General features: G+C 40.2%; 5 protein-coding genes across 8 annotated transcripts; 1 reads left to right on the top strand and 4 right to left on the bottom strand.

The window, feature by feature from the left end:
- Window positions 1-8124: 8124 nt before the first annotated feature.
- Window positions 8125-55349, top strand: cplx2b (complexin 2b). 3 transcript variants are annotated; one of them, XM_063484902.1, is made up of 4 exons: window positions 8125-8308; window positions 40149-40309; window positions 54121-54296; window positions 54989-55349. In XM_063484902.1, the coding sequence occupies exons 2-4, from the start codon at window positions 40279-40281 to the stop codon at window positions 55184-55186; spliced, it is 405 nt and encodes a 134-aa protein (XP_063340972.1). In that variant the 5' UTR covers window positions 8125-8308; window positions 40149-40278; the 3' UTR covers window positions 55187-55349. The 3 variants fall into 3 exon arrangements, with proteins under 3 accessions (XP_063340972.1, XP_063340965.1, XP_063340979.1); XM_063484895.1 differs by having other exon boundaries at window positions 40146-40309; XM_063484909.1 differs by lacking the exon at window positions 8125-8308 and adding an exon at window positions 34983-35079.
- Window positions 55350-66543: 11194 nt separating this feature from the next.
- LOC134640832 (NLR family CARD domain-containing protein 3-like) lies at window positions 66544-79315 on the bottom strand. The gene is made up of 12 exons (XM_063492819.1): window positions 79274-79315; window positions 75541-75677; window positions 75325-75438; window positions 74287-74350; window positions 73941-74130; window positions 71978-73781; window positions 71680-71853; window positions 69970-70143; window positions 69228-69401; window positions 68496-68669; window positions 67995-68041; window positions 66544-67867 (listed from the first exon to the last, which is right to left on the bottom strand). The coding sequence occupies exons 1-12, from the start codon at window positions 79304-79306 to the stop codon at window positions 67308-67310; spliced, it is 3645 nt and encodes a 1214-aa protein (XP_063348889.1). The 5' UTR covers window positions 79307-79315; the 3' UTR covers window positions 66544-67307.
- A 2397-nt stretch (window positions 79316-81712) lies between these two features.
- LOC134640834 (NLR family CARD domain-containing protein 3-like) lies at window positions 81713-88215 on the bottom strand. 2 transcript variants are annotated; one of them, XM_063492833.1, is made up of 9 exons: window positions 88162-88215; window positions 87945-88056; window positions 87710-87838; window positions 86804-87129; window positions 86596-86674; window positions 86246-86459; window positions 84112-85176; window positions 82911-83084; window positions 81713-81804 (listed from the first exon to the last, which is right to left on the bottom strand). In XM_063492833.1, the coding sequence occupies exons 7-9, from the start codon at window positions 85080-85082 to the stop codon at window positions 81795-81797; spliced, it is 1155 nt and encodes a 384-aa protein (XP_063348903.1). In that variant the 5' UTR covers window positions 85083-85176; window positions 86246-86459; window positions 86596-86674; window positions 86804-87129; window positions 87710-87838; window positions 87945-88056; window positions 88162-88215; the 3' UTR covers window positions 81713-81794. The 2 variants fall into 2 exon arrangements, with proteins under 2 accessions (XP_063348903.1, XP_063348913.1); XM_063492843.1 differs by having other exon boundaries at window positions 86596-87129.
- Window positions 88216-89243: 1028 nt separating this feature from the next.
- On the bottom strand, window positions 89244-103854 carry LOC134640825 (NLR family CARD domain-containing protein 3-like). Its single transcript, XM_063492803.1, has 17 exons — window positions 103800-103854; window positions 103585-103693; window positions 103356-103478; window positions 103167-103277; window positions 100135-100245; window positions 99898-100029; window positions 99706-99777; window positions 99350-99457; window positions 98818-98932; window positions 98464-98677; window positions 95640-97443; window positions 95364-95537; window positions 94841-95014; window positions 93536-93709; window positions 91660-91830; window positions 91501-91547; window positions 89244-91331 (listed from the first exon to the last, which is right to left on the bottom strand). Exons 2-17 carry the CDS (start codon window positions 103665-103667, stop codon window positions 90739-90741), a joined length of 4206 nt encoding a protein of 1401 aa, XP_063348873.1. The 5' UTR covers window positions 103668-103693; window positions 103800-103854; the 3' UTR covers window positions 89244-90738.
- A 1910-nt stretch (window positions 103855-105764) lies between these two features.
- On the bottom strand, window positions 105765-118505 carry slc25a48 (solute carrier family 25 member 48). Its single transcript, XM_063492754.1, has 7 exons — window positions 117688-118505; window positions 115172-115215; window positions 114537-114608; window positions 113037-113289; window positions 110946-111236; window positions 108127-108260; window positions 105765-107204 (listed from the first exon to the last, which is right to left on the bottom strand). Exons 1-7 carry the CDS (start codon window positions 117740-117742, stop codon window positions 107100-107102), a joined length of 954 nt encoding a protein of 317 aa, XP_063348824.1. The 5' UTR covers window positions 117743-118505; the 3' UTR covers window positions 105765-107099.
- Between the last annotated feature and the right edge of the window lie 3041 nt (window positions 118506-121546).

Here is a 121546-nt window from a genome sequence, read left to right as displayed (position 1 = left end):
TAGCACCTGTTTGTGAAGTAAGTGTAGAAAATTAGGAAATGAAAAAGAAAGCATCAAAGTAAATCCAGCTCCTTTTCCTACAGTGACCTTTTCACATCACTGGTATATGACTCTGATACACACACACACACACGTCTTCATTCAGTCCAGTCTCATTTCACGGCTATATACAGAGGCGCATGTTACCTGTTCAGGAGATGGTGGATAATCACATTAACAATAAGAATCAAGGGAAATGTGTTCTTATTGAACAAAACCACTCTGAGGATAATTTTGAACACATTTATCAAACTTCTCTAAGCCTTTAAATGTACATTAGAGGCTCAGTTCACCTTTTTTATTCTCACTTTACACTAATGACTGTACTACCTCCCAGCCAAATCAATATGTTGTGAAATTTTCTGGTGACACTGTGATACTACAAACCCACAGCTGTGTAGTGGAGGAGTGCGTGAGCTGGTGTGATGCTCACCAACTAGATATTAATACAAATAAGACAGTGGAGATGCTGGTGGATCCCAGGTCAGTTGGAGATCACCTTCCAGTGGCTGTAAACGGCCGAAACATCCGGCAAGTTATCACCTTCAAATACCTGGGAATTCATATTGATGGCGATCTAAGCTTGATTTGTCCTCAGATCCATCAGTGTTGACACTTTCTCTGTAGACTCGGGTCGTTTGGTGTTTGCAGGGATATAATGATGATTTTTTTACAAAGCAACAATTGAGTCAGTTTTAAGGTATGGTGTTGCTAATGGTTTGGTAATCTAACTGTCAAATCAAAAGCTTATATTTGAACTTTGATTCAAATATTCCCTGCACGACTGCAGGGAAGATCGTGGGCACAACAGCTCCTGTAAACCCTCAAGAATTACTAGAACCGACCATCCTCAGGCAGGCAGATGGCATCATAACATGTTCTCTCATTTTCTGCATTCTGAGTATGTTTTATTATACTCAAGGCAAAGGTACAGAGCTTTTCTATGTAAGCATAACTGGTACAAGCACTCATTCCTTCCCTTCCATCATTTAAGATGATTAATGAACACATGAGAGGAACAGGTCCAGAATTTAAAAAAAAAACTATCCAGATAACTAATTTGGTTCTTTAATCACTTTGATCTCGTGGTTACAGATATATGTGGGTTTTTGGGGAGGTTGGGGACTAGTGTATTTTTAATTGATTTATTTACTTATTTTAATAATAATTTTAGTAATCTTCTAATGTTTTCATTAATCTATGTAGAGTGCACTGGGTCTGTGCGATGTAACCCGTCTGTCCAAAGGGAGACAAATAGGGAGACTTTGACATTCAGCAGCCTACACCGTACACACCACAGTACTGCTTCCTCCACATCACAATTGTGTTTTTTCAGTCAAATCTGATTCTGTTGTTCACTACTAAGATCCACAGATTTTAGTAGTCATTTGATTTCTTCTCCTTTTTTATACAAGGGCGCTTTGTTGAAGGCAGCACATGTTTATCTGTGACTGCATTTTATAAAAGCTGTAAAGACACAAACTCGTGAAATTTCATGTCGGCCTGCGGATCAGTCATTTCTTCATTTGAAACATCTCAACTGATGCCTTGAGGCGGGCAGAGCGGGGCGCTTCGTGTTACAGAGCACTGCGATCGCAGCAGCATGACTAATCTGATGCCAGTGACTTCCTCCAGCGCCGTTTTGATGGACAGATTTTTAAAAGACCTTGTTGCGTTGTAGGAATGTTCCTGGACTTTAAAACAGCAGGTCAACTCTGAAAGTGTTGATTCTGTGAACCACTGTTGGATTTAAGCACTGATGGCTCTGCAGCATGAACACATGATAAAGTGTCTTGTGAGCTGTAAACAGATGGAGCATGAATCCAGAGCATATACAGTGTTTTCTTCATATGAATTTTTCACTAATGGCTGAACCTCGTGTGTTTTAAAGCGACATCTGGTTAATGAAAATGCTGCTGCTGTTCTGTAGGAGAACTTTCATTTATGGCAAACACCGGCTGCAATTAAACAAGATTATTTTTATTTAATTTTTCTTATTTTCTGAATATTTTGAAGATCTACTCAGTTCCTAAAATAAGTTTACAAGGAAAACGAATAGAACTATAGGGATGTCCTGTGGAGATGGATTTAAGCCCCAGCACAAGATTATCAAACCTTTACAGACAAGCAGGCCTGTTGTTTACTGCTGTAGTTTTTAACTGAAGCAATAAAAATAATTATATCTGCTAAACATGTAGGCTTCATATGCTTTTGAATAAAAAATATATATGCATCCACAAATATAACCACTCATTCTTACTTCATTTAGCTGTTAGCTCAAAGGGCTTTACATCGTGAGGTAAGAACCCTGTCACCTAAAGCTACTGTTGGATACAGCACAGATACAGATACTCTACAATATTATATATATTTTCTTAAAAACAACAAGGTCATTAAGGTAAGATGTGACTTGATTATTCAAGACCTTGTATGTGAAGAGCAGGATTTGGGATCAACTGATTTTAAAGGAGCTTTTATCACATTAATGTCACGGTCCCGAGTCTTGTGACTCAGTGTTTATGGTTTTTGAGTATTTATATTCTTGATTTCTGTTTATTTCTGGTTATACTTTAGTGATTTTGTACTGTGCCTCCTGTGTGCTGTCAGTGTATTCTGCTTTGTTTCCTGTGTCTCGTTATGTCAGATTAACTCCGGCTGTGCTTCCCTCCTGTTTTCCATCCCCTCGTTACTCCCTGGTGTATTTAAGCCCTGTGTTTTCCTCTGTCCATTGTCGTGTTGTACCCTTGCTGTGCTGTGTTTCTCCCTTTGTGGTCCTGATAAAGCTCTAGTTCTCAGTCCTTGGTTTGTTTTCCTAGTTTGTGTTTCTTATTTTCTGGTGTCCAGTTTAGTTTCTAGTTTTCATGGTTTTGATTTGTTGTTTTGTGAAGTTTATTTTTTATGGAAAGTCTTCCCAACAATAAGTTTCCGTGTACGAGTCCTGTGTTTGGGTCCTACATCCTGCCTGCCACAGCACACGCCCTGACAATTAGACTTATAATAATGAATTATAACAGTCCCGCCTCATAAACAAGATGCAATTAAATAATGTTTTTCACCACTACTTGGACTGTATTCTAGTATCAGTATTATGAACAGTAAAAATGGCAAAGCCAACTGGAGTTGGTTTGGTTTGTATTTGTTTATAGAGAAACCATATAGCAGCAAAGTCCAGATAGCTATAGTTTTATTTCAATTCAACATGTATTATTTAAATACATTAAGTTTATTTTCCCAAAGACTCATTGCTGCAGCTTCTCTGTTTTTAAGTCCCACATGTGACGTGTTTTTCCTCGGTTGGAGGCTAGCCTGCAGACAGTGTGGACGCAGAGCACATTAATTAGCTTTATTTTCTTCTGCTAGGACAGTGCTGTTTTAAAGGCATGGTGGGTTAATTCAATTACATGCTCATGTCTGTTTTTTCCACAGAGCTGTCTCAGGCCGCAAATACACAGCACAAGGTTCACGTCACTTTTCTCTGAAGTGTTGTCTCAGCCAGCTGTTTGTGAGCAGGAATAAATCCTTAAATTCTTCAGACTATGATGACAATAAAAATCATATTTTATATATTATTTACTCTACTCTTTTCTAACAATGCACTTCTTTTATATTCTACAGACATAAATGTGTTTGAACCACAGAAAATGAAGTCATTGAAGAAGTGCCAAAACCTGCAGTTCCTCTAACGTCCAGCAGAGGCTCCAGCAGGGAGTCAGTCCCCACATGTTCACAGCCTGACACAAAAACTGTTTTGGAGCATTTTAATAACATTATGTGACCAATAAAATGGCTGCTGAGAGATTATACTAACAGAGCTCCAGTTTGAGCAAGCGAAATTGTAAACTGATTTTGTTTTGGATGTTAGCACTAATTAGCACAAATCTGTCTGTTGCAACCTGATAGTCTGTGCTTGTTCAAATATGGTCCTTCTTCCAATAAATGACAACCAAAAGTCAAGGTGTTATATCCAGTCTATCCGGTGATGATTCTTAAGAAGATAAGAAGAACAAAGTCTCATATATGCTGCTGTGTTTGGAGAAGTTGTACTCGTAGCTAATTTATTTGGAAAACTAAATTTAACATCCAGAACATTTCATCGTCGAGCCAAATTTTTGCCTTCTCTGTAGCAGCTGTGGTGTGATTGCCTTCCCGCCCCTGACAGTGTCATTTAATATGGAGCTAATCTAGCACTGCATTTATATTACAGATTCCATTTTCTGAAAATGTGCTGAGTTCATTCTCAGCAGCTTGGAAACTCTTTTCATTTACACTCAGTTGTACTTAGTCCTATTTTACAGCCTAAACTTCATTAAAGTAAATGGGAAGTGTTGCGTTTTCAACGGTGATGTGCAGAGTCGTCACTACAGGGGGATAAAACTGATGAGCCATACCACGAAGATATGAAAAAGAGTTGTCGAAGCTAGGCTAAGATGAGAGGAGATGATCAGTGAGTGGCAGTGTGGCTTCCTGCTGAGAAAGAGCTCCACACATGTGATGTTTGCTTTGACAGCGCTGATGGAGAAGTTTAGAGAAGGTCAGAGGAGATTCACTGATGATAGGGTGCCAAAAGAGGAAGTGTGGTGCTGCGGGAGTATGTGAGGGTGGTGCAGGACATGTATGAGGACAGAGTGGTGAGGGTAGGAGTGACAGATGGGTTGAAGGTGGGGGTGGGATTACATCAGGGTTCTGCTCTGAGCCCCTTTTTGTTTGCAGTGGTGATGGACAGGCTGACAGATGAGATCAGGGAGGAGTCTCTGTGGACGCTGATGTTTGCAGACGACACTGTGGTCTGTAGTGAGAATAAAGAGGAGGTGGAGGCATGAGCTGGAAAGAAGAGGAATGACAGTCAGAAGAAGCAAGACAGAACACGTGTGGGAATGAGAAGGAGACAGGTGGACATGCAAGGAGCAGAGCTTTGGAGGAGAGAGAATGGATATATTAGACAAAGGATGTTGAAGATGGAGCTGCCAGTCAGGAGGAAAAGAGGAAAACCATACAGGATGTTCATGGATGTACTAAAGGAGGACATGGAGTCGGTCGGTGTGACAGAGGAGGATGCTGGGAAACAGAAACAGATGATCCACCGTGGCGACGAAAGTTTAGTCTCCAAAAAAGATCCAAATTGTCCATTCTTTGTATTTTGTCTAGTGAATAATCTCATGTAGACAAATAGTGTTTACACTGACAGGAGATGTGCTGTTTAACAGAAATGTGGTTATGTAATCGCAGGCCTTGTAACAAAATGTGCGATGGCATACTGTTTCACAGTTAAGAGTTTTTATGGAATATCAGTGGGGTGGGACTCTTGGTGCTGGAAACTGGAACTGTGTAAAATGCTGTACGTGTCTCTGCAGAATACAGAATGCAAAATAAGCTAATAGCTTGTCAATGTCTTTTAAAGTCAGGAATGAGGCAGGGGATCAGTTCTTGCTTGACCTGATTCATTTGCCTTCTCTTCGTGGGGCTTTAGTCTGCCTGGAAAAACCTTAAAGCCTTGTAGTACTGCAGACATCTCAAGCTGACATCTCCTTTGATGCACAATTTAAAGCCTGACATGATATGGGCCTTGATGGAAAGTCAGTTAATCATCAAATTGATGTTTGACTTTTTTTTTTAAAGTGGAGGACATCTCATGCTCACAGACATCTGTATGAAATTTCATAGAAATTAAATTTAAATATGTATGTGATGCAAAGAGAGAAAGACGAAGAAAATAAGAGTAAATTATCAACGCAGTCTAAAGTTTCATGATCACATTTGTACACTGATGTTGTGCAACATGACAGAGTCTTCTTATCCAGCCAATAATCACCTGCCTACATTTTTTTTATATCATTGATTTCTCCAGGGGAAGTGGGTGTGTAATGCTGTGTAAGCAGCCTTAGTGGCGCCAGCAGGATGTAGTGGCAGTAAATATGGGCAAATGTCACTAATGGCAGCGTCCACGATTGGAGCTTCACATCATAACACCAGCACCACTGACTTTGCAGACTCAACTAAATCTTAGCAGCTGATGACTGAATCCTCTGTTTTCAGAAGCCTAGGAATGGTTTTGTTTGCTTGTGTCTAAGCCACTTATTTGTTCATTAACACAAAAATGAGTGAAATTCGACCTTGCAAAGGTGGGAACCAGGAATCTTGACCATCCAAAGACAAACAAACGGTGACATTAACCCCGACAAGCAGCCTTTAAATGATTTCAAATTAGAGGATTAGCGTGTCAAAAATACATCTCTAACACATTAACCAGCTAGAACATCCAAAGATGGGATCTGCTTTGGAAAAAGAAAAAGGTCTAAATAAATGCGCACATGGTGCACACGGGAGTAACCTCCCCCTGAACCCACACGATGGATGTTTTGGAGAGGTGATGTGATTGCCATAACTAAGATTAGTATCCTCAGACGGCATAAAAGCCTGCAGACCTGGGGAAATGACTGCCTCTGGGTAAAAGCCTTCATTCTTTTGAAATATTTAAGGTTGTTTTGCAGAAGGATTTTTTAAGTAAAAATATAGACATTTCATTATTTAACCCCAACACAACATCTGTGCATAACTAAGTACAAACCATCTTTCAGTGTCCATGATGTAATTGTAGAGATTCAAACATATTCTTCATACGATTTTATATACATGAAAAAACGTATGTTTTTGGTTGTGTAATTAAAGGAAATGATATGAAAACTGATAACAGTGATTCACTTTAAATTTAGAAGGTTAAGAAAGTGAAAATGTTTCTGAGTGAATCTCAGAAAGTTGATTTTCTTATCTGGATTATTGAAAATGGATCAAGACAAACAGAAAACAAAAACTTTTTTTGGGTCATTCACTGCTGCAGTATTTAATCTCTGCATTTCTTATGCTTACTAATCCCTGACAGTACACCTAATGTTGTCACTTTCTGTAAGAAGTGTTTGAAGTGAAGAATAAAGACGCCAGAACAGCATCTGCGCTCATGATGCCCACATGCAAAGATGGGGTTTGATCTCAAAACACATATTAATAAATAAACCTAAACTAACGCCTGGTGGTGCTTAATTGTGAGGACTGCGAGTTTGTTTCGTTTCGGCTGATTCAGCCGTGATGTTAGCGTGACACGCAGGAGGCAGCACCTGTCCTATCTGTTTGCACAGGATCTGTGTACATGCGTGTGTGTTTGCTCAGCGATAAAGGAGCTCGGTAATGACACGTTAACAATGAGTGCATTAGCGTTAGGCATCACGAGGCTTCGGATTGACGGCCTCCGGCTACGCAGGCTGCTCTGAGAGCTGCTGGCCCCGAATGCATCAGCGGCACCATTGTTTTGATTCATAAAGAAATAAAAGCCAGTATGTGGCCTTTGCATCTGTTCTCTGTCACATTGTGGGCATTTATTAAGTTATAAACTACCTACAGCTGCATGACAATAAAATCTGAACATCCTGTTATTTCATGTCACTGTTTCAACTCCCATGAGGGCTTGATGACTCAGGACCAGCTGTTTGACGACTCCAGGCTATTTTAAACTTCCAAACTTTCCCTTGAAGCCTGCATTGTTCAAAGTTAAAGTGACACATACAAGTCCCCCTGTCTGGTGCTTTCTTTCACTTCTACGTGTACAGCAGGCTAACTTTGAATTTACAAACAGCTGCTGCAGCTGGCTTCCTGTCGTGCGCCCACCTGGTCCACATGTATATTTCTATGAATGCTATTTTTTAAATGGCAGTGTCAGGCCTCTGTGTGAAAGATGTAGCATTCGGTTATCAAAGTGTCCTCTGATCACATCTGGCAAAATAAAATAGATGGCATACTGTAAACTGGAATATTCAGGCCTGTAATCAAAATAAATGAATTCACCGACACCCCATTAAAACCTCTGAGGGTAAAATCCTATTTTGTGTTCTGGCCTGTCTTTAATTGTGCACCTTTGTCAGCTTAAACACTGTTCTCTTTGAAGGAACTTTATGTGTATCCTAACAGGCTCACTTGTTGGTGGTGGCGTGCGCACTTTGGAGAATTTAAACAAAGCACAAAGCAGCGTCTCTGCTTTTACACGGATTCGCGCTCCTGTTGGGAATCTGTCGCCATATGCTCTCTATCTCTCTCTCTCTCTCTCGTCTTGGAGGAACAGAGTGGAGGCTGTGAGGTAATAGTGCGCAAGAGGGGGTGGTGGAGAGAAAGAGAGCGCGCGTGTGTGTGAGAGAGAGACTGGATATAGGACAGGCATCAAACGAAAGCTCTCCTGCAGACTGGTCGGGATCCCTTCGGCCCCTCGGTCCTTCAGACGCATCAGGTTAGTGAAAGCAAACGCAGCGCATGCTAGACGATGAGAGAGCCCGCGCTGCCGGGACGCCGCGGGGACCCCCAGTGCTCCGTGCTTGTTTGTGCATTAGTGTTGCAGCTCGGATGGATGGAGGGGGAGCTGGCACTCTCGGTGAGGCAGACGGTTTTAGGCGTGAGGCTGTTTTGGTCTCGGTGTGTTTGTGCACGCGGGCGGGCTGCAGGTACGCGCTTCACCTGCTCGGCGCGATGTCTGTGCACAATCCGCGCGGCTGTGGGCTGAAAGAGCCACTTCTGGCACCGGGGCGCGGAACACAAAGGCATGCTGCGGATATCTCCCCCTCCCTCCTGCTCCTCCTATCCCCTCTCGCTCTGTGCCTTCCGTTTTCTTCCAGGTAAAGGCGGATCTCCTCAATCCTCCGCCGCCATCGCTCGCATTCAAAGGTGTGCGTTTTGTGACAGAGACGGGAGAGGAGGACGAGGCTGTAGGGGAGTCAGCCGAGGGAGGAGGAGGGCCTGGCCGGCTCCGGTTCTCCGCAGTGTTGGTGTCGGCGGGGCCGGCCGGCGGAGAGCCGGAATTATTTATAGCAGCCAGCGCGCTGATTGGCTTTATGAGCAGAGGGTGCCGTCACAGAGGAAGTCTCCGTTTGTGTTTGGCATCGTGAAAATCCAGTGTGTGTGCCTCCGTGCACGCGCACACATGCGCACGCGCTTTTGATTAGCGTTTGATAGGCGGTGTGTGTGGAAATGAGTGAGACACCCAGCCAATCACCTGTAGAAACGTAAGAGCAGCGGATCATTTACTCAAGTTTCCACCGCATGCTTCTCACAGACACAGTTACTGCAACTCTCACAGCTCTGAGCACGAGGTTTATTTCAGATAAAGATTTCACAGACAGTGTCAGAGCCTTCAGTGGTGCCTGATCCTGGGTGGGTTAGTTTATGATGTGTGCCACAGACAAACAGCTCAGCAGTAAAATGTCTCTCAGACGTTCCTGCATTAACTAAATGTTTGTATTGTTATGTTTTTATATTCCCTGTCACAGGGAAAGAAAGTAAATGTGTAAAAACGTAACTGTCTTTCAGCTCAACATAAAACTAATCTACATGACACATACATATCAGCTACCATCATAGATCAGTCAGCACTGCAAATACTTCACTGCATTCTTACAACTGATGTCTGATAAAGTCAGTAAAGCGTTAAGATATTTTACTCTGAGTACATCTCGCTGATTCTTTGTCCACTGATGTTTTGATGTTAGGTAAGATGAATGGACACTAGATACTAGTACATGTTTTTATATTTAACTGTCTTTAAAACATCAGTGGGAAAAAAGATAAATGATGTATTTTTAGTGAAATAACTGAATTTGAACTTGGGTTTAATGAATCAGGTGTTAATCATACATCGGTGTCTTAAAGAGTTTCTCACCACCAGACGTCCTGCTGTTTGAGCTCCATCCAGTGCATAGTCTAGTTCTTACCTAGCGTTTTTCTGCTCTACTTCAGTACTCAAAGTAGCCTTGTTCATCCATTCACACACATACAGGATCCACTCAGTGTTCAGTATCTTGCTGAACTTTGACATGCAGACTGGAGCAGCCAGTCGTAGATGACTTCCTGTGTATCCGCCTTTTCTCAAGCAGCCAAACACTTGACCACCTTTTGTAGTGTAGAATTTAGTAAAATTGTAATTTTATACTCTCACTGTAAGTGTCATTAAAGTGTGAGATTGCATGCATATCTGAATTCTTATGGTCAGCCCACCTGAGATAAAAGTGGCAGTCATGTGTCACCCAGCGCTCCCACAGACTGCTGTGACTCCAGACACGAGTGTGGTTGTTCTGATTGTGGTTGTGTTGACTGCAATGCTGAGATGACACTTGGGTTTCTGCTACTGTATCTACCGCTGTTGAGTAATAGCACATATGATGATAAAAGCTTTGCCATTTGAAATCCCATGTGGTTTCATATCATATCAGACATATTCATATCAGCCCAGATTCAAACACAAACGTAGATGGAGCAGTAATCTCTGCTGCCACAGTGCCACCTTCACATCCGAGTAACTGACAGCAAATTTATTTACATGTTAAGCATCACATCATCTCGCCTTTCTGCTGTATCTGCAAAGAGCTTCCCTAAACCCATGTAGTTCCTGGACTGGACAAAAAAAAAATCCCACAACCAGTTCCTTTGGAGAGAACGTTTAATCTGAGTTAAATCCAGATTTATTGTTCAAAAACAATGTTTCCACCTTAATCCTTCAGGAGCTGCAATAATTAACTTATCAGACAAGAGTCAGGCTTGTTATCCACCAACACGAACAGCCTTTTTTATACATCAATGTAGACATACACCCTCCAGTATTTCTGGCACCTCATTTTGATGTTTTTATTCCTATTTTTTCATCCATTCACATAAACCGTATGATTGAATAGCGGTGGGGATTACTCTTGTTTTAAAAGTTTAGCTGCTGCTAACCAGAGCGCCCCAGCGCTTCCTGTCTCACGTGTTGGTGTTCTAGTCAGTGTGGCAGTTATCATTATCATTCAGCTTCTTCTCCAGCTGCACAGAGCAGACCTTATACTTATGCTTATACTCCCAGAGAACACCTTGTATCTCATTTATTTATTTTGAAAGTATTTATTGAAGTTAGAGTCACATTTTTACGGAAAAATACATATATTGCATGAGTGCATGCAATATATGTATGCACTCATGCAATATATGGGGGGTAGAAGTGCCCTTGTTTCCAGTATCTTGATAGTTTTTTGCTATCAGGAAAAAACTTGTGCCAAGATTGTGACTCAATCCAGTAGACAGATCCCGTGAAACAGAGAGACGCTGGCATCGGAAAACTACTTTTTACAGGATTTACTTTTGAAATAATATCTTTACACGTGTCCTGTATCATTATGTATTTCGTGTAACCCATGAGAGCCTGTAACTGTGCTTTTGAGTCATTTGCTCAGTTGGAAAGCTGATTTCTGATAACCTGTAATTTTATTCATATATTGGATATAATGTGGATACTTAGGTTTGTATGATTTAACTTAACTTACTACTTATCTTAATTTACTTTAACTGATTCTTGAAAATTCAGTTTTCTTATTATATGTAAATACCAAAAATCTTACATGCTAAAGGACTTAAAAGTTACAGCCCCTCCAGTAAACGGTATGCCAGCAGTAACATTTATTTTTCCTACTTTAATCGTTTAGTTTTTACTTAAAAACACAACAAAGAGTAAAAATGTATTTCATTTTATTTTCTGGATTGATGAGATACCTGAACTACCTGATCTACCTGAACCAATGCAAAGGAGGCTGGAGGTCAAGTTATGGCGTTGGCTTGCACTGGTGCCTCTACAGCTCGCTCTCTTTTATTGATGATGATCACTCGGCAGTCCCGGAGTCAGAACGCAATCTTAAAAACACACATCACAGACAGTCAAGGTGAGGAGAATGATCTGCTGTCTATCCTGCACTGATCCCGTAAGCGTGCGTGGAAAAGAATGCATTTCCATGATCAGCACTGCAATGCTTTTCTGTTCTCACAAAAGAAAATCAGCCAGTGTTCAACAGTTGAATAAAACCGAGCATCGCTGGCTTTGTGCTCCTGAGCTGTGAGACGTTTGAGTGACAGCTGCACAGAAAAAATTCGCCCGGCGTGTTGGCATTCTCGCTCTGTCTGTCACCCCACTGTTACCACAAACAGACCTCTATCACTGCGCTGATAGGCCATTATCTCGCGTTAGTCACTCTGGATGCATGATCACTATAAAAGCTGTTTGTGTGAATTTTGTTCAGTTTTTGGACAAATAAAATGTTACTGAAAATAATGTAAAGGACATCACACTTTATGTCACTTGTTTTACATGTCTGCATTCCTCTGTAATCACACTTTCAGTGCTCTTTGGCAGTGATGTTACTATGCTGCCCTGTTAAGAATCTCATGTAGTTCAGATATTTAGATTTTAAAGGTTTAACAAGTCAGTTAAGATGAAATAAATATAACACGGAAAAGAACGACTGAGCTCTGAAAATAGGAAGATGGCAGCTGCCTGCACCGGCAAAATACCGCCCTGCTGTGCTAACATTAGCATTATCAGGGATCCTTTCTTCCTGAAACACTATCTTTATGGTCACAGGGTGGGCGGGGATATGTCAGCTGAGGCACGGTGCACACTGGACAGGCTGCCAGTCCACCACATGAGGCAGCCAGAGTCAGTCACAGCCCATTAAATATGATGTTTCATGTCATGGCAGAAATCTGTGCACAAATAAAAATATTGCATTTATATTTATTAGCATGTTTACCCAACATGTTGCATGATAGACAATCTCTGTTATTGAGGTCTGCGTTGAGGCTGTGATTGCTAGCGTGAGGTAAATCACATTTACACAAGGTTCATCAGCTGAAAATCGTCTAAATTCTTCAAAATGACTTATTATTGTCTAAAATCCAGTATGACTAACAGAAGTTCTAACAACTAACAAAAATATTTGGCATATGCACTCTACATTTCACCAAAATTCAAAATAATTATGGTCGTGGTTAATCACTACTGGTAGAAACCTTCATCTGTGACGTTCTCAGTATTTGTATAAAGAACAATTCAGTTTGTGTGTGAGAGTGTGTGTGTGTGTGTGTGTGCTTTTTGTTGTGCTGTCACTCTACAGGAGCTTCTCTGCAGGAGTGACTGCATGCCTGAGAGTCTTCATAAAAGATGCAATATTTGTAGCCAGCTGTGCACTGCAATACCTTCACTCAGAGTTCTTTATTTAGAGAGAATCTCACAGATTTCACGCCGTGAGATCTCTCACTTTTCCTTCGCTCTCTAGTACAAATAAGTGACAACTCAAAAAGTTTAAGTGCTGAAAACATTGTGTCTGTGTTTGTGGCTCAATTTACCGCTGTATTCATTCATTGCCTTTTTGCCTTATGTGTGGATGGCAGCATACAAAAAATAACACCAGGACACCAGCTGTGATGAAGGGAACACTGGAAGAGAATAGGTCAGAATCTGAGAGTAAGTCATATATGTAAATAAATTCAGTCGATCAATTAATGGTCACCACATCTGAGAGTATTATTATTGCACTGCCAAGAATCTAAATTAACATTTTCATCAGAATAGCTCATAGCATGATTCTGCCGCTGCCGCCGTGCTTCACCGTATATTTCTCCTGATGAGTTTTTCTTTTCTTCATGTCTCGACAAACAGCTGACTGCACTGCTGAGAAGTGCAGTTTCAGCATAAAGGGTGCTAAATGTGTTTTCTATAATGCTTTCACACAGCATGTTTGCAGTGAAGTCCACAATCATCATCAGAGGGTGATGAGAGCAGCATGTTATGGGTGTTCATAGGCCAGCGTTTGGTAGCGTTTGCTTTATAGTGTAAGTAAAGTCGTCACTGCCAGTAGATTTCCATGCACACAGCATGCAGTATTGCCACTTTGTTTTTTGTAAGTTGTTTGGACCAGTAAACTCAAAAGTTGAAGGCTATAATCAACGATTTTTAAACAGGAATGTCAGAATTATCAAAGTGATATTCAGGACAGTGAACTGTTTTTGTCTATCCTGCATCCCACGATTAAGCAGGTTTAATAAGTACTTTTATAACTTTTGAAACATTTATCCTTGGGTGGGGCAGAGGTGCAGTGGTTGGCAATGTGACCTCATAACAAGAATGTTCTGTGGTCCAGTCTCTCTGGGGCCTTTCTGCATGTATTTGCACAGGTTTTCTCCGGGTGTCCTGGTTTTCTCTGACAGTCTAAAAGACCGAGGGGTGACCAGCAGAAAAGGATTAGCTTCTTTGTAGTGACCAGATAACATGGAATATATGTGACATTCAGCAGCTTGTAGTGACAACAGAAACAGAAACTTTAGTGGATCAAAGTAAAACTTCTCTCAGCTCTAAGGTGAGGAGCTGTGAGGACTGGGGATTTGAAATTGGCCGTAGGTGTGAATGTGAGATTGATAAAGCACTAAAAGTACTAATAAACATGTGCACAAACATGTCTCACTGAGACTAGTGCTGTTTTTCATTTCCATTGCCTCAGATCTTCAAATTTCTGATGAAATTCCAGTTTCCTTCACTGTGTGTCAACAAAAGGACTCTTGGGTTATTTTGACTGTAAGCTAGAAAAATACGCCTTTTGAAGCAGCTAAGCTGTGAACATATCTGTGGACATGATTTACTGTGGTAATTAGGAAAATAATTAATGAAATCTAATGCTTTGTAGCAGGAGTAACCCTGCTGAGATGAGGCAGGCAAAAGCTGTCCAAGTTTGTGAGAAAGGACACTCGGAGGCCTTCCTCGTGCCAACACTGGCTGCGCCAAAGCTTTAGATATGCTGAAAATTCAGCTCAGTGGTATGAAAGTAACTTTATTTCATTTAAAGTGAATTTCACACACACAGCATACTCTGACGTGGACACTTAATCCATCTGTTGTCAGGGGCTGATAGTGGCTGGATGGAGTGTTTTTAATCTTTCTGAAATGTTATGCAGATAACTCATGCTTCATGCTGAGCTCTGATGAGGCTCAGTCTGCGCCTGGCTCGACTGAGCCTGAACTACTGCGAGAGGGTTGGATACTAGCTTAACACCACCCGGGGGACAGTTAGGGATGCTGTCACATGGAAATAATAAGCATAGATACGAGTGCCAGGGTAGACGTTCAGCTCACAATTGACCTTGTTGTTCTCCTGTGATGATTTTCAGGGTATTCAACTTTTTGCCGTTTCATTTGGCTTCATTCATGACTCAGTGGTCTGAAACCAGGTGACCTTTTCAGAGGCAGCACCGTGGCATTAATGGAACATAAGTTTGGAGCTTGTTTCTGCTTTCTGTCCCGATCCAGTCTGTCTTCACATTTTTGCAGTTTTTTAAATTATGTACAATTTTGTTAGCTTGTTTGGCATAAGGTTTCATTTAGCCTCAAAATGTTCTTTTCTTCTATATATCATGCTGACTGGACATGATGGAGCATTATAGAAACTTAAAAAAATAAAAACAAGTCCTTGAAATCAAAATTTTAGAACAACTAGGCCTGTTCGACTAACGTACCTTTATCAGCGGGACTATTTTTGTTTAGTCAATATAAATTTGGATTGTTTTGATTTGATGAGATGAAGAAAGGATAGGTGTGCAAACCTAAAACACTTTATTTGACATTTTGCCCCTTTTTCATAGTTTTATTGATTTTTTGGGGGGTCATTACCCAAAAGTGTTGGCAGTTCAAATTGTTTTGCTTGAACAGTATAAAGTTTCGAACGAGCACATACTACTACTACTACTACTGTCAGCTGCTTCTTTGTCACAAGGGGGCACCACAGCAGGCAGCTCCACATGTTTGATTTGGCATTTTTAGTTTCAGTGACACATCTTCCTTTTCTTTTTCTAGTTCTGATGTTTTTAACAAATGTACAGCCCAATGTGGATGTTTCTTATTTATAGTCACACTGTAAATTTGTTTCTTGCTCTTGATGGCCTTAGCCAGTATCTGAGTGCTAAATGTAGTTTCACATCGAGTGAATTCATGTGCTGAAATTACAATAAAACCCCTGAATCCTTACAAATGTAGAGCACGCAAACACCCGAGACCTTACAAACAGCAGGCACAGTCAGAAACGAGAGGCTCGCTCCTGCATTGTGGAGACAACGGCCTCAAAACTCTTGGTTACTGTTTACTGAGTGACTCAACACCTTATTCAGACTAGAGGCCCCACACACATACACACACAAGCCCGTTCAGCTATCTTAGTGAGGACCTTCATTAACATAATGGTTTCCCTAGCCCCTTACCCTAACCATAACCATTAAAAATAAATGCCTAACCCTAGGACTGGGCGATATGACCCAAAATTCATATCTCGATATTTTTTAGCTGGACGGCGATATACGATATATATTTTTTAAAGCCATAAAGTAAGAACAAAAAGAGAGTTTAGTCAAAGCTGTGTCCCAGATGTTACACAGGCACTTTTATTAACATACAGTGTAGATGTACATGAAGAAATTACTCAAAAAAATAATATCATCATTTATTAAATAGTAATTCTCCATAAATAAAAGAAAACAATGTTGTTTTTGTGCATAACAAAAAGCTCACAATTGTGCAGTCAAAATGTAAACTAAAAGACGCTGAGCATAATAACAAAGACAGACAGATTTCACAGCTGCTATACTGCGTGACTGACAGCCTTGAGTTTGAAATCCGCTTCGTAACCATGTCTCTTTCTCCATTTATGGTCCTTATACACACACAATACGGTAATATTACGTTGATGCACAGTACATATCACTCTGCGAGGCTCCAGACTACGGTAGCTGTAATGCTCCGACAATCCATCAAGTGGTGCATCTCCGTAGCTTACCAAAGTCGTACTAAAACATTTTTTGACAGATTGCTGAGCGCCGTGTACCACATAAAATCGGTTCGCGGTCAGTAAGCACAACCAGAATTCATACATAAGGTGCACTGTCGATTTTTGAGAAAATGAAAGGATTTGGGCTGCATGTCGTTAGCACGGTTAGCTCGTTAGCGCGATTAGCTCGCTAACACGTTGACGCCGTCCAGCCCCACGCACGGGGCAATCCGCGGTAACTCGTTAGCAGAGATTTGCCGTGTTCATCTTGTCGTTGCCTGCAGGTGAAGTGATGGGGGAGGGGGAGTTGTGTTCAGTGAAGGAGAGAGGCGAGGCCGAGTAACATTGCGTAGAGACAAAAGTGGACGAAAGAGAGGCAAACTTGCGGCTCCACAAGTATAATTATATCGTAACATATACTATATCGATATAAACGATATTGTCACATCTTTATATCTCGTATAAAAATATATCGAATTTTTTAAAAAACTCGATATATTGCCCAGTCCTACCTAACCCTGACCCTTACCCTAAACCTTACCTAATTGTAACCCTGACACTAAACCCACATTTTGAGCCTCAAACAGGCCTTCAAACTTGTGAGGACCGGTGAGTGTGTCCTCACAAGTGACTGTTGGTTCTCACAAGTATAGTAGAATGCAGATTTCGGTCCTCACAAAGATAGCTAGACAGGAACACACACACACACACACACACTGTTACACTTCTGGTTGTTGTGGATGAAGCTCCAGTGTAATGACAGAAGGTTTGCCCATCGAAGACTTTCAACATATTTAGTAGAAGACCGTCAGCGTGTGGTAAAGTTGGTTATTTCTTTCCATCATATTGATAGAGGTTAATTTCTGCTTCATCTGAGCACTGCTATCTCCACTCTGCTATTGTGTCTCACTGCAGTTTGTGTCAGGGTCTGGCTGTGTGGCAAGCAGAGGTTGGACCCAAATGCAGGACTCCAGAGACGAAACATGAACTTAATCAGCTTTATTGCTGAGAACTACAAACTCAAAGCACAAAACAATAAACTCCTGGCGTGGTAACTAGGCTGCAAAACATGAAGCACACAGCAGGAGGACATGAAGACTGCCGACGTGACGAGGAACATTGATAAACTAGAGACTTAAATACACAGGATAACAAGAGGATGGGACACAAGTGGAAACACAGCAGGAACAAATCTGACTGATGGAACAGGGGAAGCAAAACTGAACATAACACACCTGAGACAAGGTAGCTTCAAAATAAAACAGGAAGTGACACCCACCGTGAGACCCTGACAAAGACGCGCAAGCTTATCAATAGGAGAGACAGAGGACGAGAGAGAGAGACGTTAAGGAGTGTGCTAAAGACAGAACACAGAGACGAAGACTATAATGGACAGGACATGACAACAAGACTGGCAAGCACAGGAAACACTGCAGACAAAACCAGAACCACTAGGGATAAACAACAAGAAAAACTAAACTAGGAAATATGAGTCACTCTAGAAACACCATAATGATTAGTCCATAAACACACAGCACTGGATCAGCGACCCAGGACCATGACAGTCTGTATCTTCATTTTGGATCTGACTAATCCTCAGAAGTTTACCAACATCCCTTTATGGCTTGACTGACTTTCATAAGGCACTTTCCTCACACTGTCTTTGTGCTCATCGCGTAATATATTTCTACAATTAGTAATAAATTGTGCTTTTGTATGTTGGCGTTCAGTTAAATCCAATAACTAAACTTTTATCAGATTTTTTTAAACTGCTCTTGCACACATTAGTCTCAAGGAAATCTAGACGACAGAATAATAAGACATTTTGCTTCATATCAGCATTTCTGGGTGCTTTGTTTGAGTTTCTTTTTTTTTTGGCAACGTGCTCCTTAAATAGTCATCATTTTCCCATCTGGCTGTACTTGATCCCTTGTTCCTTGTCAATACCTAATTATCTGTATATCAGTGTGACTGCCTGTCAGCTGCTTCGGCTGATATTCATTCAATGTATCAGTTTGCTAAACGACACATCGTCTGGTCCGTTTGTCCCTCGACACGTCTGCCTGCTTTTCTGATTATCCCAGTCTACCTGCCTGTCTCTTCGTACCCGGACAGATGCGCTGTGCAGCAGCTCTAAATTGATGACTCATTCTAAAACCTGCATGAGTCATCGATGCCTCCCTGGCTCATTACGAGTCTCACACCTGTGATAGATTTCACTTTGTTTCCCATTAGGTGACTCACTGTAAAACATTTTCACATTTATTGCTTTTTAATGACCACTCAGACATTTAATGGACTTGTAGTGGGCTCGGGGTCAGTGTGATGTGACGTCACTTTGACCCCTTTACTTTCTGCTTAAAAATGCAAACTCATAGTTTTGATTAGCTAACAGCAGTTTTATTATGCTTTTCCTCATTTGCTTTAATATACTGTTACAGTTATGCTAAACACGGCCAAGGTTTTCAATAATGCAAGTAATCCTTGAGCTAAACACACAAACTTCTGTCTGATCTTGATAATTTAGGTTCAGATACTTTTTCCATATAAATATATATATGTGTGTGTGTTTGTGTGTGTGTGTGTGTGTGTGTGTGTATGTATGTATATATGTATATATGTATATATATATATATATATATATATATATATATATATATACAAGTTTTTGTTTCTATTTTGGGCTGATTATGATGTAAAGAGTGAATATCCTTAATATGATCATCACAGGCTGCGAGCACACAAGCCCCAACAGCCGGCTGTTCAAGCCTTCTGTTTATGAGGGGCAGCCAGTCAGTATGGCACCACAGCTCAGTGTAAGATAAATAAGGATTGTTGTGACCCATGTGAAGCCACGCTTACAGTGTAGAAGAATCAAAATATGAAACTGGAAATGAGCAGTTCTCCTCTATACATATTAGGATCGAATGAAATGACATTCACATGTCAGGGCTGTGGTGGACGGTGGAGCTGTCACATAAATGTTATGTAGCCCTGCATGCATCAGCTAATCACATTCGTCCTGGTGTTGTCCGAGGCCCACAAGTGGCAGCAGATGCAGTTTGCTTCTTAAACTTAGCCTGCATGTCTTCCTTCCTTTAACGCTTATCTACTGGCTGATGCAAATTGCCTCTGTTGCCCTGGCAATGACCCTGTGGCACCTGTTGCCGTGGTTCACCGTGTCAGCGTTTGCCAATGGGCGACAGTTCTGGCTGACTTGGGAGAAAAAGCAGCTTGTGCACCAGCAGGGAGGGCGAAGAGACGGAGCACTCTCAGTGCATTTTACTGCTTCACTCTGACGTGGTGTCTTCACCTTGATGTCTTCTTTGCTGCTGTGGTGGAGTCAAAGGCTGAAAATCATCTGGATGACTTTCTTTCATTATTATCCATTTTAATCTGTAAGACTGGGTCTTAAAGGGAAAAAATGTTGACTGTGTGTATAGGTGTTGAATTCAATTGTATTTTTTAAAAAAAACTACATTATTTGACTCAGTACATGTTTTCTCCTGTGTTTTTGCATGTATTGTATTATCAAATGACAGAAATGGACGAACATGCTGCCAAACGCTGGGCCAGGAGAATGTGCATGGCATGATTGCAATCTGCTCCACACACAGAAGAAACCTTCAAAACCAAAGACTTACAGGAAAACTAAATCCTGCAGAGAGGTCGGGACTTTTTGGAAAGGTTGAGCTTTATATGAAACGGAATCATCTGGTTTGGGCGGCTGACTTGAAGTAGTATGAATGGTAGAAGACAAGTTCAGAATTCAGATTTTTAATGTAGTTTAAAATTAGTGGGACATGACTAGAATTAAAATGGTCCAATGAACTGAAAAGACATTTTCATGTAAAAATGACAAAATTTCTTTCTAATTCACAAATTCCTATTTTTTTCTTTTCTATTACAAAACTGGCTCAATAAAGAAACAGCAGGGAAAAGTAATTTTTCAACTCATTATTTTTGTTTTTTCTCAGAACCACATCAGTTTTAGGGTTTCTCCGTCTCTTTGGTCTCCGCACTTAGACCTCGGCTTCACAGAGCCCCTCATCTCACCCCTCAGAAAACACGCCGATTTATTGTTCAATCAGCCATGTAATGAATCACTGTCCACAATCCCAACCTAATTAACTGCACTCGCACCTCTCAGTTAAATAACTTGTGCCTGGTCCACACTGTATCCACGCCGAAGCAAAGCCATTTTGCTCAATTCCAGCTGACCGCCTTCAGTATATTCAGACCAAAGTCCTGCTGAAACAGTATGCTGGGTTTTTCAGTTGCACGTTTCATTGTCCTCTCTTTGTGTTTTGCACAGGAAGTCTTCATGTATGCGGGCATAAGCCTGCTCTGGCGAGCTGCCGCTGCTCTGAGGCCGCTAAAGTCGTGTTTAACACACAGCTGTCACTGTGCTTATCATGGTGCTCCTCACACTGCAAGTCTGTAACAGGAAATGGGGCAAAACTTGGCCCCGCTACACTGTTCAGCACAATGTTGGCAGCGTGACTGTAGTGTCTCGTTTCACCGTACGAGGCCTAGAACAGAAATAGGTCATGAATTAGAATTAGATCTCTGTACATGGACTGGACAATGGAGTGGATGCATATGGAGAACACTGGAGATGCTCTTGTTGTTTTTATTGATACATAATCGAGAAGATCTGAAAAACTTTTTCAAGTCTTAAAACAGTTTCAGGATGCTCTAATTGCGCCTCCCGTCCACAGCAGCTCTTAAATGATCTGATTAATCTCTGCACCTGTGCGAAAAACAAAAAAATGAACATGCAGGTGTTTGTGTTGAGATGCCATGAGTTGTCCCACATGGAGTATCTGCTTTCATCAATTATGAACCGACTCAACGTGATGCTCTACAGTTGAGGCTGGTGTAGACTTCACCTCCAGTCATGATGAGAAGTGTGCCAGTTAATATCTGGACAAACTGAAGCCACTTATACGTACTGCTATCCATTTCACCATTTCTAAACTCTGCTGCTGTAGTTTTCTCTCCATGAATAATTTATTTGGGGTCAAATCTCCTGCAGCTCACTGTACTGTGGTCTCTGGACTTTTAGCGTTCTTCCTTCTGATGGCTTTTAGATATATGCAGCACATCTGGGCGTGAAAAGAATGTTACATTATTTGGGCTCAGCACAAACCACATACACACTGCACTGACCACGCACCATGGAGCCCTGTGTAGCCCTCTGTATAAGACTGTACCTCATTCACCTCATTCAAAGATCAACAACGATTACACACAAAGAGAGTTTCTTTGTGATGCTGTTGTCACTGCCAACATCTCTGGACAGCTCTGTCTGTCCATCTGTGGTCAGAAACAATCCTCCAGGGCTAATGAAGTCTGATAGAGAAAGACCAGCAATATCATAACATATTTGGGGTTTAAAGGTAATAGTGGAAGGTTCTGACATGTAAAAGGAAGATATATTCCAGGTTAAGCTGTTGGTAGGTCAGCTGTGTTACCTCGTTTTTGTTGAGCATTGGTGTTTCTAATAGGTGCAAATAAATTGTATGAAGCCAGCCTCGATGTCTGTCTCAACGCTTTAATCACTGATTTTAATTTAAATGCATAAAGTATCGTTCTAGACTTCAGTTTATAACTATGTAATTCATGCAGTTGACCAGTATTGGCACGCATACACATTTAAACAAAATGCTTCAGTGTTGGATTCACCACAGTTTCCCAAGACTTCCTGCTGTGTGCAGTAAGCTCTGCAATTATCTGATATACACTCTAAAAACAATGCGACTGTATGCGGGGCCTCTGTCAGACCGCAGCCTTTGCTCTTTGTGTTTTTAAGCTCTGTGTTTAATGCTAATCATCCGCTGGAAGAGCTAACAGGGCGTAACTTGATTACACCCCTCCCACACAAAGCAAAAGTCCTGAATGTATTAATCAATAAGGCCGCTGTCAGTAAATCACGGATGATCTTTATTTCAGGTTAATTTTTTATCCCAAATTGCTAAATAACAAACATCAGCAACAAAATATTTGAAGATGATGCCGCAAAAAAAATGTGATTTCACAGGAAAAACTGGAAAACAATAAAAATATAGTTGAAATCCTGCTGACAGTAAAGTAAATGTAAGCGTCCTGTATTTTTTTAATTTCCTTTTTCCAGCACAGCTCTCCCTCTCTCAGCAACATTCATCACTCGAGCAGTTGGCAGGCGTAACAAACCTCCCACCCACACAGCATCGCCACCCACCCTCCCAGCATGCTGCCGGCCACTTACCACAGCCCTCTTAACCCCAATGGAGTGAAACGGGAGGGAGGAGGATAGAGTGAACGCTCTGACAGGAAAAATAGCTGAAGGAAGAAACAAACAGCATTTATATTCAGCAGTAATCTGTCACACGTTCATACCAACGAACGCATCTCATTATCTCCTACATTCTGGTCATATACTTGTTTGGAATCCAACATGAGAAAACAGCCATGGCTGGCTTTATTTCCTGCATTTCTAACAGGGTTTCATAACCAATGGAGAGGAGTTTTGTTCTTTGACAGAAAATTTTGTGTGCATGTGGAGGCCGGATGGTGTGTAAAAGTTGAAATAAATGGAACAAGAAAGAAAATGAAACCCAAAAAAGGAAAAGAGTCATTTCAACTCTGAGAGATGTGAAAGATGTGGAGCGGTTTGCCAAATATAGACTTTGACAAACTTCAGATGTCTAAATTTATCTGTTACCTAACTATTTGAAGTAGGACACGTTTTCTTTGCACTGTGTGTAAGTTAAGGCTCAAACAGCCACATCAACATCAATCAGTCAATCAATACTTTATTTATATAGCACATTTAAAGACCAGAGGTACACCAAAGTGCTTTTCAATAGTAAAATATGAAATAAAATTAATTACATATCGGTGCGATAGTAGAGTACAAATACATTTCCAGACAAAACAAAGCACTAATTAACCCGGGAGTACTATGTTAAAAGAAATATTTCACTCCTAGTGTAAAAGTTTGATAAAATCAACACAGAACTATCAACTGGAAAAACCCAGTAACACAATAGGTTAAAATTACATACAAATGCAATAAAAGTACAAAGTGTACATCCGATAAATCACTAACTAATCGAAAATGCAAGATCAAATAAATAAGTTTTCAGTCGTGTTTTAAAGATTGAATAGATTCTGAAGCGCGAATATCAGCTGGAAGACTGTTCCAGAGGTTAAGTGCAGCAATGGCAAAGGCACGATCACCTCTGGTTTTCAGCCGGGACCTAGGTTGCACCAAGAGCATTTGACTCGATGATTGAAGTGCTGTCCTAGGAGTGTACAGGCTGAGAAGTTCAGTTAAATAGCATGGCGCAATATTATTTACGATTTCGAATGTAAGCAATAAAATCTTAAAATCAATCCGATATTTGATGGGCAGCCAGTGTAGGTGAGCAAGGTTTGGAGTAATAGAATCAAACCTTCGAGTACCAGTTAAAAGGCGTGCCACTGTATTTTGGACAAGTTGTAGTTTATGAAGAAGGGCAGATTGGAGGCCCAGGTAAAGGGAGTTGCAGTAGTCTAATCTTGAAGTAACAAAGGCATGAATAAGTTTTTCAAGATCCATTCGCGGTATGTAATGCTTAGCCTTAGAGATTTGTCGTAGTTGGTAAAAGCTAGACTGTACTACAGAGGACACTTGTTTATCAAGTTTAAAGGAGCTGTCCAAAAGAACACCTAAGTTACGTACTGTATCAGAGTACATCAACGCAAATCTCCTTCTTCCTTTGAGGAATGAGAAAATAAAAATGGTTCAGTAAACCCGATCGGCATCCAAGCATCAGATCGACGCGAATGAGAACGCTTTGATCAGAGCTAAAGTAGCAGGTCTGCTTTTAGATTTTTAAAAATGTATTTTGAAGTATTCTTGGTCAAAAGATGAATCCTGCTCACTTTGGAGGCCTTCTTGACTTTTGATTTTCATGTACCAACCAGAAGGTGTGGACACTGACTCCATTGGACACCTTGCTGTGCAGAAAACACAGTTCTTTATCTGTGGACGTGTTTCCGTGCATCTTTGGAGAAGCAGCGCCTTTAACCCAGATCTGTCCTGCACAGCAGAGCAGACAGTCAAACCACTTATCTGTCCATGCATAATGAAGCATCCACCCCTCTCAGGACGTCTGTCCCGTACAAACAGCGGCAGAGGAACACGCACTGCATTTTGGTGCATCATCGTCGTCATTCTTCTCCTTGTTTTTGGACACATTCATCTCAGGAAGTGTACGGTTACTGGGCGAAAGAAAGGTTTGCAGCTATTTTCTGTTCTCGTGCAGCTCAACCTCAGCCTTTTTTCTCCTGTGTGCAAATGGTTTTTGTTTTTTTTCCTTGCTGCAAGGTTTTTGTTGTGTGAATTTTTTCCTACTGCTTTCAGTGTGCGGTGAACACGTTTCACAGCTTTAGAGTCTCCTCAGGGGAAACCTCGACACTGTTACCGTTTAAAACCTTCAGTTATGGAGAGATGATAAAATAGCCGGATTTTTACAAATCACTTCAAGGCAAAACTTTGTGTTTTTGCTGTATGAATTAGCGACACACATCAAATAATAGTTCACATGTTCACAGCTGTAACATTTTGTTATAGCAACCTTATAAATAAAAACATGAATGAAACTGGTGCAGTTCAGACTGCACATACTGTCTTTACTTGTTAACATAAATGAGCACCTTCAGTACTTGTTCAGTCGTGACACATGAGAATTTATTATTGTCGTAATATTCAAGAGTCAAGCGGCAGTGATCTGTGCACCGCTCAGAGTCAGTGCTGAGGAGCATGGGAACAGATGTTTGGCCCTGGGGGGGTTTCACATGCTGACCAGGACAGTGGCGTTTGCAGCTGTTAGCAGGTGACTCGTGTCTGCATCTTGAATTAGCACCTGTGGGGCCATCAAACTGTTAGCACTCTCTGAATCGAGTCAACAGACTGAAAGAAAGAGAGTGTACATGTTTACTGTGCATCATGTGGTGCAACATTAAGTTTAATCATTGTAATTGCATGTATAAATGTTTAGTTCAAGGAGCAGCAGTGCTGCATTTTCTCCTGTATCCACTACAGCAGGATGGGGAGAAAAGTGCTCAGATGCGTCCACTGTTTAGGATTCTACATGATCATTATTGTCAAAGTTTGTTTTAAAATGATATTATTTTAAAAATATCAGAACTAACACGTACCTGTGGTTGTGATCTGATGATTTTAGGCCGTGGCCATGATGTCCTCTGCTGTCAGTGGCCAATATTTTGGGATTTCTGTTGCATCAAAGGTAGTGCAAGTAAATAATAAGTTATAGCTCTCCACACAGACTGTTTGACTGAATGCAACCAGAACGCTCTCAAGTCTGATTGGTCAGGACTACCTCAGCTACAAAGGCCAGTCACTATGTTTTTGTTACCAAGAATTGTCCTTTGCCTACATATTCAACATTCGACATCAACTTGTTTTTTTCTTTTTTAATGCCCTGTTTTTTGTGATGAAGCATTTCATCACAAAAAAAACATATGAACATATGAAACTTTGTCTTAAAGATTTTGTCTGTACTGTTGTATCATATACTTCATATACCTTTGTCATTTCATTTAGTCTACTTTCTTCTCTTCTTTCCCATCTAGTCTTCTGCCCTACGTATATTTTCTGGCTAGTCATGTTCTTCTTCCCATCATCCCTTGCTACCTCCTCCTCTTTCCAGTCCCTCCCTCTGTCCTCATTTCTTTTCGTTCTATTCATTTGTCTCTTGCTTCACCCACACAACGGGAAGACAAATGGACAAATGCCACGATGGTAATATATAGCCCGCTTCCTCCCCCTATAGCCTCCAGTACCGGAGGGGAGGAGGCATATCAAGCTATATCAAGAAAAGCAGCCAGAATCACCTGAGGTATGTGTTATATCATGGGCTCCATTGTATGCATCACTACTAGGATTTCAAGTAAAAGCAAATTCTGCTGTCTTATACTTTGACCCTTCCCTGGATTCACTGTGCTTCTTCGTCCTCTGTAGAATCACCTTTAGCAGCAATAACCTGAAATCATCACTTTGTACATGACTTCATCAGTCTCTGATGACTTCATCGTCTCTGATGACTTCATCAGTCTCTGATGAAGTCATCCACAACTTTGGCCCACTCTTCTTTGCAATGTTGCTATAGTTCATTAAGGTTAGCAAGTGTTTAAGGTCCATTTCAGTCAGGCTGAGGTCTGCACCATCACTTTAATTCAGATTAAGTCTGTCTTGTGTTTTATTATCATCTTTTTATTACTTTTATTATCCCGTCATAAAAAAAGATTATTTAACTGCCATTATTTTCAATATTAATATATCCACTTCTTCTCCTTTATAAGCCTTTTATTATGTAAATCCACAGTTAAATTAATTTATATTTCTATGTACAACAAAAAGAAATCCTAAAAATAGTGAGTTGATTATGGAAAGTAGTGATATTTTAAACGAGTGATCAGGTTTTGGAGAACTTTCAGACATCTGCTGAGTGGATGGACAGATGGAGAAACGACTGAATGATGTTCTGGATCGATGCAAACAGTAAAATATCAGGAGATGATTAAATGTCAACACGTGAATAGTGTTTCTGTTTGTCAGAGGTGAACGTGTCAGCAGCGTCTGAGGGTCTTTTGTTTTTTGGGGTCTTTTGTCTTCAGGCTGAATGAGTTCACTCTGAAAATGTCACCAGCTGTTTGGTTGCACTTCATCACCAGCTGCCTTTTCTCTCAGTCTTTTTGTTCACTCAGTGTCTGTTTGTCTATTGTGTTAAGCTTTGTAGTTTCATGCTAATTGCACTTTGTTGTGGAGTTGTTCACTCATCTGCTGGAAAACACCTCAGAGGTTATTTATTTGGCAGTTGGCTGGAGTTTTTTCCTGCTCAGTTCCACTCAGTCATTTTCAAACCTACCGAGATGCAAATGCAGATGTGCATGGTCCAAATGTCCAAGGCTATATATAAATGATCCTTTCACAGGCATCTGTGAGGCATCCTGTATCTGTAATGAAGTTTGATGTTGGATGTGTTGATGCTCCAAAGATGTGTTTACATTTGCTTTGCTTGAGCTTGATTAATACAGCTGACGATAACTGTGGTCGTGGTCATTTTCAGACCGTGTCAGGAGTTTAACATGAGTGTCTCGTCGTGTGCCTGCTGCTATCATCTACACCAACTAGCCAACCAGCAGGACTGCAGCATGAAATGGACACTTGTTAACGAGAAGAAAATCAAACAGAAAAGGTGGAATGTGTAGTTTGTAGAAGCTGCCTGCTGAGTTTAGTCAAATGTCCACCAAGGGAACCTTATTTAGAGCTGTTAATTTAATAAAAACCTTAAAAATGTCAGACAAGTACCTTTCAAATGACCCCCACTGATTTCGTGACCACAAGGAGTCAGATGCCAGGAAATGGTTTCATTATTGTGACACTGCTAAATCTTAACTTTAGCTTTTTTAAGGTAACCAGTCCAGGAGCATTAAAATGTAGACCGAAGTCAGAAGTTGTATTTACTCTAGGCCGATCCTTTAACTAAAATGAGCAGGTTAACATGAAACACACATAACCTGAGCATGGTTAAAAAGCAGCTTTTTAATTGTAATGTTTTTATTTTGGTTTGGATGAGGCACCTGTCTTATATTTTACTGCCTGCAAAGCGCCTCGAAGATCAAATGACAGAACTAAGCTGCAGGTTTAGTGCTCACTGAAGACGCAGCATTTGACTTGCTCTCTGTCTCTCCTTTTTTTTAAAAGCCATGATTATATATGCTTAGCACCCACACATGTATTTTATTTGTTTCTTATCTATCCCCTTATTTATTGTATCCAGGCTTTTAAATGTGATTTATTAATAAAGTGGAGCTGAATTGAGTTGAGACTAAAAATGTGTTATTTTGGTTCAGTTTAGAAACATTTATTTACTCATGTCTGCAGACTTTAAAGAAAATCTGAACCTATATGCATAAATTTAACACTATGTTTAAAACCCAAATGTGTACTGTTAGAGCTTGGTATAATCCCAAGGCCTTCATCAATATTAGCATCAGCAACGTTTTCAAGAAAAAAAGAAAAAGGCTGTCTTAATGTTTGAAAATGAATTGAACTGCAATAATAGTATTATTATATTATAAGTCATCACTGCTCAAAATCACATTTATCATATTTATGAGTGCAATTCCTTATAATCATTCCTTGAAATTTTAAGTAAATACCATCGACAATTTCCTGGAATATTACAAACAATTTTATATTATTTAAAAATATTTTTTTATGGAGGAAAAACAAAGAACTGAGCTTCAGCTTAAACAGTGCTGGGTAAATTTCCAAATTAGGCAGGAAATGAAAAAGTGGAGGAAATATAAAGTAAGCTTGATAAAACAGAGAGGCAGAGGGTGAGAGAGAGTAACAGCAGGGTGAAAATGTAGTAGGCAGAGTGAGACAAAGACACAGAGACACAAACAGACGGAGAGACGACTAGAACAAAGAGAGTGTGAAAATACAGTCGTCCTCTCTCTGTGGGGTTGCCAGCGTGGAGTGGCTATCAAAGTTTAAACCTGCAGAAACAAAGTCGAACCTCCACCTGACAGAAAGTTCAAATTCTCTTTGACATCAGGTGGATTCAGCATTTACTCACCAGGAAAAAATAAGAGCACAGGATGTTAATGGCGTGGCGTCCTTTGGTGCTAGGCACAAACTGCCGAGGCTGAAGGGGTCCATCTCAGTCTGCACTGCTGACAACATTCACCAAGTTCATTGACATATATTCAATTCAATTCAGTTTTATTTGTACAGGACCAAATCACAACAAGAGTCGCCTCAAGGCACTTTATAGTGTAAGGTAGACCCTAGAGTAATAAATACAGAGAAAACCCCAACAATCATATGAACCCCTATGAGCAAGCACTTTGGCGACAGTGGGAAGGAAAAACTCCCTTGTAAGAGGAAGTACCAGGCTCAGGGAGGAGCGGCCATCTGCTGCGACCGGTTGGGGTGAGAGAAGGAAGGCAGGATAAAAGATATGCTGTGGAAGAGAGCCAGAGATTAAAAACAAGTATGATTCAGTGCAGAGAGGTCTCTTAATACATCATGAGTAAAGAAGAAACACCCAGTGCATCATGGGAATCCCCCAGCAGCCTACACCTATAGCAGCATAACTGAGGGAGGATTCAGGGTCATCTGATCCAGTCCTAACTATATGCTTTAGCAAAAAGGAAAGTTTGAAGCCTAATCTTAAAAGTAGAGTCAGTGTCTGTCTCCTGAATCCAAACTGGACGCTGGTTCTATAGAAGAGGGGCCTGAAAACTGAAGGCTCCCATTCTACTTTTAAATACTCTAGGGAACTCATGACTTCAGTCCAGTAGCACTTTATCCCGCTCCCGGATCCATCCGATTGGTGAATCACTTACAGGTTCCACAGTACAGGCTTAAAACAGTGGACACTATGGTTTTGCTCATTCAGCCCCAATGATGTGGAACGAACTTCTATTCAATATTATATGAGCTTCATAATCTTTAGTATAATAATCTAATCTAATCTAATAAATAAGTTAATATAATAATAATCTATACTTGTACTGTATAGGTGGACTAGATAGCCATCTTTATCACTGCCTTTTGTTTTTCCCTTTCATCTTACATATGTAGAAATAATAGAGGTGCTACTTGTAAATCAGTTTTAGAAAGGCGCCACAGTTTCCTCAATGATACTATTATTGTTTCCTCATGTGGACAAAGGAGCGTTGTCCTTCAGTATCAACTGCTTTAGCCATCATTGCAGAATAAACACTGAGTGTCCGGGAACCTAACAGCCACCTCACTAGTTGTTAAAAAAAAAAACCCTGCCATGATAACCATCCATTCTCTGAACAGAAAAATACTGTGTGCATTTTCCTCTGTGGCCCTCTGTTGTAACCTTTTGTCCTCAGTTGGCTCTCAGTCAATAAAACTTGGAACCTGCCTGCTCTGTTTCCTGTACACGGACTTGTTAATCCTGGAACTTCCTGACTGAAGGTAACGTTCCTCACTGTTGCATCCAAATTACCCGATAATGTTTTGTTTCACAGTGTTAATTAATGTAAAATGTAAAACATTTTAATCTTAAATGTTGAGTTTTAGCTTTCTGTGATATTAGTGGCAAGTATGAACAGAAAGATCCAGAATTTAATTTAGCAACCATCCGTAACTAAAATGTGGATCTGTCATTCTCAAGACAGGCTTGCATTAAATATTCAAAAAGAAGGAATAGTGTCATATTTAATCCATCATATCAGTCCTTCATGAAGCTAGTGCTAAAATTAACCCTATTAACTATTATTAAAATGTAAAATATGCAAGTTAAAATTAGCCCTGTCTCTGCGACGCGGTCTTTCTGAAGCTCCTTTACCACAGTGGGTCAGTGACTCGAGAAGAATAATGAGAAGAATTATCAAATGCAGTCCTGTAGACCTCCTTTGCCTTCTAGCCTCTGTTGAGGAAATCATTTTTCACTGCAGACTCACATGAATAAATAATGTCTGAGTGCTAAAGTTTCTGCCCGGCAAATCTGAGAGAGCGGAACAGTGTTAGCAGTTCATAATTAATTCATTTACTGGCGTCTGTGACATTTATTTTCTGTCTTTGGTGACTTTTGCATCATAAATGTATTATTTGTAGAGCGGGCAGCAGCGTTTTACTCTGATAAACAAAGTGAAACATATTTGTAGTCTGTGCATGGAGAGACTCAAAATACGAGCCTGAGTGCAGAATCTATGAAGGAACAAATAATCGTGTTAGGTTCAGAGGTGATCGGACTTTGGTGGTTTATTTGGTCTCAGGACTAAAGATATAAGATTCAGATTTGATGAAAGTCATCCTACTTTATAATGCAACACAGGCCTGAAACAGTGTGCTTGCAGAAACAATGGTTTCAGCTGGAGGCCGAAACCAGCATGGTTATGTAGAAGTTGTTTTTACACATCATTGCTGGAATTTTCAGTTCAGTTGTATTTATATAGCTCCGAATCACAACAACAGTTGCCTACAGGTGCTTTTTGACCTCTGTAGTCTTCACATTATCCAGACACCTTCAAAATGACAAAGCCCAAACTAATGAGGCTACATAATTCAGAGGTTGATGATGTTTTTGTGGTTTTGATAAATATGGGGAACACACTTAATGTGTTCCCCATACACAGATGATCCACCCCACTCATCACCCATCACCCTAACCCCTAACCCCTAACCCTAACAAAGAAAATCTAGCTTATTTAAATGGAATATATAACACTCAAACTGAATGCAGCAAACATCAGTTTTGCTGTACCATAGAAATTCTGTTTATTTTAGTGACCAGGTGAAGTTTGGGGATTCTCTGGGGTCCCTGAATATCAGCATAAAGGACCAAGTCAAGTCAAATCAAGTGACTTTATTGTCACTGTGCAGTGGTACAGTACACAGTGAAATGAGACAACATTCCTCCAAGACCATGGTGCTACATATAACAGACAATCAACACAGAACTACATAAAGTGCAAGGTGCAAAAATTCCAAAAAACCAAAACAAAGACAGTGCAACACCAGACAGAAGAGAACGATACAGACACAACAGTGCAATACAAATGTGCAAAAGCCTGAGCACTGTGCAAAGAGTAACTTGGTGTATGAAGGTGTGTGTGTCTGTGTGTCTGTGTGTGTGTGTATGAGATTGTGCAGATTGGGGCAATGATAGACCAACATTTCAATATTTCATTTTGTTTTAATTCTGTTAAAAAAGATCAGTCAGTAACAGCTCTGCAATAAATACAGAATTAGCAAGCTTGGTCTCAGAGGAAAAGAGCAAACCTCTTTATCCCCGTCACCAGGCCGCAGCAAACATGCAAAATATGAACTTCTGCTTATCCAAACCCCTGAAGAGTAAACCAGCCTTTTACTTAACATTATTTATTATTCAACATGCTCTAAAATTTCTCAGAGGTACCTTGGCAATCTGATGCAACATGAATGAAGCACAACAAATGATGCAGCCATTTTACTTGTTAATACCAGGAAAGCGTCAGAGAACTGATGGCACCGCCTTACAAGCTTCTCAGACTGTGTTGTAATCAGGGGCACAGCCCGGTCCCATTGGCACCAGATGGAATGGCAGGTTGGGCGTATGAAGGGTAAAATGAATAGACTTTTGCACTAGGATGCCACAGTACATTGAGATTTTTGTGCTCCCACATCCTTCCTGGACAGATGAAGATGGAGTGTTGTGGTGGAGTCTTGCTAACCTGCTGTGAAAAATGGCTCCTGTCAGTAATCCATCTCGGTCCACTCGTCCAGTATTGATTTCCCTTCCAGGTTTGCCCACATGTCCCCAGGGTCAGCTCATCAAGCACAGGGTGAAAGGCTAGCTGGATGTGTGTGTCTGTTTGTGCGAGTGCATGTGCGCTAAGCACTACAAATGGTAAGTTCCTGGAACTGGTTAAACAGGACAGGAGCAATTCTGGTGTGGCTGATGTGCTGAAACTTGCTTAGTCGAGAGGGGAACTTCCCTCAGAGGTTCGGTTCCTGCTTGCTGAAGCTTTACTTTCCATCTTTGAAATGGTTGCGTTTGGAAAGGAGATGACTTGAACTTTATAGCTATACTAGCAGCTCAGGGAATTCTAGGGTCTGAAGTCTGGGGACTTTATATTAACGCTGATGTGGTCTGCAGGATTTTTCTTGTACACAGTTTATGCAAACTGACTTTCATTACTCATGTAATTCATTACTGTGACATTAAGTGCTGCAGTAGGCAGAAATACAGAGAAGGAAACCAGACAGCCCTCCTCCTGCAGCTCCCCTGCTTTGTTCCAAGTGCCACCCTGCAGACAAACACATACTCTATAAGTAAATCAGTGCTGAGTTCTAGGCCTCAAAACCTGCTCTCTCCAGTGAAAATCCTCTTCTCAATCCACCATGCCGCCATATACTTCTCTGTGTCCTTTTCCATGGTTACACTATTCACTGGTCCTAACAGACCCACAGTTGGCCAAAGTCCTCTATTAGAGTACAGGCAGGATTTTCCGAAGCCTGCGAACCAGAGGAGGTGCAGGAGCTGGGTTCCCTCTCAGACCACTTGAACTACAACATAATAAAAGAAAATTATTATAGATTATAGAGCAACCTTTCAAAATTTAAGCCAAAGGTTCAAAGGTTGTAATGAAGTGAGGATCAAACGTGTTAAAAACAGAGGTGTTAAAGGGTGGTTCTGTCCAAGGTTATTATAGTTAACTAAAACTAAACTAAAACCTACAACACCTACAACATAGTTACCAAAAATGCAGAACTTATTTATTTGATAATTGTTCGCGTGTGGTTAATAATAATATGGATGCCTAAACAGTGATTATTAATGACAGTTTTATGTGAAAACAGGGTTTTTCCCTTGCATAAATTTCTGATTTATTTCTTCAGTAGAAATCTGTCTATTTGGAAATAACACAGTGTGTTTTTAGTGTTTTTGGTGTTTGCATGTATTTGATGACACACAGAAACACAGAATAGCCTGTAGCCAGCATTATCCTTTAAAGCTCATTCAGGAGTACTTTTTGTCTGCTCATGCACACATTTAAAGCTTTTCCTCCTTTTTCTTGCCTTCCCTCCCCTGAAACACGCTCCCTTTGCCTGTCATCAACATGTTCCAGTGACAGCCTCGTGCTTGTCTTCACCAGTCGCTCCCATCCACATCTCCTGCCACGAAACTTGGAAACAACTTCCAATTAACTGGATAGGATCAGCAAGCCATCCTGCCCGGCCCTGATAACATTATCCCACGTCACGCACTGCTGCCAGCGCCCGGATTATGAAATTAAAAAAAGAAGCTGAAGAAGAAGAAGAAGAAAGGATGGTTGAGGATGGAGGGAAAGTGGTTGGGTGCTGGGGAATGGGAGCTGAGGTGGGAGGGAGGCTTGCCCCTGGGGGCTGTCATCAGTGATTGTATAGTATATTTGGCCCTGTGTGAAAGGGAGGGTTATGTAAGGTTTTAAAGCCCCTCCACTATCACCAGAACAGAGAAGTTCAATATGCCGGAGAGCTGCTTCAGCTTCCAGTCCAGTGCTAACCGCCCACTGATAAGCGCTTACATAACGAGCTGCGGTTGAGGTCTCTGGTGTCTGATGAGTATGTAAATGGAGGCAAGTAGAGGAGCGCTCCTCCGTTTCGCACGACAACGCTGTGATGAATTGCTTCAGTCTTTTCTCACATGAATTATTTTTGAAGATTGCATTTCTGTTGTGTCGAGATGAAGAAGCAGAGACTGTTTGGGTTGCAGTGATTTGAAAATGTCAGACCCATCTCTTCTTTTTTTTAAACGGACGACTAAATGTCTTCAGTGAGCTCAGACGTGCCTCTGATTGCTAACAGCGGATTGTAGGAAACACCAGATGGCATTGGCAGGTTAGGTTTTGGTTAATGTACTGTGTATTATGAGCTTTCCTCAGCTTTGGAAAGGCCTTCCTGAGGAGAATCATTGACTTCCTGAGCCTGGTTCCTCCTATTAAAAGGGAGTTCTTCCTTTCCACAGTTGCCAGGTGCTGCTTTATTATCACCCTTTTGATTGGCCTTTATCTTGTGCCCAACTTCTTTTATTATATAAAGACTAATCAAACATACAGTCAGACATTTTTATATGTCAAAGTTAGGAAGAGAATGCCCCCAATGTGTGTGTGTGTGTGTCTGTGTGTGTGTGTGCGCGCGTGTGTGTGTGTGTGTGTGTCCTCTTCTTCTAGATGTCCTTGTCTGACAGCCGCATCTTTCCTTTATTCCATTAGTGAGTCCTTGAGTCTGTTTCTGTAACGATAAGAGAAATGTTCTGCTTCCAAATGTGTGCACACACACAGACACACACACAGACCCCTCATCCAGTTCGTGAGATGCGTCCCTGCTTCTGCTACGCTGCTGCACGTTTTGTTCAGGTGAAATACTAGGAAAAAAACAACATACATCCAGTCTTCAATTTTTTTCCAGCTCAGGGTTGGAAGCTTCAAATAATATACTGGAAGCCATTTTGAAGTCTCATAAAATAAAAGAAAGGATGTTCAGAGGGAAATGTTAAATATTAGAATTTATCATCATAATTGTGACCTTCTTATCTTTGCCTTTGTTACAAACAGTAAAAAACATTATTATGAAAAAGCCCACATTCACTGTATCACAGAAACACGCCACACCTGATGTTTGTAACCATCACAGAGACCAGCTGGGATCGTATCAAACACGGACACATGGCCCGTCCTGTTAGGGATGCGTAGGCTCAGATGGGTTCCTGTGTCTTTATACATTACGGCAATGAATGTCAGCAGCCGATTACGCTACGCACAAACACACAGCAGCCACACACCCACCGTCTTCCCCCCGATAGCAGATACATAAAGTGTTGTGGAACTTCTTTTCATCCTTGTTATGAAAATACATAACAAAAAAATACAAAATACAATAAAATACACAAAATCTAACATAAAACAAAAACTGCAATATGACAACAAAAACTTCTTAGCGTTTATTATTTCCCATCGGCGCTCCTGTGTGCTAGTTTTGTAGTGACTTTACACCTTACGTCACTGCTGATAGTTAATATTCACTTATTGTTGTGTATAATAAAGCAACAGTTATGTGACATTTAGCTAAGTGTGGACCTGTTCTGCTCATTTCCAGCACTAGATTTTTATTCTTGGACTCCACTACAGTAGCTTTGGATGATTCACAGTTCAAAATAACCCAAATTACGTACTGCAGGACTACATGCTGTGTTATTCATACACCAGAAAGTTGGCCACAGTGGTATTAGAAAGCACATGCACACATATAGCCATATATAGAAGTTTCAGGAAAGCAGCATAATAAGAAAGAATCCTTTCCTCGTTGTGTGGCGTCTGTTTTCAGGTGTTCACTGTTCTGTTGAAGGACACAGAGGCTCGCTCGCTATCAGAAGCCCATAAACTGTGTGTGATAGTTAAATTGTATATTTATTGCTATAATAAAAGTGTGTGTGAGTAAATGTGGTTGTAGTATAAAGCACTTTGAGTGGTTTGGAAGACTAGAGCTGTGCAGCTGTATGAATGCAGTCCATTCATCCAAAAGGCCACAGGTATATATTTGTTTCTCTTCCTCAGTGGTTAAAAGAGTGAGTTTAATATCTAATAGTTGAACTGCAGGTGACTGTAAGGACTGTAACCTCTGACCTTCTTAAAGCAGCTGGGACATTTACCACGACAGCTGCCGTCTTGTTGAGGCAGTGACCAAAAATGTACTCAAGATAGAAGGGAAAAAAAACACTTTCACCTCCAACTGAACCAAAGTGACCTGTTTGATTTATTTTAGCTAGTCAGGTCTGTAAGAAGTCAGCTAGGACGGCACCAGACGCTGAGGCAACACCTACACAGCCAGCTTAGAATGACTAATTATCACAAAGTGCAGTTTGTGGTGCATTTGTGATGGATTTTAAGAATGCAACACGCACGTGGTGTGGTTGAAAAGTGGGCTTCAATAGAGAAGGAGCGACTGCAGCATTTAGGAGCAGAAAGAAGCACAAAAATAAATTAAAGATCAAAAAAATGTGATTACAAGCCCAAGTGGGCTGGAATGGCGTGTTTTCTTTGTTTATAATGTTCACGTTCAGTTCGCTAAAACACTCATTCTTCCTCTTTTACGACTTTGGTCATACCTGTAGGAGCGGCTAAGCTAAAGGTCTCACAACAGCACAAACATGAGCCAGACCACACCAGCTGGTCAGCGTATTTCTGACACTGCCCCCCGGTGTCAGTACACAGCTACAACATGTAAACAACAGGCTGCAAAGGTCCAGCCAGTTACATGTCACTGGACTGAGGCTGGAAACTGGAAAAGCTAACAGCTTATGACTAAAGAGACTTTACTCACACACACACACACACACACACACACACACGGCTGTTCAGAGCTCTTTGACATGTGATTCCAGTTAAACTCAAATGATAGTCATATATTTCTGCATGCACCTGTCTGTAAGCACGCACACATTCATACAGAAACACTTACTCTCCTCACCAGGTTAACAGTCTGACATTTCTTCTATTATCTATCAGCATACATTTGCAGTCTTTTTAATCAAATCTTGCGTGTGGGTGAGCATGCTGATTTTGAATTTCTGAATGTGTGTGTATTGAAATGAGGTGCTTCACCCCTCGAGGCGCTCGGTCACAGTTACAAATGGATTGCCATCCCACTCGGCCTCGTCTCCCGTGTCGCCTCCCAGAATAAGCTGTGCAGCTCAATCTGCCGTCCCTTCCTATTTCATCCCGGCACCATTCAGCCCTGGCAAATACTGGCGTATCAAAATGATGCCACGAGTGTTCAGCGAGGAGAGCAGGAGAGATCTGCTTCAAAATGGAAATGCTGTTCTGGTTCGCCAGGTGCAATAAATGTGGAGGATTTCATCTTGGCTGCCACTTGCACAGTTAATCAAATAGATACGAGTGAGTTTATACAGCAGCACAGGAGGGGGCACTGTATTCAGAATGGGCCAATGAGCATTCAGGCTGCAATTTGTCTAATGACCAAGAAGCCAACAAAGAAAAAAGAAAACTTAAAATCCAAACTTTGCACTGCACATATTGTGCATGTTTTCTTCAGATGGGAAGAAAATCTGCACTGCTAGCGTTGTCAATGCTAACAAACTGTTACCATAGTTTTATCACTCATCTCCTTAGTGTCAACTATTTGAAGAACATGCACGGTGAGTGTCATGTTGGCCAGTTTAATGTTACCATAATAAATTAGATGTTTTACTTAAAAAAAATATAGTAGATTTGGCATTCGACTGTGTCCCTCGGAGTGTCCTGTGGGAGGTGCTTCGGGAATATCGCTACCAGCCATTCGATCCTTATACAACCATTGCAAGAGCCTGATCTGCAAAGCCAACAATAAGTCAGACTCGTTCCCGGTGGGTGATGGACTCTGCCAGGACTGCCCTTTGTCACAGATTTTGTTCGTAATTTATATGGACAGAATTTCTAGGTGTAGCCAATTTGGCTTTCACTTGGGTGGTCTCTGAATCTCATCTCTGCTTTACGCAGATGATGTGGTTCTGTTGGCTTCATCGGGTCATGGCCTCCAGCTTGCACTGGAATGGTTCACAGCTGAGTGTGAGAATCAGCATCTCCAAATCTGAAGCCATGGTCCTGAGCTGGAAAAGGGTGGACTGCCCACTCCGGGTCAGGGATGAGTTCCTGCCTCAAGTGGAAGAGTTTAAGTACCCGGACACGCTGGAGATATTATATCTCTCAGGTGGTCTGGGAACGCCTTGGGGTTCCCACGGACAAGCTGGAGCAGGTGGCTGGGGAGAGGGAGCTCTGGGCTTCTCTGCTTAGGCTGCTGCCCCCACAACCCGGCCCCTGATAAGCGGAAGAAGATGGATGGAAAATATAGTAGTTGGTACCAATGTCATCCAAATTCCTGGATTTGATATTACAGCTAGCTAAATGTTTCTGAGCTTCTTTTTCGAGATGCATATTCACTCTTGCATTATTTACATTCTGGATTTTTATTTTCTTGCACTGTTTAAATCCATACATTATCTCTTTAATAGGACCTGAACATGCAGCCATATTTTCAGCATTTTATCTTCAAGTATCAGATCTTATGACAGTTTGTTCCATCAGTACTCGAGAAAAGCAGCAATAATCATTACATGCTCACATTTTTCATCTGCAGTCTCTGTACAGATGATACGACACAGTTTTTTACTGCACAGTCGATATCTCAGCTGGTAATTCCACCTGATCAATTTATTCTGAGAATCAGTTTAAACAATAATTCTGATTACAGACACAAAAGTGTGCACTGCAGTCACTGAAATACACGAAGTTGCTTCTGAAAGTGAGACAGTGAGGTTGGCATAGTGTATGAAATATTAATTAGATATAGACTTTTGATGTAGACAGGATTTTTCATTCTCATGAATCTATTGTGTGTTTTATGCTGATGCTGTATGAGTGAGCACAGCCTGATTTTCTCATACATGTTTAGTATATTTCATATGTTTCAGGTCAATCTAAATAGAAAACAACTGCATTTCTTTCACTTTCCATTAAATATGTATGACCACTTATTGACTGCTCTGGTATTCAGTTACAGTCGGATAAGTGACTCAGAGCAAAAGGGCTCAGTATTGATCTACGATCTTCCCAGGAAGGGATATCTGTCAGGGGGTAAAGAGTGTTAAAAAGATCCCATTATGTGTTGTTTTAAACTCAGAAGGAAATGCTGTCTCATGCTGCCTGATGCCAGATGTGTTGTGGATCTTTCACCGTGTTTGGAGATGTAATCATGCACTTTCTACAAAGGAGGAAATATGATTGTTTACAGCTGCAAAAGCTTAAATTTAAATCAAATCACTGGTGTGTTTTTCTCTGTGAGGAAAACAGTTTACTGTTTTACAGCTGTATGGTTTGTTTAATTGCTTCTTTTTTTCGTCTCGTGTCCAGCAGAGTTGCTGAAGACGCTCGGCATCACAGAGGAAGGGGGAAGAACTGAGACACTCACAGATCCCGGGCTTGGTGGCTGCATGCTCAGTTGTCTCCAGCTTGAAAAGAACATCTGTACTAATCAGCAGGAATCATGGATTTTGTAATGAAGCAAGCTCTAGGTGGTAAGTACTCAGCTGCAGTCCTAAATGCTCTTCCTAAGAATACATTAGAGATGGAGATATTTTCTGTTTAAGATGCTGTACAAACACATATGTGCATATAAACATGATGGCTTTCTGGTTTCTCTTTGAATCGGCCTGTAGTTTAACCAGTTATGAAAAAGTCTGACACGGACCAGAAAACTGTACTATGCAAATTATGCTGCAAACAGGTCCCTACCACAGACTCAAACACGACAAACCTCTTCAACCACCTACGCAAGAATCACATGAAAGAGTATGGAGAGAGTTTACGGATGAGAAGCAAAAAAGAGTCATCAGGTGCTAAAAAATAGACTCAAACATTAGAACAGGCTTTTCCCCGCAGCATGCCATGCAATAAATACTCACAAAGAAAATGGCGGCCGTTACAAATTACGTCTAAATATGTATAGCTTCATGGATCGGTCAAAATACTCGATGCCCAGCTGAAAACACTTCACACAAGTCAAGTTGCCTAAGATTGAATGAATTTACAGAAAATGCACTATTTTGCGATATATATATAGTTATTGGGATAAGAAATGTCATATCGGGATATGAGATTCTGGGCATATCGCACAGCCCTAAGCAGAAGGCATAGGGCAGGCGATGGTTGCTCATGTGGCAGTTGTGGCCGTGCTTGAGGATGACCCAGGTCTTGGCTCCATAGAGAAGAGTGGGCAATACCACTGTGCAGTACAGGCGGATTTTGGTGATGAAGGTGAGCTTTGTCTTCTTCCAGACGCATCATTGGAGGGAGGCGAATGCCATCGCCGCTTGACCGATTCTTGAGTGTATTTCTGCTGTTGATGTTACTTTCTTTTCTTGCACCAGAGAGGTGCAAGAAAGTTGAGGTATTTGAATTCCTGCACTTGTTCGAGTTGCATGCCTTTGAGATGCACGGTGGCTGGCGACCTGTCAATAGTAAGGATTTTGGTCTTCTCGGCACTGATCTTGATTCCACATGATTGAGCATATTGGGCGATATCATATAGGATGTCTGTAGCCTCGACGCCGTTGTCTGCAAACATCAAGTTGGTTGCAAATTGGTCATCGGTGAACTGGACGCGGCGGAGGCCATTGAAGGTCCTGTGCATAATTGCACTGGATAAAAGAGGGATCACTCATTGTGAAATGGCTGTGATTACTATAGCTATCACCTGACAATCATATAGGCTTCTAGTACCATTTAAAAAAAATGTATCTGGCTTCATAAAAATGAATGTGTGGACTGGAAACCTGACCTGACTGCACCAGAAGCTCCCAAAAATTGGTCCTTGCCCCCTGAGGCTAATTCAATGGACTAGCAAATGGGTCAAGTTCCAGTGCTTTGAGCTCTCAAATATATACTTTAAGTGAAATTTGTTGAAGGCATAAAGAAAGTTTAGGTGTTTGGTGTGGGTACTGTGGTGGAGAAGCCTGTAGATGTTTCCCATAGAGCACTTTAAAACCAGTCGTGTATGTGTGCATATTTATGCAAAGGCACGTCCAACCTCAGCAGCAACACTTTAGTTCTCTCGTTTATTTTTTGGTTTTAAAAAACATATTTAGTTTATTTCACTGACAAACTGTAACAGGAGAGGAGATTTATCACAATAATGGCGATAATAAGTTTTATACTCTTACTTGTATTTCCTTTGTAATTCCGTATTTTTGACCCAGCCCTTCATTTACACCCCATGTGGCTTTTGTGCTAGCTGAGATTGGGCTCATTCACGAAGAGCGAACTAAAACAGATCTAAGTGAATGTTCTTGTAAGTGAAGGTCCCCCAAGGGTACCGAGGTCATGCCTCCTTAAATCAGCCCTCTCATCTAATTCAGTCAGCTCGGTGACCACCGGCCAGAATGAAATGAGATTTATTCCTTTAAAGCTCAGCCTTCCCACTTTGTCACAGGACTCATTTATATCTGCTCCTCTCCTTTGACTCCTTCATCCCTCCTTTTTCCTTTCTTCTTCTCAGTTTTCCTGCAATCGATTCTTCTATGCTTATTCCTCGTGTGTGTTCTCTTCTATCGCTCTTTCTCATAAGAGAGCTAGTGTTGCTGCCTTCCACAGTTGCTTCTGGTGTACAGTAATCTTTCGACAGTTTCACATGTTGCTGCAGACAAGCTGGCTCAATAAGATCAACAAATGAAAATTAGAGCTTTCAGTGATGGTCCAACAGGCAAAGATGCCACCTGCATTTGATGATTCATTGAATCTGGCTTATGGGTCATGTGACCTAAGTGCCAATGCCCATTTATCAGGTGATCTGGTGATATTTTAATGATCCACATTGGTTCAGTCACATGCATAAATGCACAGATAGGCCTTAACGCCTGTCACAGTCTGGCTGAGACAGACTGTATGTATTGTAAAAAGGACTCAATTGCAGACCAAAACAGAATGTGAAACGTGACGTGGACAAAAACAAGCCGTTTATTAAGGCTGGCAAAAATGGATACAAACAAAGGGCATGGGTGAAACTAAACAAAAACCTAAACTGGGTGAACTAAAAGTAAAACATGAACAAAACCTTAAACATGAAGACTGGTGTGGATACCTAGAGACACGACGTGGATTAGCAGATGACCTAACAAGGAATGACTGAAAACACAGAGACTAAATACACACAGGAGGATAATGAGGGAAATGGAAACACATGGGGAAACAGCTGAAACAAATGAACATAATGAAGTCACAAGGGGAGAGTACAACTAAACACATTTAACCTAGGAACACAGGACCTCTTCAAAATAAAACAGGAAACATAATGAAACACAGACATGACTACATGAACTTGACAACAAAAGACATGCAGACATGAAACACATAAAGGACAACGAAGACTTAACACAGGGGTTGAAAACACAAGGGAATCTGATAAACAAACGAACTTAGATAACCTAATGAACTTAAACATAAACCATAAACATAAAATGTCAACCCTGATTCACAGCACATAATATTTTTGTAAATAATGCTGCTAACGTGTGGCATATTAGAGTAAATAAGATTAAATAATTTCATTACTGACAGCAAACTGTTGCCTCCTTGCATCTGAACACATTCTTTATCACACAAATATAGGATTAAAGTAACCGTGATCCTCTTTCCTCTCTCAAGCTTTAAAGTTGTCACATTCATCAGAATCATCAGAATCAGAATACTTTCATAATCCCTAAAAAAATTGTGTTAATTTATTGTTAAGTACTGGCACCTGTCTGCTAATAGTGCGAGTGTTAGTTTTGTCAGTTAATAATATTAAATGAGCTGTTACATTTGAACAAGTAAAACAGCATCAACCATTTTCTTATACCATCCATCCACCCATTCATCCATTCCTTTATCATCCATCCATCCACCCGTCCATCCATCCATCCATCTGTTTATCCATTCATCCATTCATCCATCCATCCCCAATGTTTGTGTTTGTTGTAATTTAGCTCCTGTAGAGGTGTGCTTGAGTGCAGTGACCTTTTCCCTTGGAACAGGGTGGCATTTATTTCACCAGGACACAGCTGGCTGTTCATGAATATATACAAGCAAACACACACACACACACACACACACACACACACACACACACACACACACACACACACACACACACACACAAACAAAAACGCGGTTTCAGTCCTGAGGTGGAACATGACCATTCTGATATGAAGTGGGAGTGTGTTGAGGTGGTCGTGTAAGGACATCAGTCTAAAAATAAAAACCCTGCAGAATCTGAGGCTTAGAAACTCTGATGTTTGAACCAAGTTTTGTGTTTGTTATTTATAATAATAATAATAATAAAAATACTACATTTTATTTATAGACACCTTTAAGACCCTCAAGGTCACCTTACAATAACACAAGAACAATAGCAGAAATAAAATATAATATACATGGCAAAATAAAATTTAGACATAAGGTAAAAAAACAGAACAAAACACAAGCATAAAAGTATAAAAGCAAGTATAAAAGCTGAGCAAGGTAAAAATGGACTAAGACAGATCAGGTGTATGCAATTCTGAATAGATGGGTTTTGAGGCGTGATTTAAAAGTGGTGAGAGAGTTTGTGGTCCGGAGATCTGGTGGAAGTGCATTCCAAAGTCTCGGGGCAGAACAACTAAAGGCTCTGAGTCCCATGGTAGTCAGACGAGCAGGTGGAACAGACAGAAGGGAAGCTGAAGAAGAGCGGAGTGTACGATGGGGTGAGTATGTATGGAGAAGATCGGATTAATATGGAGGAGCGAGGTTATGAAGCGCTTTGAAAGTGAGAAGTAGGATCTTGAAATTAACACGGAGGTGAATTGGAAGCCAATGGAGCTGTTTAAGAACAGGTGTTATATGTTCAGTGGATCTAGTTCTGGAAATAATACGAGCAGCTGTATTTTGAACTAACTGCAATTTATGGAGGGATTTATGAGGTTGACCATAGAGAAGAGAATTACAGCAATCTAAACGAGATGTGACAAGAGTATTGACAAGTATGGCGGTACTGTGTGGTGTGAGTGAGGGACAAAGACGGTTAATATTACGGAGATGAAAGTAGGAAGACCGAGTGATATTATTTATGTGCCGTGAAGGACAGAGTGCTATCGAGGATGACACCAAGACTCTTAACCTGAGGGGATGGTGTGACAACAGAGTTATCAATGGATAATGAAAGACTTCTGGTTGGGACTGTAGTCAGTTTTGATCTGGTGCCTATTAAAATGAATTCTGTTTTATTGCCATTAAGTTTAAGAAAGTTGTGAGTAAACCAGACCTTGATTTCACTTAAACAGTCAGAAATGGATCTGGGTGGGAGAGTAGCTGTGTGTTTGGAGGATAGGTAGAGCTGGGTGTCATCTGCGTAGCAGTGAAACTGGATGTTATGCTTCCTGAAAATATTACCTAGGGGTAGGAGATAGATGATAAAAAGTAAAGGACCCAGGACAGAGCCTTGGGGTACACCGGAATTAACTGGAGTAGATCATGATCTGTGAGTGAGTAATTAAACAAACTCTGAGCGGCCAGAGAGATAAGAGGTAAACCAGGCGAGTACTGTACCATTGATGCCAATAGATACTAATCTGTGAAGAAGGATGCGGTGGGAGATAGTATCAAAAGCTGCTGTAAGGTCAAGGAGAATGAGGATGGAGATGAGTCCAGAATCAGCTGCAAGCAGAAGATCATTGGTGATTTTTACTAGAGCTGTTTCTGTACTGTGACTTGAATGGAAGCCGGACTGAAACTGTTCGTACAAGTTATTTCCAGTGAGATGATGATGAACCTGTGCAGCCACTATCTTTTCCAGAATTTTTGCTAAGAAAGGGAGATTTGAAATTGGCCTGAAATTATTTAGATTGGAGGGATCTGAACCATTCTTTTTCAGTATGGGTGTTATTATTGCAGTTTTAAGAGAAGAAGGAACAGAACCAGACATAAGAGAGGAGTGTACGATATTAGTAATCAGTGGGGCAAGAGACGGGAATGAGAGTTTGACAAGATTAGTCGGCAGTGGATCAAGTTTACACGATGATGACTTTAACTTAGTAATTATGGAAGTTAGCTGAATTATTGTGGGAAGTTCAAAATTGGATAGAGAGGATGGCAGTTGAGAAGGGCAGAAAATGCAGATAGAACAATTGACCATATCACAGGACGAGGGCAATTGTTGATAAAGATTCTCAATCTTGGTGTAAAAAAAGTCCATAAATTTGTTGCAAACTGCAGCAGAGTGTGTATGTATGGCAAAGGTATCTGGGGGTTTAACAGTATTATGTAATGTAGAAAACAAAGTGCGTGTTTCCTTCAGTGGATTCAATAACAGAGGTGTAGTAGGCAGATTTAGCATGATGAATAGCTTCTTTATAATGTTGTATATGACTGAGATACATGTCCTTGTGAATAGTAAGTCCTGTTTTCCTGGAGAGACGTTCCAGGCGGATTCCAGTATAGCTTTAAGTTGGCGAAGTTCAGATGAATACCATGGGGCAGAGCGAGAGAAAGAAACAGTTTAAGTTTTTTGGGGAGCCAAGGTATCTAAGAGGTTGATAAGTTCATTGTTATAGTGAGATACCAGGTCGTCTATGGAAGCTGAGGCATCAATGGTAGGTAAATTATTAATGCCATGGGAAAGAGCTGATAGAGCAATGCCCCTAATATTTCTAAAAGTAATTGAGCGGTTTCATTTATTTTTGTACAGTGGGAGACTAACGCTGAATAAAACTATTTGAAACATTTTTGTTTTTATTTTATTTTAATAAGAAAAGACTCTCTGCTACATTTAAATATTAACACTTCATCATTTTTGGCATTTGGAACATCAGTGGAGAAAACATTGTGAGCACAGTGTTCATTTCATATGTTTTGTATGGAGTTTTGGTCTTTAGGGTGAAGCACACAGAAGCAAAACATAATCTCCATGACACTAGCTGGCAGCAGTAACCTATTAACTACACGCTGGCTTTAAATGAGGTGAGGAACTCTCGTGCCATTAACATACAAACAGAAATATGGAAATAAACAGGAGAAAGGGAATAAAAAAGTAAAAAGAAATGTACATTTCTTTTTACTAAAGTCATATTTGTCTTTCCTAATGTGGATCAGGCACGTTTTAGCTAGTCGATATTGTGAAGAACCCCCACTTTATTACACCAAAGCACCAAGACCAAGTTATATTGCCTGGAAGTTTCCCAGTGAACGTCCCTCCATCGATTAAACTTTTTACTCTCAGAAATTCATCTGGACTAAAATATGAGAACATGAACGCATACGTGTATGGCTGCAGATTTTAGAGTGAAAATCATCCATAGAGGCCAAAACCATATTTATTTCTACTGTAAAGCTGGAAATGGGGGGCACTGTGGGGACTGGCCCACTTAATGGAGCCAGCTTCAATTGCCTGAAGGCTGGCTCCGTAGTCTCCACTTGTTTTTCTATTCCTGCTTGGTCCAAGTTCAGCTACTGATGTCCACAGAACAGGTGCCTTCAGCAGTGGACATTGTGGACAGTCTGACCACGGTCTACACAATATGTCTACCAGCATCTTTCTATCATAAGGCTTTCAGAGGTTTGTTCTACTGAAGCTCTTCTGTGGGCTCAGGCTGCATGGATTGGTCTTCTTTCCTGCTGTGGGTAAGTGAGTTACTTGACCCTGTCTATGACAAGGTTTCCACCACTGCAGTCACTGCAGTTTTGTCTATTTAACATTTGCTCAAATTCTTACACTGCCTAGTTTTTCCTTTTTCTGATGCGTCAGCTTCCAGAACCTTTTTTTTTCAAGTCTTCAGTGAAGATTTATCCCATAAATTCAAAGAAAAAAATCCTGAAACTTCAACATTAAAAAACTAAACTAAAAAGAAACACAATGAAACAGATGCGACACTCTTATAACTTAATTCTTAAACAATTTTAAATAGTAGTTTCCAAGCTTGGTGGAAACATTTTTTGTAAAAAGACTTATTTTTCCTTTGAAAAGAAAACCATCAACACGTAGACGACAGTGCGAGATTTATTCTGTGATGCATTTTCTGAGCCTTTGGAAAGCCTTGTGAATTCTCCACACGTGGACATGATTGAGGCCTGGTTCCGGTTTATGCTTTATCTGCACAAACACAGAGAAAAAGGTCATTTAATTTAGGTGTGTGCAGTAAAACACAACACATGGAAGCAAACTTTGTCTAATCCAGCCTGACACACTCTCAGGCTGAGCCTCACTAATGTCATTACTTGTAGGAGACCTCCTGAACGTTTCATTGGTGCAGACTGAGGTATAGATTTCAGCTGCAGGCCTCAGTTTGTATTTACTGGTTATTTAATTACAAATCACATTCATCAGAGTTTCCATGTGTTGGATTAATCAGTCCAGGGCAGAGTGATCGATCCACACACAGGCTGTGAACGAAACTGTGCACAGTGTTATTCTCAAACACATGAGCGAGAGAGAGACGCTCTGCATTTTTAACTCAAATGTCATGAAATAGTGCATGCATCAAATTTTAATCCTCAGATTAAATGATTGCACGCATGTCCAACACTTACTGAACCCCTCAAAACAAACAGTTTGGATCTGAGCAGGACTATTTTTTATCAGAAATCTTGGTTCTTTGGACTGGCAAAAATATCAAGCAAGTTTTCACAGAACAATATGTGACTTTTCATTTTATGGTGGAACGTTATTAGCCGTGTGGATATTTGAAATTTGTCATTAACCCCAGTGATAAGATGTGATCTCTGAGTCTCTCTGTTGCCCACGTTTTGTCTCTGCCATCAGTTCGTTCATTTTATTCCTAATATGGACTCCGTGCCTTTTCTGTGTTCTGGAGGATATCAAACATGCGAATGTCTCGCCGTTTCTCATAAAGAAGCTCAAATAAGAGATGTTCAGATATTCTCTGAGAGATCAGCGTGAACCGGTCCTGACCACGCAGGTCGAGCTTCTCCTCTCATTTCCTGTGCAGGCGTGATGAAGATAAGGATACAGTAATGACAGGAAGCCAGCGGGCATGGCGATCGGTCGATTAGACTCCGCAAAAAGAAGCTCCCAGTTGGAAATGTGGGATTCTGACAAAGGGTTAAACAACTACCCTGTCATGCTGCCCAAATATCTGATCGATGTGGCAAATCCAGACACTCATGTGAATTATGAAGGCCTAATTTGGCAACGAGGGTAATCCATTATTAAAATGAGCTTCATTTTTCAAATCTCCCCACCCCTGACAAATGAACCAACAGCACTGCCATCCATCTGACTGGCCGGAGGAGGAGTCAGTGGGGCATAGCTTGTCTTTTATTAATTAATTAATTAATTTTATCATCTGTTCTCTTTTAAATGGAAAAGTTTGGTCAGAGTTTCCGTTACAGTGAAGTTCAGTGAGTAAACAATGACCTGATAACTGAGCACGAGAACTTTGTGTTTCTATATTTCATGGTTTTAAAACACTGAAAAACTGAAAAATCAGCTTGTCAGTGTATCATCAAAACACATTTGAATGGCATATTTGAGTCTTTAAAATGTCTTTAATCATTTTACATACAAACCCTTCTGCTTCTCAGAGTAGGTTGATGTCTAACCACACTTTTTCGGGCTGTGGCTGCGATGGCTCTTTGTCTCTAATTGCTGCTGGTACCAAGACTGTCTTAATACCCATTGCATTGGGCATTGCATTTAAATGCACTGGAGAAGCATTTTTTCAACATGGAGTCAACATAATAAATGAGTGAAATGAAATTAAACAAGTGAAAACAAAGCGAATGAAAGTCTGAAACACAGACGTCGACTGTCCTGCTAACTGGCTTCTTATAATTCTACCAAATGCATACAGAACTACAATGCAACACACAAAACAAACCATATTATTTTAACATGATTTTTATATAACAAATTAAATGGCTAAAGCTCTGCCATGCTTTTAGGTTAACCCATAATCTTTTCTGCAAAAGATGTATTATCCATCATAAATTTGATAGTGTGCGTCGCAGGTGACCACCATATCTGGATGCTGCTGGTTGTCAAAATTTAGATCTCTGATGTTGTATCATTCAGTTTCTATTCATTTTTTATGTATTTAAATAATTAATCTATAAATAATTGGATGTATTCTTTCCTCTAACGGTGAAATGTTGTTTTTTTTTTGTGCTACTAGGTGTAACACAAACCCAGACCAGGATCAGTTTCCTTCCAAAGACTCTTCAGTGAAAGTCGTAGTTGCTCACCAAGTATTCCAGAGTCTGACAAACCTTTTTAAAAGGCTTTTTCAGTCAGATTTACCTGATTGCAAATGGATCTCTTTGAAATTCTTTTTTTCCTGGCTTCAACCTGAAAATGTTGCAGATTGATGGTTATTGAAAATGCCTTGCTCTTCGTTTTTTGGGATTTCATATTTTTTATTTTTCAGGATTAAGGCCGGGTGCTTAAAAGAGGGCTCGATTATCAGGACAGTATTTTGTAAAGTTTAGCACTTAGTTTGACATGACGGTTCCTAATGATTATTAAGTAGAGCTTAATAATGATGATGATTTTTAGGTCTACTGATCTATTTAGAGAAACATATATTTTCAGTAGAGCAGGTTTTCGTATGTTTCCTGCAGACAAAAAGGGAATTGTGTTGTTTCCACCAAAAAAAAGAAGTTTCACTGGAGTTGCTTTATGGAAAAATGTCTTTTACTCTAATTTTAGCTTGCCGTCAACATTAGTTATTCTCCAGATAGCCTCAAAAACCCTTTTTATTTATTTATTTAATAAAGACCAAAAAAAGATATTGATCTATTTACAGCAAAACAAAAGAAAATCTGTCAACCATTTCTGTACAGGACAAGTTATTGTTGTTCATCCTCACATCCTTGAGTGTGTGTGATGCCCAGTTATTTTCACCAGGAGCGATAATTTTGGTTTTTCTTTTGCTCTTAGTTAATTTGTGGTTAATTTTTATGCCTTATAAAATTCTCCCTTCTCCCACCACACAGAACCAGTTGTTCCAGTTGGGCAGAGGGCTGCAGAGGCACTTAAAGATAAAAATGACAAATACTGCAGAAAATACAACAAAGACATCTACTCTCCATTTCATTTCAGTTTCCATTTCAGCCTCTTTTGAGGTTTTCATTCCCAGCTGCTAATTACTCCTTGTAAAAGCTCTCTGCTTGTAATGACGAGCATCTCTCTCTCTCCTGTTATCTGTCCGCATACAGCTGAGACATTTATCCACTTCATTCCTTAATCAGCTTCAGCCAAATCTATTAAATCAATCAAATCTTATCTGCAGAGACTCTCTGCTGTCCAGTGTTTGCCTTTTGGGCATCTAGTTTATGCTGATGAAGCTGTGCTGCAACCATCACGCTCCATATCTCTGCCCCTTCCAACCCAGAGCTTTTGTATGTTACAGCTCCTGTGGCACAAAGACTTGAGTCTGGGAAATAGTGAAGTAATGAGTGATTGAATGCACATTGCAAGGACTGAGGGCGTTAGAGCACTTAGCCTCAAACTACCTATCTTTGTCTGCAGAGGAAATCTGTGAGCTTGCCTCTAATGGATTGTTGGAGGTGGTGAAGGTGGAGCAGGGAGATGGATGAGAAGCAAAGGAAAGGAAAGGGAACGACTGCAGTGACGGTAATGGAACGACAGACTGAAACGCAGAGAGAGAAATGAGCAAAATACAAGAGTCAGGCTACATGCATTCTTTGAAGTGGTTAAAAGGGCAAAGGGAAACGCTCTGCCTCTCTGGGAAATTATTTTAACAGTCCCATTATATTCACCATGCACAGTCTTATCAAAACACCTTAAACTTTTAATCGTGCTAATGGGGGCAGGTGGAAACATCACTTGGCTGTTCCTGCATTTGATCCAGAAAGGTAGTCATAGTTAGTTTGACTTGAAAGACTGTGATTAAGTAACTATAACCATAAAACATCATTATCAGACTCAGCTGTACTTTGTGTTTATTGACACTTACGATTGAGTTACCACTGTGGTGAACATATTTTCTGGTAAACAGCTTCAAGTTAGTGTTGTAACCCATGTTGCATGGATACAGATAACTGTCAGCGAACGAGCCTACTGAATACATTGGGAGCAAAAAACAGTAAAAGAACTTCACTCTGTTCCATCAGTACTATAAAAAATCACAATGAGACATGAAATGTCCGGTGCTTGGACATCACCTCAAAAATAATCTGAAGGGAGAATACAGCTGCATACTTTTTTTTTTTAAATAACTGGAGCTCATCTACTGCATAACAGATTGTCCTTCTGCAAATGAACAAAGAAGCAAACCTCATGCGATAAATACTCTGTTTAAAGGATCTGAAAACTACTGAGCTCTTTCTAAGGTGAAGGCAAAAACCAAGGTCGCCTGATTCATGAGCTGTACATGCTCACACACAGTGTAACTGAGTGTTTTATCACAATGAAGGCTCCACAGCACACACTCTGACCTTAACCCACCTCCTCAGCAAGTTACAGGGAACATTTCACAGCCTGCCCCTCCCACCAGCTGAGCGCTAATTTGTCATCTGCAGGTTTGCTGCCACCACACAGCGCTGCAGGGCAATTAGGGCCACTGCATGAGTCTGCGGAGGAGCGACAGGAGCAGCTGCCCCTGGGCTCACAAACCCAGGAGGGAACCACAGAGTCTTTAAAGCCACGTTTCTTCTGAGTAATTTACTCAGAATTGGTCTCTTTAGACTCTTGTGCGAGAGAGGTACTAACTCGGGTTTTTACTGCAATATAACAATAAATAACTGCAATATATCTGTGATAGTTTATAGAGTTTGTAATTGATGATGATGGATAAAATCAATATTTAATGACCCCATCTGCTTCCAAACAGGCCACTTACAGACCTTGTAGATTGTATTTGTATTTATGAACATATCGAGGACCCCAAGAAGACTATGCTCCAATGATCAACCTGAGCAGCCTGAGCAGTAAGACATATTCAGCTTGTGAGGCTTAAGAAAGGCACTAGGCTGGAAAACCAGGCTGCCAGCCAGACTGTCCTCTCACCAGTCCCTGAGAGGCAGATCGATACTCAGATGAAGTTTTCTCTCTGCTGGACAATCCATAATTCGTACACTCTCAGGTGGTCCTGTATTTACTATCGATCAGACGGCGGTAACAACAGCAATATCGATAGGCCGGAGGGAGTGGCTTTCACATCTGAAAGGCAACTCCAGTGACAAATGTAAGTAAGAGTGAGTGTGTTCCAGGAGCAGATGCTGGGAAACATATCCAAGAATATGGAGGAGGCAGATTAAAGACTTCCTTCAGTGGTTTAAGTTTTAATCTCTTTATGATATAAACCGAAAAATGTATTTGTAACACAGAAAATGCCAATGAATGAATCTGAATGAATCAACGTTTTCAGAAAAAAATTTGTTTACTGCTCTGAGAACTTCTCAGCTTGCTTTAGTTTTTTAGATTTCTGAGAATTTATCGTATCTGACTGTAACCCTCACCGATAACACCGCTCTACTATTGTAAGTGTTAACCTTAGACTTTTAATGAAAAGCATGCAGGGTTCCGACCCTGTACTGTATTTTGTAATCAGAGGTTGTTAGCATTTTTGTTTGATAAATGATGTTAAATATTTAATTTGATTTCATTCAGATTTTTTTCTAATTGACCAATATTTTCATTTGTAAGTATAAAAAGGCCCAAAGTCTATATCCTTCATAATAATAAAGTCTCATTTTTTCACCACACGCTGTGCCCGGAAACTTTGAAAACTTACGTTCAGTCTGAATTATGTTTAGTAGCAGAATGCGGAGGTACAGGTAGAGATAACAGATGGCCACAGCAGATGGAAGAATGTGTCTTCCTCTGTCTCAGTGTTTCTTTGAAGCTCTTCCAGCTGGCTGTTCTTCTTCCGTCTTGTTTCCAACGGACCTTGACGCTCCTGGGTGAACCTGTTCACCACCTAATCCTCAGAAATGCAAACACACAGTATTTTAATAGTTGACTAAAAAAAAAAAGTATTGTTTTTACTATATTTATTATTTTATCATATTTATTATTCTTACTGTATCTCTTATATTTCTATTGTTCAGCACTTTGGTCAGCCTTGTGTGTTTTTAAAGTGCTATGTAAATAAACTATGATGATGATGATGATGATGATGATGACTATGACAGAAGCAGGTGTCAGGTACATGTTATCTTTTGAATCGGTCTGCAACATAGCAGCCACAAATGTATTATTAGACTTCTTCTTAAGTGAAATTATTGCTGCAACTTATTTTTATTTTTCTTATTTGTTCGGTTTTGGAAACATTTAACATCTGGATTTAAAAAAAATAATAACGATGAAGGAACTTACAGTATTTCTATGTTTTCTGTCCAGGGGCCACCAAAGACATGGGTAAGATGTTAGGCGGGGAGGAGGAGAAGGACCCGGATGCAGCCAAGAAGGAGGAGGAGCGACAGGAGGCACTGAGGCAGCAGGAGGAGGAGAGGAAGGCAAAACACGCCCGCATGGAGGCAGAGAGGGAAAAAGTACGGCAGACCATCAGGGACAAGGTTAGTGTTGGGGTCGTTACACATTACTTGTTACTTTTCTCAAAAGTAATGCACAAGCTGGAGAAACTACTACACTACTGTACGCTACTTGACCTGCAACACACAGAAATTACTTAGTTACCAGCTAACAATATAAACCTGAGGCTACAGTCCAGCACGCCAACACACCCGAGCCTAACGAGGACGCACATGCAATTTTTGTGTTAGAGTTTAAATGTGAACACAGCAACACAAAGAAAAGTTCAAAGAGATGATTCCACTTTAGAAACACAGACATGTTTGATACTTTTCTTTCTGTCACAGTCAGCTTCCAACTGCTTGGACAGAGGAGGAGGACCCAAACGCAGACACGCAAAATGAAAACTTGATTCTTAACCAAAAGTGAGCTGTTTATTGTGGCTGATATAAAAAGTACGAAACAAAAGGCAAAACCAATTCAACGCTAAACAAAAACCTAAACTGGGAAGACTGGAAAGAAAAGAAGAAATTTTGTATCGCTACGTGTTACTTTACTGCGTTCCTGAAAAACGTAATGTGATTACAGTAGCGCATTACTTTGTAACATGTTACACCCCAGACTGGCACTGACGCTGCATGTCATTTTAGGTCTGATTACAGAGGTGGGTTTCACTCGTCATTTAATTACCCTTTATTTTTTCCCTGCACGTCACCGGTGTTCCTCCTTCATCCAGTATGGGTTAAAAAAGAAGGAAGAGAAGGAGGCGGAGGAAAAAGCGGCTATGGAGCAAGCCTGCGAGGGATCGCTGACACGCCCGAAGAAAGCGATCCCGCGAGGCTGCGGAGATGATGATGAGGAAGACGAAGAGAGCATCCTTGACACCGTCCTCAAGTTTCTGCCTGGACCTCTACAGGACATGTTCAAGAAGTAAAACTAAAAAACACAAAACAAATCAAATGAACCCTAAAATCAGGGTCCGGTCTGGCCTGGGTGAGGCTGCGGGGCAGAGGGAGGAGGGGTTCTTTGGGTTAATTGAAAAGAGACTGAGGAAATTATTTGTTGGGGTTTGAGTGTAGATTCGGGGCATGTTGAGGTTCTTGGGATCACAATGAATTGGGGGGGGGGGGGGGGGGGTCCTTGTCAAACTGTTAGAGGCTACACACTGCCTTTGTAGAGAACCTTTACTTTGCTTTTTCTACTCTTTGATGACCGGGTCATTCTTCCTCTTTTCTTTACTGCAGTAGTTGTAAAACCTTTCACATTTCTTACACCTGAGTTGTTTTGCTCTTGTTCACACCCATTAATAACAGACGGAGCATGGCCATCGTGGAGAACAGTATTGGACGACAGTGGATTCGTGTCCGCTTACTTTTGTGTTTAAATGGCACTTCCACCGCGTTTTCCAGTTGATGGAGCATGTTCTGTTTAAATCAATGGGTGTTTTCGACTTTTACAAACCTCGTGTAGACCTTTATAGTACAAGAAATCAACATTTGAGTTATTTAGGACACGTGCCTTCATATCATCTCCTCTAGCAGAGGAATTGTAAATGAGGGTTTCATTTTGAGTCAACGCTGTTGGTAGCATGTAGGCACTTGTTCAAAGATACAAGACTGGACAATTTTGGAATAACGTATTTGATATTAGGATTTCTAGTAGGCATATATGGTTGATGATGGTGCCAGTGTTCAAAGCATCAAAACTTGTGGAAATGCCAGAATAATTGCAAAACATTAAAATATGATTTGTAATTCCTTTTAAGATCAAAAGCTTCCAAAAAAAAAAACCCCACGGTCTGCGAAAAATAGGACAAAAAAAGAGATCCCTTCTGCTTCCACCTCTAGTTTTACAAGAGCTTTTCTAATCTGGTCAGCTGATTAGACTGCCACTACGTTTTGACAGAAGAGAAACTTTACAGCTTAAACATTTTAAAAACTTATGTCAACGTGTGAATTTTCATTCATCATAAGCTAACAATCACTTTTTCCTCGTTTAAGCTCTACAGGCTGACTTTTAGCTCAGTGCCATCATCAGACCAAGTTGTCATCATTTAGGTGGTGTGGGCGCCATAGACAATCAGAGCATTGACCAATGGGATACTGGGGGTTGCTGGTACATGCTTTCATCTCCACTAGCAACGGGTTGATTTGGTTACTAAGCACTTGATTAACTTATTGGTGTTTTTCACACTTTCATTAACGTGCTGAAATTGAAATTGACTTCACATCCCACCTGAGCTAACCTTTTCCTTCATCTTTTAATGTACAAATTTACCTTGACTGTCACTCATCGACATCCAGACCAAAGAAATGCTGGTAAGACCTTATTTCTTTCATCACAAACAAAGACGTGCATGTGTAACTTTTATTTTCAATCATACGTGCCAGGCCTGCAGAAGACACACAGCAAGCTCGTTCAGCGCGTGCATGCGTCCCAGGGACCGCCGCTAAGCTAAAACTGATGCTCTGTTTCTTCCTCAAAGGTATTCCATAATTAATAGGTAATGTTACCGTAGACTGAGCCTGGGATAACTGGTCTGTGAGTTGTTGCGTCTCACTGCCTAAAGAGCCTGCTAATATTCTGCATCCTGCATCTCTTAATCCAACTAATATCATAGTGATTTGTCATGTTCAAATAGGTGTACTGTAAATGAAAACAAAATCTATTTACTATGTGGACATTAATCAATAAAACAAAGCATGTTGGTTATTCTTAAAAGACCCAATGACGTTTCAGTGGTTAGTGATGGAACAATGTACGGACGGTACATTGTTCCATGAGTCTGTGACTTAGAACAACTTTAGGGATTATTAGGACCATTGATAAAGTTGGCATAAACACCATAAAACACCTTTTTCAGTTTTTTTTATTATTATTATTTTTCTAGCTCAGATAGGAATTTTCACTAGACAAAGCCATACTGTTTAGATTGCAATAAAAATTATATAAAGAGAATATTTCAAGTTACATGTCTCATGTTTGTTTCCTGTAAAAAAAAAGAAAAGAAGAAAAAGCGAAAAAAAGGGATAGTTGAAATTTGTTTGTAAATCCTTACCATTCTTGTATCTTTAAACATGTAGACAAAGAAAATGTATGTAGAAAAAAAGCCATTGTTCTGTCTCAGTGTGCAACACGTGTACTGTAAGTGTGTGTGTGTTTATATGTGTGCGTCTTTCTATGTGTCTGTGATGTGAGATCATGTTGTTGATCCATATAGTCCTGGTTTATACCGTGTAAGTGTGTCTCTGAGCTATTTTTGTGCCATGTCTAAAAAGAAGAATACTTAACACATTCCTTTCAGATGTTGAGCATGCAATGTTTGGTAGAGGATACACCAAATGAACCGAAATATGAAAAAATACACAACTCCCTGTTTCTGTAGGAGTCTCCAGGCAACAGAATCTGTGCATTGTATCCAGAGAGATTGAACTGGAGAGTGTTGGAGATTATTAGCTGTCAGTAAAGACGTGGTCAAAGAAAAACACACAAAAAATAAAAACTGTATTTTATTTTAAGAAAATGTACCACAGGGGCATTGAAACAACATTTATGTATAAAATAGGATTCTTTGAGTCTCCTATTTAAAAACTGCTCTAAAACTAAACTTTCACAGCCCATTACACAGCCATGCCATAACATGTTTAAGTGGGATGAAGTTCAGAGTTTATTCCCAGCTGTTCATTGGCTGGACAGCTGTCCTGCAAATACACTGGATTTGTCAGATACGTGTGCGTGTTCTCCTCTTTGTCAGCCCGTAACTGGGGACGTGTTTAGGCATGCCAAAAATGCCACTGTCATATTACTACAAATCAAGCTTACAGGACAAATAAAAATCTTTGTATTCAAATTGGCACGTGCATGTGTGGCATATCTTCTACTACTGTGGGTCATGCATTCAGCTGGTGTTTTCCAGAAAACACAAAGTAGGGCAAATCATTTGCCTGGTTAAGTCATTTAAACTTGTGCCAGCAAGAGTGAAAAAAAAATCTTTGACCTCAGCTTGAAGAAATCAGTCCTGAGATAAATTTATGTGGAATTGCAATGACATCAAAAGAAAATCTTGGACTGGGGATCATTCTAGAGGATGGTTGGTAGTGCAGTGGGCTTCAGTTAGGTGGCATGAGGAACATCATCTTGATAGTTTTGATTATTTACATTAAAAAATGATTCCCACATCACCCAAAGCCAGGCCACGTGCACCTCTGCGAGAACAGAGTAAGCCCCCCACCATAGCGGGTAGAATTATGGACATGGCTTTGGTTACTGGCCCTTCATGGAAACTACAGCCATACATCCTCTGTATGTAAAATAGTCTCTCAGCGGGACTCGTTTCGAGGCATCACAGCATGTGAATTGCCTTTGAAAAGGGCTATTGCCATGTCATCTTTACGTCAGGTAAGCGGTAACTCATCTGTCGCACCTGTGCGTGTCCGTGCGTGATGTGCTGCTGTTTGAACTCATTCTGGTTGCATGATATACACGTGTTTGTGGAGCTGTTCAGTTTAACAAAATCCTTGGTTTCATAGATGAAAGTGTAAAAGCGAGGAGGTTTTTTTTTCTTTATTATACACAGAATAATCCAGAGTGATTGTTTTACAGGGAGTACTTAAAAAGTTATGGTAAAATAGAAATAAATGTAGGTGAATGAGAGCAATGAAAATTATACATGAAAGGTCTCAAATGCTTTAAAAAGTCCATCAAGTCCTGGCTGATATTTCTCTGAAACATCTTAACTCAGAAAGATGGGACCATTTTTATCGGAGACTGCGTCTGAAAACCTGGATTATCAAATTCTGTTGTCAGGAGCCCAGAAACATTAGATATACATAATAGGCTTGGAACTGCCATTCAAAACCACAGTCCACCACCCCTACACCCCCCAAAAAAGGACAAAAAAAATGTTCATTGGGTTTGGTGATTTCTCGTGACTATTAGAAAATGACAGCACAAAGAATCCATACCGGCAGAGTCCAAAAGACATGCCATAGATGTTTACATCCTAAATATAACTTTATTAAGTGTAATGAATGATAGAGATGGAGAGAATATCTTAGAATTAACCTAAACTTTATTGTTCAATCAACTCCGAGGCTGGACTTTGTGAAAGATGTCATAACATTTGTCTTGTTTGTAACATTTTCACATAAGCTTATGCATATGAACTGCCCTGCTGAATCCTGCCAGTGACTGTAGAAATGAAAGTGAATGTGCTGTACTTAATACTTAGTCACCGAGTTTACTTGTGACTGGTGAACTCTCATTAGCTGTAACTGTGAACAGAAATACATTCCTGACTTTTTTGGCATTTGCACTAGGATAAGTTGAAATGTTATACTGGCAACTGCTATGGCATCTACTTTCCATGACAGTTTACTTTACCTGCCTGCCAGCCTTCTGAATGCTACATTAGAAGGGCTCGAGTGATATTCGCCAGGTTATTGATTATGTGACCTTGTTCTGGTCACCACTCATGCTGTCTTTACTGTCTGAGAAGCAGACTCCATCTGGGGAGAGAATGGCGTGATGATCACCGGAAACTGCTGATAAGAAAATTTGTAAGGAAGTGAAGAAAAACCTTTTTAAAAAAATCTCCAAAAGTCTAAACGAGAGGGTCTTTATTTTTAATTCAGGTTGAATAATGACTCATTTCAGGGGGCAGAGGTTAAGAATGTAAAATATGAGTTCTTATGTTGTTGTTTTTTTCCTTTAATTGCATGTCATATACTCTTACGTGGAGCCCGATCACTGTAAAACTGTCATCTATGGAACGGAAACATCCTTTTTGGAAATTTAATGCATAAGACTAATAAAAACAAAGGTTTATTTAAAAAAAAAACTTGTCTTTAGTCCTGTCTTGCTTGTGACCATTTCAGTAACTTATTAAATCTGTTGTTTTTTTCATTTTGTTTTCTAATATTAATGACCATAAAGAACTGTGTGCAGTGACCATACAAATAAGACTGAGTAGAAATGCAGTGCATTGGGCTCGGTCATTCAGGACTCTGAGTACTCTGAGTACTCCTCCACATAACAAGCTGCCTGTTGAGGTGGTTTACACATCTAATAGGGATGCCTCCTGGATGCCTCCTAGGTGACAAGTTTCATGCATATCCAACTGCAATGCAACCCGGGGGCACTTCTAGAACACTTTAGAGCGATTAGGTCTCTGGACTTGGGAATGCCTCAGGATCCTCCCAGAAGAGCTGCAGGAGGTGGTTGGGAGAGGGAGGTCTGGGCTGCTGAGTCTGCTGTCTATGCGACCCAGAGAAAATAAGATTAAGCAGTAAATAGTGACTTTGAGATGACTGAATACAATTGAATTGAACTGATCTGAATATAGTTTGCAGTGCCAATCATTCATGCACTAATAAACATGTGATGGACCATTACAGTTTCATTAAGGTCTAGTTTGGACACAGTTGACCACATGGCTTATGATAAAAGGATGATTTAAGGACTTATATCCTTATTCCTTGATAAGGAAGCTAATATTATCAGCTAAAATACAGAATAAACTATTATGGACTCACACCTATAACAGGAGGAGACTTCAATATGGTATTGAATCCAAAAGTTAACTGTACAGGCTCAATACAGCTGTGAGTCAAAGGAACTGGCACGAACAGACGTTCTTAAACGATGCATGAGTGTCTGTTGTTTCTGCTATGCTTGGTGTTCACGTCACCTCACTCTCAGGGTTACACCTTCTTTCCACCAGCGCACCACTCACATTCTAGCTTAGACTAGTTTTTAGTTAGTGGCTCAATTACGAGGGTTATCACAGATACTCAGATTCATCCTGTCACTATCAGAAATCATGCACTGGTGTCTATCTGTCAAAGAAAAGAATCAGAACAGCAACTAGGAAATGGAACAGGGCATATCTATGGCTAGGAAATACTCTTTCTACATCTCCAAAAGTTGAATCTGTTCATCTGGACGTAGCGTTTTGTGGGAGAAACGTTTCGTCACTCATCCAAGTGACTTCTTCAGTCTCAGCTGACTGCAGGTTTCCCCAAACCTTATAAACAGTACATTTGCATAATGACTGAAACCAGCCCACTGAAGCAACAATGGGCTGTGAGGTCAGTTCCTTAATCATAATTATGCAAATTCCCATGACCATTGATCAACAATCACTGACCAAAACCCACTGATCAAAGAACACTGATCAATGGCCATGAGTACCATTCACAGAGAATTGGGGAATGGCTGCAATCACAGCGTTGTAAGATGGCGAAAGATGTACCCTTAGGCCCCCTCCTCGATTCAGAGATGGTCTTTCTCTCTTCACGTAAATGGCCTCCTTGACTCCGCGCTCAAACCAGCGTTCCTCCCTGTCCTCCCTGTTTATAAGGTTTGGGGAAACCTGCAGTCAGCTGAGACTGAAGAAGTCACTTGGATGAGTGACGAAACGTTTCTCCCACAAAACGCTACGTCCAGATGAACAGATTCAACTTTTGGAGATTTAATTTCCTGGATGATTGAGAATGCATCAAGACTCTTTCTACATCACTTCTTCAATCATGAAAGACGTTATTAATGCACTAGTATTATCTAATTTGGAGTATTGTTCAATTATCTGGTTCAATTAGCTAATAGGACAGACCTTAACAGACTTCAGTTAGTCCAGAATAAGGCGGCCAAATTAGTGTTGAGATGTTCATACTATACCAGCATCGATCAAATGCATAATAAACTTTTCTGGCTTCCAGTAAAACTTTGATTTTATTACTTTGATTTTTAACAAACTACAATTTAGTAATTCCTCGAGCCAAAAGTAATTTTTTGAAAAACTCTGTTATATTCAGAGCATCTTTTAAGTGGAACAAACTGCCTTATGCAATTAGAGAACTAGCTGCTATTACTAATTTTAAAAACAAATTAAAAGCTTATTTACACAGTTTTTAATTATTGTAAATATTGTAAGAAGCCAATGTTGTGACCTGTTTTTCATTCTTGTGTACTGCGCCTCAATGTTATTGATATTTACATGCTTATATTTTTTACAATTGTAAAACCTCACTGTGGATATAAGAGCTAATTATGTGGATATATTTGCATGTACTTTATTGTGTAATGTTTTATTAGATTATACTTGATGGCTTGGGCCCCAGGAAGACTAGCAACCGCTATTGTGGAAGCTAACGGGGTTCCTTATATACAAATATATGAATAACCTGGAGATTTAATACATCATTACTCAAAAACCAAGATTTAAAATAACATTTTACTGTTTTCAAAAAAAACATTTATGAATAAAAAACTGTAGTATTAGTTAAATCATTAGAAGCTGCTTATCTCATAGTATAAAGCCCTTACCAGGCCTTTGTGGCACTTTTATTTAAACTGTGTTGTTTACTTGTTGTTTATTGTAGACTGCACTATTTTTACACTTCATCATGCTGCTGCAACAATTCCCCTTGTGGGATCAATAAAGTATCTATCTATCTATCTATCTATCTATCTATCTATCTATCCATCCATCTATCATCCGTCTAAGGAGCTTGGAAAGGACCTTTTTTTTTTCCAAGCTCCCTAAACTACGATGACCTGGATGACTGCCAAACTTCACAGACGTCTATCTATACGGCTCGCCAAAGGCATGTGTTAGGACCAGTGATCTTTTGTCCCAAAGAGGGGAACCAGACAGGGCTGTCCACTTTGACTTAGATATTAAAGCAACTGTAAATACAGGTAAGCCTATATGCTGACAATGTACTACTTTTCCTTTGGAACTCACAAACCTCTCTTCAGAAGATAATCACATGATAAGTTCTCACCACATCAGACTACTCAATCAGCTTGAGTAAATCCACAGTACTGCCTCTGAATTGTAAATTTCAGAACACCTCCATCACTCCTCTACGGTAGAAGATGAACTCACAAGCTGGAAAACTTTACCTATATCCCTTATGGAAGAGTTGCCATAATTAAAATGATGTTCTGCCTAAAATAAAGTACTTGATCCCTAATAAATTATATGTTTCCTGGTTTAAGTCAGCAGTCACTATCTCTGGGGGGCATCACAACTATTGTAGACCCCTTAAAATGTGGCTGATTAAAAAGCTTCCAATAAGTATTTTTTCTCCTTTTTTTTTTTTTTTTGCTTTAGACAGAAAAAACGCTACAAAAAAATATTTACTTGGTGAGCAGCAATGAGCTAAAAGCCCATAAATGTAAATCAGATGACCTTTACTGTAGACAATCAGTCTATTGCCCTTAAACAGAAGGCAGCTTTTACTTTTGCACTAAAGCATTAATACTAAATGTTCTTGGTTTCATCATTTTGTTCATCAAAGAGACATTGGTAGTTTAGCTTGCATATGCAGCCTCATCTTCGCACTTTCTACATTTAAACAGATTCACACTGTTCAAGACAAACAGTCGCCTGCTGTATTCCAGTAATTCCACCCTGCTTCTCCGCATTGCTGTTGCTGCTTCCACAGTGTTTTGTAACGGGTGAATTACCAGCAGTGATTTGCTCTTTTACAGTTTTGTTAATCCTGAATAAAAGACTCCCTGACAGATTAGTGCGTGTGGGCTGTTTGTCATTCAAAGCCCTTTAACGAGAAAAGTCTTTCGGTCTCTGGAAATTACAGACAGCAGAGAAGAGGTTTAGTGTTTTTCTGCCTTCTAAGAAAAACTCAACTCAAGGCATGCACACATGCAGAAAGAGAGTGGGAGATTATCTGTTTATTTTAGCTAATGTTCATATTTAATGGGGACACTGTAAATGGCAAAAACAGAGGTTGCATAATCACATCTACTTGTTTGAAATGTGGCTTTGTGAGGATCCTTCAGGCTATTTATTCTGAGCTAGGAGCACATGCTTTGTATCGTAGTGTGGGTATTCTACTCTTTTTGCTAGTCGCTATATAGACGTCTATATTTTAGATATCTATAAAGCATTTATTTTCCAGATACACGTATGTGTTCATTTTTAAAAATATGGTATATTAACCAGATTTAAGATAAAAGCATCATGCAGATGCCGGTTCTTCCACATTCACCATGAGCATGAATATTATTTTCAAGCTTCCATTAAATTAGATGTTATAATGGAGCGAGAGTCTGCAAGCACAGTTACGGTGTTGGAGTTCATAGACAAACATGAAGCTAAACTGCCCAACAAAGGCAAAGTTCAGCAACTACAGGAGTCAGGCTGAAGCTGAAATTTACTAGACTAGCTACTTTACCAAGAGATTTCTGTTTTTTAATTCTCAATAATGAATTAATTTGGCTGCCAGGAGAACACATGGGATTGCATAAACAGCACACCACTAGGTTTTTGGTTATGAAATACATAAACAGTTAATGATAATGACAGATAATCGGTATCAGTAAAACTACAATTATCTTAATTCTTTTGGAATTGTAAAAGAAACTCACAAGACTGGAAACGTACAGATACTGTAGATGGTGTGGACCCTGAAAGATTCCATGAAAATAACCTTCTTGGTGTGATGATTGATGGTAAAATAAGCTAGAAATCTCATATAAAATACATGCATTGTCATAATGCGGCTGTGTGCAGGCAAGATGAGGACCCAATCGGAAACTCACGGAGGCAGGATGGAACTCAAAATTCACAGCTTTATTGCTAGAGAGCAAAACCATACAAACTAAAGTGGGAAACTATACACTAGTACACAGAGAAACACACAGCCATGAATGAAGGAGAACGCGACACTGAACTGAGGGAGACGTGGACATAAATACACAGAGGGTTAACGAGGGAAGTAGGAGCACACGGGGAACACAGGTGACACTGATAATCATAACGAGACACGGCATGAGTAAAACACTGATGAAAGAATGTCAAAGTAAAACAGGAAGTACACAGAGGTGCAGACAGGAGGAGAGAGAGAGAGCACGGGGAGAGTACAGACATAACGGTGCAGGGGAAAACATGGAATAAAACACAAGGAGGGGAGACGACGACTCACAGATACACAGAGGGGCACACAGGGGGTAAAGTCACAAGGGGAAATCCAATAAGGAACATCTTAACAGAACAACCTAGGAACCAAGGCATAAATAAAGAACAAAATACAAAACACACGAAAACTAAGAATGTTGGGTCAACATGACCCAGGATCATGACATGTATAACAAAGTTTCAAAAAGCATTTCATTATTTCATTGAAGCAATTCACATTCGGGACCTCACATTACTCCACATTCTCTACTGACCACTAATTTCACCAAATTTGAATTACTGTTCAGAGGTTTCAAATGATGACAGGTTCACTGTCATCATTTACCATTTTGCAAGAAAGGGCCATGAGGATAATCCTGAATATTGGTCACAGAGATCACACAAAAGCCTGTTCTTGAAATCAGACATACTGAAATTTACTGATCTGGCTCATTTTCAAACTACACAAATTATGTTTAAAGCCAAAAACAACGTGCTCCCTGACAATATTCTAAAACTGTTGATTTGAGGGGAGTTCAGTTTAAAACATCTCTGTGTCCATACAACAGTAAAATCCCAGTATCATGGCATGAAACTGTAGAGGTGGCTAATGTGTATATACATGTAAATGTGTTGTCTCTTTAAACATGTAACCGTGATTATTTTCATGTTGGATTGAAATAAAATATCTCCCTCTGCTGGTACTGCAGCTTACTGCAACTTCTGCAGCTCACGCTTAGCCTCGGTGGGAAATGGACACTGTGGACCAGCGTGTGTATTACACACTTTGCCATTGATACTGGATTGGGAGTGAAGCTATGGAACAAACTTGGTGAGAAAATAGAGCAATCACTCTAGTTTTGCAATATACAGGGAACAAAGAGGGCTTTGACTGGGTGTTCTTACCCAGTATTTATCCTCTGTGTGATGTAGAAATCTCAATAATATATGATGAACTTGTCATTTTCCTTTTTTGCTATTGTATTATTTTAACATATTCAAAATAAAACCACATGATATCATAACACAAGGTATGCAGAAGAGCATCTTTAAACAAATAGCACATCAAACCTGGAAGCAGATGGGCTACAGCAGCATTAGATCACACTGGGTGCCATTCCTGTTAGCTAAGAACAGGAAACCAACCGATGGTGCAATTCATGCCAACTCGTGCCATGAACTCATTAGAAATGAACAACAGAAAATTGGAAAAATTGTGTGACGAGTCCTTTCAAAAGAGGCCAACATTCACCCCATTCAAACTGGAATTTAAAAAAAAGTTACACTTTCTCAGAATTTTATGTGTTTTTTCATATTATCTTTAATAAATATTATGTTTAAATAGTTTGCGGATTGCTTTCTATGTTCATTTACATTTTATACAAGTACTTTTTGAAAACACATCTACAAGTATACTGTTAAAAAAAATATGAAAATATTAACATTTTTACAACATGGTAACAACATAACAAACACGTTTACAGCCTGGTTACAACAACTGTCTTGCTAATTTCCTCCTTTAATAAATGTATAAGAGGGTATCCAGTGCAGCCAGCAGTCAATTTGTGCATGACAGATAAAAAGTGCTTATAGACATAGATTAAAGCGCTGCATGAATATTTGTGAGTGAATGTGGCTAATAGTGAAACTCACTTTGAATGCTCAGTTAGTGTAGAAAAATACTACAAGTACCAGTACGTTCATTAAAATGGTTACACAAGAAACCTTTAGACTCTGATATTACTAAGTAATAATTAGCAGGAATCTGTTTCTTTCCAGAAGACGCTCGCAACCAAACTCAGTAAGCCTATCTGTCTCGTCAAAATGGAAAACAATAAACAAATGCAATCTAGCTACTATATGCATTTTGTTGTTGAGTGACTAATCAACAGGTGGCAGCAGTTATAACTCTTACTGTCTTTATCCTTTGCTTTTAAGGATACAAGAACAAAATTCAGTCAGATGTGAGTTGATAGCCACCTTCGAAAGACAGCTCAAATGTGAATCTGTGTAATGAAAAGATATACTTGATGTACATTTGGATTTGCTCTGTAGTACTGGGTCTGTAGCTGTGTGTGATCCTGACCAGTGTGACACAGTCAACAGTCTGAGTTTATTTAACAAAAGTGAATTATTTCTGCAAAGAACACAAACGTACCGAGGAAGCCATTGATAAGTAAGACCAAGACCAGAGTCCAAACCCAGGATACAGAGGTTCATCAAACGTGGTGTTGAAGGTGTGGAGGTGGATCAGCGTGTCAGAGGAGACTCTGTAAAAAGACAGAATGCCAGCGGGACAGTCCACATACACTGCTACTCTGCCAGAGACAGAGGAAGAAGAGGAACAGGAAGGGATGGATGTTCCTTTTGTATCATGCCAGACAGAGTAACCACCATCGGTGAACAGACTCCAGGACTGAGGATTCCCTCCAAACCAACTGTCATTTCTTTCTCCTCTCCTGCTGATTCTCTTGTAACTCACTGATATATGCACACCTCCACTCCACTCAACCTCCCAGTAACAGCGGCCAGTCAGACCATCTCTGCACAGCAGCTGATGATTCTGGTCAAATCTGTCTGGATGATCAGGATATGACTGATTTTCTTTCACGTATGTCACGTTCCTGTTGTTGTCAGACAGTTTGAGGTTTCTGTTTACTGTATCTGTGTTGACTGTGAGCTCACAGAAATCTAATGAAGACAAAAGGACATAATCTGCTCATTATTAACATTTTCATGACAACTAACGTTGGAGATCATCTTCATCCACAGTTTTGGTCATTTTAATTTTTCCTGACTCATTTTAAAACATACTTACACTTCCTCAGACCTTGTCTGAGCCACTGGACATCAGCAGGCTCCAACCTGAAAGGAGGAGGACTGTCAGGACCAACACAGTCTTTTCACAATGCACTTTCATCCACACACTTCACTTATTTACTGCCAGTGTTGGAGTAATAACTGTGTTCTTCACGAATGCATTTTACATCAGTATGGAACACTTGTAAACAAGCTGAATACACAGGATCAAAGTCTATTTGATCTGTTCTGCTTTGAGTTACCATTCATTTATTTTTACCGTTATCATCACTTTACTATTTCATGAAGCACATGGAATGTCGCTCTACAAATAAAGTTCAGATGACTTGAAAACTTCAAATCCACAATTTGTACTCTCTAAATCTGTTGTCTTGTTTCTTCTAATAAAGTAATGAAGCATTCATACAGTAACTATACAGTTAATCTACTTATGGCTATACCTATTTAGCTTTTTTCTCCTCTTTGTCATAATCTTTTAGTGCAATACATTTTTCCATACCTGAGACTCTGTAGTCTCCAACAGGGATCTTCAAGTCCAGAAGATAGCAGCCTTTTTCCTGAGTCTCCTGGGTGATTGTAGCTCAGGTCCAGCTCTCTCAGATGAGAGGGGTTAGAAGTCAGGGCTGAGGCTAGAGAAGCACAGCCTTCCTCTGTAATCAAACAGCCTGATATCCTGAGAACACACAAAGAAATTAAGTATTTTATCCCTTTTTTTCTGTAATGCAATGACCATTACTGTTAAATTACCATTGCTATTTTCATCTGGAAGTATTCATATTTGGCAGTATGGATCTGTTCTGCCAAGTGGCATGGAGAGTGCAGCAACTGTGGGAAGGTTAAAGCTGCCTATATTATATATCATAAATTAGTTTTGCCAACTCAATGTATAGAAGAGAATAACCTGACCAGCAGGTGATGTGGGCTAGTATTAAGACAAGCTGACCAACACTATAAAATTCTATAAATACAATATTTTAATTTATTTCAATGAAAAAGATCTGTTGCTCTCTGAGAAATAGATTCATATCTAAACAATAATAAAAGCCACTGTATGGAAAGGTGCCAAAGTGTGTTTTAGACTGGACTAGACTGTTGAGATGTTGAAATCAACAAAGGTACCTGAAAAATGGTACCATAGGAAGAAACAGAATAGATGTGCAACTGGTGTGACACACAAAAAGATTATACTGAATTTAAAGATGATCATTTGATTAGGTTAGAGAAACCTGACCTGAGAGTTTCCAGTCTACAGTGTGGATTCTTCAGTCCTATCAACAGCAATTTTACTCCTGAATCTTGCAGGTTGTTATTATTCAGATCCAGCTCTCTGAGACTAGAGGATTGCAAGCTGAGAACTGAGGACAGGGCTGCACAGCTTGCTTCAGAGAGGTTACAGACACTCAATCTAAAGAGACAATAAGAGAAATAACATTTTAAGTGAAACAGGTTATCAAGATCTTATCACATTTTTGGGGTGTTTACTTGTAATAATAAATAGCCCAATTAAATACTTTCAGTATAGTCAATACTAGACAGTACAAACATATATAGACTAGTGCTGTCAGCGTTAATCTCGTTAAAATGACGTTAATGCCATAACCGCAAAACACGGCAAATCTCCGTTAGCGAGTTAGCGCGCATTGCCCTGTTAATGGGGTTGCACGGCGCTAATGCATTAACAAGCTAACCGCGCTAACGCGTTGACACATGGGGCAATCCACCCTAACTTGCTAACTGAGATTTGCCGCGTTAATGCGGTTATGGCGTTAATGTCATTTTAATGAGATTAACGCTTACAGCACTAATATAGACAGTACAGTCTGACATTATACAGTCATCTGGTGTTTAGCATGACTGTGATAAAATAGTTCTATTAACTAAATTGCCTTTATTGGTGATACTGGAGATAGTATTGAAACAACTTCTTTTCCCCTAACTGTTTTCCCTAGAGCAGCACTGTACTGCAATCTGACCTGAGAGTTTCTAGCGTGCAGGAAGGACCCTGCAAGCCACAAAACAGTAGTTCCACTCCTGAATCCTGCAGGTTGTTGTTACTCAGGTCCAGCTCTCTCAGGCTGCAAGTTTGGGAGCTGAGAACTGAGGCCAGGGAGCCAACATTTCGTTCTGTTATGAAACAGCCATTCAGCCTGAAGAAAATGATGAATAGTAATATTTGTGTTAAAGTGACATGTCAGTAGTTTTTGAATAAGATGTAGTCTTATCTACCCGTCTAATCTATCTAAAAGTGGCACTAACTCTTACATATCCCACATTACTATTGTTTGAATAACAGAAAACACGAAAATCATGAAAGCATAAAATTATCAATGAGAGACCATAACTGCGTGTGAGATAATATATGAACAAAAGGTAGGTATTCCCCCAGCGTGTCCTTGGTCTCCCCAGGGGCCTCCTTCTCGTGTGACATGCCTGGAACACCTCACGCAGAAGGTGCCCAGGAGGAATCTTAATTAGATGGCCAAAGCACCGCAACTGTCTCTTTTCAACGTGGAGGAGTAGTGGCTCTACTCTGAAACCCTCTTGACTGAACTCCTCACCCTATCACTAAGGAAGAGGCCAGCCACCTTTAGATGAAGCTAATTTCTGCTGCTTGTATCTGTGATATCATTCTTTCTGTCAATAAACAGAGCTTGTGGTGAAAGGTGAGTATAGGGATAAACCGTTAAATTGACAGCTTTGCTGTTGTGATCAGCTCTCTCTTTACCACGACAAACTGGTACAGCATCCCCATCACTCTCCGACACTGCCTTGATACCTTGGTCAATCTCTCACTCCCCTCTCCCTTCAGTCCCCTCTCTACTCAAGGATCGCAAGCAGAGGAGATTAAGACCCTGAAATACTTAAACTCCTCTGCTTTGGTGCAGCAACTCATCTCTGACCTGGAGTGAGCAGTCCACCCTTTTTTGGAAGTGCTAATTCCTATTCCCACTGTTTCACACTTGGCTGCAAATCACACTTGGCTGCAAATCACACCAGTGAGAGCTGGAGACCACCACCTGATGAGGCCAACAACAACAAGGCAACATCCTCTCCTAAAAGCAGAGATGAGATTCTGAGGCCACCAAAGTGGAAGCCTTCTGTCACTTGGCTACAACTAGAAATTCTGTCCATAAAAATTATAAATGTATTCAGTGACAAAGGGCTGAGTCAGACACCCACTGAGAATAAGTTTGACTTACTGCCAAAAGATCAGACCAAGCTCCAAGTTTTTGCTTCAGCTACCACCTATTCCACATTCTGCTTGGACTGCCAGTACCTATCAGCAGCCTCCAAAGTCCCACAGACTAAAAAGGAAGGAGCTGGAGGGAGAGCATTTGGTGGTCAGGCCTTAGCCCATGGGGCCTGGCCGGGTGTAGCCCAAAAAAGCAATATGGGCTTCCTGTCCTGTAAGCCCACCACCCACAGGAAGTACCATAGAGGTCAGGTGAAATGGGTGTTGGGCGGTAGAACTTTTCAGTCAAACATCTAAATCATTCAATTCAAGTGTTTCAATCATTTCCATAGCCACAGGTGTATAAAATTAAGCATCTAAGCATGTAGACTGGTACGACAAACATTTGTCCAATCCAGATGCAAAATTTCCTCACTACTAAAAATTCCACAGTCAACTGCAAAACGGGATTTGCTTTCTTTTAAGTAAGGTAGAACTATATCCATCTGACCTGAGATTGTCTAGTATACACTGTGGACTCCCAAGTCCAGCAGATAATAGCTTCAATCCTGAATCCTGAAGGTTGTTGTTACTCAGGTCCAGTTCTCTCAGTCTAGAGGACTCAGAAGTAAAAACTGAAGACAGGGCCTCAAAACTTCTCTTTGCAAGGGTGCAGAAAGTCAATCTAGGTAAAACAACATAGGAAAGACATTTATTTAGCCTTATTTTCTGTTTCACAGAGAAGACTATTCACTAATTTCAAATATCTATACACTTTGTTTTCAATACATGTGTACCTGTGTACTTACACGGCTTTTCTTGAGGCTTTGACCACAGGCAACAGCCTTAGAAGAGCCTCCTCTGAAGCAGAGTATTTCTTCAGGTTAAACACATCCAGATCATTTTCTGATGACAGTAAGATGAAGACCAGAGCTGACCACTGAGCTGGAGACAATTTATCTGTAGAGAGACTTCCTGATCTCAGAGACTGTTGGATCTCCTCCACTAGAGAACGATCGTTCAGTTCATTGAGACAGTGGAAGAGATTGATGCTTTTCTCTGCAGACAGATTCTCACCAATTTTCTTCTTAATGTGCTGGATTGTTTCCTGATTGCTCTCAAAATGTCTTTTTGTGTCTGTTAGTAAGCCTCGAAGGAGACCCTGATTGGTCTGAGTTGAAAGACCCAGGAGGAATCGGAGAAACAAGTCCAGGTGTCCATTTGAACTTTCCAAGGCCTTGCCAATAGCACTCTGGTGGAGATATTTTAAATAATTTCTTTCTTTAAACAGTTTAGACCATAAAGGCATTTTTAGCTGATCTTCCAGCAGATTAATACCAGAGTTGATGAAGGTCAGATGGAAATGAAGAGCAGCCAGAAACTCCTGAACACTCAGATGGACAAAGCAGAACACCTTGTCCTGGTACTGTCCGCTCTCCTCTTTAAAGATCTGTGTGAACACTCCTGAGTACACCGAGGCTGCTCTGATATCGATGCCACACTCCGTCAGGTCTGATTCATAAAAGATCAGGTTTCCTTTCTGTAACTGGTCAAAAGCCAGTTTTCCCAGAGATTCAATCATCTTCTTGCTTTCTGAATTCCAGTGTGGATCTGTTTCAGCATCACCATGATACTTGATCTTCCTTACTTTAGACTGAACCACCAGGAAATGGATGTACATCTCAGTCAGAGTCTTTGGTAGCTCTGCTCCCTCTCTAGTCTTCCGTACATCGTCCAGAACTGTAGCAGTGATCCAACAGAAGACTGGGATGTGGCACATGATGTGTAGGCTCCGTGATGACTTGATGTGGGAAACAATGCTTGTGGCCTGGTCTTCATTTTTGAATCTCTTCCTGAAGTACTCCTCTTTTTGTTCATCGGTGAACCCTCTGACTTCTGTCACCATGTCAACAAACTCAGGAGGAATCTGATTGGCTGCTGCAGGTCGTGTGGTTATCCAGAGGTGAGCATAGGGAAGCAGATTACCCCTGATGAGGTTTATTAGCAACACATCCACTGAGGCAAATTGTGTAGCATCAGTCAGGATCTCAGTGTTGTGAAAGTCCAGAGAAAATCGACACTCGTCCAGACCATCAAAGATGAACATGACCTGAAACTCATCAAAGCTGCAGATTCCTTCTATTTTTATGTCAGTAAAGAAGTGATGAACAAGTTCCACCAAGCTGAACTTTTTCTCTTTCAGTACATTCAGCTCTCTGAAAGTAAATGGAAATGTGAACTGGATGTCCTGGTTGCTTATGTTTTCTGCCCAGTCCAGAGTGAACTTCTGAGTTAAGACTGTTTTCCCAATGCCGGCCACTCCCTTTGTGAGCACTGTTCTGATCTCTTCCTTTTTTCCAGGTAAACCTTTAAAAATGTCTTCTCGTTTGATAGTTGTTTCTTGCCTGTCTACTTTCCTGGATGATGTTTCAAGCTGTCTGACTTCATGTTCATTATTGACCTCTGTAGTATCCCCATCTGTAATGTAGAGTTCAGCGTAGATCTGATTCAGATGGGTAGGGTTTCTTGCTTTAGCAATGCCCTCCAGCACACACTGAAATTTCATCTTCAGACTGTATTTAAATTTATGCTGACAAACTGCAGCATGGCATTCTGAAAGAACACACACAAAGCAGGATTTTTAAAAGTACAAAGGTACATCAAACCTACCACCAATTATGCATTCTCCTAAAGCATGAGTATTTGAATCTATCAGTCGATCAGCCATTTAGTCTTCATTCAGTGGGGTAAATCTTTGGAAGGTTGTCTTACTGCTCTGTAGACAGTCAGCCAGCTTCCCCTGGTTCATTTTTCTTAGAAATGAGTCTTTCTGCTGTTTGTCGTCACACCCCAAAAATCTGTCATCCTCACACTCATTGCCTTCTGAGTTATCTGGACTCACACTCTTCTGCAGGTTTTTCAGTTCATTTTCCCCAAAAGGGATAATATTGTCCTCCAGTTGCTGTAATAGAACGTAAATGAAGAATACAATTAGACTAATGAAGCCACACATCAGATCTATGGTGGCCAGACTGGCAAACCACAGGTTTGCAAAATATAGCATGGGTATGTCTGTGAACTGACCATATTTAAAATATTAGTTTTAACATGGACAAACCCTAAATATGGAGTCCACGTCATACTGATGACTTTGATCCTCTGAGTTCTCCCAGTCCTCAATCCTGTAGATGAACCATAAAATAATTAGCTTATATTATCTCTCATTAAATAGCATAAATAGGAATAAATGCTTAAAAAAAAGTAAACCTTTATCCTTGTTCTGATAAGGGTTTACTTTTCCAGGTCCCACATCTACAGAGTCCAGATTCTACAAAGATGTGCCTGCCAACATTATTTAACACTATAACTTATTAGAGTCGCCCTAAACTCAGAACGTCCATACCTCTTTCAGGGTGAAAACAAGGTGCTATAGCAGCTTTCAAAGAAGCACAATGAACTGTTTAAGAACTTCACTACAAAACATAATTGCTACAGTTAATCATGTTTTCTGTGCAGCAGGGAAACAAAAGGACAAACATTACAATTGATATATATATTTTTTTAATTTACGCTGCTCCTACAACATGTAGATGTCTACCTGCAAAGATCTGCATAGCATCAAATGAATGAATCCGGACCAAGCTTGACATTATGCTGTCCCACCTAATCCTTGAACCACTAGAAATGCCTAATGATTTTAACACATGTTAATTTGTTATCCTCCTCTATAGGTGCAATAACTGCTCCTGGTTCTACACAGTTTGTCTATCCTTGTATTGTAAGCAGGGAGAAATAGCAAATGATGACCAAACCAGTTTAATTGGTGGAAAGATTATGACAATGTCCTTATATCATCATCTCCCTGAGACATTATGACTCCAAAAAGTTTGAGTTTTAAACTGTGAGGGAAGAAGTATAGATCAAGGAGGCTCATGAGAGAGAAATTAGATTTTAAAAAGTTTGTATCTTTAACTAAAACGTACACTGTGCATGAAGCTTTCTGACAGTAGGAAATATGGATTCCTAATATCAGTGTGTGTGTCTGTGTGTGTGTTAGTTGTGTACATTAGCAAAGCTCTCCTGCCCTGTCACCAGATGTAAAAACCATAACACCACAATTCAAAGACACATCAGAGACATTTTACTGACAGCTTACGTCAGCTCATCAGGATCTTCCTTTTTAAACCTATAAATCATGCTTTTTGACTTGTTGCTGTTGAAGGAGACACAGCTGGGTGAAGATCCAGAAGATTGTAGTCTGTGATCAATCCTGAAATGAAAAAGCAATGATAAATGTTAATAAATGACTTTCTGTAAATATTTTTTTTAAAACAAAAAAAGTATTGTGTCTATAAATCCTTTCCAAATTTACCTTCCATCAGCACATTTTTTTAAATAAGACTCCATTGGCTGGTCAGTTTTCATGGACACAGAATTTAGTTTATTTCCAGTTTCAGGTCCAGCAGGTCCATTAGAGTGTGGCATGTGCTGCTGCTGCTGCTGCCCAGGCTTCAATACAAAGGATACACAGAGCAGTGATTGTGAATGATAATCAGGTGCTGAGCTCTGATACAGAGAAGAGTCGTGGATAGTTAGAGATCCAAGTCATACCCAAGGCTAGACCTTCACACAAACATCAAGCTGGGGGGAGAGTCACATTATACCTCTGACTCGATTAAAGCTATCAAGCACTGCAGCAGCTTATTGACCTCAGCACTGAGAACATGCAGGTGAAAGTTTTCACAGCAGAGTAAAGAAACTGTAAGCACTTTGAGGTGCAGTGTCACAGAGAAGTCAGAGAGTACAAATCCCCCCAAGGGGAAGGGCTATACTAAAGCTTTTTTTTTTTATTACAACACAATAGAATAGAATAGAATAGAATAGAATAGAATAGAATAGCCCTTTATTGTCATTGTACATATACAACAAAATTGTGGATGCTCCATACAAACTGTGACAGAACGAAATATAAATAGTAAGACAGGAGGAATAAATAACATTAGAGAACAGTTTGCAAAGTGCTTGGATTCAGTGCAAAGAAAAGACTTCTATTGTCGCAATATACTTTAAAATGATATCCTAAAACTGTGGATGCTCAGCTACTGACAAACAGTGTCAGCTTAGGGAAGGAAAGGCATGGATGCAGTTTGTGTTTGGTCTTCTTTCATATGTATTAGTAAGAGGTTTTCTTTAAATGGACAAAATAGGGTGATGAGAATAATTAAAAGAATGATAAAATTGTGATTTATTTATATTTGTGTTGGGCAATTTACTCTAAATATACATAACTCTAAAACTTTGGCTTTGTCTTGTTACTATTCACTGAATCCTCATCCTGTTTAGAGCTGTGTCCCACTTATTCTGGTCCTTTGAGTTATAGGTAGGGGAAGATTAGTTGCCAGTTACAAAACACATACAATAAACTGAAACTGACAAGCAGCCAAAATAGTTTTCACAGTGATACAATGGGTTTGCAGTATTTCTGTTTTTTAGACACATTTCTACACAGACAGCAGTAAAGTCTCTGTAGCTCTGTAACATCTCAAATAACTTCATGTGTCTTGTACAGATCTGTTACATAACATAATGAAACGTCTGTCAATGGAGCTGATAATGTGATTCAGATCTTTTATTATTAAACTTTTTCTTGAGTGATTCAAATATTATGTTACACCCGCAACAATAACACATTCACCCTCAGTTGTTTTCCTGAGAACATAATCAAACTGCTAATGTTTAACAGTAGGCTAATACCATTGCAACCGATCAGTGATCTACTCACTGGACTTTCAGACACAAAATCTATCAGTGTGCAGCACTCTGGTGTCCCGAGCACTTCTGTATACAACAGCTGTCTTGCTCTGTATGTTAAACCTTTATAGGATGAAGTGAAGGAACACTGCTTCCTCTCTACATGCTTGCATGTTTCTCCACACCTTCGTTACATCACTGTGACCGGTTTGACAGGTTAGACTGTCTGAGCTGTGTTCAAAGAATCAGATATTATAATGAGAAACGACTTCTGCTTCTCAGAAACACTTATTAGTAAATATATCTCTACTTGGCTTTTGAATATTTGCTCTTATATTTGCCCTTTATACATGAAAAAATTTGTGAAATACTTGTGCAGTAGTAGGACTGCGGGGATAAATGTTGCTATCAGTGCAGTGTTCCAGAACACACGCAGTTACTATAGCAGAGCTGGACAGAGCTGTAGAAGGTCCTTAACCCATCAGCTTTATCTACTCCTTTATGCAAGGAGCACTGCCAGCACTACGAAATTACCTGCAGCAGGCCTCAGGTGTGAATGTCTCTGTACAAACAAGCACGACCACCTCGGTGGTGGATCAGTGATGGTCTTTGGAAACATATGCAGGCGAGGCAATGGCATCCCGACTGTCATGATGTGTCAGGAGGACTAATAATCACACGTTCAACTACAATAACACTGGAAATGAATCATATTCATATAAGCTTTGAGACAAGACTGAGGATTAAGATGAAGCAGTGTGCAATGTTGGTGATGACAGAAATTTAATGGATTCATAGGTAACTGTCACCTGAACACATTATAACCAAGTGATGGGGCTAGACAGCATGGCTGCTTTAATGATTTCTGCTAAGACAAGACAATAATTACAGGCTCTAACTTGACTGCTGAGAAATCCCCAAAAAGGTTCATGAAAAAGAAACTATGCAGGAAGGTGGAGCATCCCTGGATCAGTATCAGTCTGCAAGAAATCACACCACAGGTCATTTCAACATGAATGTCCCTTAAACTACAGCCTGGAGAAAGTCCGCTGCATTTCCCTGATCGGATCTTATCTATTTTAGTTAATACAACACAGTTACACAGCTCACTGCTGAAACCAGTTCAGTTCAGATGAAGGTGAACCCAGTTTAATGAAGATGCCATAAAATACTAGTAACTGGAATTTTGATATTGAAAATGAAAATTATCTTAACATTTTCTCCACCTTTTTAATTTTTTGAGTGTACAGTTTTAAAGTATTCAGTAACTACAGTTAAATTTAAATGAAACAGATTGTTATTATTATTATTATTGGTCAGGGAAAGTATGACTGGACTACTAATCTCCATGGAAACAATACCTGTTTATCCATGGCACAGTTTTTGCTGCCATGCCAGTTTTTACCACAGAGCTAAAAGAGCTAAAGTCACTATTTCAACCATGCTTGCTGCGGGGGGCAAAATGTACAAACAACAGAAAGTTTCATCCTCTGAAGCGCAGTTTAAACCCGAGTTTAACAGCACGCTGAAGCCTCGGTCACTCTCACAAACTCACTATACACCAGCCAAAGGACACAACAAAGCACAGAGCGGGACACTGACACACAAAACAACGACGTGATCATTTAATGCGAGTCCATAAGAATATAGTTGATGGTGATGATGACGATGGTGATAACCGGACGGAGATATAAAATAAACACATATACACCGATAGCTGCATATACATATGTGCTCTAAATAAATTAATAAACACATCAAGTCCGAAATGAAGTAGAAAGAAGTACGAACATACTTATAATCCATAGCCTATACTCGACGCTAGTTAAGCATCAAGCAAAAGCATCAGGAAACGTCAAACAGTGAAAGTAAACATGACCAATAATGATACAAACAGGCTGAGTGTGTGCCTGTTTTTGATGCGTGCTTCTGATGGTGCCCTCAGCTTATTCCTGCTTTTACGGAATAAAACGATCTTTTACTTGAGGGTCAGTCCGCCCGTGCATGGGTGAAGAATCTAAGATGAGCTTCTTGTAATCAGTCTTCAGGAAGTTTAAACATGGCAGACAGATACGTCATCGTATTATTAACAGCGGTTCTCTTTTCCCAAGTCCTCATCAATTATTCTTCACAAATTTCTTTGATCAAAGAAAAAGCCATCGGGAGAGGACACGTGAAGTCATTTTTGGACGAATTCCAGCCCGTAGCTGATGTGTCGAATAAACAGAAGTTCTGACTCCGTTACTTGAACATAAGTTACTTGATTATAAGTAACTTGAACATAAGTTACTAGTGTAAGTAACCGAACCACTGCTGTTGTCAACGAGCAAAGCATTCAAATCTGCACCCATTACCTTCAAATTGAGGTTTCTCACGGAGAACATCATCTGCTCCGCTGCCATTCTCACAATGAAACTGAAACTCACATAGAACAGTGAGGCGTTTGAGGAACGTCAGAAAAGGTCAGTCGCTCTTTAAAAGATAAAAGACAAATTTACAGGTTTACAGAAACTGTTTCCACTTTCTCAGAAATGCAGCAACTGGTTATTTCTTGAAGTCTGACAGTATTATTCAATACATGTCTATACTCAGTATTTCTAATATAAATATCACTATGAAAGCAGTCTGGCTTCATGTGTAATGTTACAGGACATGTTAGAGCTGCAGCCTTAATAAAGAAATTGTTCAAGTTTCTATATAAAAATTAAGTTGCTTCCCACATGGACATGAAAGTGGTTTATTGTTTTTCTGTTTGGCATTTCTATATTTTATCATGTCCGCTAAATCATTTTGCCCTGTATCTGTTTGCTTTTAAAGTTTATCTGCTTTATGTTTGTGCTAATTACTTTACGGTGTACATTCATTTTGGCTGCCAGGCTCTGAGCATTGTGTGACGTGCTGAGTGCAGTAAATACCAATCAGCCAATCTGATAAGACCATCCATCCATCCCTCTTCAGTATGACTGAAATCATAGTTTCATTATTGATTAATATTGTTGCTAAAGCATGTAAATGCAGTAAATGTCAGTACAGCTGAAGCACACAAGTGAGGTCAGTCTGACGGGCTCTTCACAGTCAACTCAACACTTAGTTATTAATTTCTGCTCTGTGACCAAAATACAAACTTAGAGTGTTTGTCTTGAAATCTTTGCCTCTTTCACTCGTGTAATGTATTTTTTTCTCCTTCTATGATATTCTTTTTGTCTTTAAATTAATCCTCATTTATTTTAACTTGAAGTTTTATTCACTTTTAAATGGAAAATTGGTAAAGGGATAAAATCTATGAGGATCGCTGCCCTCCAATGGTCACAATGAGTAACTACTCTATCTTGTTAATGTTTATATCAGAAAGATATAATTCTGATAATCAGATAATGAAAAAAACAGTGCAGTGCTAATAAAGACAAGTAATGCTCGTCATTTTATACAAAATCTACACAGAGACAAAACTGTTTCAAACTGTATTCAGCTGAATCATTCGTTTTAATTCTCCTTCAGAACTTGACTGCAGTGAACGATTAATGACGTATGTAAATCTGTTTCTAAGAACAGTTGTGCTGACAATAGATGGTGTTTCAATACCTGATCAAGAGTTCTTTTCTTTTCTTTAATACATAATCAACTGAGATACTTATATCTACCACATGCATAGTATATCCTTTATAAAGTACCATATTAAACAATATACTTATCTTACATTAGTGTAATTGTAGTGTGAATTTCAGTGTTTAAAGCTTACTTTTCAGTTTTTATCTAAATATTAGTACAAAACAGTTCTGTAAGTGAAAGTTACAAAAATGCGTCTTTCATTAACCAGTCAGGTCAGAATGATTTACATAAGACACTAAAGAAACTCAGCAGTTACAGAATCACTGCAATAGTGAGACACAATCTTTAAATTCTTAATGAATCCCTCATGTAGACATTAAATGTGAGTCCATGAGAGCCTGTAGATTTGTCTGTGTATCTGCAGTTATGTCTTGATGCATGCTTAAATCATCCAGGTAAATAAATATCCAAAAGTTGATTCTGTTCATCTGGACGTAGCGTTTTGTGGGAGAAACGTTTCGTCACTCATCCAAGTGACTTCTTCAGTCTCAGCTGACTGCAGGTCAGTACATTTGCATAATGACTGAAACCAGCCCACTGAAGGAACAATGGGCTGTTTATAAGATTGGGGAAACCTGCAGTCAGCTGAGACTGAAGAAGTCACTTGGATGAGTGACGAAATGTTTCTCCCACAAAATGCTACGTCCAGATGAACAGAATCAACTTTTGGAGATCTGCAGTTACACAGTTTCTCTAACAGAAGGAGATTCTTCCACCTGCACAGAACACAGATGCACCGAGGAACCACATGAATGGTGCCAGATTCCAAAGCCAGGATAAAGAGGTTCAGTGAATGTGGTGTTGAAGGTGTGGAGGTGGATCAGAGAGTCACTGGAGACATTGTAGAAGGACAGAGTGCCAGCAGGACAGTCCACATACACCGCTACTCGCTTAGAACCACAGGGAGGGGACGAGGAGGAGGAGGATGGGTGAATGGGTGATTTTCTCTGATTGTGATACACAGTGTAGCCGCGGGCATTAGAGCAGTCCAGACTCCAGGACTGAGGATTCTCTCCAAATCTGCAGTTCTTTCGTTCTCCTTTTCTTCCTATTCCTCTGTAACTTACTGATATATCAACCTCACCTGTCCACTCCACCTCCCAGTAACAGCGACCACGTAAGACATCTTTACACAGCAGCTGACACCAGTCAACAAATCTGTCATCATGACGAGGATAAATCAGATCGTTTCTCACATGTATCACCTTCCGGTTGTTGGCAGACAGTTTGAGGTTTTTGTTTATAGTGTTTGTGTCGACTATGAGTTCACAGAAATCTGTCAAGAAAAGAGACATAATGCAGCTGCAGTTATTAATCAGTTAGTCACGATTCAGAATTTATCACAAAACACAAACATCACTATTGAAGGTTACAAATGCTCTTCTTATGGCCTCTGACGGTGGACTTATTTTTGTGCTTTTCCTGCTACAACTCCGTGCAGTGTTTAGTACTGTTGACCATAATATTTCTGAGTACACACTGACAATAAACTGGACTGAGTTAAAAACACCACTGCAAGTTAAAGGGAAGGGCCAGAGTCGTCTCGGTTTTTTGAGGCGGCTGAGGCCTTTTAACATCTGTTGGACAAAGCTCCGGATTTTCTCTGAGTCCGTTGTGGCCAAGGCCCCTCTCTCTCTATGCTGTTGCATGCTGGGGCATAAACTGATGTGCAAGGCCAGTAATGTTGAGAGGACGGAGCTGGACTCCCTTAAGGTGGCGCCGGAAAGGCGGATGTTATCCAAGTTAAAGACAATGCTGGATAACATCTCCCACCCACTCCATGACATGCTAGCCTGTCATAGGAGCACATTCAGTGAGGGACTGAGATTACCCATAATGCACCACTGAACTACACAGGAAATCATTCCTGCCTGTCTCATATCTCACTGTACAACTCCTCCATCTGATGCACAGTACACAGTGCAATAGTTACACCCTTTTGCACATCCTCTACAGTAAAATTGACAAATAACAAAGTTTTACACTTCTTAAAATATTTAAAGAAGCTCTATATATCCCAGTAAAAATGGGAAAATTTGGGTTTTATGATTACTCTTTTGATAAATCCTAAATTACAGAGAATTAGAGGGAAGAAAACAGAAAAACTTTCTGTGCTTAAAAAGAGGGATTTTTGTCAGTGAGCTACACTTTCAAGGGACAGTACAACTGCAGATGTCACACCTTGTAATATAAAAGTTTATGAAGTACTTCAATTTTAGATCATCTCTTGTATAAAGAGTTAAGGATTAGTAAAATGTTTTACTCATAAACTATTACTTGAATAGATTTTATTTATATGAGAAATTGAGAACTCTCTTAAAAGGTTTATTTACTGATGTAAATCAAGCTTTACACATTTTCACAACACAGGATAATCCTAACCTTAGAATTTCCAGTTTACAGTGTGGTGTCCCCAGTCCAACAGACAGCTCTGTTAACCCTGAATCCTGCAGATCGTTGTTACTCAGGTCCAGCTCAATCAGACTAGAGGACTGGTTTCTGAGAACTGAAGTCAGAGCTTCACAGCCTGGCTTTGAGAGATTACATCCACTCAGTCTAAAAAAATAATGTGAAAAATTATAAATGTTTTAATCATGAAACAAAGTGCATTGTACAGCTCAATGAACCAGTCAGTAAACATAACGTCTTGCCAACTATGGCAATTTTAAAAAGTACCAAATTCAATTAAATTAAAATGCAAATTATTACTGTTTATAACTTAATTACTGATTATTTAATGTCACTAATTAAACTATCACTGTGCTCTTCTGGACAGAGATCTCCGATGTTGTTCCTGGGATCTGCTGGAGCCACTCGCCTAACTTGGGAGTCGCTGCACCTACTGCACCTAGTGCTCCAATTACCACTGGGACCACTGTTACTTCACCCTCCACATCTTCTCCAGCTCTTCTCTGAGCCCTTGGTATTTCTCAAGCGTGTTTCCTGTGTCTTTCTTCTTCCTGATGTTGATGTCGTTCGGAACAGCTACATCTATCACTATGGCTGTCTTCTTCTGTTTGTCTACCACCACTATGTCTGGTTGGTTAGCTACCACCATTTTGTCCGTCTGTATCTGGAATTACCACAGGATCTGATCCCAGCCATTCTCCACTACCGTTGGGAGCACCTCCCATTTTGACCTCGGGACTTCCAGGGACTTCAACAACGTCTCTTGCCCACTGATGCCTTCTTGACCCAAAAGCCCACTTCCCTGATGCCCTGATGAGAAGACATGGACCTTGTTGATCCAGGCAACGTCTGAGCCGGCATGACTTCATATTTATCTCTTTCGCTCATGTCTGCGCTCGCTTAGCATGGGGAGTCTAGATTTAGGACCCTTACTGGATATAGATGCCCAGGTGTGCGTTTGTATCCAGTCGAACTTACAACTACTGCTTCAAAGGATATATATTCACTTACTGATGTAAATCAGGATTTACAACTTTTTAAAACACAGGATAACCCTAACCTTTGAGGGGTTACAGGCAGTCAGTCTAAAAAGATTATGTGAAAAAATTAAAATTATATAATCAAAATAATAGTGAATTTTTCATGTTTTTACTGTATGTCACTATGTACTTACAGAGCTTTATTTGAGGCTTTGACCACAGGCAACAGCCTCAGAAGAGCCTCCTCTGAAGCAGAATATTTCTTCAGGTCAAACTCATCCAGATCCTTTTCTGCTGACAGTAAGATGAAAGCCAGAGCTGACCACTGGACAGGAGACAGTTTATCCACAGAGAGGCTTCTTGAACTCAGGGACTGTTGAATCTCCTCCACTAGGGAACGATCATTCATTTCATTCAGACAGTGGAACAGATTGATGCTTTTCTCTGCAGACAGACTCTCACTTATCTTCATCTTAATGTACTGGACTGTTTCCTGGTTGGTTTCTGAACTGCTTTCTGTTTTTGTCTGCAGGCCTTTTAAAAGATCCTGATTTGTCTGCAATGAAAGACCCAGGAGGAAGCGGAGGAACAAGTCCAGATGTCCATTTGGACTCTGTAAAGCTTTGTCCACAGCAAGTTGGTAGAAGTCTGTCTTTACGATCTTATTTTTAGGTGTTTCAGATGTCTGAGATGCTGTTTGTTCCACTGGTAGCACGCTGACTCCAGAGTTGATGAAGGTCAGATGGACATGAAGAGCAGCCAGAAACTCCTGAACGCTCAGATGGATGAAGCAGAACACCGTGTCCTGGTACAGTCTGCCCTCCTCTTTAAAGATCTGTGTGAACACTCCTGAGTACACTGAGGCTGCTCTGATATCGATGCCGCACTCTGTCAGGTCTGATTCATAAAAGATCAGGTTTCCTTTCTCTAGCTGGTCAAAAGCCAGTTTTCCCAGTGATTTAATCATCTTCCTGCTTTCTGAATTCCAGTGTGAATCAGTCTCAACACCACGATCATACTTGACTTTCTTCACTTTGGATTGAACCACCAGGAAATGGATGTACATCTCAGTCAGAGTCTTGGGCAACTCTGCTCCCTCTCTAGGCTTCAACATATCCTCCAGAACTGTAGCAGTGATCCAGCAGAAGACTGGGATGTGGCACATGATATGTAGGCTTCGCGATTTCTTGATGTGGGTGGCTGGAACTTCTTTTTCAGATTACTTTTAAGTTTACGTTGACATTGTGGAGCAAAAAGTTCTAAATGGACAGAAATTGCATTAGTGAGCAAAAATCTACCAAATAAAAGCACAATCAACATTCACAGTAGTAACAGTACTGTCTATGCCTTGTGTACAATAGGTGTTGTTGTTTTGCCATCTTGGGATAACAATGGCAGAAATATTCAGAAGGTAGCCGAAACACAATGAAGTACAACAGAATGTGCTGTTCTTCTACTGCTAGTAGTAAAAGAGTAAATTAACTAGTAATTTAAGAATTAAAGTAAAAATGTTCAATATTCAGTATAATTTCATGTTTGTTCAGTGTCTCACACACAGGGTAATATTTTGTGATAATAATATTTCTGAATATATTGAGGTTTTGCAGACACGTGACCATAAACTGTGTGACTGTTCACCATTTAGGACATCTGACAGGCATGGTTGTACTCCAACGGTGTGTTTTTGCCTCAAGTTTTGAAACAAGTTTTCATCTTGGTATCATTTTATTGCATATTTTCCAAAGAATTATACTTTTGTTCGAGTTTGTTAAACTAACTTCTTGATGCATGCTCAGTCATCCAGGTAAGTAAATCCCAAAAGGTTGATTCTGTTCATCAGGATGTTTTCAGTGGGAGAAATGTTTGGTCACTCAACCATGTAACTTCCTCAGTCTCAGGTGACAGCAGTTTTCCCCAACCTTATAAACAGTACATTTGCAAAATAACTGAAACTATGAGGTCTCTGTGAATGGTACTCATGGCCATTGATCAGTGGTTGTTGATCAGTGGTTATGACAATTTGCATATTAATGATCAAGGAACTGACCTCATAGCCCATTGTTCATTTAGTGGGCTGGTTTCAGTTATCATGGAAATGTCCTGTTTATACTAAAATTCCTTTATACTAAAATGTAAATCGAATCATATGTGGGAAAGCTCTTCTTTTCCTTTTTAAATAACTGTGTTTCCTGCAATGTTTCCAGGTTATTTAGTAAATAAGACTTTTTTTTAGATATCAGCTTTCTTGAGAACTGCTCATCCATAAAAACACAGATAAATGACTGCAATGATCTGTCACATTTACTGATCAGGCTCATTTTTACTTACTGTTTTGCAGACGGTCGGCCAACTCGTTCTGTTTCATTTTCCTTAGGAAATGCAGGGTGAGCTTCACCAATGCCTCTCTGTTCCTGTGTTCTTCACCCTCACCCCCCAGCAGTGTCTCTTCCTCCATCTGACTCTCTAAGTTATCAGGACACAAAATCTTCTGGATCTTCTTCAGCTCATTTTTCACAAAAGTGATAATGTTGTCCTCCAACAGCTTGAACAGAATATATCAAATGAATCAGATTTGAATCATCACGATAACTATCAGACCCAGACACATAACCCACTGGTCTGTGCAGCATGGAGATGACTGGGAACAAAACACATGTAAAAGAAGTTGTTGTACACACCATAAAGATTGAGTCCAGACATGATTGATGCTGCTGGGCAGACTGATCACTTGGAACCTTTGAACTCTCCTCATCAAATCTGGAAGAAATGTGAAAAATTAGCTCCCACAAGGCAGAGGTCCATCTAGTAACATTTGGCTTCAAACAGTGAACGTGAGTGACTGTGAGCTGTGAGTGATGCTGAACCCTCCGAAAGTTAACAACTTACTCTGCAGGTTTGGGTCTAGTCCTAACAGGTTGCACTAACTCCCCCTCCTTCACTGTACACTTCTGAAGTTCTCTGGAGCAAGTAATCTACAACCTCCTATTGGTCCTCTTTAGGTTCTCTGACTGGTTATACTGGAAACTTCCACGTTTCACTAAGATGAATGCTATAGCATTCAGTTTTCATCATCACCCTGAAGTATTTACGTCTTGTTAACAGAGTCGAGTTCATCGCTGGAGTTATGAAGAACAGATTCATCGCACAATGTGGGTGAAAAGCTGGGCTGAAGCTGAGGTTCAGGTTCAGTAGACGCTGGTATCTGTTGTAACCTGAATAACAGCAGATAAAGTTAACTGAAATAAAAATGGAAAATTAAAAATAAAACATTTGCTGTGTCACTACAGCACTGAACAGTTTAACCCATTACTCGTTTTCAAAAACTCTAACCACATTTAATCAACTAACCACATCAGGAAGAGCTATATTAACTGCCAGTTTACCAACAGGTACTCAAGGAAAACAACCAGTACCTTTAATGTGACATTGCTTTAGTTAGATAGCAGCCTTGCTGCAATTTGGTGGAGCATTTTTATTTTTTTAAAGACGTGCCTCTGGGTACACTATAACTTTATTTCAAAGAAATAAGAAAGTGTGTATTTCCATAAAAGGCTAAAACCAGTCTGAATGTGGAATAAACCCCAAATCACCTCCCTTCTGTGTGAAAGGTTTAATTAACTGAACTTTGGAATATATATCTTTGATTTTTGAGAGTTTTAAGAAACTGACATCTCATTTATCGAAGATTACTTGGGATCATCTGCACAGCAAAAAATTAAAGAAACAAAACGTAACTGTCAACAATTAAAATAGTGATTTAGGGAATATGTTTTAATGCTGACAACAACTCACTTTGTTTCCTGTGCTCCTTGTTTGAAAAAAATATATCGCTCATTTGACCTGCTGCTCCTCATGGACACACAGCTGGGTACGGGTTCAGGTTCACGGTGGGCAGTGTGGGGTCTGTGCTGCTTCTCTGGGCTTCACACACACAGTTTTACATGTGAGTAAAAATGATGGTGCAGTGATTTAAATGCAGAGCTGAAGCATGCAGAACAGTCCCTGACAGTAAAGAAAGTCCTCTGACCTCTGAGTTTTGGTGATGGTCTCGTCTCCACACAGAGTGGCTTTAGAGGAAGAAGGAAGCTCCTCTGTGTTCTCACACAGCGCCATCACAGAGTCAGCTGAAGCATAGAAACCTGCAGAAAAAATGATTTCTCCTCATTCTGAGTGTCACAAACTCACAGCTCTGAGTGAAGCAAATCAGAGTCAGAGCCCAGCAGTGAACCGTGGGCCTTACTCACCTCTACACGGAGACAATCATCTGCAGCTCCACAAAGTCATAAAGTGAAAGTAAATAATAATCAGGAAGAGATGACGTCACTGCAGGCTTGCAAAGACTCTTCTTCTTTTATTCTTTTAAACATTTAGGAGTAATACTGCCCCCTGCTAGGCTGGAGTGTTCATCCGACACTCCAAAACAGGATTTCGGGATTTTTAAATGGGGCCAAGAAATTCCTGTGACTACAGTAAAATATTTAAATCCTGGACATAGTTTCTTCTACATGGTGGTTTATACATTTTTGAGAACCTTAACATTTTCATGCATGTTTTTCTCAGTCATAAAAATGTAATTTATTTCCGACAGTTCTTACTTAGTGCTTCGTTTTGACCGCATGTAAAGATGTGCTGTTTTGAATTTTCTCAGTACCACCTCACCTCCAGCCTGCTGCCTGTTTTCCTGTCTCTTTAGCCATTACTTCCCCTTCATCTGGACAAGTGACGTAACTACCCCTTCATCTATGTTTTTTCAGTCCATCGTTCTTCACCGCTGTAGCATCACCAGGTAAGCTCACATGCTCTTTTTTGTCTAAAACAAAATGTCAACAGACTGATGAGTCAAAAACAGCAAGCAGAGAAATGCATACATACATTTAAACTGCGTTCATGTCCTGGTTTGTCAGTAGTAGCTCCGCAAAGGGTCGGTGGGCTGTGCAACAGTTAACTTTTGATTGTGATCCAGGCTGTAACTGTTTAATTCTTTTAATATTTAGGTATTTAATATTAAAGCAAACCATTCTCACTATCGTGCATTTTCAGGTGCCCTCTATTTGAATTTGCTCAAATATCTTTAAATTTATATAATATTAGGGATAAAATTCCTGTCTGTAGAAGTCTGTAGAAACAAGTCATTCTGGCAATTTAACAATTTATTACTTTAGTAAACAAGTGCCTCAGTAGCATGTGGAAGAACCATGCACAGTCACAACACCCCATCTCATTTGATTGCAATTTATATCACGTTTCACCAATATTCCAAAAGCCAAAGATATTCAGTTGGCAAAGATAAAATCACAAATCTGCTTGTAATATTATTTTAGCCTTTTATTATTTTGGGGTCAGTTCAAAGCTGATCCCAACATTTGTGACTTCTGATTGGTATAACACTCAACAAGACAGTGAAATATTAATCACTCTTATTTGTGCATCACGTGTCCACACACAAGCCAAGCGAGATAAGCATCTCACTATTCACCCCCCAGAATCTAAACCAGCTTTTCTAAATCACAAGAGATGGTACACCATGGACAGTTTGCCAATACACAGAGCCATACAGCTATTTATTATCAGCTATTCTTTCTCCGCTATGGCTTATGTATGCAGATGTTGGCTTATTCTAACTAGTATTTTTGTTTTATACCTTGTTTTAATTTTACTTTTGACTGTGAGAGAAGACTTAGTACCGAGTGAGAAGCAAGTGAAGAAAATCCAAGCTCCACATCAGAGTCCCAGCCAGCCCTGAGATCTTCTTACTGTGAGGTAACATTCCACTACTGTGTTACTTTTGCTTAGAATATATATCATAAAACTTTGTTTCTGATTGCAAAATGAAAAACAAAAACAAAAACAAACAATCAATGTCATATTTTGGTTATGGTTTCATCCTATTAAATTCATCTTTCAACTTAGATAAATTTTGGGTAAGAGGAAGGGTTTTCAAAACCTTTCTTGCTCTTAGGCAGCACTGCTGACCACCAACCAAGCCCTGTTCCATTTAGATAAAAAAATTTCACACCAATCATATCCACCGCAGGTGATTTAACTGACTTAAAATTTTTTTTTAACTTTCACTGCGACCTAAGAGATTTCAATGTATTTATACAAGTAGTCTTTTAATGCTGACAAACATCAGCTTCAACCTGGTGGGAAACCTAATTCACATTATTTCTGTCTGCAATATTCAAATCAGTATAAACACATTTATATTTGAGGTGAATTTCACAAAGTTTTACTGGATTGAGCAGTATGTGACAATGAACAGCTGTTTGAAGCTCACTGAAGGCGAGGAAACCCACTTCATGTTGAATACAAAATGACTTGAGCTCCAGAGTTGTCTGTTTCTAATACCAGTTGTGCTGACAACAGTTTTTCCCCCCTCTAATACTTAATAAAATGATTTATACATATCTACAACACACCCTTCTGTATGAATTATATAATACTGCATGTATACTATATACATTAAATGTTTATTTTACAATACTAGTATAAGTTTCATTTGGTCTTCAAAGTTTACGTTTTCGATTTTGTCCCATTTCAGAGAAAAAAAAAAGTGAAACTATAAAACATACACAGATTCTCCAAATGTTAAAACAAAAAAGTGTGAGGGAACATGAAAAAATCCATCTTTAAACAACCAGGCAGGTCAGAATGATTTACATAAGACACTAAAGACACTCAGCAGTTACAGAATCACTGCAATAATGAGACACAATCCCAATTTAAAGACACAATCTTTAAATTCTTAAGAAATCCCTCATGTAGATGTTAAACGTGATCTGAGTCCATGAGAGCCTGTAGATTTGTCTGTGTATCTGCAGTTACACTGTTTCTCTGACAGAAGGAGATTCTTCCACCTGCACAGAACACAGACGCACCGAGGAACCACATGAATGGTGCCAGATTCCAAAGCCAGGATAAAGAGGTTCAGTGAATGTGGTGTTGAAGGTGTGGAGGTGGATCAGAGAGTCACTGGAGACATTGTAGAAGGACAGAGTGCCAGCAGGACAATCCACATACACCGCTACTCGCTTAGAACCACAGTGAGGGGACGAGGAGGACGAGGGGTGAATGACTGATATTCTCTGATTGTGATACACAGTGTAGCCACGGGCATTAGAGCAGTCCAGACTCCAGGACTGAGGATTTTCTCCAAATCTGCAGTTCTTTCGTTCTCCTTTTCTTCCTATTCCTCTGTAACTTACTGATATATCAACCTCACCTGTCCACTCCACCTCCCAGTAACAGCGACCATGTAAAACATCTTTACACAGCAGCTGACACCAGTCAACAAATCTGTCAGCATGATCGGGATATATGAAGTTGTTTCTCGTATGTGTCACCTTCATGTTATTCATAGACAGTTTGAGATTTTTGTTTATTGTGTTTGTGTCGACTGTGAGTTTAGAGAGATCTGTCAAGAAAAGAGACATAATGCAGCTGCAGTTAATCTACCGGCTGTTCCTTTAACACTTCATGAATAACTATATCAGTGATAATCTTAAGAGAATGACACCAAAATATAAAGACAGCTTAATATTTACTGTTTTAATTTTTATGAATTAAAAAAACAAAACACTTACACTTCTTCAAACCTGGTTTCAACCACTCTGCTCCAGCAGGTTCCACCCTGAAATGACAAGTATCAGCACCATAACTTTCAACATACAAAAACAGAAATTACATCCAGTGTATCAACATCCATTCTGCTCAGTCATTAACAATAATGTCATCTCACCAACCTTAGGGTTTCTAGTTTCCAGCGTTGGTCCTTTACTCCAGTCTGAAGCTCCACTCCTGCATCCCCTGGATGGTTGTAACTCAAGTCCAGCACTTTCAGATGAGAGGGGTTGGAGTTCAGAGCTGAGGCCAGAGAAGCACAGCCATCCTTTGTGATCAAGCAGCCTGACAGCCTGGAGGCACACAAAATGATGCTGGATAAGTTACTAAAGCAACAAAACGCTGAGGTACTGTTTTCTATCATTTAATTAAGCTGATTATTATCATCACATTTTGTTTCTTTAATTATAATCCAGACCATTAACTTCAACCAATAATCAGGTGTCCCAATAGAAAACATAATAAAAATAAATATTATAATTAGAGATGGCACGATACCACTTTTTTATGTCTGATACCGATACCGATATCATAAATTTGGATATCTGCCGATACCGATATGAATCCGATATAGTGTGGTTTTTAATCAATAAAACTGTTTTTAATATCTTGCTGCATTTTGTATAAGTTCATACTCAAGTTTAAATAAACAACAACACTAAAGCTATTCTGTTATACCTGTATGTAAAAAATACACTGCACCCAAAATATTTCATAGTTCAGCAATACTGATCAATCTAATAAACTTAACCCTGGAGAACCCATGGGGTCAGAGCCGACCCCATTGGTTTTCTAGGGAAACCATGGGATCAAATTTGACCCCATGGGTTCTCCAGGGTTAAACCTATTCCATCCTCCCTATTCTGGTATTTTAAAGAGTACCTAGCAGAAATATTAAGCAAACTGACAAATAGGGTTGCCAACTCCCAGCAAAAAAAAATAGGGAACCACCCCCCACCTCATGATGCTTAATCGACGTAATCAACTTTTATTTGATGCAGTGTAAAAAAAAATGCACAGAATTAAATTATTTTTCAAGAATAACTAAATCGATTCAACCTTTCTTCAACAGAATTGCAAACTGCACAGATGGTACCTTCCCAAAGGAAAAAGTACTGTAGCTTATTAGGGTATATTAGACTTAACAGTTACTATATACAGTAATGGACTTCTACACATTTTACATCAGATTAAAACTTTGGGTGTAAGATTCAGATAATTATTTATTAAAAGCTAGACATTTTAAATGAGAATAAGAAAGATAAGTATGTCTTTGTGCCCCCTTTTCCCTGTTCATGCCCCATCGGCCCCCCTGGCTAAACTTTGCTAGATCCGCCCCTGCACAGTTACCAGCCGTCAGCTACGTAGAAAAGGATCCTGGTCTAGAAAGTAATATTAAATAAATTCTAACAACAGCTTATCAAGGTTAAACGTGGTGCTGTTGTTCAGCCGCTGGTTTCCTCTTTCTGGCGCGAAGAGGGCCAAAAACAAAGAAGAGAGACGGACTGGGACAGAAAAGCCGATCAGCTGATCATTAAGCAGTTTCATGAAGTAGCGGCAGGAGAGGGAGGGAGAGAGAAGAGGCAGTCGCTCCATATATTGGTTGTTAAGCTTAACGTGGGAATGCTTTACAAACATTCAGAGATGAACTTACACACTTGCTTTACTTGCTTTGCTCTGGGATAACTTCCTCAGAGATGAAATGCTGGTTTGCTCATCCGCTCTATCATGTGTTGCATACTGCTCCAACGTGCTACGGTTATGAGCCGAGTTACGCCGTGTCGCAAGTTTTGTGAGGTGCTTTTTTGATATTTAATGGATCGGATTACATTTTTTATTTCTCTCCGATATCCGATTCAGTAATTTACGTCAGTATCGGACCGATACCGATACGTAATATCGGATCGGTCCATCTCTAATTATAATATAACAACATAAGCAGAGAAACAGTCATTTTAATTCACAGTGTAAACACTGATTGCAGAGGCTAATCTTAACCTGAGAGTTTCCAGTTTGCAGTGTTGACTTTCCAGTCCAGTGGACAGTGCCTTCACTCCTGTATCCTTCAGGTTGTTGTTATTCAGGTCCAGCTCTCTCAGACTCGATGACTGACAGGAGAGAACCGGAGAAAGAGCTTCACAGCTTTTCTCTGACAGGTTACAGACACTCAGTCTGAAAAGACAATAATGAATAGCACACAATGATTGGTTTGAATAAACAAATAATCTAATAATGAGCATAAAATCTTATCAACTATGGCAATGTAACGAAATACAAAATTCAATTAAATTAAAACTCAAATGATCCCTCAGCTACATGGAGATGAACATTAGTAATTTTGATCTAATCTATGGCTTAAATAACACAATGTCTATATGATTGTGAAAGTTCACACATATGTTTTATGAGGATTATTTTAACAAAGCTCATTATCATTTTTGAGATTAAATGACTTACTCTTTTTATGTCAATTTCTATATCAGTATAATATATTGAATATATATTATATAATATACAAGATACAATATAAAGCTCCTGTGTAAAGCACAGACCCTAAAATATTAGAAAGAAATTGTCTTTTAAGTTATCTCAGTTTCAAAACATACATTTTTATACAAATACTTTAAAAGTTTTAATTATTCACAAACTCTACTGTACAATACTTTTTTCCCATAATTTTCACAACAGCGGCATAGTGATGTACAAATAGAGGTAGCTGTTTTGTTGTAGTCAGATCCCACATCCATTTTACAAAGGATTAAATTAGGTAAAGGTAAAGCACAGAAATATGAACTTTTCAGGGGACAGCACTAGTTCAGAATTCACACCTTGTGATTTAAAAGGCACTGAGAGTATTTTTAGATAATGTCTTGTATAAATAACTATGGCTTAATAAAACCATGTACCCACAAATTTAATATATACATTTGATTTATGCAAGCATGTATACTGAGGTTAAGTGCTTTATTTGCCATTAGCAATCATGAAGTGACTCAAAAACTCTAGAGGGCCAAATATAAAATGTTGTACTTGTATCTGCTTTTAAAGGATCATTAAAGTTCTCTGCTGTGCTGTTTTACTCCCACAGCTATTCCTCAAACTCACAACATTCAATTTAATTCAGTCTTATTTATATAGCCTCAAATCACAACAACAGTGGTCTCAAGTCACTTTATATTGTAAGGTACCCCCCTTTAATAAATCTGTGGCTATATGAAAAGAGCAGAGCACACACTGAAAATCCTCATAAAGGAAACCAACATACCAAAAAGGGAAAGATAGAAAATAATCATAAGAACTGACCTCAGAATTTCTAGTTTTTGTAATGAACGCTGTAGTTCATCTGACAACAGTTGCACTCCTGAGTCCCCTGGATTATTGTAGCTCAAGTCCAGTTCTTTCAAGTGGGTATGTTTGGAGTTAAGTGCTGAGACAAGAGACCTACAGCCATCCTCTGTGATCTGACAGCCTGACAGCCTGCCGAACCAGAAAGCAACACAAGTCCAATGTATTTTCATTTTCTATTTTCAGTATCCCTAGCTCACACTTGATCACACTCCTTAACTTCAGAAAAATGCATATATGAACTCTGAACAATGTTGGTAGTCACATATTGAGATATAGTCTGAAGCTGTCCTGTCCTGACTGGTGTTAGATACATCTTTAAAGCTTGAAAAAACGTTTTTCGTAATGGATGGTGCTTAGTTAGGGATGAAGGGGGGAGGACACGAGGCTCATTGTGATTCCACAACCTGTTTTTTCACAGGTTAAAGATTGTTTGATATCTGATCTGACCACATCAGTTATTTATGTTATTTATTCATACCTTAGAGTTTCCAGTTTACAGTCTGGGCTCCCCAGTTTAACAAAAAGTGCTTTCACCCCAGAATCCTGCAGGGTGTTGTTACTCAGGTCTAGCTCAAGTAGACTAGAGACTGGGTTACTGAGAACTGAAGTCAGAGCTTCACAGCTTGTCTTTGAGAGGTTACAGTCAGTCAGTCTAAAAACAGAATGTGAAAAAAATACAGATTTTTAAATACTGACACAAAAGAAATGCAACTTTCGCTGTTTTCAATAAATGTGTACCTGTCTGTGTACTTACACGGCTTTTCTTGAGGCTTTGACCACTGGCAGCAGCCTCAGAAGAGCCTCCTCTGAAGCAGAGTATTTCTTCAGGTCAAACACATCCAGACCATTTTCTGATGACAGTAAGATGAAGACCAGAGCTGACCACTGAGCAGGAGACAGTTTATCTATAGAGAGGCTTCCTGAACTCAGGGACTGTTGGATCTCCTCCACTAGAGAACGATCGTTCAGTTCATTCAGACAGTGGAACAGATTGATGCTTTTCTCTGCAGACAGATTCTCACCAATTTTCTTCTTAATGTACTGGACTGTTTCCTTATTGGTTTCTGAACTGCTTTCTGTCTGTGTCTGCAGGCCTTTTAAAAGATCCTGATTTGTCTGCAATGAAAGACCCAGGAGGAAGCGGAGGTACAAGTCCAGATGTCCATTTGGACTCTGTAAAGCTTTGTCCACAGCACGTTGGTAGAAGTCTGTCTTTACAATCTTATTTTTAGGTGTTTCAGATGTCTGAGATGCTGTTTGTTCCACTGGTAGCACACTGACTCCAGAGTTGATGAAGGTCAGATGGAAATGAAGAGCAGCCAGAAACTCTTGAACGCTCAGATGGATGAAGCAGAACACTGGGTTCTGATATAGCCCTCTTTCCTCTTTAAAGATCTGTGTGAACACTCCTGAGTACACTGAGGCTGCTCTGATATCGATGCCACAGTCTGTCAGGTCTGATTCATAAAAGATCAGTTTTCCTTTCTCTAGCTGGTCAAAAGCCAGTTTTCCCAGTGATTCAATCATCTTCCTGCTTTCTGAATTCCAGTGTGGATCTGTCTCAACACCATGATCATACTTGACTTTCTTCACTTTGGATTGAACCACCAGGAAATGGATGTACATCTCAGTCAGAGTCTTGGGCAACTCTGCTCCCTCTCTAGGCTTCAACATATCCTCCAGAACTGTAGCAGTGATCCAGCAGAAGACTGGGATGTGGCACATGATATGGAGGCTTCGCGATTTCTTGATGTGGGTGATGATCCCCGTGGCCTGCTCCTCATCTCTGAATCGCTTCCTGAAGTACTCTTCCTTCTGTGGGTCAGTGAACCCTCTGACTTCTGTCACCATGTCAACAAACTGAGGAGGAATCTGACTGGCTGCTGCAGGTCGTGTGGTTATCCAGACACGAGCGGAGGGAAGCAGTTTCCCCCTGATGAGATTTGTTAGCAGCACATCCACTGAGGTCGACAGTGTAACTTCAGTTAGGATCTCAGTATTGTGAAAGTCCAAAGGAAGTCGACACTCATCCAGACCATCCAAGATGAACACGACCTGGAAGTCTTCAAACCTGCAGATTCCTGCTTTTTTGGTTTCAGTAAAGAAGTGATGAACAAGTTCCACCAAGCTGAACTTTGTCTCTTTCAGCACATTCAGCTCTCTGAATGTAAATGGAAATGTGAAATGGATGTCCTGGTTAGCTTTTTCTTCAGCCCAGTCTAGCGTAAACTTTTGAATTAAGACTGTTTTCCCAATGCCAGCCACTCCTTTTGTCAGCACTGTTCTGATTGGTTCATCTCTTCCAGGTGACCTTTTAAAGATGTCTTCTCGTCTGATTGTTGTTTCTGGTCTTTCTGGTGTCCTGGATGCTGTTTCAAGCTGGCTGACCTCATGTTCATTATTGACCTCTGCAGTCCCTCCCTCTGTGATGTAGAGCTCAGTGTAGATCTGATTCAGTAGCGTTGGGTTTCCTGCTTTAGCGATCCCCTCAAACACACACTGGAACTTCTTTTTCAGGTTACTTTTAAGTTTACGTTGACATTGTGGAGCAAAAAGTTCTAAATGGACAGAAATTGCATCAGTGAGCAAAAATCTACCAAATAAAAGCACAATCAAAGTTCACAGCAGTCACAGTACTGTCTATGCCTTGTGTACAGTAGGTGCCATTGTTTTGCCATCTTGGGATAACAACGGCAGAAGTATTCAGAAGATAGTAGAAATATAATGAAGTACAACAGAATGTGCTGTTATGGTTCTTTTCTTGTTAGCAATAAAACAGTAAATTAACCAGTTATTCAAGAATTAAAGTAAAAAAAAGACTAAAAAAGAAATCACGGCAGTATAATTTCATGTTCATTCTTCAGCGTTATTGGATATACTTAGATTAGATTTAATCTAAAATGTTCAGTTCCTATTTTGGAGAAGCGAGTGTAACCTAGGTTATTTTCACATTTTTCCATAGCAACCTGTGATTAAATCAGGTCCAATATAGAGGATAACGCTTGAGCAATCTGTGCATGGTGTCATGTGACAAAACTCATAAAAAAAAAAGAAAAAAGATACTGAACATTTTATTGATGCTTGCAGGCAGCGCCATTTATAAGTGTAGCTAACTAAAGGGCAATTCCTATCCTTCTTTTTGAATGTTTTACTGTCACCAATTATAGACTACCTCATTTGAAGTCTGAATCTACTGAAACAAGCAGCAGCACCAACTGTGCAATAGTAATGACACGGCAGAAGTAGCATAAAAGAAGCTCAGGTATTGTTTTCAGTGGAAATTTCAGTATAAAATTACTGCAAAATACTTTACTTTAACAACACCTAAAGTAACTAAAACCTGTAACTCTTTAGGAGCAAATGTACTGTTTATAAGGTTGGGGAAACCTGCAGTCAGCTGAGACTGAAGGACTGAAGGTTCCAGGTTATTTTAGAAATGCACTTGTACAAATTATAATTTATTAGCATAAATAAGACACTTGGGATATCAGCTTTTCCGAGAACTGCTCTTCCATATTACACAGATAAATGACTGAAATGATCTGTCACATTTACTGTTCAGGCTCATTTTTACTTACTGTTCTGCAGACAGTCAGCCCACTCGTCCTTTTTCATTGTTCTTAGGAAATGCAGGGTGAGCTTCACCAATGCCTCTCTGTTCCTCTGTTCTTCACCCTCACCCCCCAGCAGCATCTCTTCCTCCATTTGACTCTCTGAGTTATCTGGACACAAAATCTTCTGGATCTTCTTCAGCTCATTTTTCACAAAAGTGATAATTTTGTCCTCCAGCAGCTTGAACAGAATATATCAAATGATGAAATCAGATTTGAATCATCACGATAACCATCAGACCAAGACACATAACCCACTGGTCTGTGCAGCATGGGGATGACTGGGAACAAAACACATGTAAAAGAAGTTGTTGTACACACCATAAAGTCGAGTTCATCGCTGGAGTAATGAAGAACAGATTCATTGCACAATGTGGGTGCAAAGCTGGGCTGAAGCTGAGGTTCAGGTTCAGTAGATGCTGGTATCTGTTGTAACCTGAATAACAGCAGATAAAGTTAACTGAAATATAAGTGGAAAATTAAAAATAAAACATTTGCTGTGTCACTACAGCACTGAACAGTTTAACCCATTACTCGTTTTCAAAAACTCTAACCACATTTAATCAGCTAACCACATCAGGAAGAGCTATATTAACTGCCAGTTTACCAGCAGGTGCTCAAGGAAAACAACCAGTACCTTTAATGTGACATTGCTTTTAGTTAGATAGCAGCCTTGCTGCAATTTGGTGGAGCATTTTAGTGATTAAGGGAATACGTTTTAATGCTGACAACAACTCACTTTGTTTCCTGTGCTCCTTGTTTGAAAAAAATATTTCGCTCATTCGACCTGCTGCTCTTCATGGACACACAGCTGGGTAGTATTCAGTTTTCATTATCATCCTGAAGTACTTACGTCTCGTTAAAAGAGTCGAGTTCATTGATGGAGTTATGAAGAACAGATTCATCGCACGTTGTGGGTGCTGATGAATAAGGTTCAGTAGATGATGGTATCTGTTGTAACCTGAATAACAGCAGATAAAGTTAACTGAAGAAGAAAAGATGCTGCTTGGCTGCAGTGAGTGACAGATGTTATTGATAGTAAACAGCTGATCTCTGGCTTGGTGGACAGATGTGCTACCACTACATCTCTATGTTCAGGTTTCTTTTTGTCACAACTTTCATCAACCACATATACGTTGCTTCTTCTCCCAGCAGCACTACCGAGACAAACACAATGAATAATTAGTAAGATGTAATCCAACAACTTACTGTTTCCCAAATAATCTTTGTAAGAAATTCATGATAACCTCCATGATCCAGTTCTTCATGAAGGATAACCAGCTGCATATGGGCAAGAAAACACTTAATTACAATGAACAGCATGAAGTGAATTAATTCCTGGTTACAATATTTTATTTGCAAAAGTCCAGTTAAATATTTCTGGTAGCTTTATATCCTTACCCTTCATTAGCAGGCAGGTTCTGACTCTTCTCTGTATCTCGGCTGAAATCAATATATCGCTCATTTGAGCTGCTGCTCATCGTGGACACACAGACGGGTTCAGGTTTAGGAGATTTTTTTCTCTGACGTATCCTGATAAAATATTGGTAAATGTATCAAAGGTCACATATTCAGCGTAACTGTCAAACATTTCAATAGAGAATAAAATGTTAAGTTTTAATGCTGACAACAACTCACTTTGTGCCCTGTGCTCCTTGTTTGAAATCAATATGTCGCTCATTCGACTGGTCGGTCATCATGGACACACAGCTCGGTCCGGGTTTAGAAGTATCTGGAATCTGATAACCCCTGATACAATAATAGGAAATGGATTAAAAGTCACACATTCAGAATAACTGTCACAGATTAAAATAATATAATAAATAAATACAGTGGTTTGAAAAGTGTTGCCCCCTTTTCTTTCTAACACTTACATGTTTCTGGCCCTGTTATAGGGCCGTTATCACAAACACTTGACTGCAGTCTACGTTGCCACAACCAGTTCTTAGGTTTAGGAGAAAGTAGGACTGGGCGATATATCGAGTTTTTAAATATATCGATATATTTTTATACGAGATAAGAGATGTGACAATATCGTTTATATCGATATAGTCTATGTTACGTTATAATTATACTTGTGGAACCGCAAGTTTGCCTCTCTTTCATCCACTTTTGTCTCTACGCTGCGTTACTCGGCCTCGCCTCTCTCCTTCACTGAACACAACTCCCCCTCCCCCATCGCTTCACCTGCAGGCAACGACAAGATGGACACGGCAGCTATCAAAGAGGAGCTGGTCGGTAAAAAGAAAACATTTGGAGATTACTATTAGGGCTGCCACGATTAGTCGACTAGTCACGATTACGTCGACTATCAAAATCGTCGACGACTGATTTAATAGTCGACGCGTCGTTTGAAGCTTTGTAAGACCACAAAAGCCGCAGGAATAAGTAGTAGGATTTAAGAGTGTAATAACGGACTGAAACAGAAGATGGCAGCACTGCATGTACAAGGATGCCAGCTGCCGTTAAACCCCGAAGAAGAAGAAGTAGCTCTATCCCAGAATTCATAGCGCAGCCCAGCTCAGTTTCCAACAATGGCGGCAGCTAGTTAGTTTTAATATTACTCTGATTATTCTTTCTGGGTCACAAAATAAACGTTTAACATATTTTCAGGCGAGAATGTAGCTGTGTAAACCTCAAATATCTGCTCAGTTTATCAAGACACCACATATTTTCAAAAGCGCTCCGACGTTTTCGGAGACGTCTGTTACCCACTAGCTCGATAGCTAGCCAGGGGCAAGGCTCACTAGAGCCCGTGAGAACACAGGACTCCCGGCAAATCGTTTTCAAACCCACCGCCGTCTTTCGCTACTCAGGTTAAAAGTGATATATAAGTCACTTAGATAACTTAAAAATGTTATTGTTTGGCTTTTTTTTAGTATTTTATTTGTTCCTGAGTAAATCGGTTTGGCTGAGATTAAAGTTATAGTTTTTACACAGCTGAATAAACGTCAAGCAGACAACTGATTATCAGAAGTGTGAGATGCTGGAGAATATACTCCGGTGTCCTGTTACATTTTAGATAGCAAGGAGCAGACGGCTGAGTTTATTAAACTTCACCTAAACAATCTGCAAATTTCATTAAAATTTAATAAACTATCATCTTGTCTTTATTTTTAGTTAGCACATACTTTAAACACTTAAAGCTGTAAGCTAATGATAGTTATATAAGAGCAGATGCACGCTGGTGCAATAAGCTGTACATTTTACGTCCAATGGATGCATGACCTGATTAGTCGACTAATCGCAAAAATAATCGGTGACTAGTCGACTATCAAAATAATCGTTTGTGGCAGCCCTAATTACTATTTTAGTGCTGCAGCGTTACTCTCGTTAAAATGACGTTAACGGCATAACTGTATTAACCCGGCAAATCTCCGTTAACGAGTACCGCGGATCGCCCCGTGCGTGGGGCTGCACGGCGTCAACGCGTTAGTGTTGCGGTTAGCGTTAGCGGTTACCTCGTTAACGTGTTGACGCCGTGCAGCTAGCATTACTAGTATTTTCACCATTTACAACAGTGCCTTAAAGTGCAAAATGAAGAGTGTGTGAAACTGCGTGCTGTATCCCAGACCGCGAAGTCTCCCAGCCTCCCGCCCTGTAATAAACTACCTTACAAAACTCGTATACCGTATTTTTCGGACTATAACCTTACACTAAAATCCTTTCATTTTCTCAAAAATCGAATGTGTGCCTTATGTATGAGTTCTGGTTGTGCTTACTGACCGCGAACCGATTTTATGTGGTACACAGCGCTCAGCAATCTGTCAAAAATGCGTTGGTAAGCTACGAAGCCGCACCGCTTGATGGATTGTTGGAGCATTACGGCTACCATGGTCAGGGACGTAGCTAACAACTCTTTGCCATTTGAGAATAACATGAACTTGGATTTCTCTGGATTTAACACCAACTTAAGTTGAGTTAAATGGGACTGAACTACATCAAAGGCAGACTGCAGAAATTGCAGGGTTTGTGCTACTGAAGGGGATACATACACAATATTACCGTATTGTGTGTGTATAAGGACCACAAATGGCACTTGTAAGAGACATGGTTACGAAGCGGATTTCAAACTCCAGGCTGTCAGTCACGCAGTAGAACTCAGGAACAGAGCAGCTGCGAAATCTGTCTTTGTTATTATGCTCAGCGTCTTTTAGTTTACATTTTGACTGCACAATTGTAAGCTTTTTGTTATGCACAAAAACAACATTGTGTTTCTTTTATTTATGGAGCATTATTATTTAATAAATGCTGATAATTTATTTTTGAGTAATTTCTTCATGTACATCTACGCTGTATGTTAATAAAAGTGCCTGTGTGACATCTGGGACACAGCTTTGACGAAGAACTCTCTTTTTGTTCTTACTTTATGGCTTTAAAAAATATCGAGATATATATCGTATATCGCCATGCAGCTAAAGAATATCGAGATATGAATTTTAGGCCATATCGCCCAGCCCTAGGAGAAAGTACTTTTTCACAAAGGGTGGGTAGATTTGATAGATTTTCGGCCTTAATAAATTAAAATGAAAAACTGCATTTTGTATCTTCTCAGTTTGTTTTTGTCTAATATTAAGATTTGTGTGGCAAATATGCAAAAAAAAGGGGCAAACAATTTTTAACATATATGTTACATGTGTGTTAATTTTTAATGCTGACAAACAACTCACCTCGTCTCCACTGGTGCTTGTTTGAAATCAATATATCGCTCATTTGAGCTGCTGCTCATCGTGGACACACAGACGGGTTCAGGTTTAGGAGATTGTTTTCTCTGACGTATCCTGATAAAATATTGATAAATGTTTCAAAGGTCACATATTCAGCGTAACTGTTAAGTTTTAATGCTGACAAAAACTCACTTTGTTTCCTGTGCTCCTTGTTTGAAATCAATATATCGCTCATTGGACTGGTCGCTCATCACGGACATACAGCTGGGTTCAGGTTCACGGTGGGCAGTGTGGGGTCTGTGCTGCTTCTCTGGGCTTCACACACACAGTTTTACATGTGAATAAAAATGATGGTGCAGTGATTTAAATGCAGAGCTGTAGCATGCAGAAGAGTCCCTGGCAGTAAAGAAAGTCATCTGACCTCTGAGCTTTGGTGATCTCGTCTCCACACAGAGTGGCTTTAGAGGGAGGAGGAAGCTCCACTTTGTTCTCACACAGCGCCATCACAGAGTCAGCTGAAGCACAGAAACCTGCAGAAAAAAAAGATTTCTCCTCATTCTGAGTGTCACAAACTCACAGCTCTGAGTGAAGCAAATCAGAGTCAGAGCCCAGCAGTGAACCGTGGGCCTTACTCACCTCTACACGGAGACAATCATCTGCAGGTTCACAAAGCCATAAAATGAAAGTAAATAATAACCAGGAAGTGATGATGTCACTGCAGGCTTGCTACGACTCTTCCTCTTTTATTCTTTTAAACATGTAGGAGTAATACTGCCCCCTGCTAGGCTGGAGTGGGCAGGATAGGCAGGATTTTTAAATGGGCCAAGAAATTCATCCACAAAAACATCAAAAAACAAAACAAACACACAAAAAAGAGCTGCTTTATTGTGCTTCATGTCACTCCATCCAAGTTTGTTCGTAACTTTAAAAATGAAACTTTTTGCCAACAGTTTATACCAAATGCCTCAGTTTGACCAAACACTTCAAAGTGTAGAAATGTCTTCCTTTTGTTCCACGTGCTACTATTCTTCTCAGTGTCCACAGCAAACTCCTGAGACGTGCATTAAAAATGAAGGCAGAAGTTAGAGAGGGAAGGATAAAAAACCCCACAAAATGTTAAATTTTGCAGCCACAATAAGTCAGAGTGTGTCTCATAGTTTCACCGGTTTTATTTGTCAGCCAAGCGAACAAATCGTCTCTTCTCCTTGAACTTTGTGTCTGCCACACTAACACCAACAGCCAAAACATCTAAGTGCTGTATCCTGACAGACCTGAGTCCACATTGAAGGAAAATCTGTTTTTATGTTTTAAATAATATTACAGATTTGTTTTCTGTGTCTCTGTGCTGTATCAGTAATACTCTCAGGCTGCCAGCCCCTATTAAAATTCTCTTGCTCCCCCCACTGTCCGTCAGCCAGGTCAAAGCAAGAATTTATGAACCCATTATTGCTTAAAGTGAGACAAATATAATAACAGAGTTTTTCTTTACTCTTTTTTTTAACTACATGCATGAGCATCTGTGCCACAATCAAAGCAACACTGCATGAATATTACTGGTCAAGTCAAAAACCATAAACTGTGCACAGTATTGTTTATCTGCAAACCAGAAGATTTTCCATAATAATAATTATAAAAAAAAAAAGTTATACTTGCAGAGTTCTTGCAGTATAACGTTAATGCAGTATTTGCTGGGATATGCAGTATTTACAAAGGTTGATTACAGTTTATTCCACAATGTGGCGATGTACCACCCTAAATGACACCAACACGCAGCTGTTTTCATTATTAGGCGGTTTTTCTTTTTCTTAAGGAGGACCTGCTGCAATAGAAACTCCGCTTGAAGTTCCAAAGAAGAACGATTTATATTAACAGTGTTCATTATTAAACTGTTGTATGAAAAATGTGTAAATGGCTAAAAATAACCCTTCTTACTATTACAAATTGACTAAAGAGTTTCAATTTAATTGATTCATTTTATATTATTTATACAGCGCCAAATCACAACAACAGTTGCCTCAAGGCGCTTTATACTGCAAGTTAGTAATACAAAGAAAACTCGACCAATCAACCTTTGATGACAGCAGAAAGGAAAAACTGTTTTTAGCAGAAACCAACCACCGGCAGACCCAGTATCAGGGATAGGGCAAAGGCACGCTGTGGAAGAGAGCCACAGATTAAGAAGAAGAAACACTCAGTGCATCGTGGGAAGATTTGTGCGAATAGCAGCGTCATTGAGTTGTGTTGCTAGATGCTTCCCTCTAGTGGGTGCTGTGAGCTCTCAGAGGGAAGTTCAGGTGAAAACAACAAACAGCTTTCACTGTAGTTATGAGAGTGACTTCAGAGCTCCAGGTTCTTATCAGCCGACTGCAGGCAGAAGGTCAACGCCTGTCTGCAATTCTACTGAAGCCAGAGTCTTCGCTTTAGGCCTCAGATATGACACGAAAAATCAGCTCTCGTAGCACGTGTCGACATCACGGAGTGTTTATCTGACAGCAGGCCATTATCTCTAAGTAGACGAGCTGTCACATGACAAGTCACATGAATGTCACATTATTCTGAGAAGAGCCGATTCAGAAAAGGAGAGCAGTGTGATTAAAAGTTTTTATTTATGTACAATAAGAAATTTCTGGCTCCCTGTCATGTGGAATGGCAGCGAGCATATTTACACATATTTACATGTCAGGGTTTTAAAAACAATCAATCCTGTTATAATTTTAATCTGACTTCAGAGCGAAACTCCAAAGCTTTTAACTGCAGTCTGTGGAAAGTTTGTTAGCAGGAGGTTTAATTATAAACTTGTAAAACTCACTTTTCTTAATATAAGAAACACACAAACAAATGTACAAGAGGACGTTAATGTGCGACACATACAGTCCGCATGGAAGGCAACATTTCATGTTATGACTCTGTGGATGTGCAATTTTCAACATAAACGGGATTTTAAAGTACAGAACGAGAGAGCAGAAGAAAGAACATCTAAAACTCATTAAAATGATCTGTTTTATCATTTTGAATATATGTAAGGTACATCCAGTTCATAAAGTAAACCTACAACTAAGAGGTAACGAATATGTTGACCCTCTGCTTGTGTTGAAAATGTCAAACTCATCTTTTCACATTGACTTGGTCAATTGAGCTTATCTCTCTGAGATAAAGTGCAGCATATAAAGGCCAGACAAACACTTCTACATGTGGAGGTTACAAAGTGAAATAGCTAAGTTATACATGAGATCTGTTTAAAAATCATTTAGCTGATCATATTCAGTATGAAACATTACGCACTGATGCCTACACATGACATCTATGTCAGTTTTACTCCTCATCACCGGACTTCCTTTCTTTTCCCTACAGATCACCAATCACATGCTAACAGTGCGCTACTGTGTAATAACACAATATTACTGTGCACATCACCTCCATACTGACCGTCTTTTTCACAGGAAGTTCAGACTTGCCCCAAAAACAAACCTCGGAGGAACGCACAGAGTTCTTTGGTAAATATGCAGCAAAGAAAAATTCAACTTCAGTAAAATCCTGACATCAAAATCATCATTTGTCTCCCGATGGCTTCGTCATGCTAACATTTATATTTCATTCAACTATTATACTACACATAACAAGAAGATACTTTCTGATTTGACCAATCATTGCAATTCACCTGAAACTGATCCAATTTAGAAAACTATAAAAATAGCTCCACACAAGCACTCTGCAGCACCAACACTAAAATCTTTAATCTCTGAATAACTAGAGCAGCATTGCGTAACATCGCTGGCCACCGGTGTGATAAAACTGTCTGTGTGACTGTGAGCTAAAGGTTTGATCAGATGACTTACACTGTCACCGGTCTCTCGTCTCAGAGACGCTGGGCTCTATTTGCTTTGTGCTCATTTTCCAAGTAACTCAGTGTGACTCCTTTAATTAGTAAAATGTGTCCTAAAGACCCCTGAAGAACCGCAGAGAGAGTTCATAGGTCAGGAACATGGTGGAGCTCATCGGGAAGCCTCGGATGGCGTTCACTGATGCTCCCCTAAAGAACACCTGAACATTGAAAAAAGAGAAAGTTGGAATTAAATATGTTAAACTGTCTACACGCATCTGTTATCCTTCCAGATCTTTGGTGCCGTGCTGACAGGAAACACGAGTGAAGGTGAACACAGCCCACAGACCGCAGTGTTACGTTGATTTTGCTTTGGGGACGCTGGCCTGTAGTAACCCGACTCACTGACCTCTGTTCACATCAACAGTCCAGTTTACTTTCTCAGAACCTGACCCCTCCCGATTTCTGGACACTGCGATAGCTTGTCTACAGTTTTCAACCTTTGACATCATGAACAGCACGGGTCGGACACACAGATGCAACATTTGCTCGTCTCAGGCCAGGACACCAGCCGTGTGGCAAATGCTGACCTGACATAACCCCACATAAGGTTTTCTGCAGCATGTAGCCCGTTTCATTTTATAAGAGGATATTTTTTACGACAAGGAGTTTCACTTTTTCATCCTGTGCAGGTCTTAGCAAAATTATTAGACCACCACCCAAAGTAAGGTTTGTTGCCACAGCTGCCCTAAACTAACAATACTGATAATTACTGCAGTTATCATATATCATAATATTATTTTTTTTTTAAATAGATATTCATAGGATTTCAGGGAAAACATGTTGACCCAAGCACACACAACATTCATTCAGGAAGCCCTGAGATCGGTACTACAGTGTCTCTGATGGACAAACTTTGTGCATCTTGGTTGAATTCTTCAGGCAGAAGCTTCAGTGTTCAAGCTGCGGTAACTTGTGTGCTCTGCTGGATCCTCAGATACAAAGCTCACATGGACACAGCTAAGTGTCCAAACACAGCGGGTAGCTGAGTTTGCATGGTGTTTTTGCTGTTTGTGTGGAGCCAGATCGAGGTGCTTAAAAACAGTGTTCTTATAGTTTTGGCTGGTTGAAGTCATTACTCACCTGTACTCCCTCTGTCTTGTAGCTGTGGATGATGCAGTGTAAAATTCCCTTGTACTTCCTCTGCAGCTGAGCATCAGCCTGCATTCGACTCTTTACCACGTCGGCTGGTGTGGCTGTGACCCAGGAAATGGACCCTGAGAAAGAGGAGAGAGCTCTGAACTTTCTGCTGATGTCATGGTGCAAGGACTCTAAACCAGGTGGAAGTCACATATGGAACCAAACAAGGACTAGAGCAAACACATAACAAAATCTCAGACTGTGAAAGTCTCCTCTGATACTGAGATTTTGTCATTTTTTTGTGTAGGACCAAAGATCACAGTTCAGCTTCTGGAACCTTTTAGGGAGTTTGCCATAAATGAGGATCTTTAAATGAGGATTACAGGGCTCAGCACAAACTTCACATGCTGCATTCAGGCGCTCCCTATAAAGTCTGTAATAGATTCACTCAGACAGCCAGCAGTAAAGAGGAAATGACTTGACATCAGCTGATACATGAGTTTTTAAGGGTCATTTAGACTTTAAGACGTACAGAACATAATTAAAACATTTACTGTAACTCATTGTTGAAGGTTTGGAGGAAAAATCATCAGGATATTGTCCGAGTTTTAGTTCAACTACGACAGATTCAGGCCTAATGGGAGGCTAAACATGGCAGCATTTCAGATTTATGCCGTCCAGCTGACTGAAGCTCTCGCGCTACATTTTTCACTCAGTCAGATGTTCACAGCTGGCTGGTCTGCATGTGGAGCCTGCTTTAACCTCTGAGACCAAACAACCCTGAAACTCCAGCCTATGGTCTTCACTCTTGACCCACAGCACACACAGAGCTCGCTCCCCTCCGACTCTATGCATCCGTTTGCACCAGCCAGAACTTGATTGGTCTCAGATGTGTTTGCTCATATTGATTTCTTGCCATTGCAGTTCTGTGGAACCTACAAATGAACAAAGATAAGGTCACATGTAGAGTCTTCGCCAGGTTAATAACAGCCCACGGACGTCATTCAGAGGCCGGTCAGACAAACAGAAACCACCCACAGCTCCGTCTGACCTGCTCGGATCAATACTGGTGTTTATGTACAGAGCAGAAGGTCTGGGACACAGCAGGACAATGATGTGTGTCAGCAGAGGAAAGTAAAGGAAAAATAAAGGTACTGAAAAAACAAAGCTACCTTTATGTCTGGATTTTATCCCCAAACCCTCTGAACCGAATAATAACAGTGACCTATTTACAGCCAAACTGTCGAAGGCAACGATTCTCCACATTTTTGAGGCCGTTCCAGTTCATACCTCGTTAACAGTGTGAACATTACAGCTTGAACCAAGTTTAAAAAGGACTTCATCACATTTTAGCCTCAGTGTCATGAATTGTTACAAAATAAGACACAACTGAACAGCTGCGACGTTTCATCAATAACTGAATCAGAGGAGCGAAGGCAAAGGTAATGTGCAACTTTAGTTTTTTTGGACACTGAATAGATGCTACAGTGACTTAATTATGTAAAAGTATTGATCAATAAGTATCAATAATAGCACTGATCTGACCCCAAACTCAAAATATCTCAGACTTTGTGTTTTCTGTCATTTTATATAAGAAAAGAAAACAGTGTCAGCTGTTGTTCTACAGTACAGTTTCATCTGAGTCTATCAGTTCATAAACCTGAAGAAAAAAAAACAAAAAAACAACAACTGTCAAGAATCGGCTTCTACAACGCTGATAGGATAGAAGGAAAAAAAACAAAAGGTAACATACTCAAAGATTTATCACTTAATGGAATTACTGGTTTGTCCGTGTTCTAGTCCCATCTGACAGACCCAGAGTGATTTCTGGCCATCGTTCAGAAGTTCTTGATTTCTTGCCAAATTCCTTGTAATTGGGGGTTACTGCTGGCTCTGGTTGTGCAACAGTTTGGTTTAATGCCGACTGGCATCAGCGGAAGCGTTTACTTATATCTTATTAATAATTAACTTTTATTATCGCTGTGAGGTTCTGCCAGTGTAACTGTAACTGATACAAGTAGAGAAATATAAAGAGGTTTTAGCAAAAAAAAAGAAAGAAGAAAACCTTATGATCTATTCGCTTTTATTCTCACATGTTCAGCTGACATCGACCCGCTCTGGTTCATTACTAACAGAAGGACAGCTCTGAAGAACAAGGTTATGTTAAGGTTAAGGCAGACACTTCAGGGTGTGTGAAGGTCTTAAAACATTTTCAAACGTGTCGGACTCTGAAATAAAACCTTAAATAAATGACAAAGGTTTTAATAGCAGGTTTAATTGTGCTCTGACTGTGCACCTAAGGCTCGTCTAATTCTTCTACCGCTGCAGCGCTGCCACATCACATCCAGTCCAGTCAGGCTCAAATTGAAACTGCCACTTTAATCAGAAACACGCACTTCATTACCCTCCATGTTAGCACTGACTCAACACGCTGCTCTTCAGGACAGCGTTGCCACGCCCCTCGTTAAAGGGTCAGAACTGCTGCATTGACATCACAGGTTAATGTTAGGACACACAGTAGCTAACAAAGTCGTCAGCTTCCTCCCAAAGACCCAGAATCAGCACTTTGAGTACGGCCAGCTGTCTGTTCACTCCTTTTCTCCTTTGTTGTTAATTTGGTGCACAGTGACCCATCATCCACCTCAGCGGGCTCAGCTGTGAGTGGACGAGGAAAGAACTTCCACAAATGTTTTCCTGTACATCTGACTCACAGGTCTGTGCCTACAAGCATAAATTAAACTGATGTCCAAAGTCACCAATAACTCAAACAACGCTAATGACACTGAAAATATCAGAGGAAACTTTGTTTTGGTGACATTTACCTGCCAGTCCTCCTGCCAGCCAGATGGAACATGGATGTAGGCTCGAAGTGTCGTCCGGCCTCAGCAGGTCGCAGAAGATGGCGTAAGGGATGAAGTAGAGCGTGTATCCAGGTACGTCCCTCAGAATCATGGCTCCGGCTCCTCTGTACAGCCCCTGGAGGCCCTCGGTCTGCAGGATGCTGCTGATGCAGTGGATGGGCCCTCGGTACAGCTGCTGCTGGCTGGGAATGCTGACGGAGCGCAGACGGATGTTGGTGCCATTCGACATGTTGCCCGCAAGGTGGAGGTTCTCTGTTTAAAAAACAAAAATATATGAGAGTGAAGTCAGTGAGCAGGTTAGTTAGGGATCTGCTTCATCCAGTTTGTTCTCCTCTCCGTGTCCTCGTCTCTGGGAACTTTAAGCAAAGGTGTTTCAACTTCAGGGGATTTTCAGTCTCAGCAGAACGTTTTTCAAACTTTTTTGTTTCTTTCTCACAGTCCAAAAACGTTGGTGTCTGAAACACAGGAAGGTGCTTGAGTCTTTCCATATCACGTGGAAAAGAACCAACCGACAAACACAATACCGTTAATATGTAGCAGTCCTTTTACATTAGAGTGAAATGACTTTCTGTTTTAGTGACGGTGATCATACCAAGTATCGGGCTCAGTAAGTCAGTCGTGCTAATTGCAGTACGTAATGCTGAGTTTACAGTGAAACGGTTTCCTGACCCTGGCTGAACTCGCTGACACTTTGCTCCATCATAAAAGAGTCAGCTCTATTCAAAGTCAAGTCCAAAGTATCACTGAGGAAGATAATGAAAGAAATGTGATTAATCCCAGTGACCGGTGGAAGAGGTATGAGCCTGCCAAACACTGTAAACATGTAGAAAGCTATAAATGTCTGACTGGAATCACTCTGTGCTCGGCTTTATTATTTTATTGTTTAACAGAAAGACGCGGGCCAGACATCACAAGACCAAGAAACAATATAACGACAGACTTTATATTCATGCAAGAAAGGGGTTCCTAACTGTGGAGAAAATTGACATTTAGTCCTTTAATCCATCATTCAAAGGTCCTAAAAATGCTACAAACACAGAAAAATTAGATTTTGTTAGAAAAGAAAATCTCTGTACACAATATGACAGCACACTTAAAGACCAGGACCCTCTACCAGCACTGCATTGGTGCATATGAGGGATAAAGAGTTAATAAGTAGAACTGAAGGGAAACTGTGTTCTTCTAATGGCTCAGCTCCTCAGATCTCGGTCTTAGATGAACAGTTACCTCTCTGGCAGCTGTTTATGGCCACTTTCATATTAAACGTTCTTTATTAATATTTACCATATGCTGCCAAACATCCTGATACACTTATAGATGCTGTAATGTTATTTTGTGTATCAGTGAATATCAGCATGTAGTTATGGAAAAGATGACACGAGCGGAAATGATTTCTGCAGCATGTTTTGATGTCTGTGTCATCAGGACATATTCATATTGAGTTCTGAGGCTATGTTACCGTGACACTCAGTCTAGATAAGTCTTGCTCCAATGTCTGGCCAATATATTCCTGATTTAGATAATAAATACACAGGGAGGTAAGCTATTTAAAAAAAAAGAAAAAAAGTAATCCTGCTGGCAACAATTCTGCAACCAGCTGGTGAAGTGTGACTATCAAAGACAGCAGCTCGGCGAGAACTTTGTATCCCCAAAAGTTCATGATGTGATAAGAAGGAAACATTGCAGAACAGAAGCTGGAGCTGTGTCAGCATTTCATGTATTAATGTCATCTGATGAACGCCACATGGCAGTTTGTGGCTGGCCAGTAATTAACGAGCAGAAAGGGCACAGCTTAACTCTCTTTGATGTGATCCTTAGTCAACTTGTTCTTTTTGAAATTTTAGAAAAGAATGAGCCGTTATTTGAGCTTCCTCTGACAGAGGTGTATTCTGGGACAAAGTTGTTACTATGCTGACAAGACTGCTGTTTATCTGGGCGTGTGCTGTCTAGGGGCCAAAATCTTAGAGAAGTTAAAAACAGCAAAACTTTTTTTTCAAGGCTAAAGAACAAAAACAAAAAGTCCCGACCTGAAAAAAGTGAACCCCACATTACCTGCTAGAACCATCTGCGTCTGCATTTGCAGTCTGATCTTAACCAAATCCACCGGAGCTCCCAGGCTCACGGACATCAGTCCGGTCAGCATGCTGGCCATGGTCAGGTCCAACATGCTGCAGGGATGCCGCCCGTCACCATAGCGATAATTGCTTATGAGTCTTTGAGTGTTACTGAAGAAGCCAAACACGGCCGAGTTGTAGACCGTGATGCTGGCCAGGGGGAAAGACATGCCCTTAAAGAATCCTGTGACCTGAAAAAGAGTCGAGAGGGAAGGAAGAAGGTCAGCACAACATGTGAAAAAACATACATATGCACGGGTAAAAGCAGGAAAAGTGTGGAGGGAACAGTAAAGAACTGTAAGTGAGGCGTTTACACTGATGACATGCACAGAATTAAATACGGGGTGCAGCTGCTTCCAAATAGTATGGAAACCTTTCCTCGGGCCAACCTGAGGAGGCGGTTACAGTCTGGGGAGACGTATGCTGGGAATAAAACATAGCTGAATAAATCATGTGACCTCTGAGAGCAGCAGGCCTGTGATTTGTAACGGACACACCGAAAACTTCTTATCATATGACACCCCAAAGAGATAAAACCGATAGATGCAGCTTAAATTCAACCTTTTGCACATATTTAGCCTCACCTAAATGTATTATTTTTCTGTAAAATAAGCTGCTATCATCACTCAGCTGGTTTAAGCTTTTCAGGGTGGTGGTAAACAAAAGGTCCAGTTTAAAGCATCCAGCTGGGAAACTGGGTCACAGGAGAAATAAAGCGACTGGGAGCTGTGGAAACAACTTAAAGCGACAGAATGACTGTGGATGTTTGCATATTGTGCAGTGCTGGCTCTGAGCTGAACGTGGTTTTAGGTCCAATCTATGATGAAATGATTAACTCGTTCTTAGATATGAGTGCTGTAGTTCTGATCAGGCACTGAAGGACCACATTTTGTGTCCAGATCTTATAAATCTGTCCTAACCCTGGCTCTGAGGGACTCTCACGTACTGACCGGAGTGGTGTGGAAAAAAACTGGGACAGATACAATACATCCAAGTTTCTGACTGCTGCCCAGCATTTGTACTGCCATAGCTTCAGCCAAGTGAAACACACAACAGAGCCAACAAAGCATTTGGTTAAATATACTGCAGGGTGATTATGATAGAAGAAAGCAAGGAAACCTAACTGTTTCAGTATGGTGGCTTTGTATCTGCAAACCTGCAAACAGCATACAATAGCCAGACGTGGTGACTAGCAGTGATCGTGTAAAATTAGAGATGCAGAAGCAGTTCCATGTAGCCCTCCTATCCTGAATACAGTCCAAACCCGGACACCAGCAGCCATGTAAACACCCTGAACCATCGTTACTTATCTTATCTGAGCCTTAGACCATAAACACATGAAAAGCATATTTTCAAAGCATGTCAGATAACTTATTACCGTTTATACTGTTTGGAGCGATGCAGAAATGGAGGAAAGAGAAGAAGTTTGAATGTTTACCGTTTCCTTCCTGTAGATGGTGAGGATGCAGTGCAGAGTGTTTTTGTAGCCCTTCCCTGCCTGGAGCCGAGTCTGAAACAGTGCCACTGACTTTATTTAAACAAGCAATTTCCATATGAGGAATAAATAAAGTTGATATGGGGTTTTTTTTCCCCCGAATGTGAAACATAGGTTTTCAGATTTCTTATTTTGGAGTTTGTTGGACAAAAATATTCAGGCTTTTCACCTTGGAGTCACTGCACACATCTCTGACTGAAGACAGTTCATAACACTCACAATGGTTTTAAGCACATTCAGATCATTTCTGATAAATGCTTCCTTCCTTAGCTGCTACACATACTAAATTCTTTTTGGCAAAAGAAATATGTGACATCAAAACATCGATTCAATTATGATTATAGGGAAGAAATGCTGAATTGACTCTGTGTGTCATACAAACACAGATCCTGATTTGTAGGATGGATAAGGACGTAAATAAAAAGGAATGGCCCAAAAGAATGTGCAACAGAGTGTATATGACTTGATGAGCTGCAGGCTTGTCCGTTTTTACAACAGCTACAACGCTACAGTACGCACACTGCAGTGACAAAGGTGGAGGAATGCTCCAGTAAAATGATTCCAGAGGTCTGACATACCTTTACTGTATCCAGCGGATGGCCAACGACCACACTGGAAGCTCCTGCAGCCAAAACAGAAAGAAAAGAGGAATGAAGCACAAAAATCTCAAGAGTTTTACTCATAACCAACATGCTGAAAGGCAACGCGTCTCAGCGAAAAACTAAAGCGTCTTAAACTGTTTTAACTGCAGGACATCAGACCTGCATATGTTTGCAGTCAGGGCTTAAAGTTTATTTCAAATGAGCACCCATCACAGGGGGGAATGCGAGCTACTGTGTGTGTGCATGCGTGGGTATCAAACACACACACAACATACATGCCACAGGATCTCGCTCAGTTGTTGCCCAGATAAAAACCAGGAGTGCATGGCCACAGAATTTCTGTTAGTATTCAGTGACTTCATAAAGTTACATGAAGTGCGGGGAAAACTGATACTGCATAGTACTGCAGTATTTTGTGTGGTGATATTGTATCGATGCAGGGACACCAAATATCAATAAAAAAAAAAACAAGAAGGCTTGCCGCACGCACCGCCATCGGGAAGCAGAGCAAACGTAACATTACATCAAAACCATCCACACAATGCTTGATGAAGCTACCTCATGATTATTCCACATTCTGTGACCAACTGCAGTGTGGAGACTAAATAATTACCCACAGCTTGAAGGTGTTGCACACTGAGCAAGACTTAGATCACATGGTGACGGCACAGGTGGGCCAATAGAAGAAAACCTTTCTGCAAACAGTCACAGTCTGACTGGATTTTTAAAGGTTTTTAAATACTGTCTAATTTATGAATGCAAACAGACTGACAGCTTGCTGCCACCAATCTGAAAGAGTCTTTATCATCGAGCACAACTTCAGGGGACTCGACTCAACTGGCTGCCAGCTGCTTGTATTCTGGTTATACTCCTATAGAACTGGAAGGTTGGTGGGCATATTGCAAATATTAAAAATCACAGTGATTTCATATTGAATTGTGGAGTGCTTTGTTAGCAGTGTAACCCTGCAAAATTTATATATTTTTTTAAAAAAAAACTTCAGTTCACCTTTGCTGTGAAGGCAGTGAAACACAAAGTGAAGCTGCAAATGAGGCCGCACACGTTTCTTAACATTTTATAACATTCAGGGAAATCTGTGAGATATTCTTTAAGGTCTATTTCTAGCTTTCTATTCTTCTTCTTTTTTTTAAATTTAAATTTAATTGCATTTTGCAAAGCAGCCAAAAAACGTGAATTCTTGGTGATGACAGAAAAATGCGATGCGCCCCTGGACACTGTAGTTTAAAATCAGATTAGAAGTCCTGCACTTGAACCAAACTTGTGGGGTCTTTCTGAGTTCATCATCGGCCTCCAAAAAGCTTTTATTGATAGGATCACTGCTACCGCTTCAGCTGAACATTTGGAGAAAAGAAGTAGGTCTACATAGATTTTCGGCATCAGCTCGTTGTGTAATCTTCTTTGTGACTGCAAAAGCTCCACGGCTGTGACTCTGACATCATAATAATGCAATGTCCAACTGGCAGCATGGCTTTACATTGCAAAATAAAGCTTATCAAAATTAATTAATAAGCTCAGAGACTGTCTTAGCTTTTCAGCTGGAGCTAATTCCCATCCAAACCAGACTTGCTGAATATTAACAATGTGAGGGTTTTTCTGTGTTTTGTAGCACAGCTGGGATTTAAAATATCACTATATGACAGCTTAAACAGATAATGTGTTTTTACAGGGCTTTATGTGCTTTTTTGTTTTTTATATGTCAGGTTTTAATTTGTTTTTCATCTTTTTATAATTTCAGTTTCATAGAATAATTAAAATAAAATCTGTGCCGTGCAGTTGCCCGCCCCCCAGAAAAGTTTGAACTCTTCTCTTCACTTGTTGATACTTTAATTAATCATCTGAGCTTTAAATATTTGAGTTTTATAAAAGTGTTATTAGTCGTACATATTTTGCGGGTTTCATATTTTCATTTGAAAATGGCTCACGACCAATAAGCAGACGTCATGCTGTCAGAGAAAAGACCTACCTCTGATTGTTTGTGCAACTAAAATGAAGCCTGACACAGCGCCCCTAGCGGCTAGCCCTGACACAGCTCGCATTAAGCTTGGAAAAAGCGAATTTTTGCCCTTAGAATAAAAACGTGCGCAGACTGAATCCTGTAGACTGACCGAGGGGAGAGAGCATTCAGCGAGCAGCTTTCCGAGTAAACGGAGGCGGTGAGCCTGCTCCTCACTGTGGGAACATGAGGGGTTCGGGTGGGGGTGGGAGTCTGCGCAGAGCCTCCATTGTTTATCTGGATGAGGATGCACGCGGAGCTCATGACCTTTTTTCCCCTGAAAAACGTGTTTTTACTGTACAACAACGGAGGATTGTGCGTGTCTGTGGAGCTCTGTGTGAAGCTCACTGGACCCAAACAAACGCGCTGTTGAGCCTCCCTCCACCTCCCACCCATGCCCTCTTCAGTTCGCCCCCACACACCCCATAAAGATCCACTGAAAACACGCATTGACGGAGTGTCTGACTGAGGAACTCACCTGCGATCCATCCTGCGATGAAATCATCCACGCGGAAACTTTTGGAGGTCTGCATCTTCCACTCGGAGCTGCTCTGCGCGCCCCACGCGAGTAAACTCACAGTCTGCGCGCTCTCCACGGGACAGAACACTTACTGCTGCCGGCTCCCGCTGATCATGTAACGGCCCAGACTTTTTTCACAAGAAGGGAAAAAACCGGCTTATAGAAGGTAACTCCGGGAGTTGTCACTAGCAACCAATCGGAGCAAAGCATGAATCTGCGAGGCCGTTCTGCTGGCCAATCAGGAGTGAGCTCTCCAAAGCAATGCGGCCTATAGAGAGGCCGGGATGGAAATGAGCCATGAGGAGGAAAGCTGAGCAGAAAAACAGATACCGCTACACACTTTGACCTTTCTCCTACTGAACTCTTCACTTCAGCCTGTCCAATCAGAGTAAAACTCTTAAAGAGCGTTCATCTTTATAGACCGACAAGAAAAAGTAACTTCCTGTATGTGCTGTAAAATGATCATCATGAATGTAATTAAAGCAGCTGTGCTTATATTGATCTTCTATACACTTCATATATGTGAATGGTGGAGTGTGATCAGTGACACAGCTGTGAAACAAAGCTGCATTCAAACAGACTGAGCTGGATAAAAATTGTCTGCTGATGGGAAAAGTTAAAAAAAATAATAATAAAGAGAACATGTTTTTGATGAAGATCTGATTTCTTTAAAAACGAGAAGGGTTACAACAGGGGTGGGGAATTCCAGCCCCCAAGGGCCGGTGTCGTGCAGGTTTTAGATCTCACCCTGGTTCAACACACCTGAATCAAATGATTAGTTCATTACAAGGCCTCTGGAGAACTTCAAGACATGTTGAGGAGGTAATTTAGCCATTTAAATGAGCGGTGCTGGATCAAGGACACATCTAAAATCTGCAGGACACCGGCCCTTGAAGCCTGGAGTTCCCCCACCCCTGGGTTACAAATTGAAGACTGCAGTTACACAAACTGCTTATGAATATCATTTCAGTTTTATTTTTGTGGCATCAACAACAGTCACCTCAATGAACTTTATACTATAAGGTAAGGATCCTCAAATCATATAACAATATATTGACCTCAAGAAGTCACATGATAGGGTGGGGCTAGGTTTCACAGCTGGCTCACCCGAAACCTTGGCTGATTGTGACCAGTGCTGGGGAGTAACGGAATACATATATGTTAGGTCTAATTGTTGAATGTTGCCATTGTGTTTCTTAAATTTGTACAGTCTTAGTTCAAGCAGTAGGATCAAAGCCATTCCTTTGATCCTAACCACCTCTAACCACTTTGTGCTGGGGGAGGTTTTATTGCAGATACATCCTATCTGGAAGATCTGCTTCTTTTGATGTAAACTTCCTGCGTTTACGACCCTTTGGTCAGCAGGAGGTAACACACACACACACACATTCTTACCTACATACAGAAGTTCACACATATACATATAATGCCTTAGAACAATGTGGGCGTTGCTTTGCTGTGTTTTGTGTGAACTGTCTCTCAATAAAAGGCAGCGAGAGGAGGCCGGATTTGGGGTCATTTTCGTGCTGGACACAGATGAGGCCTCCCTTGCGCAAGTAATCGATCGAACGCTGTTGCCTTGTTTTTCTTTCGTGATGAATAAGTCTCTAGAACTAGCGGGGTTTGTGGGAACAGACCCAACAATATACAGCTGTTACGTATTTAAAATACAAAATATGAGTAACTGTATTCCGTTACAGTTACCATTTAAAAGGGTGGTATTCGTGTTTTCCTCCGAAACAATAAGTTCCGTTGGAGCAGCCTTTCAACACATCTCTCTGTCTCTCGCTAGCAAATTTGACCCAGACAACAAAGTGAAGCTAGTTTTCAGCTACAACACGACGTATTAGCTTTACGGTTTTACGCCTTTACGGTTCGGAGCCGCGGACCTGTTTTATATACGCACGGAATAGTTTTCTATACAAGATCGCTGCAAAAAGTGCAGCCTTACCTAATGTCCACCCTACTGTCAATCAATCAATCAATCAATCTTTATTTATAAAGCAGTTTTCATACAAAACAAACTGTAGCACAAAGTGCTTTACATGGTTAAAAGCAGCCCACCCCACCCCACCCTCCCACTCATTCCCCGCACTCTCATTAACAGAAACGGTCATGGATACACACATTCCCCCCCCACACACACACACACACACACACACACACACACACACACACACACACACACTTAAAGAGTAAAATTGGGCTGGGTACGCATTAGCCAAGTGAGGAAACACTATCACAGGGAGCTGTATGCACCGGGAGCCGGTCACAGACCGCAGCCTCCAGGCTGGGCACACAGCAGGAGGGCGGCAAAGAAGCCCCCCAGCCAGGCTGAGAGGATCCACAGAGCCCCAGCAGCCACGGTCGATCACAGCCCCGGTGCAGAGAGCCCCCTCCGAGGAAACACTGGAGATATAACCTAATAAGAATATAAACAGGATAAAAAGATAAAATAAATAAGAGTGGGATACAATATAAATATAAGTATAAACAGAGTAAGAAGATAAAAAATGAATAAGAATACAATCAATAGATATTAGGTAAAACTAAATTAATAATATAAATAGAATAACAGGATAGAATAAATAAGCATAAAATAAATAAGCGTTAGTTAAAAGCTAAATTAAAAAGGTGGGTCTTGAGCCTGTTTTTAAAAACATGAACGTTCTCTGCGGCCCTGAGCTCCTCCGGCAGGCTGTTCCACAGTCGAGGACCATACCACTGAAAAGCTGCCTCTCCGTGAGTATGTGTCCTGACTTTAGGGACAATCAAAAGGCCAGTACCAGAGGACCTCAGGGTCCGTGAGGGTTCATATGGTAAAAGCAGATCTGAAAGATAAGAAGGCCCAAGACCATTAAGACATTTAAAAACCAATAAAAGAACTTTAAAATCGATCCTGAAACACACAGGGAACCAATGCAGCGATTGTAAAACCGGTGTAATGTGGGCCCGCCCTCTGGTCTTCGTCAGCACATGAGCTGCAGAGTTTTGCAAAAGTTGCAAAGGTGAAATATTCTTTTTGGGGAGACCAGAGAGCAGGGCATTACAATAATCAATGCGACTGGTAATAAAAGCATGCATCAGCATCTCCGTGTTGGCCCGAGAGAGAATAGGGCGGACTCTGGCTATATTTTTTAGATGATAAAATCCAATTTTGGTTACATGTTTAATATGTGGGATAAAACCAAGCTCAGAGTCAAGAATAACACCCAGGTTTTTCACTTGTAGTGAAGGACATAGTGAAAATGCCTGTAATTTAGACAGGAGTTTCTCTCTCTGAGCCTCAGGACCGAAGATTAAAACTTCAGTTTTGTCCTGGTTAAGCTGTAAAAAGTTTTCTGCCATCCAAGATTTTATATCTAGAATACAGTTAAAAAGGGCATCCATTGGTCTGGTGTCATCAGAAGACACGGAGATGTACAGCTGAGTGTCATCAGCGTAACTGTGGAAGTTCACTCCATGCCTCCTGATGACACCGCCAAGAGGGAGCATATACAAATTAAAAAGTACAGGGCCTAAAACCGACCCTTGGGGCACACCACATGTCATTTTATGGATCTTAGAGGAGCATGTATCCATACACACCATAAAAGTTCTGTCTGAGAGATAGGAAGTGAACCAGTTGTGTACAGCACCAGAGAGGCCCACCATGTGTTTCAATCTGTTTAAAAGTATAGCGTGGTCTACTGTATCAAAAGCTGCGCTTAGATCCAGTAGCACCAGGACTGTGAGCTTTTGGGAGTCCCAGTTACATCTAAGATCATTTAAAACCTTTAGGAGAGCGGTCTCTGTGCTGTGGTTCACCCGAAATCCA

Source organism: Pelmatolapia mariae, linkage group LG2 (genome assembly GCF_036321145.2).
Source record: "Pelmatolapia mariae isolate MD_Pm_ZW linkage group LG2, Pm_UMD_F_2, whole genome shotgun sequence".
Lineage (NCBI taxonomy): Eukaryota > Metazoa > Chordata > Actinopteri > Cichliformes > Cichlidae > Pelmatolapia > Pelmatolapia mariae.
This window is presented reverse-complemented; position numbering and strand designations above follow the sequence as displayed.

Coding starts and splice junctions, on each gene's coding strand:
- LOC134640825 (XM_063492803.1), bottom strand. CDS start 103,667: ATGGCGCTGTGTGAGAACAAAGTGGAGCTTCCTCCTCCCTCTAAAGCC. Junction 100,030..100,134: donor CAAGGAGCACAGGGCACAAA/GTGAGTTGTTGT, acceptor ATATTTTATCAG/GATACGTCAGAGAAAAAAAT. Junction 98,678..98,817: donor GCGATGAACTCGACTTTATG/GTGTGTACAACA, acceptor ATTCTGTTCAAG/CTGCTGGAGGACAAAATTAT.
- LOC134640834 (XM_063492843.1), bottom strand. CDS start 85,082: ATGTGCCACATCCCAGTCTTCTGCTGGATCACTGCTACAGTTCTGGAG. Junction 83,085..84,111: donor AAAGCCTCAAATAAAGCTCT/GTAAGTACATAG, acceptor TTATTTTTTTAG/ACTGAGTGGATGTAATCTCT.
- slc25a48 (XM_063492754.1), bottom strand. CDS start 117,742: ATGCAGACCTCCAAAAGTTTCCGCGTGGATGATTTCATCGCAGGATGG. Junction 113,290..114,536: donor CCATCTACAGGAAGGAAACG/GTAAACATTCAA, acceptor ACTCTTTTTCAG/GTCACAGGATTCTTTAAGGG. Junction 107,205..108,126: donor ACAAGACAGAGGGAGTACAG/GTGAGTAATGAC, acceptor TTCAATGTTCAG/GTGTTCTTTAGGGGAGCATC.
- cplx2b (XM_063484902.1), top strand. CDS start 40,279: ATGGATTTTGTAATGAAGCAAGCTCTAGGTG. Junction 40,310..54,120: donor AATGAAGCAAGCTCTAGGTG/GTAAGTACTCAG, acceptor TTTTCTGTCCAG/GGGCCACCAAAGACATGGGT. Junction 54,297..54,988: donor GGCAGACCATCAGGGACAAG/GTTAGTGTTGGG, acceptor TCCTTCATCCAG/TATGGGTTAAAAAAGAAGGA.
- LOC134640832 (XM_063492819.1), bottom strand. CDS start 79,306: ATGATGTTCTCCGTGAGAAACCTCAATTTGAAG. Junction 75,678..79,273: donor TGAGAAACCTCAATTTGAAG/GTAATGGGTGCA, acceptor TTTGTATTGAAG/CCTGGGCAGCAGCAGCAGCA. Junction 68,670..69,227: donor TGTAGACTGGAAACTCTCAG/GTCAGGTTTCTC, acceptor GTGTGTTCTCAG/GATATCAGGCTGTTTGATTA.